General features: G+C 43.1%; 3 protein-coding genes across 6 annotated transcripts in view; 2 read left to right on the top strand and 1 right to left on the bottom strand.

Moving 5' to 3' along the window:
- Nucleotides 1–14,139, top strand: part of LOC104257744 (neurotrypsin-like) — a 15,246-nt gene extending 1,107 nt beyond the window's left edge. The window contains exons 2-15 of the mRNA XM_009812617.2: nucleotides 1,075–1,120; nucleotides 2,557–2,793; nucleotides 4,104–4,227; nucleotides 4,955–5,130; nucleotides 5,643–5,790; nucleotides 6,624–6,802; nucleotides 7,240–7,381; nucleotides 8,453–8,655; nucleotides 9,678–9,819; nucleotides 10,096–10,301; nucleotides 10,859–10,937; nucleotides 11,186–11,308; nucleotides 11,839–12,119; nucleotides 13,829–14,139. Of these exons, the coding sequence (XP_009810919.2) occupies nucleotides 1,075–1,120; nucleotides 2,557–2,793; nucleotides 4,104–4,227; nucleotides 4,955–5,130; nucleotides 5,643–5,790; nucleotides 6,624–6,802; nucleotides 7,240–7,381; nucleotides 8,453–8,655; nucleotides 9,678–9,819; nucleotides 10,096–10,301; nucleotides 10,859–10,937; nucleotides 11,186–11,308; nucleotides 11,839–12,119; nucleotides 13,829–14,139 (2,397 nt within the window). The remainder of the gene's footprint in view (nucleotides 1–1,074; nucleotides 1,121–2,556; nucleotides 2,794–4,103; nucleotides 4,228–4,954; nucleotides 5,131–5,642; nucleotides 5,791–6,623; nucleotides 6,803–7,239; nucleotides 7,382–8,452; nucleotides 8,656–9,677; nucleotides 9,820–10,095; nucleotides 10,302–10,858; nucleotides 10,938–11,185; nucleotides 11,309–11,838; nucleotides 12,120–13,828) is intronic.
- Nucleotides 14,140–31,112: 16,973 nt separating this feature from the next.
- ZSWIM8 (zinc finger SWIM-type containing 8) lies at nucleotides 31,113–96,295 on the top strand. 3 transcript variants are annotated; one of them, XM_059820970.1, is made up of 26 exons: nucleotides 31,113–31,321; nucleotides 56,481–56,634; nucleotides 58,280–58,374; nucleotides 64,147–64,319; nucleotides 66,092–66,199; nucleotides 69,846–69,927; nucleotides 71,191–71,311; nucleotides 71,673–71,874; nucleotides 72,712–72,887; nucleotides 75,336–76,344; nucleotides 77,170–77,301; nucleotides 78,242–78,421; nucleotides 79,722–79,905; nucleotides 80,492–80,575; nucleotides 81,493–81,617; nucleotides 82,927–83,158; nucleotides 83,944–84,096; nucleotides 84,877–85,099; nucleotides 85,297–85,586; nucleotides 86,363–86,586; nucleotides 86,872–87,354; nucleotides 88,205–88,397; nucleotides 90,723–90,896; nucleotides 92,319–92,438; nucleotides 93,392–93,570; nucleotides 95,497–96,295. In XM_059820970.1, exons 1-26 carry the CDS (start codon nucleotides 31,144–31,146, stop codon nucleotides 95,698–95,700), a joined length of 5,478 nt encoding a protein of 1,825 aa, XP_059676953.1. In that variant the 5' UTR covers nucleotides 31,113–31,143; the 3' UTR covers nucleotides 95,701–96,295. The 3 variants fall into 3 exon arrangements, with proteins under 3 accessions (XP_059676953.1, XP_059676952.1, XP_059676951.1); XM_059820969.1 differs by having other exon boundaries at nucleotides 80,477–80,575; nucleotides 88,205–88,373; XM_059820968.1 differs by having other exon boundaries at nucleotides 80,477–80,575.
- Nucleotides 96,296–104,528: 8,233 nt separating this feature from the next.
- Nucleotides 104,529–130,693, bottom strand: NDST2 (N-deacetylase and N-sulfotransferase 2). Of its 2 annotated transcripts, XM_009815748.2 has the most exons (13): nucleotides 129,655–130,693; nucleotides 122,164–122,251; nucleotides 121,814–121,968; nucleotides 120,117–120,302; nucleotides 119,577–119,705; nucleotides 114,195–114,377; nucleotides 113,300–113,396; nucleotides 111,812–111,935; nucleotides 110,136–110,310; nucleotides 109,710–109,880; nucleotides 108,231–108,340; nucleotides 106,605–106,707; nucleotides 104,529–106,445 (listed from the first exon to the last, which is right to left on the bottom strand). In XM_009815748.2, the coding sequence occupies exons 1-13, from the start codon at nucleotides 130,645–130,647 to the stop codon at nucleotides 106,320–106,322; spliced, it is 2,640 nt and encodes an 879-aa protein (XP_009814050.2). In that variant the 5' UTR covers nucleotides 130,648–130,693; the 3' UTR covers nucleotides 104,529–106,319. The 2 variants fall into 2 exon arrangements, with proteins under 2 accessions (XP_009814050.2, XP_009814051.2); XM_009815749.2 differs by lacking the exon at nucleotides 109,710–109,880.
- Between the last annotated feature and the right edge of the window lie 12,221 nt (nucleotides 130,694–142,914).

Here is a 142,914-nt window from a genome sequence, read left to right as displayed (position 1 = left end):
ATGAGTAGGTGTCATTCTTGTCAGGTATCTATGGGAACTGTCCCTGCTCATCCCAGAGGTGGATTTGGTTTAATTCCAAATTTTACTCTTTCCCTTTTCCAGGGAGAGGTGAAGCTGAAAGAAGCAAAATTACTGCATTTTGAAGAAAACCAGAACCATTTCCAATAGCTAGTTTTCTTTATATGCACACCTCTGCTCTATGAATTAGAACTCCTTGATCATATAAAAGTATTAGAAATGTTCATATAAAAGTATTTAAACTACATGGAGCTAGCAGAAGCATGTACAGTTTCTTCTTTTCACTCTGGGTCTGCGAAGATTTTGCACCTGCCTGCACACCATGTAATGGTGTTGAAGTGGAGATCCCTATCTCCCAGCCAACAGTCAAGTTATAACCACCAAAAACACTGCCTACAAGAGGAAATGCAGTTTTGGGGCTGGAGAGGATGCTGGAATTCTGGTGGCTTTGTTTAATTTTTTTTGTTCTTATCTATTTAACCCCGTTTGGATAATAATGCCATAGGCCATATCACACTCTTATGTATTAAAAACAAAATCCTCAAAAAGCCTTGTTGGATTGTCTTCTTTAGGTGTTTCTCACTTTGTATATGGATGTTTATTACTATTTTAACAGGGATCCCTGGGGGCATCATCCCATCATGTAGATATTTCTCTGTTTGCTGCTGTGGCCATAGATGGCTTGCCCTATAAACAGAGAGAGAATGAGTGTTTATTCATTATTTTTCTTACTGGTAACAATGACCTTCTTCTAGCTTTTCTTTCCATAGGGATCTCACTCAGGCTTCCAATTCTATTGGAAAAGAACAAGCAGAGCCCTGTAATGCAGTGCTTAGATCAAGGGTAAATCTCTGCAGGCCAGTAATTATTCATTTTGCTGTTAGTGGGCAGAGCTGTGATTGGATTTGAAGAGGAGCAATGGGGAGAGCGGGGAAGAGGCTGGTTACTAGGGTGTGTTTGCCTAAAGCAGCAAAAGGCCGAGCTGCTTTTAGGACATGCCCATGTTTATTTCATCGGATAATCATCTCTCTGCTTTTGCTCTGTTTCTTTTCCCAGGCTTTCCTGGGATCCCAGCCCAACCAAAACCATTTGCAGAGTGCAGGTAAGAACAAGAAGTTATTAATTCAGTCATCGGGCAGATTCTTTCCTGCAGTGCTGATCTGAGGCCATAGGTAGGATGAACCTCTGCTACCTGGCATTCTTCCTTTCTTTCTATCACTTCTTAAAACTTTTCTCCTGCCTCAATGTCTGTTTATCTCCTTCCCCAAAATGGCCAGACCACTTTCTTTTCTTCATGTCTAATACTCTTGCAGTTCCCTATTCCTCCCACATGTTCTTTTCCTTTCATCTCTCTCTTTACCACAGTCTTTTTTGCACACTCACCTTTCCTCCGATCTAACAGTTACTGAATCCTCATACAGCCCCCTCCGAGGGTCCCAGTTGATGCAAAGCGCACGGTGTGTTTTCCAGGCACCCACGTGTAGCTGCTTCTCATTTTTGTACCTTGCAGTTAGCCTTCAGCTGTCACTTACCCCCTCTGGGCATGGCAGTGGCTAGAAGGCAAATGGCATGAGGCAAAGTTTCTTTATACCCCTTGCTGTTTGTCCTACGTGCCTTTATGGCAGAAAGGTTTTCTGAAAGTGTTGGCTTGTTTTTGTTTATTTGAAGAATAGAGCTATAACTGTTATCCATATCTGAGTCTGTTTTTCCCATGCTATGGAGCCTAAAAAGCCCACCCTCACACAGAATCTGGTTCTGGTTTCCCTCTTTCTTATTTCAGGGTCATGAATGGAGAATTTTCTTCTTTTGTTAAAGACTGTATTAAATTAATTGTTGGGGTTTCTTTGCATGAGAGATTTCACACGGACAGGGGCCTGGAACACTGGCACCTGCACTTCCCCCCAAAATAGGTTCCCTTTCCCTTCCTACACATTGGCCAAGTTGAGATAAGCCAGGTGATATGCTAATGTGTATAGGGAACATACATACAATGAAATACAATGTCATTTCCCACCTTCCTGCTTTATAGAATGAAAGTATAGCTAATTCTAAACTCTTCTCAGTTTCAGTAAATTTAGACAGGCAATTAATCTTCTAAAGAGCCTAGGATCAAATTTAAGAGTATCTTATTCAGGTACCAAAGCAGGTGGGGAAGGAAGTGGAGGAGTGTGTGCCAGGCTCAAGTGCTGCTCAAGAGTAAGTGAATACATCTATTGAAATAAACGGTAAAGGGCACCGGTTCAAATTGTCCGTGTTTGGGCCCAGAGTTAACACATTTCAAAGGTCTGTCTGGGCAGTTCATGACTTTCAGATCAATTTGGTTTTTACATAGTGCGTATTATAAACATTCTTTAGTGCATATTATAAACATTCTTTGAGCAGCTGCCTTGAAGAGTGATAGAATTAAAATCAAGCAAGTAGCGATCAAGACTGCAGACACGGGAGGTGTTTCAGGAGATCAGCTGGTATCTCCCACACTGCCTGATCCTCGGTGTGTGATGCCCTAAGTGATGCTAACAGCTCCCTTCCTCTGTCCAGCGTCCAGCGTGTGTGGTGTCGGACCTCTTGGGTATTACAATGGCTCGCTGGCGGTGACTGAGGCCGGGGCAGAGTGCCTCAATTGGGCAGAGTTCCCCGATTATGTTCAGCAGTACCCAGACCGTGGCTTGGGGGACCACAACCACTGCAGGAACCCGGACGGAGGAACTACACCCTGGTGCTTCTACCGGCTTGCGTCAGGAGTCATCGGCTGGGCTAACTGTGACTGTAACCAAGGTAAGGGCTGCTGTGTGTTCCTGCCAGCTGCACTGTCTTGGCGGGCTCAGGCCAGAAACGTGGGCTGCACAGACTTGCAAGCAGCAGGTGGGACACCCTGTGAAAGAAGCACAGTGCAGTAACTGTCCCGAGTTGTCGAAATAATTAGGACTAGAGTCTAGCCTGTGTGGGAGAAGAACATCTGTATATAGCAGGGGGTGGATTTAAGCTGCTGTAGCCATAATGCCTTGTATAGATGTGTTTATTCTCATACAAGGAGACTTCTTTCTTTTACTGTTAACTTATGCCACTTTGAAAACAGTTTAAGTTATGTGGAAAACAACCCACTAGTACTCCTTAAGTCTCCATATCAGAGCTCTCCTCATGTAATTATAGCAGTTCAAATACAACAAGGAAAAATCTTCTGTGGCTAGGTTTGTAAATCTTCTGTGTCAAGGTATTTCATAGGCTTACTTTAAAATTCCTTGCAGTGCCGACACAAGGACTGCTGCTTATTTTGAGACATGCGAGGGAGCTGAGCTCTCTCAGTACCCTGACTCCAGTGCAGCACTCTTGAAAATGTTCTATTTGTCCTCCTGTTTTCTGACTTTCCTCCCTTTTCCTGCATTTTGCAAAGCAGGTAAAGCACTATTTTAATAAATGAAATTACAAAGTCTTTTCCCTTGTCAGTGGAAGTGCTTTCAAAAATGGCTTCATTAAAGGGAAGGATACAACAAGTGTAATTGTGCTGTGTGCCTGCATTGAGGTACTACAGAGGTGTACCCTTCTCCTGGTACATCACTGAGTGAGGAGATGTGCTTTCTAAACAATGGTAGATATTTGTAGTGCAGTGGGAATTGAAAGGGCATTTACATTGGCACTTCCTTTTCTTAGAGCAATTAAAGAGGATTCACCTGCTGTTACTGAACATCTAGCTGTAGCAACAGTGACTCACAGGTGAGGTGATCAATGGAAAATAAATCAGTGGAGTGTCATAGGAATTAGAGAGCCTGCAATTTCCATACACCTTTTCATGTTGCCATGTAAAATCACCCCCGTTTCACAACAGGAAAATCCTGGTGCTGTGGCAGAACCCAAGTTTTCTGCTAGTATTATCATGGCTTTGAAATGGATGTAGCACCAGCCATCCTCCAGCCATTGCTGGAACTGGGAAGGTGCCACGTCCCGCACTCCTTCATACCAGTCACTTCAGTGACAGCACCAGCAAAACAGGGATGAGAAAAGCCAGGTTCAGTTCAAGTCCAAGACTTGCTGATCTGAAACCTCCATCAGAAGATAGCAGCTTTCTTTTTTTCCTTCTCTTTTGGAAGGTGCTGTGCGGTTGGCTGAAGATAGTAGTGTGGAGCTGTACTTCAGTGGACTCTGGGGCACCATCTGTGCTGACCACTGGACTGACTGGGATGCCAGTGTTGTCTGCAGGCAACTAGGTCTCAGGTGGGAACCTCAGTCTGGTTGCAAGAGTTACATGCTCATGCGGCCTTGGAAAGAACAGCCTCTCTGGTGACAGTCCCTCTGGCATAATGTGTTGGCTGGGGAAGAAGACTTTGTTTTGTGGGCTCGTTTCCCACTCATGAGGGTCCTTTCCTACTGTTTTCTTTCCATGGCTATGTCAAACCCCAACCAGCATTTGCAAGAACTTTTTAAAGCAGTAGTTTGGGCTTGGTGCTCCAGGCTGCGATGAGTGAACTGTGAGATCTTATCCCCTTTTCAGTGTTACCAACTGGAGTTTGTGTAGTGATCTATTAGAAATTTTGAGAGTGTGAACCCTCTTTGGGAATCTGGGATTTGGACCTTCAAACCAAATAGCAAGGGGATAAGGTTCACAGAGAAGGAAGAAGGTGATTCAGGTATTTGGATGTTTGAATCTGTTCATGGGTTCATTTATCACTCTCAAAAGAGGGTGCCATTTCAGACCAGACCAACTCAACTACCAAGAAGATAGGAAGACAAAATGGGTTAGATGGTGGGAAGTGCTTTGTGCTTGCTTGTACTCTCCCATTAGACCATACATGGCCACCCCTTTATGCACTCCCAATCAACTGGGCTCACTGGGATGTGAAATGCCACAGCTGGGCTGGAGAGTCACAAGAACTGGGGGAAAACAAGTGTGAGTCAAGCAGTGCTACGGCGTTTCATTGGTCTGTTGCTTGCTCTCTGCCAGTGAGATCGGGACGGCTGGGAAGAAGAGTCATCCCGGACTGTGGCCTGTTCCCCTGCACCTGCAGTCAGCAAACTGCCATGGGGATGAGAAAGCCCTGCTGCAGTGTAGCTATCGGGAAGCTGTGTCAGGAGCTTGTAACCAGGGGAGTGCCATGGTAACATGTGTCCCTCCAGAAGGTATATCTCCAGGGGAGGTTCACTCCCTGTTTCTTGCGTCAGTGTTGCTGATAAGATGTAAAATCTAAGGTTGTGAAGCTGTGGAGAGCAAATCATTGGAGCATGTTCTTCTTTCACCTGCTATACAGGTGGTTATCTTCCTTCCAGTGGAAAATTATCCATCCTTTCCCAATCCCAAATACTCAGAGTGGGAATACTTCTACAGTCACTGAAAGATGGCTGTTGCTTATGACTACATCCTCTTTCTATCAAACCAAGGGTTTGTCTGCAGGCAGCGAAGTCCTAGCCACTGTAGCAGCCAGTTAAAAAGCCAGCCCTGGACCAGCGGCACTCCTGCTGTGGGCTGCAATCACGGATGCTTGGGGGGGGTTAGAGGGGAGGATGTGGTAGGGTGGGACAAGAGCATCCCAAGACCTCCTCTAGCTGGTGAATGTTTCTACACCCTGGGCTGTTGGATGTGCTTTGTCTCTGTTTTGCTCTGTTGTGCTCTCTTTCCCTTTCTTGAAGCACAGGTGTAGGTGCCCCGCTGCGTTTAGTTGGGGGAAAGGAGAGCTTTGAAGGGCGAGTGGAGGTTTACCATGATGGCAAGTGGGGTACCATCTGTGACGACCAGTGGGACGACCGGGATGCTGAAGTAGTTTGTAGGCAGCTGGGACTCAGGTAATTTTCCTGCTGTACATCATGGAGTGGTAATAGAGGTAGGCAGAATGAAGAATGTGAGCACGTCCTTTCGCTGTAGTACCAGCCCTTTCTATGGGAAGCGTACAGAAACCCTGGGAAAGATAATTCTGGACTGATCATCCTATAAAGGGATTTTGTACTTAATTCCTGTCAGTTTTATGGGTTTATGCTGTGGAAAAAAAAAAAGTTGGTGCATCCCTATCCAAGGTCTGTTTGTGTTTATCCCTGCCAATTATTTTTGCACACATGTCCTAACGCAAATCTTCTTGGCCTCAGTGATAACTTGTCATGGTGATTTCTATATGTGAACTGCAGTTGTTTACTTGGTTAAGTTCAAACACATCCAGTTTCACTGACTGCCCTTATCCTCTTCAGGCAGGAAAGCAAGAGAGAGCACCCCATTCTCCTCTATGCCATTCAGCACTTAACATGGGAGCTGTTGTATACTGAGCATTCTTGAAAATCAAATCAGTACAAAATTGTTTAAAATAGATGGTCCTGTTCTGAGATCCCTCAAACTTTGGGAGTTTTTCCTGTTGCTGAGATTGAAACATCATTGTCCTCAGAACTCCCCAGGTGTCTGAACTGTTCATGTTGCAGGCACATTTTTATTATGTGTTGGAAGGTCTCATTACAAAACTTTCCAATAAGGTATTTCGGTTAACAGTTGGCAACACCACTGTGTCAGAAATACAGATTATCTATGGGAGGACAGTGGCCTAGCATAGGAGAGTCCCTGTGCAAGGCAGACTCCGAGCATACAACACGGTGGCCTTCCTTACTGTGAGCATATGTGTCTATACCGTTTGCAGTGGGAACCCAAAAGCCTTGTCATGGGCTCACTATGGGCAGGGATCTGGCCCAATCCTGCTGGATGAAGTGGAGTGCTCAGGCAATGAACTCTCACTTGACCAGTGCAAGAAGAGTGACTGGGGACAGCAGAACTGTGACCACATTGAAGATGCTGGGGTCTCCTGCGACCCTTTCACAGGTACAAATCTACAGCTCTACGCCAGTCAGATGTGGTCTGTCTTACTCCCGTGTTACACAGCTTGCTCAGCAGATAGCTCCGCTTGCTCAGCAGACAGCTCCCCTGCTTCAGGATCCTGCAGGGCTCCTGCATGTGGCTCCCACAAGGGCTGCCAGATGTGGAGGCAGAGAGCAAGCAGCAGGCGGGAACGGATCAGAGCCAGGCTTGGTGGTGGTCCCATTGCTTTCCACAGGTGGCACGGAAAGGCTGAGACGAATCCTCCCCTGACAGACGGGCGCGTTTGGGAGCAATGAATGTTTGGTTTCTGAGTACCCATGTATATCTGTGTCTTTGGTTTCCTTCACCGATGGGCTGCACAGAGACGTCAGCAGTGGGGCACAGGCTGTTCCTTCTCAGCCCTGCTGAGTGCTGATCTTTCCTTTTCCCACCCCGTCCAGAGGGCACTGTCAGGCTGGCTGGTGGCCGCAGCCCCAGCGAAGGCAGGGTAGAAGTTTATTACAACGGAGACTGGGGCACAGTATGTGATGATGGCTGGACAGACCTCGGTGCCCAGGTGGTCTGCAGGCAGCTGGGCTTCAGGTAGGACTGAGAGCGTGTGTAGTATTTGTGCTTCCTAATTTTCAGGGATTGGATTCCGTCCCCCTTCACTGGGATAGGCTGGACCTTACTTCCTTCAACGCTGTCTTTGTTAGAAGGGTTATTACCATTACACAACTTTATTCAGAAAAGATTAATAGGTATCCACATCCTTTCCCAGGAAAAAAAATAAAATCTTTATTATCTCTTGCCTCGGCCTGTTTTGAAAGCAGATAACAGGCTTGATACTGTCTTTATGAACCCCTCACCAAAGTCAGAAAGTTCTCTCAATACACCTTAAATTTCCGGGTGTATCAGCTCAGCACTGCCACCCCCTCTGCTCTGTCAGCTAAACACATCACCTGCTTCAGGAGTTGAAGGAAGACCAGCAGGGCAAAAACAGAGTAGCGTTAGGGATTTTTTGTAATGCTTTTCTTTCAGCCCATTGCGGAACGGTCGTCCCTCCAGGTGTGAGTTTGGGGAAGATTTAAAATCAGGATACTGTAGTCTTGGAGCAGTAAAGGGGTTTTTTTTGTGGATTTTTAATATGATTAGGCTATCCTTGTAAAATTTCAGCTTTATAGCCTGAAAACAGACTAAACCAAATTCTTCCCTTTGAGTTCAGCTGCGTACTGTGTTTGTCATCTCTTGTAGTGCCTAAGAGTTTGCAGCTTTCTGCATTTCAATTCCAGGTAGCTACTTCCTATAAAAAGAAGTAGAATTACATAAATGTTGATATTTTTGATGCCTCCTCTGCTAGCCCCTCCCCAAATAGATGTACACAGAGGCAAAGCAGCCGCTGTGGTATAGCTGGCCCTCTGTGCTACTGTGACCGTGCCTTTGACCAGACACTGGGAAATGGACTGGTCTGAGCGGGCCTCCCTGAAAGCTGAAGCTGGTGAGATGTGCGAGCTGCCTGGCTGCCATCCTGTGTGTCACTGAGTGGTTTAGGTCAGGAGGCCACCGATACCACAGCTGAGCTCTGCAGGGGAGTTTCCCTTTGGGTCTGAGCTTGGGTCCCTCTGTGGGATTAATGAGTTCTAATGAATCTGATGTTCTGTTTCCTTCCTCTAGTGGTCCTGCTACCCTGGCCTCTGAAGGGGACTATGCTGCTGGCCAAGGCTTTATCTTACTGGATGATGTGGCTTGTCTGGGGACAGAGCTGTCCCTCCTGGACTGTCCCCACAGCAACTGGGGGCAGCATGACTGCTCACACGCTGAGGATGTGGGAGTCCGCTGTTCCCCCGAGAGCAACACAGTCATGGATGGCAGCCTGGGTAACTCGCCTTGCCTCTTGCCCTGGGTGGTGGGGAAGTGTCACCTGCTGGTCTGTTCCTCTGGAAGCTCTGGCAGATGTGGGAGTTTTCCCCGTGCTGTCTCAGTGAGGGGGCTGCTTTTTGAGGAGGACTCCTAGGAAGAAGCCCTGGCTGTCTTGGGGCACAGCCACAGAGCTGTGGCTGCACCAGTCTGACGGCCAGACCTGCAGAGAAACTGAAACTGGAGAGAATTGCGTTGGCAGTCTCTAAAACAAACCCGAGGGGCTGAGGAATGGTGGCTGCCTTAGCGTGCCATTGCTCACTGATGAGACGCCTTAGCCCCATGTCTGTGGGAACATGGGACCCGTTTAACCACACCCTTTAGGAAATGGGTGTAGTGACATTAGTGTCACACCTTGCCAAGATGAGGACTTCAGATGTGAGGGGCTGTTGTATGGAAATTGGCACTCTTGTGTGGATGGCACACTTTTAATTAAAATTGTGAATGTATTTCAAGTTAGCATAATTTCCTTATTTATATGAGGCCTGATACTTTCCCCTTTCCCTGCTACAGGAGACTTTGCAATTTGTCAGACATTTTTTGTTGAAATAGACAGCATCCAACTTTTTTGGGTTTCCTGGATGTAGAACTCTTCTCTTGCCAAGAATAATATAATAGTTTTATGATTTAATGGATTCATTTCCAAGGCATGTTTAAGCTTGTCCACTCTTGGCTCAGGAGTTAATAACTTTCCTTCTGTTCTTGTTCTCCTTTTACTCAGCTTTCAGAATATGATCCACTTATGATTTCCAGTATGTATTAAATAAATTAATATGTATGTAGTCTTCTGATTCAGCACAGAGGTGAAATGAGGGACATAGTCTTCATATAGAAATACTCTTTTTTTCTTTTTCTTTTTTTTTTCTTTTAAAGCTTACTGATGTGTGGGATTCATCTTTTCCTATAGAATCCAAGTAAGTTCTGGGCACATCACACTCTCTGGTATTTTTGCTTGCAGTGACCCATATGTTTTCTGCTGCAGGGCCTCCTGTGCGGCTGGTGGATGGAGAAACCACCAAGGAGGGACGGGTTGAGGTATTCCTGAATGGGCAGTGGGGCAGCGTCTGTGATGATGGCTGGACAGACAGAGATGCTGCAGTAGTTTGCAGGCAACTGGGATTCAGGTAACTGCTCTGGTACATGCATCTTATAGATAGAAACAGCTCTCAGGGGGATCGCTCCTTTCTGGACCTGTTTCTAGGGGCTTCATTTCTTAGTTTTGGCATACCTGCATGTGCTTGAGGGAGTAGGGTCCTATTCTCACAGTGCCTTCAGCAAATACTGTACTACTGTCTGTGTGCGGAGTGACACATAAATATTATTTCTCTTAAAATGTGCTGGTGCATCAGGTTCACCTGCCTCCTGCTTATTGCAGATTAGCCACCCTCTCTCTATTGCAGTGGTACAGCAAAAGCCAGGGCAATGGCTTATTTTGGTGAAGGCCATGGGCCCATCCATATGGACAACGTAGAATGCAGCGGCACGGAGCACACCCTGGGGCAGTGTGTCAGGCCTGACACCGGCATTCACAGCTGCTGGCACAGTGAGGATGCTGGTGTGATCTGTGACTATGTGGAAGAGAAGGTCCAAGACATCAGAAGAACAGGTGATGTGCCCATTTCTTCTATGCAAAAATCTGGGGCTCCTGTTGTAGTATCTCTGCATGCTTTTATGCTTTCCCCCTGTAGTTTGTCTCTTCTTTGGCTGAAACTTCACCTACAAAATAAGCATGTCCTGTCCTGCACCTCTTACTTTTTCCTTGTTTTCGCTGCCTCTTCTTACGAGCACAGGGTGCTCCGGAATGAGGAGCTCCACCCATGTCAGGCCTTTGAGCCTGCAGAACTTCCCCACAACGAAGTCACTGTACCCTTCCTTAGAGCCGTAACCATGAGCAAACTTCGGGGTTTAGAGCACTGAGGAAATAGCTGTAGAGGTCCCATTCCTGGCATAAGACTACAGGTACTGGAGGTAAGCACCTCCACCAAAATTGAGGAAACCTATGAGACCAAATCTTCTATGAATTCCATATGCACAACACAATGCAGTCAACTACCATGAGGATCAATGCCCTCAGGGAAGGTGAATGGTATTTGGCTCTGTGACAGCAATTCTTGATACTTAAGCTGAAGGTATCTACCCAACTGCTCTAACTTTGCTGTGCAGGTCCAGAATCTGGTGTGTGTGGGATGCGCCTGCTTCACCGTCGCAAGAAAAGAATCATAGGTGGAAACAAGTCTCTCAGGTACTACCCCGTAATTGCCGGGAAAGCCAGAACTGGTTCCAGCTTTCCTACAGGCTCTGGAAATAGCCTGGCAAAGGCTGAATACATTCACACATTTTCACTGGTGATTTTTGAACTTGATTTGAACCAGTGGGCCCATCTAGGGGAGAATACACACCAGCTGAGCCCAGATGGGGCAGAGTGGATGGGAAAAGAGGAAAACAGCTCCTGTGTTTGTGATGCCTATTATTCCTCTGTTTCTTCTTCAGAGGTGGTTGGCCATGGCAGGCCTCACTACGGTTGAAGGGCTTTCATCGAGATACTCGTCTGCTGTGCGGAGCAACGCTGATCAGCAGCTGCTGGGTAGTGACTGCAGCCCACTGCTTCAAAAGGTGCGTTTGTGAGCGGGGAGCCCCAAGGGATACTCAAAGATGAGCAAGATAACCTCATACAAGGCTATCCTCCCAGCCCAGTGGAATCACATGAGCAAAGTTTCTAAAACAAGACCTTCGGGTTACAATGTGTGTGATCTTGGCGCACTTATGGGGATGACTCAATATAGGCTTGCTTTATCCTTCACTGCTTACACCTGCCCTCTTAACTTTGAGGCTTTACAACTTAACAACTTTACAACTTAAAGTAAAATGGCATTTTGCCATTCTTCAGTGCTGTCTGAAGGGACATGCCTTGCAACTGTTGCAGCCCTTTTTATAGGAGAAAAAAAAAAAGTCTTGTGCATGGGATACCCATTGACCCCAACAGCTGGCATTATCACATCTGCTGAAGAGGCCCCACAGTCCTGTAGCTGGAACTGTTTTACCAGTTTGGGAGGTGGTGGTTCAGTCTCATGGCAACTGGAACTTGTGCGAGTCTGTTTCTCTCTTAGTAGGAGTATCAAGACCTTGAGTGTCTTTTTCTTCAGGTTTGGTGTTGATGTGCGGCGCTACCTGCTGCGGGTGGGCGATTACCACACAGGTGTGAAGGATGAGTTTGAGAGGGAGCTGCCCGTGGAGCGGATCGTCCTCCACAGGAACTACTGGGCCGGCAGCAACGATAATGACATTGCCCTAGTCCGGATGCGGGGCAGAGAGGGGCACTGTCTCTCCTTCAATCGCCACGTTCTGCCTGTCTGCCTGCCTGACAGGAAAGAGAAGTCTGACGTCAACAGGCAAGCTTGCATCATCTCTGGCTGGGGAGACACAGGTGAGTGATGGGGCTTTGAAGAGCAAGAAAGGTGGGGGAGTCTGGGTTCAGGAGCCTACGTGGGCCATTAATTTACGTCTGCATAACTCAAGGCCATGTTCTTATTGCTCCTATTGTCTGTGCCAGCACATGGTGTCAAGGAGCGGAGAGGTGAGGTGATTTTTGTGCCATTGTGTTTTCTTCTGATTTTGAGGCTTCTTGAGCCTGCTCATGGTGGAAGTTTTGGTTGCCAAAACATCCTTCTGAAGGTGTGGGAGAGAGCAACGCTGCCATCTGGCCACAGTCCTCTCTTTCTTCCCCCTCTACAGGCATGTTTGCCCATAGCAGACCCCTTAGGCAGCTGGCAGAGCTGGTGTACAAAGCCTATGGGAGGCCCCCACGTTTCCATGACCTCCTGCCTTCTTCACGATACTGTAGTAGTGAAGTGGGGGCTTAGAGGTGGAAGGAATCTCTCTCAGACTACCTTGCTCCATCTCCCTGGATATTGCTGCAGGGACAGTTGGGCTCTGAGGCTGGTTTCTGCACTAGGTTCGAGACAGCCTGTACCTGTCCTCTTGCAGCACATTGCTATGGAGCTTCCTAGGTAAAAGGGAGTGGGGAATATTCTAGAAAGTATTAATTGTTAAATACTTAACACTCTCGAGGTGGTGTTTTGAAATGCGGGGCTCGGTGAAGTCCTGACATGCATGCATTAGCAAGGTCTGGAGACAGCTTTGAACTCTAAACAGTTTTAGAACCAGCTGTCCAGTCCTCCCCTGTTTGGGGCTCAGAGATGCAATGCAGAGTTTGGGGCAAGGAGGCCTTTCTGGGGCTGCTGTGACTGGAGCAAAGCTGTATGTTCACAAAGACTTGCTGCCAAAAAGCAAATAGCCCCAGGAGCTTCACTGTTGATTTTGGACTTACCCGTCCTTCCCAGCTGTTACCCTAATTGTTTAACTGCACATATACATTTGTCTTTGGAGTGAGTTGCACCAGGTGCACATGTCAATTCGGAGTGTCTGGGGAGGATCAAGGAGCAACTTGGCCATGTAACTCCCTTAAGCTGTACTGGGACTTAATGGCTAGAATCCTCCCCACGCGCCAAATCCGGCTTTCCCAATGAGAGGTGCAGTTACCTACTACCTTGTGAACTTACCGTAAACCTTGGACACAGAAAGGTCATACTCTAATATAGCACTGGAACCTTATGTTCTGAGCAAGTCTGGGGTAATAAAGAGATTTGAGCAAATAAAGACAAATCTGGCCAAAGATGAAATGAGCTCCCTTTGAATAATATTTGGATGCCTCTGAAACATCTTCCAAAACTTCTCTGAGGATTGAGCACTTCACAAATATTACTGCGTTTATTCTCCTGAGAAAACACTGTCCTTGTTTTACGGAGGAGGAAATGGAGGCTCAGAGAGGTGAAATAAATTGAACAAGGTTCAAGTTACTTGTTGGCAGAACCAGGAGTAAGACTCATCCTTTGATCTAACCTCTTTTTCCAACCTCTTCCCCATCTCTTTGATCTTACAGCTCTTTTTTTGTGGTCTGGCTTGGCAGTGCTGTTTTCTGAAGTTCTGGTGGTTCAGAGATGCTGAGCTTGCCTATTTCTGTGCTGCAGTCTTGACATTAAATGTACAACATCTGGTTTTGTGTGGAGCACCATTGCTCTAAGTCGCTGCTGCTGTCTGTACATGAATTGGTCTGCTTGGTCTGTTCTGTTCCAGGGAAGTCCTATTCGAGAACCCTGCTGCAGGGGGTGGTGCCTCTTCTCCCACGGGAAGACTGTGAGGTCCGTTACGGGCAGAAGTTCACTAACCGCATGATTTGTGCTGGGAACCTCTCCGAAGATAAACGGGTGGACAGCTGCCAAGGTGACAGCGGAGGGCCACTCATGTGTCAGCGGTCAAATGGACGCTGGACCATTTTGGGGATCACTTCCTGGGGTTACGGCTGTGGTCGGAAGGATTCCCCCGGTGTGTACACAAAGGTCAGCAAATACGTACCCTGGATCAAGAAAGTGACCAAGCTAAAATGAAAATGTCTGAGCTCTAGGAACTTCAGCATTTGGTCCTTTTGCCCTGCAGCAGCAGAAGGCTGTGACTTCTGGCCTGTGACTGATGGAGATTTATTTTGTTGTTTGACACTGGGAAAAGACTTTAACATAGAACGGGGAGAAAAACAGTTATGGCTGATTCTTTAGAAGTCTTTGGTTTCACTTTAGTCCGTAATCTCTGAGCAGAGAAAGCAGATGCACACTGGTAAGAATGATAAGTCTATGTTGCTCTGACCATTTGAGTCCTGTAATGCAATCACACTTGTTCCTTTGCACTGGCACACAGAAATGGTAGAAGTGGAGAGAGACCTGCCTCTGTAAATCTATTCCCATTTTTGCATGTTTGCATACTTGAAAAATGCTGCAAAGAGAGGTGAGATGCTTGGAAGATGGCAGCAGGCTCTGGCATAGCGGAAATCTTTAGATTTTTTTTCATAACAGCTCTCTTCAGTTCCAGGAATCAGAAGGTTTGACCTGAGCTGAGGAACAGGCCAACAGTTGGGGGTTTTTTTCCTTCCCTGTTATGTCTCTAGGGGGAACCTTCTGTCTTCTGAGTAATAGGTCTGCTCCCATATGATCCCTTTAAAGTGTCTGTCCCTGCTAAGAGATGCTTGTCCCTCCTGCTGTAATCCTGTATCACACATTTCCAGCTGCCAGATGCTATGGTTTTACTGCTGCTTTCTCAATATAGCGGTTCTTTTGTGTTTCTTTTTTTTTTAATTCCTTAAAGCAGCATCTCCTAGAATCAGGTGTTGCTGTAAGAGTAAATCTTCATTTTTAAGAGTCAATATAGCTTTCTTGCTCTCATGATTACTATGAAGAACTTAAAATGTGACCTCAAAAGACTGAATAGACACGTTATTTGTCTTTAAATCCAAACATAATAGTAATCTCAAACATTCAGGTGTTGAGTCACGATTTAACAGCACTGTGGAGACTTTTTCTTGGTACCTTATTCACCATAGTTATTAGCTGCCCATTATTTGTGATGTTAGTCTTTAATATCTCTGTGTTCACAGTTCTCCCATGAAACATGGAAATACTCCCAGGGGTATAGATACAGAATAAACACAGGGAGTGAGTAACTTGCTTGAAGTGTAAAACAGTAAGTGTGCTGCAAAGCAGCTTCCCGCCTTCCCAAAGTGTGTCCTATTCTTGCAACCTCTCGGCTATGCTTCCTCTCTTCTCTTCTTTGCACTATTTCTCTTTTCATTCCTCTCAGTGGGAGTAAACTGGCTTAACTGTGTGTAGACAAGCCAGAGAGAAGGCACGTCAGCGCAGGAGCAGGGGCAGTAAGCTTTGATGTATAACCAAGGACCCGTACATGGAGTAGTAATACAGAATGGGACACATGGAACTTGTGCCTGATGTGCATGTTTTGGGTTCGCTCACACACTGTAGGGTAGGCAATGACTGGCCTGCTGTCTGGAAGGTCTGCACTCAAGGCACTGGGGTGTTGAGTACCTAGGTATTACCAAGGCAAGAACAGAAGACAGAGCACAGCCTGTGGATTAGCAATGTCATATTACAGGGCATGTAATGACAGAGTCCTAGAAATTGCCTTGGATTCAATAAGTAGTGATTGCCTAAAGGTTTAATTTGTTTTCTATAAAACAGCTTAATGTAAAGGTGCTGAACTGGCTAAGTGGCTGATTTTTGTGTGTGAATGCTAAACTAAACAGTTCCATTTACCTTCTCCGGGGATTATAGGACAGCTGGGTTACCAATACTGCAATGGACTGCAATGGAAACTTTATTTTAAAAAAGAATTGTAGGAATCCTGAAAACATGCAATGTAGAGAACCCCTGCAAACTGGCCTTCCAGACAGATCTGGTCTGTTCATGCCACTTCTCGAGGGGCTGAATGTCTGCAGTGCACCTTGTGCTGATAACCCGGTTTGAAGTGCTAGGCTTGATCTTGGGTAGCGCTGTGCTTGGCTCCACGCTGGCTGTGTTGTCCTACAGCTGCTGGCAGACAGTCCCTAAGACACAAGCTGCAGACTGCTCCTTATCTCCCAGGAATGAAAATGACAGGAGGACCGAGGGCAATTATGTTACCGACCTCTGGGCTTGTAGGGGATTAAATGCCAAATTCCACACTGGCAGCAACAGTACCTGTCTGGGAAACGTGAAGGGATATAGCTTTTACCTTCAGCCTCCCCTAAGCCACCATGCTACAGCAGCTCAAATGGAGTTTCTGTGCCTTGGGTGCTGCCACATCTCTAGTTTAACCTGGTTTGATCTTTCAAGCTTATACCCATAACCCCAACAGGCATAGAAACACCCAAAGGATTGAAACTATGAGGTTATTTCCGTAAGCCTACTTAACTGGTTGCCATTCAAGAGTTAGAATAAATTACCATGTAACATAAGTGAGACACAGGCCTGGCATTGTCTTGTGAACTTCCCATGTTCTAGGTCAAAATATTTCTTTCTCCTAGATCATGTCACCATGAAAGCTGTGAGAATCCTTGTAAGTAACATCCCGTAAGTCCTGCATGAGCCAGGAGGAGGGAAGGAAGTATCCAACCTCCTTTGCCTAAGTTTACACCTTACTGGTACTGTAGGCAAGCCTCCCAATACTCTCCCCAATTAGCCTAACCTATTTCAGAGCACCACTATTGCTCTTTACTGTTTAAACTGGGACTGTGGCGCAAGCCAAACCCACGTGCTTTGCCATCGAGGCTTACTGGAACTGCCTGGTTGGGTGAGCAGCACTCAGGTGCCCTAGGACTGTGTTTTGTACCTAATGTTGGCCAGCAGTAGATGTTTCAAAGGACAGTACATGTGAGTTTGTACTGAACAAGTTTTAACAGCCTTTCCTTTGGGGGAGTTTTGTTCTTGGCCCATTTAAAATAATTACTTGCATTACTACTATTATTATTAAAAATAGAAGTACAAGTACTCGGTCCTCTAGGTGTTGTACAAACACTAGGCACTATCCTTTTGTGATTCTTCTTTTTCTAAAGCGTGAGAGTTTATATCCCTAACTTTTAAAAAACTATTTAATGTAACCAGCCTTCATCTTCCACATAAATGTTTAATCCCTTATTTAATCCAATAAAGCTCTCGGCCTCAATATTTTCTGGCAATGAGAACCGATGTAATTTTATTCTCCATAGCACATCATTTCTTTTTATCGTTCCTGAATTAATTGCCTTTTGTTTTCATCGAATCCCGTCTGTCCTTGTGTTCTCAGCTGTGAGAGGAAATAAGGGGCCTGGCTTTATATTCTCTGTTGTCCATTACTCTAGAGATAGTCCCTTTTCAAAAACCTTGGCTTCTCTGTGTCTCTTCAACCCAAACTGTCTAGGCATCTGGTGATATGCTGACTGTCTCTCCATGTCTTCTCTTTCTGCCGGATCTTTGAGCTTTGGTAACCAGATCTGAATGCAGTTTGCCAGGGGAGGCTGTGCCATCTGCTGATTATTTTCAGTATTATTTTCTATAGTAGGCAACGCTGTAAGTTATTTCAGCACTGTATGTGTATTATGTATGTATGCTGGAGCTAGCTTTACACTTGCTAGTGTGGTCGTGGTGGCAGCCTAGCTACAACGGGATGGAAACCCGCCAAGGTTAATTCCTGCCTTGTCTCAGGCAGGCGCAGCAGCTCCTCTGAGCTCAGAGCGATTGCTGTAGGTATGTCTGGGGAGTGTAACGCAGCTCTGGGCAGGGAGCACCTGAATAGCTGTGTAGAGCTTTGCGTTGGCTGACATACCTATAGGGCTGATACAGTCCTTTGCAGCATTAGTCCGTTGGATAAGGCTAATGTACATACACTCTTTCCAGGAGCTGAGAGCCCAGTCACTGCTGCTGGTGGCTGCACTGTGCCATATGGATGCTGTGAGGCAAGTTCCCACAGCAGCGTGGCACATGCTGGTTAGGTGAGAAAGGGAATGTCACTATGACTAGGTGGGAGCATTGGCAGGAGTAGACACATGGCTATGGTAAGGGTCTAAGGAGCAGCTATTAGTGCTCCAGGTATCCCTCTTTGAGGGAATACCCCAGTGCTCTACAAAGGCTGACCCAGTGCCGGTGTCTTCCTGACCTGCAGTGCCTGCACTGGTATCCTTATCAGCCCTATCTTGACACCAGTCCAGGCTTTGGCCAGCTGAAGCTGGATTAAAGATTTATCCCTTTCCCGCAGCTGAACACTGTTCTGATGATTTCTATGAATTATGTTCTATGCTATAATTAATCAAGCAGCTGTTTATTAAGCTGGACAGGATGTCGATTACCCTTGTAATCCTTGTACCCTTGTAGCAGGTCAGTTCCTCAAAGGTATTAGTGGAGGCATTGGTGAGGAACCAGGAACATGAATATTTGCAGTCTCAGGGGTAAGAGAGGTGGGCCTGTCTTTTGTCTGTCTTCCTTCCTTTCTGAAGCCAATATCCTGAAGTCTCTTCATCCAAAAAAAAACTGCGGTGATCCATCAACTGCTTGAAGTCAGATTTTCATGTGTATATTCAGCAATCAGATGAAAGCTTTTGAGAGATGAACTGCACTCTGGTATTTAACACCATCTTGATAGACTTGCTGGCAGTTCCTTGCAGCTAGAGGGAACAGAATGGTGCGTGGTGGTAACCAACTTGGGACTGCTCCTTGTGGAACAAGGCACTGTTACCCAGACCAATGGACATCTCTTGGGCTGTATTTTTACTTGTTCAGAAAAATATTTCATTTCCCACATCAAGAAGAAACACTTGCTTGTGTAGTAGCCCACTCAGTCCTATTAAAATTCGTTTCTATTAACCAGGGGCTGAATACCTCTGAAATCAGTCAAGTGCCAAAACTGTCATGTCCCTTGGATCAACACCAATGTCTCACAAGGTATGCTAATAAATGGATTATACCGTGACTGTGTGGGGTTCTGTCTTATTTTTAATGAAGGAACCTGTTCCAAGGGCAGGTTTTAGGATTTTTTTTCAGCACTGAATTAAGCTAATTAAATTTTTATATTAATGTTATTTTTAGAGCAGCTTTAACATGCTAAAGCATGTTACAAAGTCAGCATCATGTTTACTATCATTACAATTAAATGCAACAGTTCTTCAAATGCGACATTTTGTGGCCGTTTGGAACATATGAAGGTTATCTGCAGATCAACTCATTGCACTTAACAGGATTTGATACATCAGCTTCATAATTTGTTGTTACAGTTGAAATTTCTATGCCACCTTTGAACAAACTTTTTCAGCATGAGTTAGTCTCCTTTCAGCCTAGGATTCATGTGTTACCACTCTCAAAGCCAGCCTCTGGAAAAGTGGAAGCAGGAGGAGGGAAATGCAGTGTGAATGAGCCACCAATGCAAGAACACTGTTCTCCTCCCTCCACCACTGAAATCTGCACTGCTGTATAAAAAGTCTGTTTTGAAAAATAGTTCAGCTCCTTGCAAGGTCACTGCTACTGCACTAACTTTCCCAAGTCATTAGGGTTAGATTGGGGTTTGGTGTAGCTGATGCCTGCAGACTCCAAGTATTACAGTGTGTAAGTTTTTGCCTGTACTGACTCCAGCCTGCTGTTGGGAACTGACACGCACTCACTGAAGAAAGAGCTGCTTGTACTTAACACCTCCCTCACTTCACGTCTGCCTTTGGGGTTTTCTACACCTACCTACATTTCCTCTCTTGCTTGTGCAAAACTGAGAGCTCATGGCTGAGGTTTTGTGAGAATGGATGGCATGTGTATCAATGGGGGGAAGCAGAGTGCAGGCATTTTATATGGCCTTCCACATGTCAACGGGCAGTGTTTCACCAAGTAATTTCTGCAATGCCTGGGAAAGAAACAAAGTCGAAACTGTGGTTAAGGTTCCAAGTCTGTCAAGTCTCGTGTTTTGTATTAAAGCACTTGACTGCTGCCTTCATGTGTTGAAAAGGCTTGGGAGGAGTGTATGGCATGAGCTTACTCGTTTTAGATTGCCAGCTGTAGGATAGCTGGCTTTTGGATTTTGAAACTGAAATATGAATCAGGAGGAAATTGGGCTTTACTTCATGCAGTTTTCTAACTGGGATAGGTACCATATTCATTAGGAGAGAGGAAGGCAGGCATTCAGTTATCACCACTGACATTAAAAAATTCATACTTGGGCACAATGTCCTCTTTCTAATGGAGGAAGACAGTATACTGTTCAGACAACCCTGGGTTGCTGGGCTGGGAGCTGTGCCACTCTCCAACTGGCATGTCTAGAGGGGGTACCTAGCATTGGTAGGAGGTTTCCATGGGATTGTGTTTATGTGCAAAAGTGAAAAGAGGAAGTAGAGCCAGCAAAATGGACATTTAAGTACGTGGATGATCCAGCTAGAGTAATTTATGTTTAGAAAAAACCTTGGATGTAAGAGGTGCTGATGGAGGACAGGAGTAGGACAGACAAATTCAAACAAATTGGTGAAACCCCAGTGCACCACTTGATCTTCCCCTCCCTGCTTTTCAAATCCCACACATACTGCCAGAAATAAAAGGCACCTTTCTCTTCACAGATTTTCAAAACTAGCCTTGAAAGGAAGAAACAACTGCTTTGGATCAGCTTTACCAAAAAGACGCAGTGAAGCTGTGTTGCTCTGATGTCAGCCAAGCAAAAGGCCTTTTTTCTCCTATCTGTTTGTACCTGTGCTGGCCTTCATACAGACATCAGGGCAGCTGTGGCTCAAAGGGCTGAACTAGAAGCAGGTGTACCTCAATGCAGGACCCATGTTCAGCTGCTGCCCAACAGCAGAAACACAGGGGCAGGAATTAAAATTGCAGCTAATTAATCCTGCTGGGAGGCGTTTGCTGAACATGTTGAGATTCCAGGCCATGCCAGCCCTGCAGCTCAGGTGCCAGCAGCAGGTACCTGTCAAAGGTTTCCACGAGAAGAGGTCATGCAGTGACTTGCTGTCATGTTTGCCTGACATGCTAGCCTGGACAGTGGGCCATCCTCACTGAGAAGATAGGGAGTGTGGGAGAGATTTACTGTGGCAATGTAACTGGACAATTCAGCTGAAACCACTTTAAAAGTTTATGCTTCTCTGCTACTTTCTTCTCAAAAGCAGAACAAACCCCCTTCAAACAACTACTACAACAACAAAACCCTCTTCTTTGCAGTTTAACTAATCTGCTCTGCTTAAAACTGACCTATACGCAGAGGAGAATGTGCTTAGAGAGGTTAGTTCCTTCCTTACCATTTTCCCCCTCCCCGCTTGCATGTACAGGCTTGCTGGGGGTAAAGTAGGATTACAACCTCTGATTGTGGGATGGAGACCTGTTTAAGAGGGGACAAGTGTACTATTCAGACTACTGAACACTCTGTGGTTTTGTAGAAGCAGTAACCAAACACACTGGAGGAAAGCTCTTTTGCTTCAGGTTTACCATTTCATTATCTCTAGCAAGACTAAGAAGGAGATTCTGTGGTCCAGCACAACTATACTGAGGTATCCACAGAAACCCTTTTAACTCTCCAAATATTAAACCACAGCTAGGTTGATTAAAACTTGAGATATCTTTATTGTCCTACAAGGCTTGTCTTCGCAGTTACATGGGTTTAACAACTTGCTTGAACTGATGCAACTTTGTTGTTGACACTTGGGGATGACGCACTGTTTGAATTGGATGCCTCTGTTCAGCTGAGGAAGGAGTGTCCACGCACAAGATGCCTGAAGAAATAAGCAAAGTGCCTGCCACTACTCACTAAATTCCAACTACTATATTTAACCATCCTGAATAAATATAGATTGCTAGATTCAGCACCAAATGTGATGATAGAATTACACAAATCTACTTTTCTTCCCTCAAGAAGACATGGGAAATTGCCTTGGGAAATGCATTAAAGTTTTGGATGGTAAGTTTTACAGGAATTTGTCACAGCATTTTGCAGGCACATGGCTGAAAATGAACATCTGCCTAAAAAAGCTAGTAGCCTCTGAGACAGCTCACAAAACAAACAGCTCTCAGTACCTGCTAAGGGCTGGACACCTACCTAGAGAAGACAGCTGAAAATAGAAGCAGTTAATTTAATCTGGGATCCCTAAGCCTCCTAAAGAAGGAGGATCCTGTTCAAAGAGCTTGCTTCCTGAATGCATCAAGGCCATGAGATCTGCAGGTAAAATAGAATGAGACCAACACTCTTTACCTACAAGCATCCAGATAATTTTAAGGATCCAACTCATTTGTTTTACAGAGCACTTTACAATAGGTCCTACTTGCTCAAATAAGTAGGTCTAGAAAAAAAAGAGAAAATCTTTTCTCTCTTGCTTCTTACAGAAACAGAAAAGTGATTGAGAGATGTTATCTCTGTATCTAGCAGCTCAGGTAATTTTCAGTCATCGTGACTTGCATAATATTCTTGTTAGTGTCCCCTCTTTTCTTACACAAAAAAGGCCACTTAAACATCATATAACTCGGAAAGCGCTGACCCTTACCCACACTCGTGAGCACAGAACTTATCAAGGTACATTTTCTTAAATAGAGCGCTGGTGTGGTTGTAGTGAAACTTTTTGTAAGAGAGAACCTTATGTCAAATTGACAATTCAATTGACAGTTGAACCTCCCATTAAATTCTGATGGGAGATAGCATTAATTAAATTTTTAAAATAAAAAACCTCACATCCTTAACTCTGAGGTTAGATTATTTTTCTGAGGAAAGGCTGTGCAGAATGCATAGACTATTTTACTGTCCATATAACGTTGTACAATGTTGTTCTTGCACTTCAGAGTCATCTTTCCTTAGCAATCTGTTATTCCCATATTTAAGTGCTAAAGTGCCTAATCTTCATATTTTGAAACACTAAAGTGCTGAGAGGCAGCTGTAGTGCAAATTTTGCTATGGCCAGTTTCATCTGAAGGAGCCGGTTTCATAGCATGTAGAAAGCTTCGTCTCCTGAAGATGTGAGAAACTTGTAAATACAGCAGACCAAGGTACCTCTGAGTTTGCTGGATTATTTCAGTTAGCCAAGATCTGCTTACATATATTGCAGAATAGTGTATGTTGGTCTTGATGTGAATGAATGGACCTCCTAGGTCTCCCTAACAGTGATCCTTTACTTACCAACTGACTGTACCCTCCACAGCAAGTACAGAAACCTGATGTCTACAGCAAAGGCGTGCTGAGGGTCAGCTACTGCAGCACTTGCATCTTTTTTTCTTTGATTACCATTTTTGATTTCTAAAACTGTAGATTGATAGAGAAGGAATGTCACATTTAGAGACTTTGCTTGATTATTTCTTGGCAGACTGAAAGTAATATAAGCCAGGGAACCTATGTTTTGCTTAATGTCTGCATCAAAAGAGGCTTTTCAGAGTATTTAGGAAGCTTTCAAGTATATAACATTGCTAGTTAGCTTAATAATACACTCTCTAGATAAAATGAGTTATCAATTGCTGAGTTTCCATAAATGTGGTATCAAAAGAATTACCCACCTGCTCTCTACACAAAAGAGAGAGAGATTAGTAATTTCACAATCTTTTCATCTTAGCTGAGGAAATGTCCAAATGTGACATCAACTGAAAAGATGAGGACTTGCAGTGTAACAGTTGATTTCTTTCCCCTCTGCAAAATGGAGAACATCTCTTTTCAGTTCCTTTCAGCTTGATGCTACTCCTTTAATTTATCTGTGGCCTTATAGTGCATATTAGAGCCTGCCAGACTGTCAACTTCGGTAATAGCAGAAGAAAGAACAAAGTGTGAAAAAGAAACAAATGCTCCTGCAGGTTACTGTGAAAGGAAGAGGAAAATGTACTTGTAACCTGTGAAATACAAGAGGCCAGACAAAATACGCTCAGTAATCCTTGCAGGCATTATTAACTACAAACAGCATCTTACGCTTTCTGAAGAGTAGTAGTTATGTTCATAAACAAGCTCTTAGCTGTAGTTGTTGTCTCCTGCTTTATAACAATAATTTTAACAGCTGTTGCAAAGTGTTCCCCTATTGACTCCATTTTCCGTGTATGTATGTACATACCAGTGACTCATCTCACAAGCAGTGAATTCGCTTTTGAATAAGGCTTTAATATCAGGCATATGTTCATATTCTGTAAGATCCCAAAGAGAGAACCTCGGACATCAGCAGTTCAAAGCCTGCTGTGGAAAGGATTAGCCAAAGATTGGAAACTGCTCAATCCAAATGGAGGAAACTTGTTTTCCAGAGCTTGTGATTCCTCAGGGCAGCTTTGCTTTCAGCTTCCCAGTATTCAGTGTCTGGGAAAGCTCTGTGCATCTTGCACAGCCACTTGTATAGTTAGAAGCAGAGTGACGAGAAACGAGCTGTATCCTGTCCCTTCTTTCGTGCTAAAGCAGTATTTGCTCCATCTGTTCTACAGGCCCAGTGTTTTGAAATAAATAACAATGGTTGTTGGTTGTGATTTCTTTGGAGAGGTATAATATCTATTATTAACAGTAATCAGTATATCGTGAAACAGTGATCTTCTAGGAGGAACAGGAACTTAAGATACAAGAATTATCTGCAGTTTGCCATAGTGTCATAGTGCCAGAGCACGAGAAACTACTCTTTTGCACATTCAATGTATTACTTAGACAGAAAACCATATGTGTGCTTTAAAAATTTGCCTTTGCTTGTAATTTCTGAGTCCATTATTGCATGTGAAAAGACAATGAAATCTTTGCCGAGTCAGAATGTAGCTGAACAGCTGGGTCCCACTGCATCAGCAGTGATAAAATCTCTAGAGTGCTTTATTTTGTTATTGAGTCCATGTTAGATTCAAGCCATAGCAAGGACGTATTTTACTTTCCATGTGATCAGAAATAAAACCATGCTGGATATGACTTGTAGAGTACCACGTGATTCACCAGTGAAAAGCAGACATTTCTGGGGTGGAACGCAGACTCTCTTTGATTTTCAGTCCCCAGTGAGAGCTTAAGACAGAAAACAAATGTAAATGTTGCAATTCTGCTTCAGGGTATGTGTGAGTGCTCATCTCTCTCATATGAAATGCTGCATTCTGAAAATTGTGTATAACAGAGGCAAAGGAATTTTGAACAGCAATTTCTTTCCTCTGAACTAAAAGAGGAAGGGGAAAAAAAAAGGTACATCCCTGTAAGGGAGAAACCATCTTAGTGGCAACCTTGCCATCTCTGCAGGATTTCTTATTGAATTTCTTTTTTCCTAGCAGAGGACTGCTGAAATTGTCAGATACTATTTTTCATGTTCTCCTCAGCAGTGACTACAGCTTTTGTCTGTTGGGAGATCCACAGGGGAAAATACATGCCTGTCTCATGCAATAAGTTGGCTGGAAAAAAAAATGGATCAGTGTTTATGAACTTCTGTGCCTTTCCAAGCCATAGCCCTGAGGACAAGGAGAAGCAAGTAATCACACCTGCACTCCCTTCTGTTGGCCAGGGGAACAACACAAGCAAGTCTGGTCTGCACAAGCCAGAAGACACATTTTTTCATTCTCCTGAAATGCATTTTAAGATAGAAGTGCAAATGTTCACCCTGTTTTGTTTGCCTCATTACTTTCATCATGTCTTCCATTCTTTCAGCCTGTGGTGCTTGAGAAAGAGAAAGCAAGATTTCTTTGGAAATTTCCACAACTTGTGGTATCCAATAGTTGGAAGGAGAAGGAATGGGAATGAGGATTGCTCCAATTTAATACAGTTAAACTTAATATGCTGAAGCCCCCTTGTGATTTGAAGCATGTCACATTAGTAAATCTCTCTACCATTCCTCCTCTCTGCCTTTTCTTGATGTAGTATGTATTCTTTACTGGGTTCTGGTAAAAGCTACCCAGGCTGTGTTGCATATAATGTTGGCCAGAGATATCAGTGAGCAGTACCAGGCTTATGCCATCATAATATCTCCCTGCCCATTTATACCATTTCAAGTACCGCAACATCTAGGTCAGGGTGCTGAATCTCACCTGTAGTTGCCTCTTCATTCCTTGGATGGAATGTGTTTAGTTTCTGATTTTGCTCTTCTTTCATCAGATTTTCCCCCATCATAATACACTTCAAAATTTTGGCTGTATTTTTTTTATTGTTTTAGACTCCCACAATCTTCTAAATAGTTTTTCCTCACCAGGGAAACACTTTTCCCACAGGTGAAACTCTTCTTTCATGAAACAGTCCACAAAGTATTGTGATACCTTCACATATCTCTGCTTTCTCGTGTGGCAGAGATTCTCTGCAACGTATTAAAGCCCTTGACTCAGACTGCTATTGATGTAACCTGCCAGAATTCCCATTATCAGGCAGGTGTGTCCCTTTCTTGAATTTCTGCTGGTGCTGTGCACTAACAGATCACCCGGCAGTACAAATTTGATCCAGTCAGGCATCAGCGCAGGACAACTTTTCTGTGGGATTAGCCAGAACACGAGAGAGAACTTGCCATGATGTGCTATGGCATATTGCCTCATACCTGGCTCGTGCAGTGTCCTGCCTCCTCTCGCCTGCCTAGTGCACCTATGGGATGTTGACCTTGGTGTATTGTGGGGATGCATGTGGTAGATTGCTTGGAAGAACAACCTGTTACCAACCATAGCCACCACCTGGAAAAAAGTCTTGGGAGAAGCACCAAGCCAGTGTCAGAAGGTCATTTGCAGCCTGACAGTAACCAACCATTAGCATGGTGAAAAACATAAAAAGCCATTTTCACCTCTTTGTTTTCTTTCAATATTCAGCACTGAGGAACAAGCAGCAACCCTGTGGCAAATGGGCCTCACTTTGTTATACGAAATTTTGTCCACACTATAGAAATTCGTCTTCATTGTCTTTTTTATGCATGTTTCTATTCATTTGCTTCAAAGTTGTTGCCAGCTGCATCAGACACAGGAAGTTCAGGAGAAGATGTAGGAAGGGACAAAATACCTGGAGTAGGGTAGTTCTGTGCCTCCCCAGACTAAGTCTGAGGAGACAGTGTGGTGGGCATACCCTGCCAAGATGGACAGGCTGGGAGCTGTGGCTGTGATACCAGCCTGGGAGCATGGCATGCAACAGAAGTACACACTCAGGCAGAAATGGTGGGAGCAGAGAGCCTGATACCTGCTTCTTGGCAAAGAGCCCGCCACTTAGCAGAGCACCCAGAAACAAATCAAGACAAAACAGAACCATCCCAAATTAATGAAGGGATGCACTAAGCAAGGCTTTCTTACCTGGAGTAGTCATGTGTGTGTCCATCCACCCCGCTCCCCCCCCGCCAGCTTCTAGAGACTGGGCATCTTCTTGGAACATTTTATTCAGATGCTTGACATTGGGAGCATCATCCTGCTCCCCATATTTTCTTCTCTCCTCTCATGGTGTTCTTGTTCTTGTCTTCTTTCTTTCCTTGGAGGATGCAAATTTTTCTTGAACATGGGGAGTCCAAACACTGCCCTGGAGGATCCTTACTGAATTTGGGAAGTATATCCGCATCTTAGTTTAAGAAGTGATAATCCTCCTCATACCATGGAACAGAAACTCTGCTGACAAGAACCATTCATTACTGATAGTCGTCTTGTGAGCCCAGGTCAGAACCTGTACTCTGCATTGACCCAGGTCACTGAGGTGTCTACATGAGCAGCTGAGCTGAGATTTTGTAGTAAACTGCATCATTCCTCAAATTCTCATATTGGCCTATGCATGGAAATTTTCTCCTCCTGAAACCAAACAGTTGCTGTACCTCTGCCTGGTAAAACAGACATTATTCTTCATCAGCAGGATGAAGATAATCATCAAATTTGCATGCTGCACTGTGACTGACTGTTGTTTTGACCTTGGCTATGACTTTGGGCCGGATTTGGGTTGATAAGGAGGTCAAAACTGTTTGTAATGGTTAGGTGTTACACTGAATTTTGAGACAGTCTTAATTCAAGTCATTTGGTAGAAGGTTAACAAAACCCCAAGTCTGGTAAATTCATAAATGAGAGGGTACCAGGACTGAATCTCCCTTAAAAAACCCAGAAATTATATCCAGGTTCCCAAACCTCGGATAAACAACAGAAACAACAGAAAATGAACAACAGAAAAAAGAAAATAAGAACCCATGGACTAGACAGTGAAGTACCAAGTGTGGAGGATGGTGAGGTACCAGGTAGAGTCACACTGATGAAGATCCTCCTTCAGACATCTGTGGAGAACTTTGTATCAGTAGAGTCACTTTGCACCAGCTCAGCATTGACATACTGCTGCAGTGGTTTTGAGGGTATCGAGTATCCTATCACTGTTATCTCTGTGGAACCAAGGTCTAAACATTTTGACTTTGTAGAACTAAGGGCAAAGCATTTTACTCTACTTGATGCTCTAAATCCCCAGGCTCGCTGAGTATCACTCTCTGCCTGCCCCTGCACACTGTAGAAAGGGACTGAGCACAGTAATTACCTGATTGCCCGACTGTGTGTCATTAGCTCACACGGTAATTACAACAACTATTGTTAATTAATAGTATTCCTTGCTAGCTGAAAAACAGGTTCTACGCAATTCTTTTATTTTCACCAAGGAAGAGTCTGAATTTCAGAGATCCTGAATTGATTTAATAGGCTTTAATACATATATTCTTGTGTAACAGACTATTAAGGATAGTATCACCCCTCAGATGTCAAGCCTTGCCATATGTATGTGTGGAAGAATATAAATGAGCTCTTCCTATGAAATGAAAATGTAGACAGATAGCCTGATGGCAAAAATTTCTGAGAAAAAAGCACAGCAAGCCTATTAATGTTCTGAGAGTTTATTCAGCTAAAAATTATTTATTTATGTAAAAAGACACAAAGTGAATACTTTTCTCATTTATCTGACTATTACCTCAGGTATCTCCTCAAGAAGATCCCTGAAAGGAATTGTGTAAGTATTTTTAGAACAGTAGCTTTGCACAAGCAACACATTGTCAGGTGAAGTCTGGGAGAAACAGTTGAGGACTGTTCCTCAGATGAGTGTTCGTAGGTGCAGTTCAGTGTCTCTCAGTTCCAGCATTATCATTTCTTAGTATGTCCTTCTTTTTCCCTAGCTCTTCTTTTTGTCATTTGCTTTTTTTTCCACTGTACAAACACGGGAAGGGAGCTGCAGGTCCAGCCTGTAGCTGTTTTGCTGACACTTACTCAACTCATAGAGAGAACTTTATCATTTGGTATTTTACTGGTCTGTTCTCACAATGACGCAGTGAACTTGATCTCCAAAACAAAACAGAATTATAAAAAAAGCTCGAAGAGAGCCCCCCTCTCACCCCCCTGCTTTCAGTGTGGGTAGGATATGAAAACCTTACCTAATGTATGCAACTCTTTACGTAACTGGCATGTGAGTTATTTTCTGTTTTTATTCCAGAGTTGTTCAGACTCCTGCAACTCCCTAGACACCTGCCTCCTTCCCTCCAGCCTCTGTTGGAGAAACAGGGGCTTTTTTGGCTTGAGGAAAGAGGTAATTGTGGTTTGACTGGCATTTTTGAACAGGGCTTATTCTTCTAAGAGCCATATTCTTCTCACATTTTACTCCCTTTGTGTTCTTTCCTCAGTCTTCTTCCCTAACTAAAATGTTTTGTGGAGGTTTTTTTTTTTTAATAGAAAATGTTACTGGGAAGTTTAGTATTTCTTTCATCTCCAATCAGATGACCACAGCTAAGTTATTTCTGCCTCATGCAACTTACTTGCGGTATGTTCTGGGGGTTAAATCCCACAGTTTAGCGTAACTCGTGCTCTCCCATTGCCTTTGGCGGCACAGCAAGCAAACTTTTGTTTTATTACAGCCCCTTCAAAGCAAAACTGCCCCACAGCCCGCTGCTCCGGCCTGTCCCCGAGCGCAGCTGCTTGGCAGCCAGCCCCCGGCCGAGCACCACGGCCCTTCCTTTGGGACGCCCGTCTTCACAGCGAGCCCAACCCGGCTACCGGTCACTCCTTTTTCCACAGGCAGTTCTCTCAGCTCTTCCCTTCCTCGCTGACCCGGAGGGGCCGGGCTGGGGCTGGGGCTGGGGCTCGGCTCGACCCTTCCGGGAGGTGCCGCCCTGCCCGGGCCCATAGGCGAGCCCCAGGGCCCCTCAATCCGTCCGGCCCCGCGGCCCTCGGCTGTCCCGGCATGCGCTGCGCGCCCGGCGGCGGAAGCCGGAAGCGCCGCAGCGGAAGTAGGGCTCAGCTGGCGGGGGGGGTGTCGCAGGTGAAGCTGGGAAGCGCGGAGCCATCTTGGTGCCCGCGCCGGGCAGGGACCCGCCGCCGCCGCCACTGCCGCCGCCGTCGCGCCAGGACAGCGAACCGCCATCGGGCCGGGCACGGGGGGGCGTCCGCGCGCGGGGCCCCGCTGGCCATGGGCACCTAGAGCCGCGGGGTCCAGCCGCGACGGGAGCGGCGGCGGCGACCGGCTGCCCGCCGCCCCTGCCCGCCGGCGACCAGAGCCGGGCTCTCCCCGCCTGTCGCCGCCCGCGCCCCCATGAGGCCGGAGCCGCTGCCCGCCGCCCGCTGGCGCCGGTGACGAGCCGCCGGGAGGTCGCGCCGCCCCCACCGCGGGTGCCCCGGCCCCGCCAGGGCCGTTTTTAAGCCTCCGCGAGCGGGAGGGAAGTTGTCCCCCCCCTCCCCCTCCGCTGCCCCTTCCCGCCCTCGCCCTCCGGTTCCTGCACCGAGAGTGAGAAAAGCACAACCTCAGGGAGACCTGGCCCTGCGCACAGATACCTGCTTTCCCCCGGCGGGAGCCCCGGAGAAGGAAACCGGCCCCTTCCCTCGTCCTCCAGCGCCGGGGCCGTTGGAGTCAGAAGCCTTCAGACCCTCCGTGTGGCCGGCAGGCACCTGCCCCGCCGGAGGCAGCTCTCATAGACTAACCAAACCCCCTCCGCCTCGAGCACATTTTGTGGGCATAAGCATTTTTTTAACTTTTTGAAGAACTTGGGGGTTTTTTCTGGGATTTTTACGAGCTTCCCCTTAGTTGATTTCCTGCTTCTCCCACCTCAGATAGTGCTGGCTCTGTGCTTCCTGGCACTGTAGTACGGGGATCAAATCGGAATTGAGATTTTAAGTATTGCAGGAGCCCTCAAGTCCATCCATCTGTTAAAAGTGAGCAGTGCTGTTTCTGTCTTTCTTCTTTTCCCCCCACGTCGCCTGTCGGATGTGATGGAACTCATGTTTGCAGAGTGGGAGGACGGGGAGAGGTTTTCATTTGAAGACTCCGATCGCTTTGAAGAAGACTCTCTTTGTTCCTTCATCTCGGAGGCAGAGAGCCTTTGCCAGAACTGGAGAGGATGGAGGAAGCAATCGGCCGGACCCAATTCTCCCACTGTCAAAATGAAAGGTGAGGTCACCTGGTTTCATTGGGATGCTCTTTGGACTCACGGAAGGTGTGGGGCAAGGGGGGCTGGTGGGTGAGGAGACCTGTAGAAGGAATGTCATAGGTGCAAAGAGAAGTCATGTGTAGGATCATTGTCAGGATAGTGTTTGACCGAAGACTGAAACTGAAAATTTACTGGGGATCTTAAGACAAAACTGTCTTTTGGGTGAGTTTTCACCTGCATGCACTCTGTAGTGTTGTAGTGCTGCTTTTCTGAGTAGATTTTCTGGGCTTACTCTTGGAAATCTGAAAACAGTTTTCTATAAACAAACTACGGACTTGGTTGAGAATAACTATATGTAGGTTCCCACTTGCTTTGATTGGAATACACTAAGGTTTCATGGAGGTTTTTGTAACTGCTATAAAACTACTCATGTAGCAGCATGTAAGCTGTCATTGTATAAAGCGGTCTATTTTGCTTGTCTGTTTCTTTATGTTTCTCTTTTTTCCTAGTAAATTAGCAAACTAACTTCCCTAGTAGTAGAGCAAGGGGGCCCTAAGACTGTCATAAACAAGTCAGCAAGCTACAGTGTGTCTGTTTCGAGAGTTGTTATGTTTCCTTTCTTTTGGTAGCAATTTATTTTTAATAGCAGACTGGAAAATAGATAACATTAGCAATTAAAAAATATTTAAAACTATCCTATATCTGCTAACTCTTTGCTTGATTTTTTTTTTTTAAATGAAACATAATTTCTCTTTTATCCTGGTGCATCTTGACCCTAGAATTCAGGTGGCTTTTACACCAAGCAGAGCCAGACATACAGTTAACAGAAATTACACAAGCCCTTTCTACTCTTTCTTTTATCTCCATTCTTTTCTTTCAATCTAATGTCAGTACTTTTCCTGTTATTCCTGACCTTCATGACCATCAGTTGCCTCATTAATATCTCCCTATCTGGAACTGCAAAACTTCATTCTCTTCTGAGTGATGGCCTTACATGAACAGAGAATGCAATTTATATTGAACTGTGCTGAAATCTGACTGTGTTTTTGCTATGGACAAATGCTCACTTGTCACTGGATTAGGACCAGAAAGTACACTTTGCATTAACCCTAGGCTTTCCAGAGCAACTTAAGTTTTAAATTTTTGATACATTTGGGAACTGTCTCTAGTCCCAGATATGTAACTGCCTGTGTCTCTTGAATAGTCAGGATTAGAGCTGAGGGTAGGATGGAAACTTTTAAAAAAAAAAACAACCCAAAACAAGAGAGAGAGAGAAATGCTGAATACATATCCAGGTTGGATAGCTCTCTTGGATCCTGCAGCCAGGACACATTGGTTTTAGTATGGAACATTCTACTGGTGTAAAGAAGGGGAACAGTGTTGGCATTGTGGTTTTTAAAGCTATGAATCCTAAGATGTAGAAATAAGTGTTGGGCACAGGGCAAAGCACATAAACTTTGCATTTTGCTTTAAGTCTTGTTGCATATGTTAACTTGCTGGAAAGGAGCTGAAGTTTTGAAAACATACTGCTGTGGGAAGTAAAACATCTCTAGTTTGGCAGAGGTGTATGAAGCTGCTTTGTACAGATCTACAGGTCAGACTACTGTTTGAAAAGGTGATAATTTTTGTTCAACTTTGAGATGCTTTTAGTCGAGTGGTCTCCACTGGTTCAGTGTATGATTGTGTATTTTTCTGGGTCTTTGCCTCGTTCCTTTAGCTCTCTTGACTGAATTAAAAGCAAGCAGCAATTGGTCTCTCTGTTATCATCCACTTGTTGCATTAAAATGAAAAATGACTTCAGTAGATTGTGCATATTTGTAATCCTCAGTCTCTTTCCTGACATGAGAAACACAATAGCTAATGTTATTGTTGTGATAATTGTAATTATTTACACCATATTGAGATGTTGCTGTTCCAGGTTCTGCAGGCCTGCATTGGCAAGGGTTGTATTGTTTATACTTGCTTTGTATTTTTTAAGTTTTCTCTGTAGAGAGACTTAATGCCTCTGTACAAAGGTTTTACTTTTAACATGAGACATTCTGAAAGGATACTGTTGACTGCTTTAAAGGCATTTGCTGGCAATTCCCAGGCTCCAGTAAGAGTTATTTCGAGAAGTATGTGAACATGGATTTGCTGCCTAAATAATTATTTATCTACTCTGTGAAGTCACATATGATATTACCAACATGGAACACTTGGCAGGTACTTTACTGTACAAAGTGTGTTGCCAGTGAGCCTGGTCTGATGAGGACCTGTCATCATCGGGGATCTCCTTGGATTTCAGAACTCCTGTACCAATTATTTATTTTTAACACCTCTTTTTGACAGTGTCTTTGTAGTCAGAAAAAACAGTTTGTATTGAGAACTTGCCGGATCCTGAAGTTGTCAGTTGTAGTGAGTCTTGTCAAATGTGCTCATTCTGAATTGAGCTGTGTGGTTTTATTTCCACAGTTTACCATGTTGCAGTGGCCTGTGATGTAGTTGCCTATGCAAACAAGAAATGAGGTTAGACACTGAGTTCTTCGGTGTTAAATGCTAAGGGAAAGCAAGAGGAATTATATTCTGTTAGCCTTTTCCTCCAGTTTGGATCTCAGCTGATTGGTTTGGAATCAGCCAGACAAGTTATGTAATAGAAAGGATTTCTAGTTTTTGCAACTGTTTTGAGTTTGTCCTTGTGAGCATACAATTCTTCATTAATTAGTTCGAAGAGAATCCCCCTGAGACTGATGGAACTGCTGTTGGCTGGGGAATCCTCTTCTTAAACAAACAAACAAACAAACCAAAGTACCCGCACACACCCCAGCTATGGCTTTCTTACTTTTTGCAACTTTTTTTTTGTTCTTGGGTATTTTTAACATTATGATTATGCTTACTGCAAATTGAACAATAAGGCTCGGGGTAGCTCGTTGCAAATATACACAGTATTCACTCCAGAGGGTCACCAAACAGTTGTTATACACTTGTTTGTCAGTCACCCCATCAGCTTGCTAGAAAGGTGATGAAAGGTGGAGAAAAATGTCAGAGTTTCTCTAATATGATCCTTAGAATGGAATTCTTTATAAAATCGTGTATCTTGAGTAGTTACATCAGAAAAATAGGACTGTAACTGGTTGGTTTTCCCTCATTTAATTTTCACTGTGGTAAAGTCCTCTTATCGTCCTCTTATATTATTTTCTAGAAAGGAGTTTTCTCTTCAAACGTATGATTGCTAATGTGAAGGAGGAATGCATTGCATCCACTTTATGGATGCCCTTAGATTTTGAAACTGCTCTCAATCACCACTGATTTACCTGTACTGAAATTCTGGAGGAAACTTCAGCAAAGCACGTCAATTTTGGGAAGAGTCCTTTCATAATTTTGAACGTTTATTTCAGAATTACTTGTTCTCATGTTAGACTGCCTTGATTGCTTGTTTTTATGCCTTGTTTTTTCATTTTGAATGGGGTAATGCTTGTAACTGATATTTGGCCAATGCCTGTATACATCATGGATTAGAAGCTTTCCGCTGTACTGGGCAGACAGGGGGTTCGGTTCTGAAGTTAAGGTGAATGGATATTTTGAAGAATTATGTCCTTGCAGTGTATTCAGAACCAACTGGTTCCCCAAGTTGGTTTGTGGCTCCAGCTTGCTTTCTTCCATAGCAAATTACATTCTACCAATTTGTTACCTTTCTACCAACAAATGCACCCACTTGCCTTTTCTCCACTTTTCTAGACAGTCTTTTCTTTCCCAGAAACTATTATGAGAGCCATGGCGATCCTCTCATTTCCCTTCTCACTTTTTAAAACAGTTGTATTTTTCATTGATAATTGAAATAAGTCTGGTGTTTCTGCGAATGTTTTGTTATCTTCACATAAGGATTTTTGTGACAGAGGCCTTAAGAGTAAATGTTCAAGTACACTCATTATCTCTCCAAACCCACTGTGGCTTTGTTTCTTCTTGAAAGCTTCCAAGCTCTTTCCCGCCCTTAGTCCTTTCAGTTTCACAGTTTCTAAAGCATAAATGTTTACCAAACACTTAAGAAGTTGCCATAAATACTGTAGGATTGCTAAATAGTGCGTTCACAATATTTTTGCTCAGTTTGTATTTATTCATTCACACTGGCTTCTGCTGGAAGCATGCTGATGAGTGGTGTTGAAACTATTTTCAACAGGCAGCTAGTGAGAAAGCTTGATTTTTATTTTTTTTCCTTTCCTTTACTGTAAGCTTGAACCATTGTATACTATATTGCAAAACCGCCTCAGACTTAACTAAGAATTGATGCAGGTGGCAATCTCCTAGAACATGTTCTCATTATCCAGCCCCCAAACTGTTAGGAGTGCCCACAACGTTAAATTCTGGGCACAGTGCCTCAAAAATATAAGCCGTAGATAGGGAATCATTGGCAGAGAATAGACAGAGCCTGAGGTGAGGATATGATCAGTTTAGAGAGACAACCTGATCAAAGACTGTGCAGTGTCTATGCTGGTAAAATGACAGTGACTGATTTTCATTAATTTATACGGACAAAGAATAAATGGCTTAGAGAGCAACACTTCTTCCTCAGGATTGCCAGTAACTGTCTAACAAATTAAAGTTAACCCTTACTCAAGCAGTAATTGCAAAAAACAGCAGGAGAAACACATAGTCTCTTTCGATTCATTCTGTGCTCTTCAGACTCTTGTTCTTTTTGGAGAAGAATGTTGGTGTCATCCAAAGTGTGTCACTCTTTTTGAGCCTGGTGAAGGTGGACATGAAGACTCTGTGGTTTGCTGCTGTTTGTTACTGACTATTACTGTGTATTATAAAGTAACAGTTGATTTTTTTTTTTTTTCCTACTTTATTTGTGCCTCTGGTATTAAGAGGGAGATTATGTAATCAACTTTCACTTCTGGGAGGTACAGGTGTAATACGACTTGTTTGTTGCATTTTTTTAATTTAGTACACACTTGACGAATCTGTTTTAGCTCAGATATATCTGTTATAATATATCCAAGTTCACTAATAACATTAAAAACCCAAACCAGTAACTGTTGAGCAAAAGTATTGTATAGCTCCCTAATGAGTTTCTTTATAGAAGCAACAGAATTTTAAAAATATAAATGTTGGTGAGAAGATATCACAAATGCTTATGAAATAAGCAGAGATCAGCTGTCCGAAGAGTAAAGGTAACATGAAAGTGAAGGCTTAGTTGCTAGTAGAAAATAGGTTTCTCTATATTTTCTCACCCTAGTAAATGAATTTCACCTACTTTTGTACTCTATTCCATAGTGGCTGGTGGTGTTGATTTGCTACATAGCAGAAGCAAAAGTTCAAGTTGAGGAAGGGACTTACTGGGTTGTAGTACAAGGTGCAGAGGGGACATTGATTCATTAGAGCTGAAGACACCACAGAGAAGCTTTAGAGACAGTCATTTATCAAGACCGATTGGCATAATTAAATGCACTGCTTCAGAGGTGGGGTGTAGGTTTCAGAAGCTGTCTAGAAGTTTCTACTAGACAAAAAGGAGGTTTCACAATGCAGTGATAGCTCTGTCTCTTGGAAGGATGACAAGTTGAATGACTCTCACACATTTGTCTCTTCATTTGCATTTTCCTGTGCCTTTCTGAGATAATTGAATGTGTGTACCCCTCTCTTCAGAAGTGGGTTCCGGAGAAACCACATAAGGAAGCTATCAGAAAAAGATGCTATTTTACTACTGAGACTTTAAACGACTAATCCAGTTTTAACTCTATTGAGGTCTTTTGGCCTCTTCCTTTAGATAAGCTTCTCTTCCCCTCACAAGAAGTCTTGCACATTCTTTCCCTATTTTAATGTCTCATCTTTCTACTGGGAAATGTCTTGTCTACTGGGAAATATCTCATTTTCTCCTGTCTCATCTTTCTATTAATCTTTCTTCCTGGGCTTCCATGGATTTTTCTTTTTGTGTTTGTTTTCTCCTTCCTTTCACCTTGAGGAGATCCCTGTGTTGCTGAATGACCAGAGATCACAGATGCTCTATGTGCATTTCAGGGTGACTGAAGCTACAGGGGTTACTCCTCTCAGTGGCATGTTTACCTCTGGGGAAGCAAGGATAAGGATTCAGGTTTGATCTGAGACTCTGGATTGTGCTCTCTGTTTGTCTCCTATCCCTTTCTTTATCTCCCTCTTTTTTTTTTTTCTTCCTCTTCTTTGACCTGTTCTTCATTGCTAAAAAGTGGGGTTTATTTTTATCTATTTGTTTTTACCTGTAGGTAACTAGTTCTGTCCTGAGGTAAAAACAAAGTGAAGACAAAACATCTCGGCATGTCTCTCAAGCTACACTTCAGGTTTGAAGTGTGTGGTTATCTGGGCAAATGTAATTCTACAATGACAGGCAAATGTCTTTTGTTTGTTGAGTATTTTACTCAGGATAACACTTGTTAAAACAGCCTTTTCTTTTCATGCTTAGAAGTTTTTTCTCCTGCCTGAAAGTATTGCTTATATCACTTTTTTGAATGCTAGCACCAAAAGTTGTTCTCTTTGTTAAATTAATGTGTTTGAATATCTATGTGATCTGGTGCTGTAAGCAGGAGACTAATTTTGTTTGTCTTACAGCCACCGCAGAGAACTTCATGCTTTGAGCTGTGTCCCCTCTGCCTACCTGGGGTCACCCATCTGCAAAGCAGTGGGGAATGAAACTGAAAAAAAAAAATCCTGCAGCTTCTGGAGTGTTGCTGATAGAGGACAGGCACAAAAGAGACCAGATTTTTTTTTTTTCTGATTATAAAGCATGTAAGAGAAGATGTAATTCCTGCCCTGATGAAAACCCTGGAATATGTAAAATTAGAGCTTAGTTACTCTCAAGATACATATTCATTTCTAGGCAGATTACTCAATTTCAGAAGCTGCATTTTCTGCATCTGCTTTTTGCTAATGTCCTACAACATGGGTGAGTCATTGTGACTCTTCACTTGACCATTAGAGATTTTTTTGTGAGTTGCTGAGTTCAGAAAGTGATGGGACATTTCAGAAACCCAGGCAGGCTTGTTTAATAGGCAGAGGTCTCCTCGTAGCTTCATGAATTGCATTGGGCTGTTGTCAGTTCCATGCTCGTCTGGCTCTGGTTTGGTGTTGCTTCTAGTCCTAATGTAGTGGCATGATCTGTATGTTTGAAGAGCCATCAGTTAAATGTGATTTAATATGCAAGTTTACAACTTTGGAGTTCTGGTTCAGTTTGAGGAACAACAGCAAAGCCATAGCATAACCTGTATACAGAAAAATAGCACCTTTTGTACAGTCTATATTTCTCGTGGCTTTAGTGAGAAAAGAAAGAGTGAGAAAAGAAGTCAACTGATCAGACCTAGGAATGGCTGTTTTCAAATATAATATACCCAAAGTAAAAATTATTCTGTGAATGAGTTGTGAAAGTAAAACTCACATGTTGGCTTGTGGCCAGGCCCTTTTTCCTCTCTCTCTGAAGTAGTACATACTCCAATAAATGTCTGTTTTACAGAGTTTGTGTAATAACTATGGTGAAGTTCATTTTTAAGCAAATGTAAATTCAGTGCTTTCAGTTACTATGAAAGTTGGTAGAGGATTAGAGATGGCTTAAGTACTCAAATGGATTATTTTGTAAAGTAAGTTGCTTTTTGTATAGCCTAGTTTACGAACCTTTGCTTGGTTATGATGTCTAGGTTTTTAAAATAGTTAAGTTACCCTACTAGCTACTGCGCATAAAAAATGTGACCTTACATGTTTTTAAACTCACATAGAATTGAAGGGAAATGTGTATGTATTAAAGTTAGTCTAGTGATTAGGAGAGCTTTCTTGTCCATATTAAGTTCTTGATAGTCCGTGGTTGCTGAGTAATATAATTTTTACTAGTATGCTGAGGAAAGGATAACAGTGAGTTAAAGGTTAAGAATAAGGAATATGAAACCAGAAATAAGGAATTAAAAAAAAAAAAAAGTGAATGGCAAGGATCATAGGGTAGTCTTTTAAATAAACAAGCAAAACACCCCTCTTCCTCCCCCAGTATACCTTTGAGGGAACAGAAATGGACATCAGTGATTTGAACAACATCTCTTACGCCAGTTATAAAACTGGGAGCAGAGACCATCTCCTCTTAATTGTCCAGTGTCCTAGTTATTATACAGTACTTTGTTCCAGAGGAAGAAAGGAATGTACAGCTTCAAAAGATGTTTTGCATACTTTAATGAACTTTTGGAGTAAACACTTGGCTATTTAGAATATCTGTAATTAATTTTTTTGGTTTGTTTTTATGTCTTTGAGTAACACTTCCAAAGAGTCAAAAACAATTTATTCTTTAGTTCTTAAAGTGCAAGAATGTCTTTAAAATTTCATTGCTTTTTTTAGACTAACAGATTTTTCTGTCACCTATCTAATTTTAAGACTGTAAAGCAGTTACAAGAGTAATTTAAAATAGTGTCACGGCTAGAAGTTAATTTTTCAACTTTATTTCAGTGCACTTTATCTGTGTTAATCCTTTCCGCCCTTCTGTTTTGTAACACCCTTCCAAACCCTCCAAAAGTAAAATTCAAAGCACATATGTATCAACTAGCTAAAATATTAGGCCTTGAAATTTTTTTAAAGGTTAGAGAGCAGTGGTGCATAATATGCAAAATATTTAAAATACTGGTTCTAATTTCAAAATACCATATCACACATTTCTTAAGTTATCTCCTCTGAAGCAGTATAGTGTCGAGCAGATTTTCATAATTTTTCCCATAATTTGTGTGGGTTTTGATGCATCCTTTCTTCTTTGTTTCTTCACCTGTAGAATGGCAGCAACATTGTGGCAAGGCTGTGGATATTGTGACATTTACTAGTTATGTAGCATTTTTAACAGAAAATACTGAAAGCGATGTCTTTGGGCACGCTTGTTGATGGTGCTTTAAATGTTATGGGCAAGGCTTGTGAAAACTCTGCTGTTTTGGTTATGCTTAATTCATCTATATTTGCTTCCATACAGCTGGAAACATATTACCTTTGAAAAGAATGAAACAAAGGAACTCTGTCAGGCTGTGATATACCTATTGCTTAAAATCTTCTGGGATTGCATATTTTGAGAAAATTGATGCTGTGAAAAGTGTCTCGTTTTAATAAAATATTGTTATGAATCAGTGTTTCTAGATCGCTGCAACAAAAACCTAAGAAAGGAGAAAATGTCAGTGTTTAACAGTATCAATTAGGAGAAGGTTGAACTTGTTGAAGATGTATACAACTGGAAAATCTGTGTGCTGATTTTTCTGTGTTTACCTAAATCTGTATTCGTGTGTAACCAATCTGTATTGGTGTGTAGCACTGAGAAAGTTTGGAAGTTAAGACATTCTCTTTCCAGAGAAGAGGGAAACCTGAAAAGATTGCAGGAGTAGAGTCTTTAAACAAATTCTTAACATCCTCATTTGGCTGCTGCAAGTAGGAGGACCTGAGTGTCATTTCTTGATGTCTCAGTGACTTTTATGCCTTTCTTTTGTCTGCTAGGCTTAGGTTGTGGCTGTGAGACTTATAGTAGAGCTTTCAAGGGGCTTTTTCATATGGGATAAGGATTGGCATATATAGGAAAGGGAAAGGATAAATGGATAAGATGGAGGAAGGAAGAAAAAAAATCTGTCCTGAGAAGAAATCCCATCCCTTTGTGGGAGAGAAGCTGGATGCTGCAATGCGGGAGAAGGGGGAATAGTCTCGAGAGAATGAAAAAGAGGGAGGTCAGAGATCAAAAACAATATAGAAAAACAAGCCCACATTTTAGAAAAATATAAATAGATAGGATGATAGAAGAAACGTTAGGCAGGATTTGTCTGCAAACAATGAGAATCTTTACAGTAAGGCATCCAGCTGTACTTTTTCCTCCCAAGTTAAGGCAGTTACAAGGCAACTCATTGAAACAGTGGGCAAGTGAACACCTGGGCCACCAATTCTGGCTTCCTCTTCTGTTTAGAGAGGTGAAGGATTTAAGCAGATGATCATCATTCTTTGGCATCCAGAAATACTGGTAAACTTGAGTAATTCATTGGTGGAGATCTGAAAATGAAAACACCAATGTTTTAAAATCTAATACGGTTCTTTGTTATCTTTCTTTCTAGATAAACTAGTGGAAAAAGTTAATTGCAGCTTTTCTGTTCATTAAGCTTGAGATCTCTAAAGATGCTGCTTTGAGCATGTCTCCCCAGCCAGAACTAAAGAATTGAAAAATGAGGCGGCCTTAAAATGAATGTAGTCAAGTTACAATCTGGACTCTTTTTTAGATATATTCATTAAAACAATGCCTGTGTGCAGCCAAGCCATTCTTATTGGTATCTTGTCAATGTATGTGACAGAACAAGATTCTTCTTGAAGTACAGAAAAATTTGCTGAACCTGTGAATATTGAGTATTGTGCGACCTTACGGACTCTGTCCATGTCTTGTTTCTGGTCTTTGTAGGAATTCAGGTTTACTGATCTCAATATATGCTCACATTTGCCTGACTTAGTTTATCACAAATTGTGATTCTCAAGACTTACCCTTTCATCTTTTTCTTTTCTTTTTAATATCCTTGTACTGGAGTTCTTACCTGGTAAATTTGCATCTGTCTCATCCTGTGGAGAAGGTACCAACAAGAGTCCTTGTTAATCCGTGTTAAGAGGCTAATTGGATAGCTTGATGATGGCTTGCATGCCTAAGTTCCATGCTTTTAGGAAACACTGATAGCTGACGTAAAAATTACTGGTAAGTATTTGACATTTAAGCTTCATCGTTGTCCTGCTGGTGGGTTAGTAAACAGAAAAAGGTGTAAGGTGTACAAATGAAACGACAACTTTTTCTGACAATCTAATACCATCGTAAAGTCTATAGGGCATCATTTAGTAATTCTCTTGAGCTGTTACCAGTTCCTGCTGCATATTGCATGTAATTCCATTTGCTACCTCATATTTAGGTCAGTAAATGCTGAGATGGGAGAAAAAGGGAAAAGCAGCTGTAGATTTGTTTACCAGAGCTGGCTAGATGGGCCAGGTGAAAATGTTTGTAACTTACACCTGCATGTAATTTTCATGTGTGGCTTGAAGAGAAGGTGATCTGACACAGAGAAGTTAGTTGTATTTGACCCAGAATGCCTTTGAAAGTTTTCATTGACCAATAGATTGCATTTAAAGCAGTAGTGCATGGGGTCAGCTAAGCTGCTTATCCTTCTCAAGGACAGGGAGTTACTTTTCCCTGGCTAGTTAGGAGCAGCGAGTGTTTCAAGACTTCTGAGGACATTTGCAGAAGATGGTTGACTTTGCTTCAGTCTTGTGATGTTGGAGAGATTTTGGGAGATATTATGCATTTGCCTAAGCAAATTCATGCAGTGGACTGTATTTAATCTGTGCTTCACAGTTTTCCAGTGCTGCTTTTGTTACTATTTTTGTGCACTGAAAATGATAGACGTGCTTGTTCTACCTCTGTAAATCACAGAATCACGGAATCATTAAGGTTGGAAAAGACCTGTAAGATCATCAAGTCCAACCATCAACCAACACCACCATGCCCACTAAACCACGTCCTGCAATGCCATGTCCACATATTCCTTGAACAACTCCAGTGATGGTGACTCCACCACCTCCCTGGGCAGCCTGTTCCAATGCTTCACCACTCTCTCAGTAAAGAAATTTTTCCTAATATCCAGCCTGAACCTCCCCTGGCACAACTTGAGGCCATTTTCTCTTGTCCTGTCGCTTGTCACTTGGGAGAAGAGACCAACACCCACCTCTCTGCAACCCCCTTTCAGGTAATTGTAGAGAGCGGTGAGGTCTCCCCTGAGCCTCCTCTTCTCCAGGCTAAACAACCCCAGTTCCCTCAGCCGCTCCTCATCAGACTTGTGCTCCAGACCCCTCACCAGCTTCATTGCCCCTCTCTGGACACGCTCCAGCACCTCAATGTCCTTCTTGTAGTGAGGGGTCCAAAACTGAACACAGTATTTGAGGTGCGGCCTCACCATCGCCGAGTACAGGGGCACGATCCCGTCCCTAGTCCTGCTGGCCACACTGTTTCTGATACAGGCCAGGATGCCATTGGCCTTCTTGGCCATCTGCTGGCTCATATTCAGCCGTCTGTCATCCAGAACCCACAGGTCCTTTTCTGCGGGGGAGCTTTCCAGCCACTCTTCCCCAAGCCTGTAGCGTTGCATAGGACTGTTGTGACCCAAGTGCAGGACCCGGCACTTGGCCTTGTTGAACCTCATACAGTTGGCCTCAGCCCATCGATCCATCCTGTCCAGATCCCTCTGCAGAGCCTTCCTACCCTCAAGCAGATCAACACTCCCTCCCAACTTGGTGTCATCTGCAAACTTGCTGAGGGAGCACTCGATCTCCTCATCCAGATCATCAATAAATATATTAAACAAGACTGGCCCCAAGACTGAGCCCTGGGGGACTCCACTTGTGACCGGCCGCCAACCGGATTTAACTCCATTCACTGCAACTCTCTGGGCTTGGCCGTCCAGCCAGTTTTTTACCCAGTGAAGGGTACACCTATCTAAGCCATGAGCTGCCAGTTTCTCTAGGAGAGTGCTGTGGGAGACAGTGTCGAAGGCTTTACTAAAGTCCAGGTAGACAACATCCACAGCCTTTCCCTCATCCGCCAGGCGGGTCACCTGGTCATAGAAAGTGATCAGGTTGGTCAAGCAGGACCTGCCTTTCAAGAACCTGTGCTGGCTGGGCCTGATCCCTTGGTTGTCCTGCACATGCCCTGTGAGTGCCCTCAAGATGAGCCTCTCCATAATCTTCCCCAGCACCGAGGTCAGGCTGACAGGCCTGTAGTTCCCTGGATCCTCCTTCTGGCCCTTCTTGTAAATGGGCGTCATGTTGGCAAGCCTCCAGTCATCTGGGACCTCCCTGTTAACCAGGATTGTTGATAAATAATGCAGAGCGGCTTGGCAAGCTCCTCTGCCAGCTCCCTCAGCACCCTTGGGTGGATGCCATCAGGCCCCATAGACTTGTGAGTGTCCAGGTGGCATAGCAGGTCGTTAACTGCTTCCTCCTGGATCATGGGGAGTTTATTTTGCTCCCTGTATTCTAGCTCAGGGAGCTGAATATCCTGAGGATGCCTGGTCTGGCTATTAAAGACTGAGGCAAAGAAGGCATTAAGTACCTCAGCCTTTTCCTCATCCTTGGTGACGGTGTTCCCTCCCGCATCCAGTAGAGGATGGAGATTCTCCTTGGCTCTCTTTTTGTTGTTAATGTATTTGTAAAAACAGTTTTTGTTATCCCGTACGACTGTGGCCAGATTGAGCTCTAGCTGGGCTTTTGCCTTCTAATTCCCTCTCTGCAGGACCTAACGAGATCCTTGTACTCTTCTTCAGTTGCCTGCCCCTTCTTCCAAAGGTGATAAACTCTGCCTGCTTGTTTCATATATTCCTTGGTACCCAGTTTTGTTTCCCCCCTTTTGTTCTCTCTATAGGTGATGAGGGTGAAATGGAAGAGAATTTATTCTTTTTAGGGAGGAACTTCCTCCAACCGTAGGATACTAAGAAATGATCAGACAGATGCCTGCCTTTGAGCGAGAAGAAATGTAATTGCTGCGGAGTGGAGAGCTTGAGGAAGGCTGAGGACTGTCGGCCTTGGAAGCTTGTGTCCTGCGGCAGCGGTTCAGGCAGGTTGGGGGCTGCTGTGTTGCATCTTTGAACTGTGGTGGGAGAACCTAGAATTGAGGGACATTGCTGAGTGGGCTCTGTAACCTCCCATAAAGCCATAGACCTGGGGTTAGATTTGGGGAGATTTTTACAAAATCAAAGGAGATAAAAATATGAGTCAGGTAAGATTTTTTTCAAAAGCACTTCGGTATCTAACTTCTTTTGACTCATGTCTATGAAACAGATTTAAACCTCTAATGGTTTCTTGTTGGTGATATTAAGAGAAGGTATCTTCTTTTAGTTCCTGACAGATATTTAATTAATATTTTTTTTCATCCTAGAAGTGAGAATGCCTCATCCTTGATCTATTCTTTTCAGACAATAACTTTCCCATCAGCCCCAACAAAATTGACCTGATCTCATTCTGATATGTTCAGTAATGCAGCTCTTCAGTGTTTGCCAGTGCATTTGTTTGGAGGCCAAGTGATACTGCTCTGGGATTTAGATACAGGAAAAAAGCTGGTTAGAGATTAATTTTGCATGTAATACTTACGGATGGATACTAATGGTAGAGAGCAGCACATTAAATAGCAGAGGTTGCATGGTGTTTTGTCTAACTTCCTTTCAGCGTCTGAAAACATATCAATACTTCTTGATAGAGATTGATGCTCAGCTGTGATGCAGTCTGACTTTTTGATTTGTGTTTATGTTCCATTGTCTACATTCAGAAAAATATCTGGTCCCTGTTGGTCTTTGTAGCTTGTTTTTTTTGTTGTAGGCCACTGGAGATAATTTTGAATTCTGAGCTTTTAAAATACCTTGCGTGGGGCAGAAGTAGGAATAACTGGTATCACTGAGCCTTGCTTTCAGGAAATGGGAGCTGTCTGATGTCTGTGCTCTGAATGCACAATCCTGGTTATGCAGTATGCTTTCTGCATGGGGTGAGGGAGCGAGGAGTAACAGTGCAGGGGAAATGACTTGCCTGAAGCTGATCTGCTTCATCAGCTGTAGAGTTATTCTGAATGCAAGCTGCTCAATTTGCCATGAAACCTTGGCCAGCACTGGCATGAATACAGTGTTTTGTAGCACTGTCTGTCTTGCTTTACAAAAATCTGCTGTTCATTTTAGGATTTCTAACAGCTGTCGGTTGGTTGCCCAAGCTGCTCTTTTTTTTGAAATGAATTCTTTTTTTAGGGAGGGAAATGGAAGGGCGTTTGTATTAAGAATTTTCTTGTCTGACTTTCCAGAGGAGGTTGTCAAGTTGTGAATGCTGCATTGCCTGCCTAATGCTGGTATTACAGTTGTGGGTTCTCAATCATGTTAAAGTGGGTGAGAGTTGAGAAAAGAGCTTACTGACATTTTGTTCTTGAGATTCAGAGCTTATGAAGAGACAAATAGATCTCATCTGGTATAAGGCATCAACGTAACACTGAATACTCCAGTTTCATCAGCACAGCCACGTGCAGAAGATTTTCACAGTTATTGCACAGGAGAAGCAATAGAGTTAAATGGAAAAGACACCTTTCCTTTCTGATCTGGATTTAACTTGTGTTTGGAGAGGTTCTGACATTTGCTCAGAGCAGACGTTTTCTGTAGGTACATTGTACATGTTTGCAACAAAATCTTATGTGAACCGTGAGACAAAACTTAGGTGACTAGCATCTTAGGAGTTCGAGTTTAGTGATGGAGGAATGTGCCGGTGTTTCTGTCCTAGAGTTATGAAACCAAATAATGGATGTTGGTTTCATCTTTATTTCCCTCCCCCATTAAACATCTCTTTGGTTACCAAATATAACTTGTAGCTTTCCACCTTTGCCTTGTCTTGACGTTCCGAAGACTTGATTGAAGTTGTTTTTTTTCTAGAGATCTGGTTTCTAATATAGTAAGAGTGTTGTAGCTTTAAAAGTGTAAGGAAGACAAGTTTGTAAGGAAAGAAGGGAAAGCTGTTCTTCAGCCAGCTGACCTTTGGAGTACAGAAAAGGTTTTCAGATGTGCAGCTCTTCTGTCTACTAATCGCAAGAGGACTTTTGAGGCATGATTACACAGTGGGTTATCTGCTTGGCAATTAAAATTTACTTGGGTATATTGAAACTCCTTAGTCATGTTTACCAGTGGTGTAAGGAGGAATAACATGACGAGGTGGTTATTTTTCTTATTAACATCTCATGCTGCTCTGAAGAGAGGACTCCTTTAGATGTTTTGCCTCTGAAAGTGTTCTTGCTGACACAGGAAACCACAGATGAAGTTGGGAGAAGTAGAAGTCAGCAACTGCTCTCAGAAGGTGTATTGAGAAGTTTGCCTCCATTTTCACGTACGTTGTAGCCTCTTGCGATGAGGACCTGTTTCTTGTGTCATTTTCTAAAAAGTCCTGTAGCAGAAAGCATTGGCTTTTTTTATTCTGGCATAGGTCTGCTCAGCAGTAATAAGCACCCCAGGTCTCCCCCGGTAATAACAGTATTAGATTACTTGGTTAAATTGTAATTTCTCACTATTGATTAAGTTGTGGCAAGAGTAACAGTAACCCCACTGGCTGTTGTTGCAGTAGGATTATGGCAGACAGTGATATTTTGTGGGATGAAAGAATGTTTCTGAATAATTTTGTGGAAGTTTCTAAACCAAGTTGTATTTGGATTGTCTGACAAGGTGATCTGAGTAGCTAGTCTGGCAATCAGAGGACATTAAACTTTAAACTTGCTCCCCATGTGTCTCGGGTTCTCATCTGGTGTGGCACAGGGCTGAGAGGTCTGATTCTCAAGGGAGAAGTCTCATTTGGAGAGAGTGTGGGAAGAAAAAGGAACCATTTCCCCACAGATCTCTAGAAATTCAGGGAAAGTAAGTGCTGCATGTATTAGTGTGTGCTTTGCAGGCTAACATAAGAACCCTTACTATTCATCGGTGTCTGCTCGCTTATTTTAATATTGTTTTAGCTTTAAAAGGAGGGGCATTGGGAACTAGAGCATCTCAAAGAAAGCCTTTCTGAAGTCAGAACATGACCACTTTATACAGCAGTCGAAGGTTTTGCTACTGGTAGAAGGTTTTTGCTAACAGGAAGAAATGATGAATTACTGTAGGGAAAGTTGGGACATGGCTGTGGGATTTTTGGCATGCTCTTACTGATTTAAACTCTTAGTGGGTTAGGACTCTTGGACCTTACACACACATCATGCATCTTCTAAGTTTTAGTTCTCTTATCAGTTATTGCTTAGCATTACAAAGACTCACCAGCTTTATTTTTGTAGGTCTAATTTTTATGCCTCATGAAATCTTGTGGAAGTGTCACCAGGAGTTGGCATAATACTCAAACACTTTATGATTTAAAAGATGTAACTTTAAAAAGAATAACTTAAAATACTTCTTAACTCAGTCTAATACTGAAACAGCAGGAGTTGAGCTGAGTAAGTGGGATCCCTGCTCTGTTAGGTGCTCAGATTCTTTAACAAAAATTGTTTTGGGATGCAGTATCTATGCTTGATGTTAGCATGATGGTGATGCCATTTCTCCACAGGTGAGCAAAGTTAAGCCAGCTGTTTTTTGGTTGGGTTTTTTTAGCTCTGTAAGCATGCAGAGAGTGAGTGTAGAAAACCATCATGAAATGGGTTTATCAGAAATGGTTTTTTTTTAATAATTCAGATGACCAGAAGGGGAACTGCAAGCCTTAACAGATTTAAAATTACTGACACTTGAAAAAAACCAAACCACTCATCCGGTCCAAATCCACAATGTGATTTAGTATTATATTCTGCAAATCTACAGGGCTTGTGTGCAAAATAAAAAAATGAGAGCTTTTTTCTGATATTTTGATGTATTTTAAGGTCTGCCTTATAAAATCAACTAATTCTTGCTTCCTAAAATGTCTTAGTATTGGAGACAGAAGTCATGGTGTCAGGATATGTTTATGTAGTCAGCCGAATAATATACTTCTCTAGTTTTGAATGGAAATGTAAATACAGCAACAAAAAAATAGTTTGAGCCATTGAATATTTTGACTGACATGTATGAGCTGTTTGTGATGTAGTGTTAAGCAATTTTTCAGAAATCAAATCGAGCTGAAATTTGACTCTGTGCTATGGCTTTTGCTGTAGATGACGGAGCCTTTGAGGCTGAATTGGACACATTGTGATAAAATGAACCTCTTTGCATTGGATTAAAAAAAAAGCCTTTCTTAAAATGTTATTGTGATGGTTGTAACGGAATTTGTGTAGTAATAGTTGCTGCAGTTTGTCAGTTAAGCGTGAGCTTTCCAATTCTGGACCGTAATCTGCCCATCTGGGATTTGTATTTTTAATGGGTTTTGGCTATGAATCTCATCAGTCTTATCCAGTAAATGCTAATAAAAAAGTTCTGTTGCTTATTTGTCTTCTCAACTGTTTTGTACATAAAAATGTCATTCTGTGGCTTAGGGCTGACGTAGGCCTCCCCCCAGTTCTTCTTGCTTTCAACATGGTATTAATAACTCTGCATTTGCTACCCTGTGACATTATTCTCAGTGAAATTTCACTGCTGCAAAATGTTTGTGGGATCCAGGTAGAGTTGTATAACTCTACGTGGGGAAATAAGAGGTATAAGAAAGTCTTGTAAACACAGATCCCATTAGGGTTTTAATACTGTTAGTAAGCTTGTGGGTGTAGTAGCAGTGGAGGAGGAGGAAGAAGAAAATAGCAAACAAGAGAAGCAGACCTGTTCCTAAATTAAAAAACCCCTATATTTAGTTGATAACTGTCCTTCCTGAAAGTTCTGCGTTATTTACAGGCAGTAAGAAGGGTAACATGCAGATTTAACAGGTGAATTACATGGACAGAAAAATATAACTAAGTAACCCTCATAGTTCTTTTTTGTTTGCTTTATCCTGTGGGTAAATCAATGTACTAGTGATTCAAACTAAAGCTTGATTTGTTCTCTGGAGCATTTTGCTCCTTTGTTGATCACTTAGATCTCTCTAGGGCTATGTTTTCAGTTATTAAAAAAAAAAAAGTGTGTGTATATATATGTGTCTATATATATAATTTTATTTTCATTCTTGTGTAGTGAGAATATCATCCTGACATACAACCCTAGTGGAGAAACCCGTATTTGTAGAGTTTTTCCTGTGGCTAGCTTTGCCTGAAATACCTGATGATTGCATTGCAGTGCCCCGCCCTTGCTGTTTTTCTGTATCAGTTTAGCTGCACTTGCTAGCCTGTTAAGGGTATGTGGAAATTTAAAAAATACAAAAACATTGAGAGAAAACAAAACCAAAGGAGCCCTCAAGTCAGAATGCTCCCTTCAGTCATCTTTTCTGAGCAAGCTTGAGTAACAATCAATCAGCAGCAGCATTTGTAGCATCCTTTCTCCATCACTTGATCCCTATTCTTATCTAACCTTCTTGGTCTGTCACAGCATGTGAAAAACTCGCGCAGATGAATTCTACCAAAGGCTTTTTTCTGGAGTCTACAGTTTTCCATTTGTTGACTTTGTGAATGCTGAGGTGTTTTGCAGGGAATTGGTTTGGAGTGGGTAGTATCTGAGAAACAAATAGCTGAAACTTTATTCTGACTTGGTACAGCAGGTGTTCCATTGTAAAGAGTTGCTTATTTTCTTAAGACTGACACTGCTTGAATAGTTGAGGAACCAGAAACATGCATCTTCACATCTGTTTCCTTAATCTGTAAAAGGAAAATAAACTACTTTTTAGCAATACTGTGGTTTGCTTGTTTTTTGCAAGGAATGCTGTGTGTTTTTTTTTTTCCCTCGGTATAAGATGGCATGGAATTATTGGTTTGAAACAGAGGAATGCTAATTGAAGACAACTGGGAGTCAGTATTTGAATATTACACTGTGTCTTCAGCTTTTCGGATGCTTCATTCTGCACACAGTCAAGCAAGACCAGGACTGGGTGTGGGGGGCAGCTCCTTGTGTCCGTTCAAGTGTCAGGGTCTGATATTGCAGGGTCTTGGTTCAGTCTTGGGGTCCTCACCCCTCAGCTTGCCAGTTTGGTTTCTTCTCTTGTATTCTATTTGGGGCAAGAAAGTTAATTCTTGGTGCCTGTTCAGTACTTGGCATGTTCGCTGGGCTGGCGTAAGAGCACCCATTAGCTCCAATTGGGCTGGAGCAATCTGTGATGTGTGTGCGTATGTATGTGTCCACTATGAACACCACTGAGACCAGCTGCATGATTTGAAAAGGTCATTTACAAGTCAGAGTACAACCATTTTGTCATGCGTGTTTAAAGGTGAATACCTCTTCTATTGTTTTAAGTGCTTGTATGTTATCTCGCTCTCTTCTCTACATTTAAAATCATGTTAGCTATTTCGGTTGCTTTTTTATGTTAAGCATTTTGTTTCCTTTTGGAGCTTGGTGGTTATGGTTCAGTACTTCATATGTTCCAAATCTTACAGGCACAGACTAGAGTGACTGCAGTATCTCTTCTACCTAGATGGAGAACTTTTCCTTTACGTCTTTGAAAACATAGCTATCCTGTTTGTGACTACATCATGAAGCTTACATTTAATTGTACTTAGTCTGATTGTAATCCCAGGACTATTCAAGGATGCTCTTAATATTCCACCATTTCTATGTATTCTGTACTAGTGCATTATAGATGTGATGTATTTTTTATAATGTTGCCTGAACTTTGGGAAATTGTATGGGACAGGTATTAGCTACCCATCTCACAAGTCTGTGCTTGAAAGCCAGAAACCAGCAAGTGGACAGAAATGCACCCTTACTGCTTACACACGCTGCAAGTATATTAGTTCAGCACTTCTGAAGATATTCCCTTTCTGATGACTTTGTAGGGCTGGGACCAACCTAGGCAAAATGTTAATGTGACAGAAAACTGACTGGTGGTGATATGTCTGTGACCCATTGAATCAGTTTTGCTCTTATTTGAATGCCTCTTTGAAAAGAGAACTGAAGTTAATGAGACTTGTGGATGGAGCTTTGGATGAGAAATGCTTTTGAAAGAGGACAAAATACCTTATTTTCAGACTTTTGCAACATGTTTCTATTAAACACCATGTGTCTTATCCTCAGTTCAGAGGTGAATTTTGTTTATTTTTAAAAACACATTATGTGCCTTTTTATAGGATGTTGATTACGCAGTAAAATGGAAGAGGAACAAGTAAAGAAGTATAGGTAATGGCCTAAATACCCTGGATCTAATTTATTTGAAAAAAAGAGTAAATTTTTAATTAAAAACCCTATGTTTCATTTTGCAATGTTCACCTTGGGAAACTGTTTTTTAACTACATTCAGAGCATTCATCTTTGAGTATTACAGAGTTCAAGGGAAAGGTGAAGTTTTCTGATGTTTGTTGCAGAGTTTGGGACCTGAAGGAATATATTGCTGTGGCACAAAAATAAATTTCCATAAAGGAAAAAAGAGCAAGAGACTAAAGTAAAACCAACCGCAGAATTTTAGAAGGAAATGTACAAAAATATAAAACAGTAAGAAACGAAATATTTCTGAAGAGTTTTGATTTAGGCATGTTATGGTTAAATGTAATGCTTGCTCTGCTTGCCCGTATTTGAGAGTTCTCAGCACTTTTTGCTTTTAAGGGGTATCAGAGAGAGAATATATCACTGACTTAAGTCAAGGGGCATTTTACTGATAGGCACTAAACTAAAATAAAACAAGCAGAAATGCTTAAAGTGCATTCTACAGTAACAGATTTATCTTTCTTCATGGCAAATCCTGTAAAAAGCAATGTAGTATTTACCATTTTTTAAATGAGGTTTGTAAAAGAGGTTTTATAACATCCCCCACATACCTCCTTCACTGGTCAAGATTGCACTCTGCTTATTTCCTGTTACTTTTACTGTTCTTCTTACTTTAGCTTTTGATATCAAAGTGCTTCACTCAATTTTCTTCATCTCCCTGTTCTGTGTGTAGTTGTATTACTTTGTTCCGCGCTGTTACATTTTGGACTGAAGCCAGCGGGAAAGGTGAGGTGGGGACCAGGGATAGCTGTAAAATCAAAGCTATAGACTCATCTCTAAAAACATAATGCAGCCTAACATGCCATTTTTCTTAAGGTATATACAGTAAAAGCAGTGTGTCCTGTCTTTGCACTGTGTCTTATCTCTTGCTGTGAGATTTGTTCACTTGCATTTGTGTTTATTCACTTGTACATACAGTTTATTTTTAGAGGCGTGTGACAAATGAAAGTTAACCCAATGGAAATAATGTAATTAAGTAACAGATACATTCAGTGCTTGGCCCAGTTAGTTTTTCTTTCAGTTCCATTTAATAACTCTTTGGTATTCTCATGGACCCTATTTTGCTGATTATTCAAGCAGTTTCTTCTCTATTTGTCTATCATGGAAACTCAATTATTGTACTGAAGGAATAATAGCTCAGTTTGAACATGATCTGTTTTTAAGAATAATTTTTGGCTGCAACTTGTTACAGCCTACCCTTTATTAGAAAAGGTTAAGCAATGTAGCTACCCATGCATTCCTATGTCAGTAAGCCCTGCTGGCACAGAAGTTGTTTCCACTGGTGAAAATGCACGTTTTTGCGCATAGCTTGTGTTGGCTGTTTTGGGGTGGGTTTGCTTTCTGAGCAGAAGCTGTGCTGCTTTCTCCTTTTCTTTGTTAGCAGACTTTTCCTTTTTTTTTTCTTGTTCAAAATATGTTTATTATCGTACCTGGAGTACTTTTTGTCTGTTTCATTGATAATACCTTTTGATACAAATAGGTATGAATATACCAACCCTGGATTTGTGTATCTAGACATAAACTTTTTGAATGGATCTCTCTTTGTTTAGGACTCAAATGAGAGTATTCAGAGTCAAATTTAAGCACCTAACTCTGACTGTCCAGCTGACTTTACAGGAGGCCTAACGGGAAAACACCCTCTGATGCTCTGAGTCACATTCTAGATAAGTGTCTCACCTTGGCTACATAGGGCACAACCCATTGAAACTTAGGGCAGTTTAACTTCTTAATTTTAGTATTTACATTGTGTGTCCAGTTAGCTACTGTGAATTTACCCACCCTTGAAGTATCATTGAAAAATTATTTTCTACTTTTCATTCATTTTCTACTATTTCTTTTTCACGTCTCTTTTTACTTGTAGAAAATTCAGCATTTTAGAAAGATGCTTGGTCTTATAGATAAGATTATTGCTTTTTAGATTATTTTTTTCCCCACCAGGTTTTATTGCTTTCACCTTATTCTGAAAATGTCTAAGCTATGTGCTGTGAATGGCTGACTGTGGGTTATGATAGATATGCCAGATAATTGGCCACCTGTCTTCTGCTGATTACTACTAACACAGTACAGCTGATGAATCAGTTAATGAGTTCAATCCAAAGTCAGCCTGTTACTTTAGTTCGCTGTTAAAATCAAGCTGGCTGACTTGCACTGGACTTACACTGGAGCAGATGAGGAGGACTCCTGTTGTCTTGCCCCCTGGAAGAAATGTTTTCTCAGGAGAGGTAATTTCAGTAACACTTTTCAAAGTATTTTTCTTGCGCTAGTTTAGTTTACCTTGAGAAAGAACAGCCATACTATGTAATGGAGAGATTGCAATGATCGTACTACTGCTCCTACTACCAGTACTACTCTACTAGTACCACTGAGACCTAGTAACTGATTGCATGTGTGTCCTAGTGCATTGCAACAGTAAAGTAAAATATTTTAAAGAGTAAGGTGTGCTGATAGAATAATAAACAGAATGCATTTGCTGCTTTTTTTGTCAACTCAGTCTGTCTTTAGCATTTCTAATCTAACCCTTATACCAAGCACCAAATCCTTGTAAAAATCCAGGCTGCAGGCTTGCAGCTCTTTGAAGAATGTGCAGGTGTTTCACCCGGTACTGAAGACTTTCTTGAGTCTTGTACCTTGTAGAGGTTGTTTAGGTGTTATCTCTTTTCTAGTACTGTGTAATGAAAGACTTGGATAAAGTGCCTCTATGCAAAAAGTGCAGTTAGAACCACAAGAAATAGTTCTCCTTTCATTGCTCAGAGTAATTTCAAGAATTTAAGTGCCTCAATTTCAACCTTCTGTGGTATCTACTACTACTGTAGTAGCAGCAATGATATTTAAGTTGACTACATTGCACTAATAAAAAAATAGTAAATTTTTTTTGTGACTTGATGAGAGCTTTACACCTGTTCTGGTTGTCAGAGTGGAAATGAGATGACTTTTCGGCCAAAATCTTGATTATTTGCTAGCTGTAGAGAAAGGGACACTCCACTTTTCCATCATTGTTCATTTTACAATCTGCTGCTCTCACATTTGTGGATGGGATTATAACGCTGTAAAACAGAGGCTCTGTCTATAACAGAGTAAAAGTCACTAGTGATGGAGAAATAATCCTGACAGTAAAAGACTGACTGTATCTGGGAGAAGTGAATGCTGCCTAATGAATCTAATTTCACGGCAATCAAAAAATCATGAATGTGGATGTTTGAAAACTGTATTTTCTTTCCATATTTATGCAATCCTTCCATTTGACAGGTCTGCTCAGTACTGGGGGAGATGTTGGCTGCTTTGCTGTGTGCATGCACTTTCAAAGCCCTCTCTCCCTTCCTATCTGTTTCCCAGCTGTTTGGGCTGGAGGCAGAGAGTGAGAAAGTGCTTACTGACATCAGGGCTTAAGTTTTCCTTTGATATGTTGCCTGGAGGCCAGTGGGGAGGGAAAGCTGAGGGCCAGATTGGTTTACATTCTGGCTTCTAGTGGTGTTTTAGAAGCTTGTTAGGGAAGTGAAGAGTCATAAAATCAAATATCTGAAACTGAATTAATTAGGCTCTTGGCAACAGGGTTTGGTAGACAAGGGAACCAAGGCTGCTGTAGTGATGGCTCAGGAAGTGATCTCAGTAAAGCAGTGAGGTGCTTGCAGATAAGACAAGTCTTGCATTTTGTATAGAGTGTAATCTAGCTCAGGCTCCCATATCCTCATGATAAGAAATCTCCACCTGCACTTAAAAACATAAAAAGTGGAGTTAGTTTGGTAGAAAGGTGGCGGTTAAATGTATTTGTATAAAGCTCTTGGTGCCTTCAGTTAAGATCCTCATGGGCTCAGTGTAGTCAGCACTGTACAAACATGTGAATTCCCAGTTGCTTCTGTAAACTTGAAATATAAAGACAGATATCATACAAAAGGTGGTGGTGACAGGAACAACAAATACTAACTGAAATTAAAATCTTATAAATTGCCAAATACTTAATGTTACCAAAAAAGTCAATACTAAGGTTCCTGGATAACCTTTCCATCACTGTCTTGTGTGTATACAATGTAATAGTTCTTCTGTGTGTAATCATCTGGTATTCACAGGATGTTGCTGCCATATTCTAACAGAAATGTGTGAAAAATATTTGGTTACCTTAAGTCTTGCTAAATGGTTTCAGTTTTGTCAGGAGACAAAGTTCGAGTCACTGGTGTCTGCCAAGCTAATGTAGCTCTCCTGACAAAGGACTTTTTTAGGAATGTGTACCCATGCCCTAGGGGCCTGAAAACAAACATAAAGTTGGCAGGCAATTCTTCAGAAAATATCTGTGCTGCCTTTTACTGTCTATCAAAATTGATCCTTGAACTTGGTGAGATAAGAGAAGAACTGGAAGAGCTCCCTGCTCTGATCTCTTTAGCCTCTCATGAGTTTTGTTCTCTGAATGGCTAATTGCATTTTGTTTCTTGTCTTGCTAGATGGGCTGGTGATCCCATTGGTGGAACTGTCTGCGAAACAGGTTGCATTTCACATTCCATTCGAGGTGGTGGAGAAAGTTTATCCTCCAGTGCCTGAGCAACTGCAGCTTCGGATCGCCTTCTGGAGTTTCCCAGAAAATGAGGAAGATATCAGGTAACAAATACTATTTCTGTTTCATTGATGCTTAAGGAAAAGTTCCGTTCACTACAGGAGAATCATTGTCCATTTGATGTCCAATATATTTGCTGCTTCTGCTCTCTGTTCTCATGTGCATTTTGTAATATGCAGATGGATTACTGTGGGATATGCTATGATACAGGCTTTTATTTTGGGGTGAGCTGCCCTGCATATGTCCCAGGAAAAGCATGTGCACATGCAGGTTCTTTTTGTAAATGATAGCAGAATAAATGCACCCTTCAATTTGCCTGACAGTAACTTGTTTGTAGAGTTTTGTCCTTATAGAATCATTTAGGTTGGAAAAGACCCTTAAGATCATTGAGTCCAACTGTAAACCTGACACTGCCAAGCCCACCACTAAACCATGTCCCTAAGCACCATGTCTACATGTTTTACTCAACCACTTCCCTGGGCAACCTGTTCCAATGCTTGATAACCCTTTCAGTGAAGAACTTTTTCCTCATATCCAATCTAAACCCTCCCCTAGTGCCACTTAAGGTCATTTCCTCTCATTTCATCACTTGTTACTTGGGAAAAGAGACCAACACCCACCTTGCTACAGCCTCCTTTCAGGTAGTTGTAGAGACCAATAAGGTCTCCCCTGAGCTTCCTTTTCTCCAGGCTAAACAACCCTAGTTCCCTCAGCTGCTTCTCCTAAGACTTGTGCTCTAGGCCCTTCATCAGCTTCATTGCTCTTCTTTGGGTGCGTCCAGCACCTCAACGATTTCTTATGCAGTATTCTTTCCAGTTTGAATCTGTTGCTTGAGTCAGAGCTTTAACTGGGCTCAGAAATTGCCGGGGAGGGCTAGCTCAGTATGCTGTGCAAGCCTTTTGTTGGTGTAAGTAGGAGAATCAGAATTTGCTGAGTACGTCAGTGGTCAGAGTGGATACAGTCAGACAGATGACTATATTTCTTATATTTCCACATAAATTGTGTGTGAGTACATAGTCAAAAACTGTGCTTTTAGATCTTTTACCAAAGTATTTTTGCTGAAGCTTTTATACTATAGCAGGCCTACCCATGTAACACTGTATTCAGAATTTTGTTGCAAAGTAGTGATATTATACTCCTTTAGAAAGAATTGTCCTGAAAGTTCTTAGATGCATTCATCTAACATTCTGGTATCAGATGGGGGAGGTAATGTCAGAAATGCTGATGTAATTAGTAAGATCATCTGTGGGGGAATAGAGCAAGCCAGCTGGTTATACCTGTTCATTATTCTGATGAGCACAGATGTAAAAAAACCTCACATGAGTATGCAGGTAACTCATCTAGAAGTACAAGGGCTTTTTTTACTGTGGCATGCTAACATTGGACCTTGAATTGATATTATACTGTATATAAAAGCTTAATTTTAGGCTATGAATGAATTTGTATTTCAGAGCCTTATGTTGAAATTTCTAGAAATTCCAGTGGCTATAGAGAAACCCAGTTAGGAAGAGACTAATGATGTTTATGGTTGAATTGTAATGGAGAAATGGCAGAGAGCTGGACTTCATCTTAAAGATGAAGATAGTAAGGATTTTTCAAAAGCCATATAAACAAAGAATGCAAGAGGATAATAACGTGAAGCTTCTCAAAAACAATCTGATCTTGACATGTTATGTGTATCTCTTGCAGATTGTACTCGTGTTTGGCGAATGGCAGTGCAGATGAGTTCCAGCGAGGTGAGCAGCTGTTCCGAGTGAGGGCTGTCAAGGACCCTCTCCAGATAGGTAAGAACATTGCGGTTCCATGTCTCTAGATATTTCAGATTCCCAAAACCATATCTGCAATGGGACAGCAGTTGTATGACCATGTCTCAAAAAGAGTTTTTCTGGCATCATAGACTAAACTCCCTGCCATGTGCATTCTTTGCAATGTCTTGAGCTAAATACTATGTTTATTTCAGCCTCTATCAGCTCAGCTGTGAAACTGAGTGAAAAGAGAAATGTTCTGAAGATTAGATCCTTAATTTGTCTTAGCGTTTTGAAAAAAACTGTGTAGAATGCCTTTGTCTTCATAATGCTTAAATTCCCCATTGATAAAGAGAACTTGGTTTTCTAGTGGTCTGATCAAATGAATGCCTCGCTTACAGTGCATGTATGGCAGAGAGGAGGTTTGCAAGGTTTAATTATTCTTGTAGCAAAAGAGTTGTGTTAATAATACAGTTACTCATGTAGTATTTTGGCAGAAGGAAATCCCTGTTGCTGGACAGTTGGTTTTATTGCTTCTCCTCACTTAACCTTGTTTTTTTTATGTATTATGGTTATAGAAACTGATCTTAACAAAAAATTGGACTCTGGATTTTTCATTAAATCCTTTGAAGTAAAGAAGAATATTGAGTTGACTTTTCCAGTGACAGCTGTTAGACAGGAAGGCATTATGTGAATTGAAGACACTAGTATGTCAAAGTGGGCCATATCAATCCAACGCGATGGTGTTGTTTTTTCTGCAAGTGTAAGCTTCAGAATTAGAATTAGTAAGTTAATTGGCATGTGGGAACTGAGCGTGGCTGTAATAAGAAAAATGATAATATAAAAAGCTGTGTAAAGTTAAGGAGGAAAGTTCCTGTGTTTTCTTGTGATGAGGGATAGTCTATGGGCCTGTTTAGTTGCTAGTACTAGTAATACTTAACTGTCAGTGATCAGTGGAATGAGTAAATTTAGGTAAAGGACCCTCAAAAAGGAAATCAAAGGGACTCATACTGTAAAAGTTCGGGTAGAACAAAAGGAGGAGATAGTAATTGAGATACACGAATGGTGAGAGACTGATGAACTGTTATCCGAATATAGAGTAATGCATCTGACAGGATTTTACCTAGTCTGTTGTCTACTGTAATAACAATAGCAGGAATTCTTGGGAATGGAAGTACTTCCTCATACATAAGGTGTATTGAGTTGTCAGTGAGTCCAGATAGCTCAATTTCATTGATGTTTCAAAATTACTAAATAGGATTAAACTGACTTTTGAGTGCATTCGTAAGCTCCTGATGTCAGGACTGAAATGCTGAGAGAGGCCTCTGGGGCATCTGCTGAACCTCAGGAAGGCAAATGTTTGAGAGACAAATGAGTTAAAATGCAGCTGGCTGAAATTCAGTAATTCCTGGGACTTTCACAATGGAAGAGAGCAGACTATTTAATACACAGTGCTAAGACTGTGGTTAAAGTTTTTTCAGTAATAAATTAAAAAGGTGAGGAGGTGTAAAGCAATGTAAATGAACAAAGGCTAGGAATATTAGTGGAAAAGAGGAGGTGGTGAATGATACAGGGGAGGAACTTCTCAAGTACACATACTGGGCTTCTTGACAAAGGATTATGTGTGTGGAAGGAAAGGAAGTAACTTTGTTTAAACACAGTAACGTTTCCTCCTTAGTAGAGGAACTTTATCTAATGGAGGGATTTTTTATTTTTGTTTCCATGAGTAGCAGCCCAGAAGCTGGGCAGTACAGGTGGGGTGGATATAATTCCAACTGTCTACTCCAAATGATTTTAAGGTGTGTGGTTGCGGTTTTGAGTTTCCTATATTGACTGGGAAAAGAAACACAGGAAATGAAGCAGCCCTTGAGAGGGGATTTGATCTGGAGGGGGATTGGGCAGTGCATTGTAATACTGTGATCAGTAGGACAAAGCTTGAAATGTGCTTTGTCCTCCTTTTGTCCCATTTCCCTTTGCAGTATAAGATTATTATTTTTTTAAACATAAATGAGTAATTTTAGTCATCTTGTCCACATGCAAATCCATATCCATAATTTCTGAACAATAGCACCTCTTCACCACATTCCAAGAACCCACTTTTTTAGTGTTCTACTGTATATACACAAAGAATTGGCTTTTGTAGACCTTCTTCTGCACGTTCCCTTTGTAGCAGTCATATACGCACCTCCTTGCACTGAAGACATTATTGCTGTTCTCAAATAGGTGTGTTGTAGTTACTGATTTCAGGGACTTTTTTTCTATCATAGTCTTAATTTCTTTTTAACAAATGAGGAAGGTAGCAGCAGGTTCAGACTGGATTCTAACTTTGCATCTCCTTGAATAGTGTCTCTAAGTCTCCACTTTTTAGAGATTCTCCTGTCTTGGTTTAAAACAGAGAGATGTCCAAAATTGCCTTGCTTTACTTCCTGTCTAAAAGCTTTTGTTCAGCTCTCATTTTCCCATTTCCGTTAGTTCTGGGAAAGCCAGAGAAAAAGTTCTTAAATTCCACGCAGAGGTGTGTTTGCTGTCGTTGTTATAGGGGCATCAGAACTACCAAATGTCAATGAAGAAAGCTTGGAAGCTGTATTGCAAGAAGTATTCTTAGCAGGGTGTTGTTAACTCAAAGGTCACTTAAATCTGTTCATTCCAGTTGCTTACTGAGTAGCTTGGGGTATTTAAAATTAGTGCATTTCTGCCTGAAATCATGAGGATTAATAGGACCTCATAAAAGTGAATAAACAGACCTGAAATTTCACAACAGATGAGTTTCATGATAAAATAAATACTAAATGCAAAAGACGTTGACGTGGCTATCCTAAAATTCTGAAACTGGATTTTAATGAGTGGGAAGCATACATTTCTTTTGGATACTTTTCCTGAAAGATTAGGTTTCAGGGGTAGAGCAGTGAGAAGGATAGGTTATGAACCAAAAAAGAAGCCACATCTATTTTGTAGGACCTAAACTAGGCAGCAGTTGATTATTTCCAGCTTTTCCATTTGATCAAACCATGTGTCTTAATTGAGTATCAGAGAGGACAGTGTGCTGCTACCCCTTCTTCACTACATGACAAAATCTGCTTCATGGGTGCAGTAGATCACTCCTGGTGCTCTCTGTGCATAGTGAGTATGTTGTACAGTGCTTGTACCTGACACATCCTCTGACTCATTGGTGCTGGCCGCTTGACATGTTTGTTCTGTGCATGAGTAGTAAATCTGGTGCTCATAAGAAGTGTAAGATGCACTTTCTGTGTAGAAAGCCTAAATGCTTTCACAGAAGCACTAAGCTTGCTCTGCGCCCACAGTGCATTAAAGAAAAATGGTAGCCAGGAGGGTGAGACTCCTGGCAGAGCAATTCCTCTGGCCTGCAGCTCATTCCTGAGGTCTTCTGGGAGTGGAGCTTGCCAAGAATAGGGTATAGGTCTTAGTTTTTTCTGGTGGGCTACATGCAGTAGCAGAATGAGTGCTGCTGGTACATGCAGACATGTTTTTGTAATGTATTGTTATGCATGGAGTAGATAAGCCCTTATCAGGTAGTGGGAGCAGGGGGTGAGTGGGAGGGAAGAATATTTTTGCAGTCTCCATGAGATGGCCAGGTCACTTAGGTGTGCAGTAGATGTGATTCTTGTCTTCACATGTAAGCAGGAGGGTAAGAGCTGTGGTCTGCAGGAGGAGACAACAGTTGCACGTTGACTGTGAACAAGTACAACTTGATGACCATTTCTTTAAACAGTAGTGTTGGGCTAAGGGCTCCAGAATGGTCCCCCTCGTAGTCACCTTTTCAGTCCCTGCAGGCTCAGACTTCTGTAAGCTGCGCAGTGAACTGAACTGTGGTGTTTTTCCTGGTAAAAGTAACCATTAATTTAATCCAGAATTTTTTCCTGGTATGGTTTCCTCTGCCATCCCAAAAACAGTTGTTCAGCACAGCAAGGCTGGTGGTGCAAAAGAATTGGGTAGAGCTGCTTGAATTAGCAGTCTCAGTGTCAGAAATGTTCATGAAGCTACAGTCTGATTTGAAGCTTGTGATATGTCATGCTGAAGCCCTTAAATTTTCTTTGTCTCTTTTTATAACTGTTCTTCCCTCTTTGCATTTAATCAGTTAACTGTCTTCATATAAAAATAAAAATTTCATTGTAGGAGCTTGATGAGAGTGTATAGCTGTGACCCATTCTTCTCTAACACCTTTTGAATACTACTTTTTCTCAGTGAAACAGAATTGCTGCAATTCCAAATTGTGAAATGCCTAATTTGATTTTGTGAAAATTAGGGCATTTTGGCATTAGTCTGAGATGCTTCTAGTATAACAGAAGGACTAGCTGAACTGTTTGGGTTGTATTATCCAAGTGTGGAACATAACTTAGAACTGTAGCTAGTAGTAAGCAGTGCAGTAATTTTGTGGTGAATGCCTTCTTTTGTTTTGATTCTGTTCCAATTGCTAAAATGGCTGAAGAATTTGGGTGGCATTATCTGTACTAATCAAAATAATCACCCACATCAGGAAGAGGATTTGAAGTCTGGTGAACGGGAGAAATAGAAAGGTTAAGCAAGGTAAAAGCAAGTTTGTATTGGCACGGGGATTATGTTTTGAGGAAGAAATAGTGCACATTGTTTTAAATGGGATTTAGTAGGTCGCGTGCTGCCCTCCTGAACACTGTCATTATAATGATCTCACAATATAATAATAAAAACTTTAGTATTGTGGATTTATAATGTACTTCCCTGTGCTGATGATGGAGAAACTACTTCAATCATCTGTCCCAAGCCATATTTTTTTCACTTATGGTAGATTGTTGGACTGAATTTTGCTTATGGCTTTGATACCCTTGGTGCTTTCTATGCTTCATTAAAACTGAATTTGAGACTAGCAAAAAGGCTCTGAGACTGATACTGATTGCTGTAGAGGATGATTAACTGGTGATAGGGACCTTCAAGACAAGTAGAAGATTCATGCTCCTGGTGGCCTTTTCCTGCTCGTAGTATGTGTGCCTCTGGATAACCATTATCTGTAGAGGAAGCTGCATTATGACTACAACTGTTATGCATTGTACATGAGTTTACGTGAAGCCAAGCCACATTAAAGTTCTTTGTCATCCTGCCTGAGATGAGATTCATAATTTATTTGTTCACAGATTAATGGGACTGGATTCATTCAAGTGTTATTGCTGAAATTTCCCTTTTTCATTGATTTTAGTCTAAGCAAGAGGGGTTTTCGGTTTTCTGAGTACATGGTTTATAAAAATGGGATATTTGCAAAATTGCAAGGAGGTACATAATTTATGACAAATAGGTAGCTTCTGAAGCCACAAAGTAAAAGTGAGTGTTCAGGTGTAAGTGCTGCCTTCTTTAGTTCACTGTAAAATTGTGAAAGCTGACTGACTTGGAAATAATTCTGAAGTCACCTAGCCTGTTCTGCACTATTGCCAGAGTTAATTAACACAGAAATGATGCCTAAAATATGTATAGTCTAGCTTTGACCCTGTGATCAAAACCCCACACTTTTCAGTGATGGCTTTATCCAGTTCTGCTTTTCTTTCTTAAATATTAATAGAAACAAATATATAAATAAATTAATATATTAAAAGCTGGTGGTTTTGAACCTCTTATAACATCTTATGCCTCTCTGCTAATATTCTGTGGTAGCTGTTTGGGAAGAAACAAGTGCTGGAGACTCTAGATCGATATCCATCCCTATATGGATGTTGTTGCTAGACACGTTGTTTCACTGTTTAAACGGCACATACCTAAATTTCTGTGCTAGCTGAATCTGTTTCCCAAGCACCAGAAGAGTAACTTTGACCTTTTGCATTTTAACAGGTTTCCATCTGAGTGCCACTGTGGTACCCCCACAGATGGTGCCACCCAAAGGTGCATACAACGTGGCGGTGATGTTTGATCGATGCAGGATCACGTCATGCAGCTGTACCTGCGGAGCTGGGGCCAAGTGGTGTGCTCACGTTGTGGCACTGTGCCTCTTCCGGATACACAATGTAGGCCTTTAAATACAGTTCTGCTCTCCCCTAGGCATCTTCTCTGAGTCTCTCCTCATTACAGTTTTATGCAACATGCACTCTCTTCAGGGAAATTGTTCTTGGCACTCCTTTTGGTTACAGATTGTGCAAATGTGCGCTCACAGTTGCAGTCTGCAGAGTGAATTGTCTGAAGCTCTAAACTGCAGAATGTCTTTTGATAATGTGCAAATTGCTAAGGGTAGATACAGAGTCCTTTTTGGCCCCTTCCTGTTTCTCATTTAAATGCTAGAATTGCTCATTCTTTGTTCAGTTCTGCAAGGAGTGAAAGGTCACCAATAGTTAGTCTTTTATTAAAAGTCTTTGGAAATATGGGATTTGAAAGCTCTTTTGGTTGTTTGATCATTCAGAGTGCAGAAGGAAAGTAATTTTGATCGCTGTTGGCCTTCACGTTCACCAGTTCATTTTAACACATACTGAGGCAGATAAGTGTTATTTTGACTTGTAGATTTCAAATGGTCAGGTAAGTTTATGTTTTTATTTGACTGCTTGTATTCTGTGTGGCCTTGTACAGAGTGAAAAGTAGGTGTTTCTTATCCCAAGGAACTCCAGGTGAAAATGCATAGAATCAACATGAAATATACAAGTTGAGGGTTCAGTCTTGCATACAGATTCATTTCCTCTGTCTTTGGGAAGCTGAGAAATAACATCTTAAGGAAGGATTAAGCTTGGATGATTGAAAGGAACAGAAGATCTTCTGCTGTCACAGAACATTTTATAGCTAACATGCTTATGATCAACTTCAGATTCTTAAATAAGTGCTAATAACCCGCTGAAGCTTTTTAATATTTCACAGTGGACAGTTGTAATAGGCTTAAATTGATACTGTTGTGAAATCATTGGAATATTGGTACACTTCCTGTACTTAGGACTGGAGAGTTGGCAAAAAAATGGGTTCTGCTTTGAATTACCAATTCCAGTTTTAAAAGGTGGGTATGGAGAGTGAGGACAGGAAACAAATTTTCATTTGTATTATTTACACTCAGAAAGTTTGGACCCTGTGTAATATAAAAATCTTTTCCCTCCAATCCTTTCTTCTACCTGAGAAATGATAGTGAAAGGATTTTCATGTTTGTATGCATTGACTGCTGAAGCTAGCAAGTTACAAGCCAAGGTATATTGCTCTATGTAGACAAATCAATATCGGAAGCATCTTTATTATCAAACTGCCCTTGCCTGTTTCCAGGTTAAACTTTAGGTGAGTGCCATTTGAGCATTTTTTATTCTGTAGAGTGAAAAAGGTTAAGAAATTAGGGGTGATGTGTTTTTATCATCTAAGTTGTTCTAAGATAGGGAAAGAGACTGATTTTAAGATTGAAGAAAAAACTTCTAATGAGATAAATGAAGTGATTGTGATCCTGTGAAACAGCCCCCCCACAGAGCTGGTTGGTTTGCCAGAAGCTTAAAGAATAATGTCCTATTTTAGAGGTTTGTTTGTGAAATCCTTGCCAGTATTTGTGCAATTGCTAGCAACAACAGATCTTAAGCACAGCTGTTAAAGCAGTTTCCTTGAAAATAAAGTCTTAAAAGCAGTTTTATAAAGCCTAGACATCTTATTTGCATCTTATCTGCAACACACCACATAATTACAGGCAAAAAAAATTGTCCATCAAAACCAAGCATGATGTGCATCAGCATAGCTACTGTTCATGACACTTCATCCATTCAGTGGACGCAGCTTCATTTAAGTCTGACCTATTAATGGCAGTGTATATCTCCTTTTCTTTCTTCAGGCATCTGCGGTATGCTTACGAGCACCTGTTTCTGAGTCCTTGTCTCGGCTACAAAGAGACCAATTGCAAAAATTTGCTCAGTACCTAATCAGTGAACTTCCACAACAGGTAAATGGGGACAATCGATAGGACTGACTTTTTGTTAAATTCAGTTATCTTTATTCTGGGTCAATTTATATGATGTCTTTTGTTGCAAGATAACCAGTTAATGCTATTCAGTTGTGAGCTGCTGGGAAGGCTTTCAGTTCTTGCCATTTTCAGTTTTGCCATTGTATTATCTGACAATTGTCTATTGCCAAGTAAAAGATTAGAAGTGTCTTAAAATGAGATAGAAGAGTGGTGGCTATTCATATTAGCATGAATATGCACTTAGCTTGTGGAAGATCAAACACAATAAAATAAATGCATGGTGGTGAACAACTTAGGTCAGAACAAATCAGGTTGCTGCTTTTTTTGTGTGTTTGGTTAAGTGGAGAAGACTACCCAGGGGATGTGTTGTATACGCCTTAGGTGGGCACTTTCTAATGCACCCAACTGGTGACCTTTTGCCTTCCCCCAGTGTAGCTTCTTGGTGATTCATAAGAATCATTTGTGTTATGGAAAGTAATAGACATGAAATTTTGTTAGTCAAAGGCAAAATCTGCGCTCTTATTCCTTAAATATCTATGTTGTTCAAGGTCAGGTCATTTATATCATCTGCCTAAAATGCTTGCACAAAATACGCAAGAATACCCAAGTGATTGTGAAATGTTTGCTTTAAAAATATAAGGGCTTGGCAACTTTTCTACGCTGGTTCAACCAAAGGAGGTTGAGCAAAACTGACCTGCATGGGTATCTGTCACATTGCAGTAGTGCGTGCATAATGTCTTAAGTAGGAGTTAGATTACTGTCAGCATGTGTCTAAAATTCATATTATGGTGCTGTGCTTGGGACACTAAGACATTCTATTGCTAAAACGTCCTCTAAATTTCTTACAGAAATACTAATCTTCTTACGAGAGCAAACAGAGGAATCGTGTAATATGAAAGCGATATAAAAATACTGCTTTTTTCATTGCTCGGAGTTCAGCACTAATAGTGTGTGCTTCTTGCTGCATTACGTAACAGACAAAGCTTTTCTCCTCTCCTTAAGGACTCAGAGCTTTATGTCCTATAGTCTGGTGCTTAATAAAGGAGGGTTTTGAAAGGCTAGCAATGGTGGTAGGTGTTTCCTGAATGGCATGTGAGTTGTTTGCTGTCAAATATTCTGTGTCTGCTCCTTTTTGCAGGGTTTATTTGTCCTTTGGTCTTGTGTACCAGTTGTGCACCCAGGAACATCTGGATTATTTAATTTAATTTTTACTATTTTGCCAGATAATCTGATGAATGCTGTCCAACAGAAAAGTTTGGGGTTTATTGGCAGATGCATCTTAACCCGTGTTGTGTAATTGCCTTGAAAAAGGCAAGGCACGCCCCAAACTCTTCCAACAGTCTCATTCCTGGTCTTCATGATTTCTGAGTGGAGATAGATACTCTGATACCTTGAGACCCCATGTTTTGACTGCATGATGTAGGATTAGAGTAGGCTGTGCACATGATTCTATTTTACCCTTATTTCCAGCTTGTGAATTACATTATGGTACAGTAATATAATGCTGAATTACTTTCAAGTGTAAAGGGAAGGTGGTCTGTAGGAATGCAGCTAGATAAGGAGATGTTTTTCAAAATCTCTGTAGAAAGTGTTTTCTGTATCTATGAAAATGTCAGTGATTCTGAGCAGCTGGAATTTATTACCCAGTTCTTCTCCCAAAAGCTATTTGCCTTCATGAAGCCAGTACTCCTGTTCCAATTAAATATGAATAACTTGGCAAAAATGCCTGATGGAGGGTCACTGCAGGTCCCTGATACTTCAACCTTAAGGTGTGACATTGCCTAGACCTGTGACTTTTCTGCTTCATGGTGACTTAAAATACGTAGTAGTGGAAAAAGGTACAAGAATAGCTTAATGCTGAGTTTGTTTCTTCAGGTGACTCAAATGCAAAATATCCTTCTGAAGCATTGTTTTTCTTCCAATTGTTTGAGAGGGGTCCATATTATTTGCAAGTATAGGTGTACTGAATGTTCCATGCTTTACAGTAAGTGTGATCTTTAACCTCAGCTGTTGTACAGGGAGAGGTGGGGAGATATCAGATCACAAAACCGCTAAGGTTGGAAAAGACCTGTAAGATCATCAAGTCCAACCATCAACCCAACACCACCATGCCCACTAAACCATGTCCCAAAGTGCCATGTCCACATGTTCCTTAAATGCCTCCAGTGATGGTGACTCCACCACCTCCCCGGGCAGGCTCTTCCAATGCTTCATCACTCTGTCAGTAAAGAAATTTTTCCTAATATCCAGCCTAAACCTCCCCTGGCGCAACTTGAGGCCATTTCCTCTTGTCCTGTCGCTAGTTACGTGGGAGAAGAGACCAACACCCACCTCACCACAACCCCCTTTCAGGTAATTCTTCATTGAAGAACAGCTGAAAAATGCCAGGCTTTTTTGTAGGAGGGCATAAATGGTATTTATCCTTTACTGGTAAACAATTAGCAGTTGAAATGTCTGTGTTTGAAAGCAGGCAAAATGACCTGCAAAGCCAGCTCTGGACACAAAAATGCTGGCATCGCCAAAGCCAGTGTTGGTTCTCTTGCCTCTGACCTGCTGGCAAAGCAAGGTGAACAGGTAAATGGGCAGGGCTGGGAAAAAGTAGGCTCCTACATGGAAGTTGTAAAAAGGTGTCCAGATTTTTTTTTTCTTTTCCCTGAAGCATTTCTAAGTAGCAAGAAAAAGGACAGATGCTGAAGCTGCGGCCTGTCATCTTGATGGCTGTAGGCTGATGCTGTCACCAAGTCATTTGACCAGCCTCCTCTACCCCTCATCTGCAGTCACAGAATCAACAGATGTTCTGTTGCAAGTCATTGAAATCCTAACTATATGCCTAACCTGTTGTAAGTATGCATGCTGAAGACTAAATGGATTACGGTTTCAGCCCAGACTTAGTTTGGGAAAAAACACTTCCTACTATGCATTTTTCTTTCAAAAAGAGCACGTTAAGGGTATATCTACTTAGGACTTTCCAGTGAAGTGTGAACCTTCTCTGCTTATACTCTGAGCTGTCCAGAAGCTATGATTGCATTAGTTTAGTGCTGAAATTGCATTAGTGTACTATTGAGTCTGACTTCATATATATATATGGTCTCTTTGCTAACAGGATGGTAAATAAGCTAAAGTTTGCCCAAAAAGTTATGTATAGATGTAATTTATAGTTTGCTCCTCCTGTTCCCATTAGCTTGGGTTTTAGAGACATAATTTAGGAACAAGAAATAAAGAACACTCAAAGTGCAGGAAAATGGTGACCTTGACTGCAGTCACTTCCATACTCTCAAAATTAGCTGCAGTATCACTCTGTGGGCTCCTACTCCTCAAGAAATGAGAAGGAAACTAATAATCTATGATGCTTTTGTTTACTTTTTAGGGTGCGAATGTAGGAAGTAAGCCTTGGATATGGCTTTGCTTTGAGAAAGGAGAGGAAAAAGTATAACAGCTATTTGTTTATTTGCTATTGTATAGTCTTTAGCACCCTCTATAGTCCTTTCTGAAAATATGACTGTGTGTATTTGATACTTACAAAATTATGAGAGTGCTTCAATCATGAAAATCCAGGCAGATCGTTGGTTGGGTTTATCAGGATAAGTAATGCTGTGTATAATGAAAGTTTGCTTCATGTTTTCAGATTCTTCCAACTGCTCAGCGCTTGCTGGATGAGCTGTTATCTTCTCAGTCTACTGCAATCAACACAGTGTGTGGAGCCCCAGGTAACATTGATGTGTCTTATTTCAGTAATCTGTGTCACAGATAGGTAGTGGATATATTTCCATTGCTTTGAATTTCTCAACTGGTCTGTTACCATGTAGCTGGGATTGCAGGTGAGGGTCAAGAAAAAGGGATAAGTGCAGGCACTTGCATGTATATATGGCACAACAACAGGTACTTGCTGGTGTAATGGACACCTCAGAGTGTATGCAGAGGAAGGGAGCATCAGGTAGTGCACCTTTCTAACAAAAGATTTTTCTTTTTAAGTTGGCATTCATTCCTGGAAATGTTGATTGGAGGGGACCTCTCCAACCTCCTACTTGAAACAGGACTGTTTGCAACACTAAGTTGGGTTAGCTGTGGCTTGGGCTAGCTTAGTCAAGTCTTGGTTACCGGAGACGTTACAAAGTATTCCTCTTTTAGTGCTGCATTACCCTTTTGGTCAAGAATTTTTTCCTGTTGTCCAATATGAATACCCTTTTTTTATCATCTTCTACTACTGAGAAGAGTTTGTCTGCATTGTGTTTGTGATTCCAAGTAGTTGTAGGTTGTTAATGATCACCCCTCACTCTCTCCTTTTTAGGAGAAACTAGCCCATCTTCCTCACCTCATAGCTGGGGGCACAGAGCACATGACCTATCTTGATACCCCTCCACTATATCCTCTCTGGTTTCTCAGTATCGTTCCTGGTCTGGGGGACCCAAAACTGGATACAGTATTCCAGGTGTAACTTTACCAGTGCCAGGTAGAGGGGGATAAAATAAGTTTCTTAAATCTGCTAGCTGTGCTTTTCTTAATGTAGCTCAGTTTGCAGGTTGTTTTTTTTGTTTTGTGTTTTCAGTGAAAGTTTGCCACTGGTTTGTGTTCAGCTTGGCATCCACCATAATCACCAAACCTAATAATCCACCATAATCACCAAAACAGCTACTCAGCCATTTGGTTTTCAGTCTGTACTGATGCATGGGGTTTCCTGTCCCAGGTACAGAAGTTTACATTTTTTCCTCACTGAACTTCATGAGGTTTCTGTTGGCACAGTCCTTGAATTTCTCCTGGTCCCACTGGTTGTAGCGCTACCATTCAGCGTGCCAGCCATGTCTCCCAATTTAGTGTTGTCAGTGGTTAAGGTAATGTTATGATAGTTCTGCAACATGTGAAATAAACTGAGGAACACTGCCTGTGTGCTCCCTATAATCTCTGTGGTTGAGCACACAGAGGAAAATATCTTCATAGCCTTCAGACTGTATATGTGTTATTCTTTTGTCAAGATCCCACTGCTGGACCCTCTGCCTCAGATCAAAGCACCTGGTACTTAGATGAATCTACTCTGAGTGACAACATAAAGAAAACCCTTCATAAATTCTGTGGACCCTCTCCTGTTGTTTTCAGGTAAACTGTATCCCATTGAAGGGAAAATGTGATACTCATGTAATCTGTAAGCTCATTCACTGTATAGCCTGTACCTTTATGTGATGCCATGAACTGAAGAATGCTTAGTTTCGTGGTCACTCTTCTGGACTATATTTTTGCATAGCTTGTCCAATGTTATTTCAGTAAAGCACACTGTATTTGCACAATACCTTGCTTGTATGGTGTTCTCGGTCTCATTATGCATCCTGTCTTTTAGGTTATGCATGTCTGTTGCATTTAAGGTGCAAATATACTTCTGGATGTAGAATACACTCAGGATTTTGTACAGCTGTGCTTGGATTAATTTTTTCTCATCCCTGCTCTTCTGTTTTATCTACAGTGATGTGAATTCAATGTATCTCTCTTCCACGGAGCCACCAGCTGCTGCTGAGTGGGCCTGTCTCCTGCGTCCCCTGCGAGGAAGAGAGCCTGAAGGAATCTGGAACCTGCTTTCCATTGTGCGGGAGATGTTTAAGAGACGGGATAGCAATGCGGCTCCTTTGCTGGAGATTCTGACTGACCAGTGTCTCAACTATGAGCAGGTATTCAAATCTCTTTGCTGGGCTGGGGGGAGGAAATTCTGGGGAACCAGGCCGAGCAGTGACTGGTGTGTGCGCTTGTACAATCCATGGCTGAATAAATTTTTTTAACAGTCTGTATGCATTATGGGCGTGTGCTTCTCAGTGCTAAAATCATGTTACAGTTTGCTCTTGTGCTGATTTGGTGATGTCCCGGTAACACTATAGGCCAAAAATACCTCAATCCTTTTAACGTGAATATATGGAGTCTGAATTCTTGTTCAGCACATTTGATTTGATTTCGTCCCAGTCAAGGTGATTTATTTTAATGTTGAGCTGTCATTTTGATAAAAGCGAAAGATATACGCTGGGTGGTAGAATCTCAGATTCTTTTGCTATTTTTGTAGAAGATATCTTTTGATGGGTTTAAGTAATAGATTTTTTAAATATTTTTAAAAATAATATTAGGAAAAAAGTTTCCTTTGACAGTTCAAGACACTGATCTCACTCTGTCTTATAAACTGCAGTGTAAGTTTCCTTATTGCTCTGTAACATACTTCAACTTTGAGCAGGGAGAAGGAAATGCATCATTTATCACATTTGTTCACTTTTTTTTCCCTCCAAGTGTGAAGGCCTCTAGTAAGAGAACCCTGTGGGCATGTGCCTTCTAACCAGAGAAATTTTGAAAGTCCCTTAGTTATCACAAACCAATACTGCTTTAATGCTTGTAGTTATTTTGAAGTCAAATGAAAACATGGTACCTAGCTACAGATCCCGTTTCCTTGTGGTTATGAGGTTAAGTGAGAGCAGGGGTTGAGATGTTGGCCACAAAGCAGCTCCACTGGACATTTTCTTCTGCAGATAACCGGGTGGTGGTACAGTGTGCGAACGTCTGCATCACACAGCAGTGCTAGCGGACACACAGGACGCAGCAATGGTCAGTCAGAAGTAGCTGCTCATGCCTGTGCAAGCATGTGTGATGAGATGGTGGTTCTTTGGAGGCTGGCTGTCCTTGACCCAACTATCAGTCCACAGAGGTGAGCACCAGAATCAGATCCAGTGTCTCATGTATTTCTGTGATATTCAAGCATACTCAGGAGTTTCTTCCTGTAGATGTCTTCTGTTTGTCTCATTACCTGTTCAACCATCAGTCCCTCTGGACTATGTGCTATCTAAGTTTCAAGAGCACTATAATGACTTTAATTGCAATTGCTGCTTACTTTTAGCAATGCCATGTAGCGTGAATAATTTGTTTTCTGGAAGTTCTCTTTCACATGTGAGTGTGATTCTGCATTTCAGTGTACCAGTGGAGACCATGTCATTGAATGATAACACTGGATACCAATAAATTTTAACGTTTTCTAAATTTAACTATTAAGCAGTTTAATGGCTTTCTGTTTAGCCCAGTCATTCACTGTTGTCTATTTCAAGATGAACCATTTCTTGCTTTCTGTGCTCTTAGGGAGTTTATTCTCCACAGTGTATTGGGAAACAGTGTCACTGGTGTATTATTTTCAGTCAGTATTTTCAACTGTCTGAGGAAAAATTGTGAGACTTCTGCAGGTTTCTAAACCATACTGTGCTTTGGTAAAATCACTGCCTTCTTTATTTAGCACTAGTTGAATAGCAGTGGAGGTACTGAGGGCACGTGTTGAGGTACCGTGGTTGACACTGTAGACTAGATGTACAAAACAAATTATTACAAAGTGTGTTGTGTAAAATGTACTGAATTAGTTTAATGTGCTGTAAGTGCTCAGAAAAAGTTTTTCAGAAGAAATGAAAAACAGGATGGTATCTTCAATATAGCTACACATTAAGAGGATTTGTTTTCTGTGAATTGTTGTGTAACATGAATAAAATGCCCTATCTATGTAAGGTACATCAGGGACAATAAAATGGATGCAGTTTCTGTCTTGTACAGTTTACAATATAAAGTAGCTAAATATAGGAGATTAAGACAAATCAAAAACTGTAGGCAACTGGGAATGAGGCTTAAAATAAAGACAAACATCAATCAGATCACATAGAAAAACCATAAAAGGTTTTGGCTTTTAATAAAGTATGAAGTTGTGCTATGTGTATTCACATTTGAGTTATTTGGTGCAGTTCAAATTTGCTCAGATCTCCTAGTTGAGCTTGTGCGTAACTGAGATGCTCCTGCTTGATTACCTGTTCTCTTGGCATTTGAATAGTCACCAAGAGCAGCCCTCTTCTACCCTCCTTGCTATTCTTTCCAGTGAATCGTAAGGAGACTTGCTACCTCATTCCTTATTCATTGCAGGCTCTCATTCTTATTTTACTTTTCCTGAGTAGTTCCCCCTTCTTCTTTTTCCTTCTGAAAATCCTCTCAATGATTAAGCCCTACCAGTCTGCTCCCTTGTTAATTAATGTCTTTGATGGACGAACAGAAGCAGTCCATTTTGTTTAGACCCTTTTGTCCTAATAACCTTTGCACCTGAATTGGGTCACCCTGTTTTGATTTGATTTTTTTTTTTTGTTCTTCTGCTTTTGAAATCTTTTGCTTTCAACAATGCTTTTGAAATCTGAGAGGATTGAACTGTTGGGCTTGTACCTCGGATCTCTGAAATCTGTGGCAGAAACAAGATGGCAGTTGATTGAGATGCTTGGTGCAATTTCTAGAAATGTCTTTTCCTCTTCTTGAATTAGATCACGCAAACATGTAATCCATTTAGACTATGTCGCTCGTATGCTTAGGCCCTACATGATATTTGGAGCTGGGAAATGCAGAAATACTTTGTTCTTCCCATGGTAATATGGGGCATGGGACTAACTGCTGTGTAATTTAAGTCTATATAACCCTACCAGCTTGCTTCTTCCTCAGAGTTATTTGAACATCAATTATTTTTGTCTGTCTTGTTCTGTGCCTATGGCTTGCAACAGTTTATTCTCCCGAGGACAGCCTGCTAAGTCCTAAATTAAATTGTTGGGTTCTAGATAAGCATATCAGGGTAAAGAGGTAAGTGCCTGGCAGGCAGATTAGGTGGTCTTGTCTGGCATTGTGCTTCCCTGGGTAGGCTGTTTAGATTGTACTTGCGAACATCTTGACTGGAGTTGTTCACAGGGCCGTTTCACAGCTGCTGAAAACTGTTTTATGAATGATTCCAAGTGCGGTTCCCCGTGGCACTCTCTGGTCTCAGGCTGCTGAGGCTCACATTGCTAATACCTTACCTGGGGCAGACAAGCAAACAGAGCAGACAGTATTTCATTTTAAACCTCCCAGTTTGTATTGTGCTTTCACGTTGATACTATTCACATTTTGTTTCTATATCCTGGGCCTGTCTAGGACTTGGTTGTTAATATACCTGTTTCCTTTTTTCAACCTGTTGTCTTACAAATGCTGTCTACACTTAATTCAGCAGAAGATTTTTCTGACCAAAAGGAGGAGGTGGTCTGTGGGTTAAGAGGTAGTTTGTCACAGGTGCGTTTTGTGTCTGCTTTCTAACCTGTCCTCTTACTTCTTTTAGGCGCAGGGATCTTTGCTTACAGCTCAGACAGTGGCAGCTGAAAGTCATAGATAATGTTAAGAGGGGTCAGCACAAGAAATCACTGGAGAAGCTCTTCCAGGGTTTTAAGCCAGCTGTGGAAGCCTGTTACTTCAACTGGGAGGAAGCTTATCCCATTCCTGGGATCACATATAGCAGCACTGACAAGAAGAACTCATTCTGTTGGGTAAAGGCCATCCAGCAGAGGAGCTGCAGGTTGCAGTGTGCAGAAACTGCCTGTGAGGCTGGTAGAACCCATGGACTGGAGTCTGGGGGACCATGTCTGCAGCCTGGGGACAGGCTGCGTCCCTCTCCCCAGGAGCCAGCGGTTCGTCCGAAGGAACTTACTGGAAAGCGGAAAGTTGTCTCTGAAACACCGCAGAGGGTTCTGAGACGACTTTCAGCAGAAGGTGATAAAGCTGTGTATAAGACTGCAGTGGGCAAAGCAAAATTGCCAGTGAGCAAAGGCTTGACCAGTAAACATAGTGGGAAACGCCGCATGAGCAGTGAAGACAGCTCTCTGGAGCCAGACTTGGCAGAGATGAGCCTGGATGACAGCAGCTTGGCTCTGGGGGCAGAAGCCAGCAACACATTTAGTTTTACAGAAAGCCCACTTAGCAGGAGCTACAGGGATGCCTTTGAGGAGGATGGTGGGGTCTACTTCTCTGAGGGACCTGAGCCTAGTGTCAGGAGCAGTTCCATGGCCAAGAAATCGCCCAAGGATCCTGTGGGGGAAATGGGTAGTGGTGATGATGACCTGCCTTCTGCAGATGAGAACAGCGGTGGTGTGAGCCTGAAGCCAGAAGAAGTGGGAGAGAATGGTGCAGCAGGGGGAGGGGATGATGGAGAAGAGGAAGACGATTACCAGGTATACTATCTGAATCCACAAGAAGTAGCCAAGGAAGATGATGACAAAGCTGAAGGGGGAAATGAAGAGGAGCAGGATATATTTGCCGGTATAAAGCCTCTGGAGCAGGAGAACCGGATGGAGGTGAGCTGAATCTAGTTCAAAACACTGTTTTTCAGTTTTACATATTGTATACATCATGGTCTCACCACCCTCCCAGCTATCGTACTGAACCTAGTATGTTGTTAAATCAAGTGCTGAACTATAATGTCATCATAACCCATTGGTATGTAGATACCCATAAGGTATCCACAGTCTTAATGCTGTGGTATCAGACATGACTGTTTCCCACAAATTTGACTCCCTATTTCTGTGCTATCTTCAAGTGTGTCCCAGTTTTAGCTGGTCCCATCTCACACTCCAGGATTTACAAATGTAAGCAAAAGTGTGTGTGCTTTTCTCCTAGTCTCACTTGTGGAAATGGCAAAATTGAGTTGAAATTAAAAATAAGTAAGACGGAGACATGCCCAGCAGAAAAATTTTTAAATCCAACCACGTAAGCAGAAGTTCTCTGGAAAGCCAGAGGCAATCTAAATAGACCATGTCACATTCATGTAATAACTTCAAAACATGTTTAGAGCTTGAACCTATATGAGCAAACAGCTGAAATAGAGATGCATGGAAGTAGTTATAATCAGTCAGTTTGGGTTTTTGTTTTTTTTGAGTTATTCTCTGATCTCTTAGAGCACTTGGAGGGAGGATGGGACTTAATCATGGAAGAAAAGGTTTTTTAGCAGAGTGCTTAAAGGGATGGTGGTGAAGGTGCAGGCAAGGAGGACTCTGAGAACACCTGCTGCAGAAGTTAATTGTGAATTGTGTTTGCAGAGTCTTTGAGACAAGTGGTTTGAGCAGGGTAGCTCCAGCCTGGGGGAGTGTGGTTTGAATATGACCATCTGGTCTTTCTTGCAGATCCTGTTTGCCTGTGCAGAGGCCCTGTATGCACATGGATACAGTAATGAAGCATGCCGCTTAACCGTAGAACTCGCCAGGGACCTACTGGCCAACCCTCCAGATCTCAAAGTGGAGCAGCCACCAACTAAGGTAGAGAGAGAGCTTGTCTAGTTTTGGTGGTAGAGGGTAAATTAGAAGGAATATATGAGATGGATACAACAGCATTCCCAGGCATTTCTCATTTGCTGTGATTCAGGGCCCTTCACTGATGCTTCCCCTGGGTTGAACCTCTCTGGATGTCTTTATAGTTCCTGATCACTTTACATGTGTGGGTGAATAAAAGGGAGAAAGAAAATAAGAGGCCATGCAGCAGGACTTGGAGTCTTCAGAAACTCAAGTTTAGTTAAAAGCTTCTTCACTTTTCCTTATGCTTCAGAGAGAAGCTTGGTTTGTCTGTTAAAAGCTGCAGCTCCTTTAGCAATCTATTTTAAATCTCATTGAACAAAACACCCTATTTAACATCAGCTTCAAAGGACATTTTGTTTAAGAGATACCTGCTACTGTGTGCTATGAGATTATACAGCAGCCATGGTTTTTGTGTGGCTCTGTGGGAGTGACCTGCCTGTTTCTTGTGGTTCTCTCCAAAACCTTAGTTTCCTATTTCATAATGTGCACCACTGGAAATGTTAGAAGTTTTGCTGTTTCAGGATAGAGGATTGGACAGGAACGAAAAAAGCATAAACTTCTGGAAAATCACTTGTATTAGCACTAAGCAGTGTTTGTTGTATGAAAGGGTTCCCTTGGAAGGGCTAGGCATGCAACATCTGTCTGCACAGCATCAGTCCAATAGTGGACGTATGTCTTATCAACAGGCCAGCTCTTCCACTGTGTTGTGCTGGGGCGAGATAGGGGAAGGAATGATGTTCATCAGTAACCACTGGGAATTGTGATTCCTCAGCAAAGGGAATAAAAATTAAATGTGTGTTATTCTTTCTCCTGTCTACTGATTATTGCAAAGGGTAGGAGGACAAGCATATAATCATTTAGGATGTTTAGGAAAGTGTCCTGTGACAAATTCCTTTTCAAACAGGGCAAAAAGAACAAGGTTTCAACCAGCAAGCAGACTTGGATGGCAACCAACACATTGTCTAAAGCTGCTTTCCTGCTGACTGTGTTGAGTGAGCGGCTGGAGTATCACAACCTGGCCTTCAGGATAGGAATGTTTGCTCTGGAGCTGCAGAGACCACCTGCCTCTACAAAGGCTCTGGAGGTATGAAACATCTCGAAGAAGGCAATATCCATAAGCAACATTGTGCTGCTTGAACGCTTTTGCTCATGTGGTTCCCATTTCAACTCCTGAAGTTTGGTTATGCTTTTATATGTTTCCTTAAAATTGATTGCAGTGGGACTAAATGGATTGTGTGCACATCCCATTAGCGGACGTTGATCTGCCAGAAAAATGATTAGAAGTATCACTTCATCTGGTGTACTTACATGGATAGGAAGCTCAGATGTGGTGTGCCAACAGGCCTTTGATTTCACATGAAGCTACAGGCTTGAAAATGCTTAAACAAATACAAAATCTCTTATGAATATATTATTTCAATTAGAACAGCTTCTTATCTAAAATATGTTTCCAGTTTGCTTGGCTAATCTGGGAAAAATAAATCCATTTGTAAATGGAATTGTCCATATTTGCATTGGTGAAATGGTTTGAAACTTACTCCTTAAGGTGAATTGGTGCAATTGTTACGTGTTTGGAAATTGTTGCTTTTGCTGATACCTCATTCGTTGGCAAGTGAACATGTGCATTGTGTAGGCGTATTATTTTGGACACTGCTTGATTACTATTAGGCTTCCTGTTCAGAAAAAAGAAGTGTCCAATTAAGACATTGTCTGTGTGATTTGCAGCCACCTTGCTTTTCACTGCAGGGTTGTGCAGTCCCTGGAGGTGTGTGTTGTTGCTAGGTATCCACCATCTACACTTGTTACACTGATTATCTGTACTTCTTACGGTCTGATTAGAAGATTGTGAGATTAGCAGTCTCTTGCTACCTAAAAGAAAACAATCACTTTCACATGTTAAGAATGGAGAGAATGCAGGAATGCCACAGAATAGCGAAACGTAATGGTCTTCATCCTGGTGGCATATGCGCTGCCACCCCGCACCCATTCTGCTAGTCGGTCCCTGTTGTCTCGAATGGGTATTTTACTTAACGTAGCATCCTTTTTTCCTACATTTAAGAGTAATCACCTTTTCTACTGACTTATCTAGTCAAACACTTCTCCTGATGTTCTTATGAAAGCTGATGCATTTTTTTCTGTATGCAGCTCAAGAGTGGTAATTTGAGTAAAAAAGTTTGTGTATAAATATGAGGCAAGACTTGTATTAGATTGGAAAATCTGTGTTCAGTAAGGGTAAATGTGGATAGGCTGGAATAAGAGTTGCTATAATTTAATGATCCAATAAAAACTATTGCTGTACCTTAACATATGTATAGGGAAAAATGGTCCGCTGCCCACAGGGTCTGTGCTGATGACAGCTTCTGTTTCCTTGTGGATACTATCAGGTGAAGCTGGCGTATCAGGAGTCTGAGATTGTAGCCCTCTTGAAGAAGATTCCCTTGGGCACTAATGAGATGAACACTATTCGAGGAAGAGCTGAAGAACTGCGAGAAGGGACTTTATGTGATTACCGTCCTGTCCTGCCTCTGATGTTGGCTAGCTTTATATTTGATGTCCTGTGCACTCCAGGTACTGTATGCATTGGCTTGAGTGCGCGAAGGGCGTGTTCTGAGATGCCAGATCTTGAGGGGTTTTCAAAGAGAAACTGTCTTCTGTGTAAGAACAACCTAATCTTGATTCTTCACACACTGTTGCTTGTTCTTCACCTCCATGTTGCTTTAGAGGTACTTTGTGCCCCAATGGAGTTATCTCTCCTTCTGCTTACGTTTTGAAACCAGCTGGAAACTTACCATGTTTCAGCACTCTGTGTGTGTTTGTAAAATAGTTATAAATGACTGACTTTTCTAATCTTCTACTGGTTGTATTCAGAGGAAGCTAATATAAATCTAGTATTTAGAAGAGAACACAACAACCTGGGGTTAGAAGACTGACTTAGCAATATACTTGCCTGGTTTGGAGCCTTCTGAGTTTAGAGAGAGAAAGGGAAAAAAAACCCAAGACAGTGCTGTGGTCTTGAAACTGGTACAAGGCTAGGAATAGGACCACAGGAAGCTCTGCAAATTCAGAAATCTCAGAAATGCCTTTTGCCTTGAGGTCCTAGTTTTGAAAGCTGAGCTTTAATTTTCTTGTCTTCTTTCAGTGGTTTCTCCTACAGGCTCTAGACCCCCAAGCCGTAATTGGAATAATGAAATGCCTGGAGATGAAGAGCTTGGCTTTGAGGCAGCTGTTGCTGCTCTTGGTAAGAATCTTTTACAAGAAAAGTCTTTCTTCATCCATATTCTGCATCCTGCCTTATTGTGCATGGTGAGAGTTAGTAGTTCATTCCAGTTTGGTGCAGAAATGAAAGTGTTTGCACAGTTTGTCAGAACCAGAAACAGAAGGATTCTGCATGCCAAGGTTGAGGAGCCTTTGCAAAGCTGTGAAAAATGGAAGGGGGATACGGGACAGGAACTGGATGTTACAGTAGTAACATGAATTTTAGCTTTCTTCTTGCTCTTTCATAGTGGAAAATGTATTGCCTGGGCTTTAATGGAGATGGACAGTTTCAGAGAACAAAAGGCAATAATTTCAGAAGTGGTTAGACAACGATAGTGAAAGACTAGCAGAAGTGCTCTCAAGCATTACTATATAATTCAGGAGCTTAGCATAATACTGGATTCTTGCCTCATTTATCAGCTTCAGCAACAAAGCAGTGATTATATATATTATGTTGACAATACTGTATGCCTGTTTTAAAGCAGCATGCAAAAAGGAATAGAATGGATTAAACAAGGCCTGTCCTCTGTTGCCTCATCTCTGAAAGGAGGAAGATGAGTTCTTTATGGTGTGGGAATGCTGGCTTGTAGTATCTGCAGAAGCTGGAAAAGTTTGTTTCAAGATGTAGTTGTGGGCTTGCCTGGACTCTTTTCCTGTGGCATATTAGGATCTGGTTTTCTGACAGTTGTAGCAAGCTTATTATTCTGGGGACAGACAGCAGCTCCTGTTTATTCATGACCTATTTCTGAAGTTAACAGAAAAATAGGGGGAAAAAAAAAAATCATCTTTTGTCTGTGACACTGAGGTGAATAAAATAGTCTGACATATAGATAGTGCTCAGAATGTGGCGCAGTCCCATGGGCTCACTTGTCTCTTCATCCCCTCTTTTCTGGCCTGCAGGCATGAAAACAACTGTCAGTGAAGCAGAACATCCTCTGTTGTGTGAAGGCACTCGAAGGGAGAAAGGGGATCTGGCACTAGCACTGATGATTACTTACAAGGATGATCAGTCTAAGCTGAAGAAGGTGAGTTTCCCTTTAAAAGGGGAGAGGGAGATGCAGAGCAAACCATGTTTAGGTTTTGATAGTTTTGCCAGTGAGCAGAAGTTGCTGTGTCATGTACTGATGATTTACAAGCTATGTTGTGGTATTTATATTCTTCCACTGATGCAAAATCTGATTACACAGTGTGCATTGCCCTGGAAGAGGCACTCTTTCCATAGGTTTCTTAAGGTCCAGTTGGGAGATGCATTCTCACTGCTTTTAATGCTTTTGCTTACCTGCTGAAACAAGTCCTTTGTCCCCGGGGTTTTCAGTGTGCACTGTGTGTGATGTCTGGGGATTGATTCTGTTTTGCTGCAGAACAAGCAGCAAAACTGTTCTGTTGGCTTGCAGAACAGTATATCTAGCAAAGCCTTTGTTTCTTAACCTCTCACCTCATTGATATACTAGTTCAGTCCACCTGTGCCTTAATTTCCCATGCAAGAGAAAGAGTAAAACTCTGCCTCTCCACCCCAAAGGAGAAAAACAAAAAAGTCAAAAACTGCTGAAGCTTCAGGAAGGGTTTTATTAATCTTTTATATTCAGAAACCCTTCTCCCTAGCAAGGATATTATTAGTGTCTTTCTGTCTCCTAAAGAAGAAGCACTGTTGCTATAGTCTTCTCCAGGGAATAAGAGGGACACTGTGATATCAGTCATCTGCAAATAAATGCTCTGTCACACTCATACAGTTCATTTCATGTGGAGAATAAACAGTAGAAATGTGGTGATGCATTGTTCCCCAATTACATAATAAATAAGGACAAGAAAGTGTTATTGTACGCTGGTAAAAGGCAGTTTCTCTAGTGGCTTTACCAGTTTCTCAGTAATGATATGATAAGATTTTTTGAATGGTTAGCACAGAATTTTGGCCACTTAAACAAGAACATCTAATGACTGGCCGAACTAAATATAGAGTCCTCCATTCTGTCCTTGATGTACCAGAATTACTACTTTATTGTGAGTTTTGTGTGCTTTTCAACTAAAGCCAGTGGCTGTTTGAAGTGAAAATGGGGATGTTGCTGAGTACTAATGAATCTTTGCTTCCTCAGTAACGCAGACCACAAGGCTCTCAACCGTGCATTGCTGATTTTCAGTGCAGGAAGGCGATGCCTACTTTCTAGAGTATAAGCATTTTCTTTTTTTCTCCAACAATGGAATTTATTGTCCACCAGGAAGCTGACTAGGTACTTTGTGTCTTAGTGTAATGTCTGTTCTCTTACCTTCCTGCTAAGCTCTTCTTTTTTTCCTTTTTTTCTTTTTTTTTTTCCTTTTTTTTTTCCTTTGCTGTTAAAGATTTTAGACAAACTTCTGGACAGGGAGAGTCAAACTCACAAACCACAGACTCTGAGTTCTTTCTACTCATCCAGCAAGCCTACAGTAGCAAATCAAAAATCTCCTTCCAAACACGCTGCCCAGTCCACTGCAGCAATCCAGCAGCTTCCAGGAACTTCTGTCACTCAGCAAGCTGCTTTAAGTACTGCAGTCCAGAGCAGTCCTGAGAACTTTGTGGAGAAGAGTGCACAGGGTAAGAGGTACTTTGTAAGGGCTATGCTGAAACACTTCTGTTACCAGTGCAAAATTGGAACTCTACATTTGTCTGTTTTTGGGAAGTAGTCAGAATGATTATATTACCATCTGGCTGCTCAGTGGTTAATAGAATGTCATTCCCCCATTATCTGTTTGTCTGGATCCATTTCTGTACACATTCTTGTTGCATAGAAATTCAAGCTGATTTTCAGGATTTCTTATCTTGAGCCAGTTGTATAACCAGTTAACATAAAAATACTGTGAATCCATCTTTTAGGTTTGTATCACAGAGGTGCAGGATTTCAAAGTTACACCCTGAGTTAGGTGCCTTCATGCAAGATAAATAACTAAGATTGCTGCAGGGCATTAGAGATAAACGTGGTTTTCTTCAAGCTGTGCCTCCACTTTGGTGGCAAACATCACATACAGCAGCATTTGGTGGAAAGCAAGTGCTCTCTTAACTCTTCCCAAAAAGATCAATGCTAGCTGAGGATGACTGCAATAAGGTTAGGGTTGCTGGTTGCAATTTTATTCTAAATTTTTTTTCTGTAGTTGCAGCAAATTTTCCAAATCTTGAGTTGTTAAGATAAAATGTTCATGTCCTGGTATTGGATGATATGCTTAATACTGAAAGAAAACTGACATAATCCTGCTTGTAAACACCATTCATTTTATAAAAATCCTGCAACTTTTGATGTTTATACCTTTTAAATGGCCACATCTGGTTTTAGAGATACAGAAACAAAGCATAATGTTTACCTTGTCACTGTCCTGTTTATGCAGAGAGCTCTCAGAGGTCCCCCTGTGAGCCAGCTGCAGAGGCCACTATCTTGAAACAAGAGGGAAAGGTTCCCAGTCGTCTGGCCCTTGGAAACCGAGGTGGATACAATGGGAGATGCTGGGGTTCGCCTGTCAGGCAGAAGAAGAAACACACAGGTAGGAACTGACTAGTTCATACAGCATCTAGTGCTGTGCTCGGCAGCCTGCTGGGGTTTTGGCAATTCCCTTACTCGCTCTTTCCACTTGTCAGCCTTTTCTGTACTGCAGAAGCAGTTGATTTGTCTCTGAGGTGTTTGGCATGGAGAAACAGGTTTTGCTCCATAGATTTCCTGCCCCCTTCTGTAGGGCAAGTTACCATACCTTTCTCACACCAGGTATGTTCTGGGTGATTGATTAGATATCTGGAGCTGAATGATTGCTGAACTCTGGGAGTGGAGCGCTGTGCTCCTGGGTCCAGAAACAAATTCAGAGGAGCTGTTGCCTCTCTACACTTCTCTTGGGAAGGGTATAAGTTAGAGGCTGAGGATGTGAAAGAATCTTTGTGTAAATTGTGCAGCATATACCAGAAGGGTTTTCTTCATGCTCATACAATCTGTGGAACTTGACTTTGTATGTATTTGTTTCTTGTTGTTATACTCTGCCACAAAAGCTTGGCAGATGGAGTGAGGGGCTGGGATGGTGTGAAGGGGGAAATGAAGATGCATTGTTCTTTGACTCTTCTGCTTTTTAGTCTGAGAACTGCAAAATGACACTGATATCTGTGGCCAAACTGACTAATTTAATCTCTCTTAATTTGCAAAGTTCAATGCCTGGCAGCTGTAAGGTTGACTGTCACTGACACGACTGATCTTAGTTGGGACTGTAGGTGGTGTGGGTAGTTTACACATTGCATTTACCAACCCTGGTGACATTACTGTGTTGGTTCTGGTATTGTAGGCATGGCTAGTATTGACAGCAGCGCTCCTGAAACCACCTCTGACAGTTCTCCAACGCTAAGTCGACGTCCGCTACGTGGGGGATGGGCAACAACATCCTGGGGCAGAGGACAGGACAGTGACAGCATCAGCAGTTCTTCAAGTGATTCGCTGGGATCTTCCTCTTCCAGTGGCAGTAGGAGAGCCAGTGGGGGAGCCCGTGCAAAGACTGTGGAAGTTGGCAGGTAATGAATGATGCCAATGCACAGAGGCAACCTCTAGGCCTAATGTCAGGGAACTAGCACATGTGCATCAGGAAGTACTTCCTTGGGAGAGTTTGCTTTGTTTCTTCTGGACCCTAAAGACAGGAACTCTGCACTCCAGCTAGAGAACTCGGGGTACTTGTTGCTGTCTGAAAGTTTCCTCTGTCTTTTTCTTTTAGGTATAAAGGGAGGCGGCTGGAGAGCCACGCTCCTCATGTCCCAAACCAGCCCTCAGAGGCAGCTGCTCACTTCTACTTTGAATTGGCCAAGACAGTCCTTATTAAAGCAGGTGGAAACAGCAGTACCTCCATTTTCACCCACCCTTCCTCCAGTGGTGGGCACCAGGGACCACACCGCAACCTTCACCTCTGCGCCTTCGAGATTGGGCTGTATGCACTAGGGCTGCACAACTTTGTGTCTCCCAACTGGCTCTCTCGAACTTACTCCTCCCATGTCTCTTGGATCACAGGTTACAGCAAAACTTTATCAGGAAGCTTGCTTTCGGGAAGGAAGGAGGGGAGGGAGGCGAGCATATGCCCAAAAATGGTGATGCGGATGTGCTGTGGTAGCCATGTAAGCTGCTGGCACAGCTGGCAGTACAAGCTGAGCACCACTGATTTTACACAGTGGTGCTTGTGTTGGCCTGGAAAGTTCTTGTGACCTGTTTTTTCTTGTTTGTACTGCAACATGCTTCAGTCTTCAGAGCCACAGATCACTTCTCACAGAGACTGGTCTTAACTTCTCCTTCAGGGGTCTGCTGAAGAGACAGACATTTGTCAAGTTTGACCATGCTCTTTGGCTGTGTTCAGCAGTTCACTTTCCTCCTCCTCCTTCTGTTTGCAGCCAGACCTACTAACTGCTTTCTATTCATGTGGCTTCTAGAGCCTGAAAAACCCACCCTTGAAAATTCATGTCTTCGTGATGTGATGGAAATAGAGCAACAGTCCAGGCTGTGGTTTGTGGGTGCTAAAATCAGTTATAGCAAGTTCCTCTCACTGCCTCAAATGCATCTTTATTTTAACTTTAATAATGGTACCCTCACTCACTGCTTGCTTACTGAGGCATCTTGCCTCCTGTCCTGTGTTTTGGGAGGAAGAGCCTAAATTTGACTTAGAGCCTAAGGGGAGCAACTGGGCTCTGTTGCTGCTCCTGAAGGAAGTGAGGAGTGCATCTCCTGTTGAGGGAAAGCTGACTGAAACTGCACTGGGCATACAGTGGTGTGATAGTCTTCTTTTTTACTCTTAGGGCAGGCCATGGAGATTGGTAGCGCAGCCTTGAACATCTTGGTGGAGTGTTGGGACGGACATCTGACTCCCCCAGAGGTGGCATCATTGGCAGACAGAGCTTCACGGGCCAGAGACTCCAACATGGTGCGGGCAGCTGCTGAACTGGCACTGAGCTGCCTGCCACATGCCCATGCCCTGAACCCAAATGAGATCCAGAGGGCTCTGGTGCAGTGTAAGGAACAGGTGAGCATCACATGGGGGCTGGCTAGCGCGAGCTGATTTCCAGCATCAAGGACGTGCTGTTACTTGTATTGGCTCCTCTACCACGGGACAGCCTTAATCTCAGTTCTGTGGATTTCTTACGTTTCATGAATAACTCTGGTTATTCTGCTGCATAGTTGTGATCTCTCCGCTCCCCATAGTGTCAGTCATTTTAGAGTGCCTTATACTTTTCTCCTGTTGTAGTTTTGCCATCTTGTGTTTCTGGTTTTGCATTCTTCACTTCTGCTTTTCTTTCACTGCCCACAGGACAATCTCATGCTGGAAAAGGCCTGCATGGCAGTAGAAGAGGCAGCCAAAGGAGGTGGCGTGTACCCAGAAGTCCTCTTTGAAGTAGCTCACCAGTGGTACTGGCTTTATGAACAGACTGTAGGTGGGACCCCAGCCCAGAGAGAAGGTGCCACTGGCTGCAGTGCCAGTGGTGCCCGGGCTGCCTCAGAAGCAGCACGTGGGTTGACAGACAGCCGGGTGACCTCTGAGCCGACCACTGTAACAGTGGCAGCTGCAGTAACTGCAGCAGCAACAGTCATGCCGGTGATCTCTGTGGGGTCGACCATGTACCAGCAGCATACAATGGCAGGGCCAGCAATGGCACATACGCACACGCAGGGCCTCCACCCTTACACCACCCTTCAGACTCACATCCCCTGTAATCCCCAGTATATTGGACACACTATTCAGCACATGCCGCGCCCAGCTGTCTTCCCGGTGCCTGGCTCAGCGTACCCGCAGGTGAGTTTTGCCTGTGCCTTGTTCATTTATGGTGACTTTGTGTGGCTGCTTCCAGAGGGAGTAGTACATCTGACGGGGGAGTGTGGGGCTCAGACTCCCGTGGCTTGAGATCTAGCTTCTGCTTTTACTTAGTTGCCGATTTGTGATACTTACTTTGACTCCCCAGCTTGGCTTTTGCATTACAAGGAGCCTTCTGTGGGTGCATGTAAAGTCTCAATAGAATATAAAAATATAATGCATCAGTCATTTTTAATTTTTATTGCTCTATGGTTTCTCAGAAGGCACTGGACAGAAAGCTTGTCGTCTTGAGAGCTTGCAGACTAGATAGAGACTACAGAGGGAAAAACAAATAAAGGTTATTTTAACCGCTGCCTATTTTTAAAAGTTCTTGGAGTGGTTTTCTGCAAACTGATTAGATTTTAAAGGAGGACGAGCAAGCAGATGTAATGGTCATGTGGTGCAAGGTAGTTTCTGTGGTGCAAGGTAGTTTCATTTTTAATTTTTATTGCTCTATGGTTTCTCAGAAGGCACTGGACAGAAAGCTTGTCGTCTTGAGAGCTTGCAGACTAGATAGAGACTACAGAGGGAAAAACAAATAAAGGTTATTTTAACCGCTGCCTATTTTTAAAAGTTCTTGGAGTGGTTTTCTGCAAACTGATTAGATTTTAAAGGAGGACGAGCAAGCAGATGTAATGGTCATGTGGTGCAAGGTAGTTTCTGTCCTGTGCTTCCTTCTCCCTGTCAGGTTGAACTTCCTATGCTCTGGGGTTTGTGTGGTGATATCGTGTTTTGGCCTACTTCTAAATGGTCAGACAAAGTAGACATGACAGTTATTTATCTTCTGTTTTAGGGTGTCCACCCAGCATTCATAGGAGCGCAGTACCCTTATTCGGTAACAACACCATCATTGGCAGCTACAGCAGTGTCATTCCCTGGTGTGCCGGTCCCATCCATGACGCAGATTGCGGTGCATCCCTATCACAGTGAGACAGGACTGTCACTGTCTTCCAATGTAGCGAGTAAGTGTTACAGCTCTGGGCTGTGCATAGCATAGGTTTATTTACTGTGCCTCCTAACCGTGCCCTGGTCAAGTCCTGCTCCTCATTGACCACAGGCAGAACCAGGGTTCTTGCACTGAAAAGTTCTGGCCAAATCCACTCCATCCTAAAGATATGCATGCTCGGGGGTACTGGCATTTGTAATGGGGCCTGGTTCAGCTAGTGGAGCTTTAATTTTATTTTTTTTTTAGCTAAATTTCCAGTTTGAGATAATTTTGGCCTCTCAGACTAAAAGGGTGTTTGGAGCCCTCCTGGCCTTTCTGACCTCTAACTTATTAGAGCTTTATTCCCCCTCTCCTTTGGGTAAGGTGAGCATAGACAATCTTAAGCAGGCTCTTGTGGTTCCTTTAGGTCAGATGAATAGAGAGTGCAGGAAGGAGGCAGCAGGCAGACTTCTGCTACTGTAGCACTAATAGATGTCTTTCCTGCACGAAAGGATTGGAAGCAGCCAGTACCCGAAATGTGGAACTTCTGCAGAGAGGACATGTTTTGGTAGGATCATGTCAATGGCAGTCTGAATGATTGCTCACATGTTGTGTTGGGGCTAGAGTGGTGGTGAAGACCCATCAAGTAGTGTGCAGCACTGGAACAGCAGATGTTGATTGAATTGTGGATGTGCTCTCATTGGCGTGGGGTTTTGCACCAGTTGGTCATGGTTGATCCAGGCTCTGTTATCCCCTCACTGGAGAGGCTGTAATGTTTGCCTATTTGTACATTTGCTTATCAGTGCTTCGCAACTCACCAGGTGCTGGAAGACTGGTACGTGGGAAAACACTTAAGAGCTGTGTTGGCCTCCTTCATATCCAGATTATCAGGAGAATCTTTTCAGTTATTTTTATCTTGCATTTTGATGCCAAAAAGCCACCACAAAAGCAAATAGAATAGTCCTGAAGGCCTCAGGATCTGAAGAGCATCCTTTGCTGACAGCCTTAGTCTTCGGCTGATGCTGTGACTCTCAATTGTGAGAAACCATTTCTGTATTCCTCCAAAGAGTTATGAGTCTTCCACAACTGCTAACTCATCCTAGAGCGCCTAAAATAACAAACAGAAAAAACAACCCCACCCTTTCCAATTGCCATTGTTTATGACTTGCATAAACTTCTGGTTTCAGTTCTTAAAATACTGTTTCACTGTACATATTCATGTGGTGATGCTTGAGCTCTGGCAACAATTCAGCTCATTCTTATGGGTTATTCTCCTTGGGTGGGCTTTAATTGCAGCATGGATTTTTCCCCACTTTGTGGGTTGTTTGGCACTGTATGTCTGCTTGGTTGAGGAGGTCAGACAGTTCTTTCCTGGGAAGCACATTGTTCTAAGGTATTCAACTCTTCACTAGTAAACACATTAAAAAAAAAAAAAAAAAAAGCTGAGGGTGGCAGGAGAAGAGGACAAATTGGAACTTGGAGCATTGCCCAAGCTGGTGTAGTAGCACCACAGAGAAGCCGTGAAAGAAGGGTAACAATGTGTACACACCTAATGGCATCTCTGCTCTGGAATTCTCAAGCAAGCCTTGCTTTTTCCTCTCCATACCTTTCTTGAGAGGGAAAGTTAGATAAACTTGAGTCCCTTGTCAGAGTACAGCTTACTGGCTCAGTGTGTACTGCTGTCTGTACAAGTTCAGGTGGTACAATGTAATGGGTTTTCCTGTGATTTCCCTTGATTTTGCCCATACTACTTAAGTGTCCGAAGATGACAGCTTCTCAAGTTTCCCTGCTGTTTTTACTGTTGATACGTGCTGCAGGTGTATGTAATGGCTGTTCTTTCTGAGGATGGATTGGAGGCTAGCCTCCAGTAACACTCTTCCCATATGGTAGCTGGATGGAGTCATAGCTGTCTTAAAACAGAAGTGGAAGAACCTCGCAATGTTGGACTTGATCTTTGAGTGACTTAATACTGTTCCTGCTCAATGACTTTCCTCAGGAGTTTCTCATCAGGTGTAGACATGCACGTGCTTGTTTCCTTGGACAAGAAATCAGAACCAGACATGTCATTTAATAATAGCAAAGACCTTTGAGTTGACACGTGTATTTACACGTAAAACATGGATGATGTGTGTGTTCATTGTATACTGCAAAAGAGATGGACAAGGGTGTAACTGACCCCCTTCAGGCCCAGCTTGCAAAAATAGAGGTATTCGTAGCCAATTGTATTTCAGTTGTAAGTCTGTGGATTTTGGTTGCTGTATTGTTCTGTTTAGGGGAACAGAACACTACATTGGCAGGGGGTGGTCAGGTGAGGGAGATGATGGCCCAAGTAAACCTTCTTTTAGGCTGGTGGTGGGTCCTAATGCTGCTGTTTTGCTCTCTTCAGTAGGAAGTGTCCATGCAGGATCAACGTTCCCAGCGATTCAGGGGGCTTCCTTGACAACTCTGTCCTCACAGCCCAACTCCCTTGTTACAGGGGGTTTTCCTGCCGAGGATGAGCAGCACAGTCAGCCTGTGAGCCCCCAGGGTCTGCACTACCTCCACTCCGCATACCGAGTTGGTAAGGACGGCCAAGTGGGTTTCTATGGCCCCCTCAAGAGGGATTCAGGGCAGGGCTGTAGGTTTTCACTGTCATTTGACAATTTGCTACTGCACCTGTTGGGGGTGATGGCATCTTAGCTACATGGGGAAAGCCAGTTTATGATGATATGTGGAAGCTAAAAATGGAGGCAAAGCAATAGAAAATTGAACAGTTGCTGTTGGGAGCCATCAGAGTAGAAGAGAAAGCTAAGTGGGTTAGAGCTGGGAAGAGTCTTGCCTTTCAGCAGGTGTACATAAAGGAGTCTGGATAGGGCTCTGAGGATGTGGTTGTGCAAGTTGTGACTATGTGAAAAAATGGAGTTCAGCTCCTGCTGCTCATGGATGGTGAAGGCACACTTCTAGTTTAATAATAACAGTTGAGTCTTCAGAGGCACAGAGGGATGTGCCCCGTGCCTCTCCAGCTAGGTTGTTGAAGACAGACATGGAGGGAACTTTATATTTTGTGGAGAGTGGGTATGTAATTAGCATTCCTTTCCCAGTCACACTGGTTATGAGGAAATAGAGTGTCTGCCTGAACTGCCCTTGGTACAAGGATATCAGTCTTGGGGTTTCTGACTGAGCTTAGATTGCAGTAAGCTACTCATACATAGTCATGGTCCAACCCAGTGGATACCTGGGGAGGGAGAAGAGAGCCTCTAAGATAAGCAAAGCCAGCACAGGGCAGCAGAGAAACAGCAAGAAAATGGAAGGAAGGCTATCTGGAGGTTGCTTGAGATGTTTTGTTGAAAGCTAGAGAAGAAAGTACTTGTTAGCCAGAAAGGGATGCAGATGTCCTTGGAAACATCGCAGTGGTAAGCCATGAAAGGCATTTATAGCCTGAATAACAGAGAAACGGGGGCAGGGAAGAGGGTCTGGAAGATCAAGACATAGTGCCTGTTGGTATTTTAAAACTTTTTAGATGGGAGGATTTGCATGAAGAACTATTATGGAATAAGTGAAATGTTTGCAGACTGACAATACTGCAGCTCAGTGTTGGCCTGTTGCCTTTGCAGCTGAGTAAGTTGATTTTGGGTAGCTTCTCTGTTGCAAAATTTGGAGCAAATGCATTGCTTTCAGGACACCTCTTGTAGTGCGGCCTTTGGGGCTATCTGCTTGACCCTGCTGTAGATGCTAGTGGAGTGTCTCTTTGCACCTCCAGTGAGGTGTGATGGTTGTGCAGATTTCCCAGCATGGAGCAAGAGATATAGATGTTCTTGCAGGTACTTCCTGTGGTGACAGGCTCCAAGATGGGCCTTTTGTTTTTCTTTGGACTCTTTGTAGCTAGGGAATTTTCTGCTGATGATGGGCAGGTCAATCAGGTTGTGTTGCGGTGAGTGAAGTGCTAACCTAAGTCTTACTGGGCAGAAGTGCTGCTTGACTCTGGCGTGCCCCTTTCTCACAGGGATGCTGGCTCTGGAGATGCTTGGCCGAAGAGCTCACAACGACCATCCCAACAACTTCTCCCGCAGCCCACCCTACACGGAGGATGTAAAATGGCTCCTTGGGTTAGCTGCGAAGTTAGGTAAGGCTCAGAGCAGTACTTCAGCAGAAATCCACTTGCTGGGATTTGGACCATGGTGGGAAAAAGCTCTCCAAAGAGTGAAACTTCAAAGATTGGGGGAGCCTGATATCTGATCCCATTTCTGAGAATGTTTCAGAAGATCCCTGCTGCTCTTTCATCCAGGCAGTTGTCCCAGTTCTGGGTTCTGTAGGCAAGCTGTTGAATTTTGAGGCACTGGATAAAGTGCATGGGGTTAGACAGGGCTCAGAGCTTGTATCTCTTCCATTCTAAAAGAACAACTTTTTCTTTCCCTTTCCACTATCTTGTAGCTATTCCTCTTTCTTATGTATATTTACACCTTCTTGTGAAGACCTTTTAGAGCAATAGGTGCTCAAACCACCAATTGTTTGGGTTTTGTTTTTTGTTTTTGCTTCCATTTTGCTCTTGGACCTTTTTTATCAGCTTTTTTTTTATTATTATTATTTCATCAACAGTAAGAACTTAAAAAATGCCCTCTACAAACAGCCTGTCTAGTGGCATGGCGGCTGCTGCTGCTGGGGGAGCTCCACTGTAGGCAGCAGTGGGGAAGTTTGACTATCTCTCCAGCCTCCTTGAGACCTGAGTGCTGGGGCTGCAGGTGCTTCCTAGATGGGCAGGCAAGAAGCAATGGGAGGAGGTGCAGTGTATCCTTGCCTCTGTAGTTACCTTGCCACATCAGTTTTCTTTCATATCCCCTTTAAAGACAGGTGAACTGGGAATATCAGTGACTGAGGTGGTACCTGGTCTCTACTCAGACCTGATGAATATATCAGAATGATTTCCTGTCTCCATGAGTTTGCTAGACTGTTTCCCCTAAGCCTGCTGGAGGATACATTACACTGAGAAGAAAGTGCTCCAAATCTAGATTCTTGCTGGGAAGTACTTGATTACGTATGTGTCTCTTAACACTGTTGTTCTGACTTCTTCCTGTGCAGGTGTAAACTATGTGCATCAATTTTGCGTTGGTGCAGCCAAGGGTGTGCTGAGCCCTTTTGTGCTCCAGGAGATCATCATGGAAGCTCTACAGAGGCTCAACCCTGCCCACGTGCACAACCACCTGCGTACCCCAGCCTTCCACCAGCTGGTGCAGAGGTGCCAGCAGGCCTACATGCAGGTAATGTGTGGCCTGTCGTGATGCCTGTAAAAGCTGCCAGACCATTGCCTGCCTTGCAGGTACTGCCTTTGTGTGTGTGTATGCACAGGGGAAGGAGCCTTGGGTACTGGTAGCTGAACTGGTCCATTGCCCGATGCATCCCTCTCCCTCAGGAGGGACCAGAGTAGGCATTGCTTGCCTGAATGGAGGTTGCATACCAAGGACTTCATTGTGCTGCTTCTGCCAAGGCCTCTCGCCTCTTGTGCTCACCACGAAGGATGGGGTGGTTCTGTGTTCCCCGTCCACTTTCTTCCTCCCTCTAAATGCTACCTGTACCTTTTAACTTCTGTACTTCTTCTTTGCTATGTTTTTCAGGCCCCCTGTTCACCTCTCTTCCTAGCCTGCCTTTTTTCCTTTCCTTGTTTGTAGCCTGTCTTCCCCTTGTCAGGAAGCCCTGGTGTGGCTGTCTGGTGTGCCAGTGCTGGCACTAATAGTGAAAGTGGCTTCGTCAGCTACCCGTATGGATGAGATAACTCAGGATTTATTGAAGTCAGGACAAGTGTGTTTCAGTGAGCCAGCTGCAATACCAGTCTGTTCCTTAAAACAGTGTAAACAGGACACCCCACATGTACCTACCTGCTTCTCTTGAATCACCCAGAAGGGTGATTCTGTAGACATACTGTCCAGGTTGGATTAGCTGTCCTATCACCTAGATGATATTTTGGAGAAATGACATCATCTTCACTTGAGCTCTTTTTCTGAACTACATTAGGGAAATAGATTTCTCAAAAGCTGGACCTGCAGTTTTGGGGCCTTAGTTGAGAAGCTGATAGAAGTGATAGTAAGCCTAGAGATATTTTGTAGCAACTTAGTGTAAGCCTTATTCCTTCCATACCCCTTAGCAAAGGAGATGTCCGCTGAACATGCTGGGTCCCCATGTATAACCTGCAGAATGAATGGTGTGAGGGTTAGATGCTGGTGGGTGGTGGGGTAGAGCGTTAGCTGGCCCTTTTGTCCAGAGAAGGGCGACGAAGCTGGTGAGGGGTCTGGAGCACAAATCTTATCAGGAGCAGAAATCTTATGAGGAGCAGCTGAGGGAACTGGGGTTGATCAGTCTGGAGAAGAGAAGGCTGAGGGGAGACCTCATCGCTCTCTACAATTACCTGAAAGGGGGTTGCAGAGAGGTGGGTGTTGGTCTCTTCTCCCAAGTGACAAGCGACAGAACAAGAGGAAATGGCCTCCAGTTGCACCAGGGGAGGTTCAGGCCGGATATTAGGAAATATTTCTTTGCTGAGAGAGTGGTGAGACACTGGAATAAGCTGCCCAGGGAAGTGGTGGAGTCACCCTCACTGGAGGTGTTCAAGGAATGTGTGGACGAGGCATTGTGGGACATGGTTTAATGGGCATGGTGGTGTTAGTTGATGGTTGGACTTGATGATCTTCACAGAATCACTAAGGTTGGAAAAGACCTGTAAGATCATCAAGTCCAACCATTACAAAACAAACAAAAAACCAAAAAAAACCCCCCACAAACAACCAAACCACCAGAACAACCCAGCCACACCACACAGCACCATGCCCATCAAGCCACGTCCCACAATACCACATCTTACAGGTCTTTTCCAAGCTTAGTGATTCTGTGTTTCTGTGTGATTCTGTACTGTGGCCCAGTTTGGTGCTCATGAAGGAGAGAACACCTGCTGATGCTGTGTGATGCATTTTTGTGCTCTGAGGGGATACTCGCCTTTGGCCATGTTAGCATGTAAGATACAGCACTGCTGTCTTTTGAGCTAGCACTCCTCTGTCAGAGCCTCTGAGTCTTGGGACCTCTTGTGGGGTAACAGGATCATGTGATGTATCGCCCTGGGAGCTCTTGAGTCCTCTGAGTGTCACCACCATGAGGGTGGTGAGCAAATACCTTAAGGCTCTTTCCCTGTTCCCATCCAGTACATCCATCATCGGCTGATCCATCTCACTCCAGCTGACTACGATGACTTTGTGAATGCCATCCGCAGCGCCAGAAGCGCCTTCTGCCTGACTCCCATGGGCATGATGCAGTTTAATGATATTCTCCAGAACCTAAAGCGCAGCAAGCAGACAAAGGAGCTGTGGCAAAGGGTCTCTCTGGAAATGACGACCTTCTCGCCGTGACAACAGGCAGAGCTCCATGGACACACAATCCTTTGCCCTGCATAGTTGTAGTTCCATTTACACCATCCTTCCTTCTGGTGTCTTTTTTATTTTAGTTTTAACTTGTTGGAAACCACTGATCTGATGTATTTATACCATGACATTCCTCTCCAGCACTGTTGCGTGTTGACGCTCTGCTTTGCTCGCTCTTCCTCCTCCTTCCCAGTGGGCTGCAGGCTTCAGAAGCATCAGGAAACGAGAAGGAAGTTGAGCTGGCTGCCCTGTGGTGTAGTCACCGCTTTTTTCCCTGAGTCCCTGGAGGCTGTCCTGCGAGCAGTTTGCAGTGTGATTACGCACGTGTTAGAGGGGTAGGGGATTCTGTCTTAAATATTTATTTTGGCATTTATAAATATGTAAACTTTTTTTTTTGTATGGGCTTCTCTTACTCCACACACCATCTCCTGTTGGGAGAGGCTGGGACCGCTGTGCACAGCCCGTGCTCCCTCCATTCCTTTCAGCACCTCCTGCTGAGAGAAGCTGAGACTGGAGTAGCAGGGCCAGGGCCACCTCTGCGGCTTTCTGCACAGCTGCTGAGGGCAGAGGCTGGAGCTTGGGCAGTCAGAGTCCATGACTGCGCTGAGCTGCCTGGAGACTGCCAGAAGTGCTTGGGCTCTTCCTCAGGAGTGTCCCTCACTGGGCGCTGCTGGCTCATAGGATGTTTTGATCCTGGTCATTACGAGTTGTACAATCGTGTTTCTTTTGGCTGGGGTATTACTCTCCTGTAATCAGTTTCTTATCCCTTGTCTCTTCTCGTTTCCTGATTAAACACTCGTTTTCTTAGACTGACTCTCTCTTCTCTCTGCTATGATGTTGACAGTCTGATGGAGCTGGCCAGCTGTGTGTCAGTGGGAGCTCCTGTGAGCCCTGGTGGATAGCTGTCTTGCCTCCGGTAACAGCAGTCCAGCACAAGGCAGGTGGCCAGAGCTTTTACACAAGCTGTGAGCCAGTAGTTCCTTGCCTGGTACTGCTCTGAGAATGACATGCCTTTGCAGAGGCTGAGGTACGTGCAGACTGGGTCGTTGATGGGTGACGGGGGAGTTGGTGGTAAGCGTGGGGTGTTCTTCCTACACTTCTGCCAGCCACCTTTTCTGGTCTTGACACCAGTGATACCATGTGGCAATGCGGAGCTTTGTATTTTCAAAGTATCATATAAAACAGTAGCTGCTTACCCTTGATGTAATTGTTAAAGAAGGCTAGTGGTCTGCTCCCATGTGTTTAGAGAGATGTTTGTGGACTATGCAAGATATATCCAATAGGGATAGCATTGCAGAAAATTAATTTTACAAAGCTTTTATTTTTATGCCAAGGAAATTTAAAAGGCTACTGCCATTTGTAAGTGTACAAGCATGTACATTTCAGGGCTTTTAAAACTGGAAGTCAGATGATTGATGTTAAGAATCCAATTTCTCAGTAGTAGTGTATTTTGCTTCTTTCTTGGGTTTAGCCAATGACAATGGGGAGCTTTTAGTTTCTGCAAACTAGAAATATGTGCCTGTTTGTATTTGATATTTTCAATGATACTCTCAAAAAATAAAAAAACCTAACTCATAGGCATAGGGTAAACCAGATGAACAGGCTCCCTTGGTTTGACTTTGTGTACTGCACAGGCCAGAGAGCGTGACTGGGGTTCCTCTACTTCTGGTTGTGCAACAGTAACTATTTAAAGATCTCCTTACAGCCCCTTGTATTTCTCCATAAGGTGTCTAGTTACATGATAATTATAAATGCTGATGTTTGTAAGAATGTGTTAAGTTTTGTGGTTTTTAAACTAAACTCCATGTTGATTATGAGCTGCCTGTTATTGAGCAAAACTCCTGGATTTGACTGGAGAGCACAGCCTGATGTCTGGAAGGTTTGGGTTCCTGGAGCACTTTCTGTGCTCTCTGGTTCTTGCATGTTCAGAACTGGGAAAGGAATTTGGAGAACAATGAGTTTTCTAATAAAATCTAATCTTTTCCTTTCTATTGCTTATAGGAGAAAATTAGGGGAAGAAAAGGGAGCACCTTCTAGAAGGAAAGAAGCAGAAGGGAAATGGGCAAAAGAGCTGAATGTGTTAAATATCGGGAGCAGAAGTGACTGTTACTGCATTGAGGATTTGGACTGAATAGGGAAATGAAATGGCAGAGCCTTATCTGTGGTATCTATTGGAAGGCTACACTTAGACCCTGAGCAGGCAAGTTTTCAGACTACCGTAATTAAAAAACATGAGGAGCACAAGAGCACTGTCACCAGTATCCTTGTTTTGGGGAAAAGACATTGGAGCTGCTTACTATGAGGTTAGAATGGACTTTATCTGGAAGTGTATTTGCTTTCGTTCTGTGTAGTCCCCATAAAGACTATAAGAGAAAAGAAATTGCAATGCCCATTATCTTTCACTGTGCTCAAAACTTTTTCTCTTCGGTTATTTTTATCCATTGTAGTCCTCATACAGATTGCACTGCTTCCATATGACAGACCCTGTCAGAATTGTCTTCCAGCAGCTGCAGAGCCCAAACAGAGGAAGAACCAGGGAATCTCACCTCAGGCTGACGTTGCCTGAACAAGCAGCTCAGTGGTATGAAGCACAGGTCAGTAGTTTCAGAAGTTTCCAGTCTTTTCTCTGAAAAAATTCCTCAGAGTGAGCAGACAGAGATGGAGCTGTGTGGAGATGCTGCACACTCATTTATTCAGGATTTCTAGAACACACCTTCAGTCCTGGATCTCTGCACCTGTTAATCTGTTGTTCCTGAGCTGTATCCCATGGAAATATGTCTGAGCAAGGGCAGGAGAAAGGAGAAGGTGACAAAGGAGATGATGATGTTTTTTCTTGCCATGTGGCTGGGAGGTTCTTGAGGTATTTTTCCTTTATAAGAGATGAGATCAGCCCTGGTGGCCCCAGAAGCATTAATCTACTATTAAAGCAGAAAAATTATTATCCAGTGCAGTCTTGTTCATTTGGTCACTATTCCAGGAGTGGGGAAAATACTTAGGCTCAGAAATTCTGAAAAGACATTTCGGCAGAAGACCTGTGAAAGAGCAGCGGTCTCAGCCAACTCAAATTTCCTTTGACTTTCAGGTAACCCATGTGTTTTTTCACTTAGAGTAAATGTTCTCTAGGTCCTTGTCCTTACCAGCAACACATGAAGTGGCTGCAGTGAAGGCCAGCTGCCACAGCAGCTGGATGCTTTAGAGCTCTTCCAGTGTAGAAATGGTTTTATATAGCTGAGAAGATGTTTTGTGTTGGCTACCGCTTCTTCCCAGGCTGGGCAGCAAATGCTGAATTTAGTCAGTACTAATAGCTACAGATATTTGTCTGGGTAGGGCCTGGCCCCCACTTGCATGAAGACATATGATATTCTGTGATGGGAGACCTTGCAATGGGTTATTGTCACATTTGGTGAAGTCTAATGCACTGTCCGTTCCTTGAAGGTAAGATGAATGAGGTCTTTCGACTATACTTCTTCCTGTGTCCTCTGTTCACAATGACTTGCTCTCACTTGCCAGATTTATTTCCTCTTGTGACCATAGGAAATATGCTTCCCCTTTTAGCTGTTAGTGTCGCTGGAAATAACAGCTCACTTCAGTGGAGAGTTGGAGAAGTCACATTTGTACAGGTGCAGATGAAACCAACTGAGAAGTGGCTGATGTCTTCACTGCAAGATACCTGTAGGCAGGTTTTCACTGTCCTGCTAGTGGTGAAGATCAAACTGCTTCATAGTCCTAATGAGGGCAGTGTGCTGAGAGCAGCCTTGCACTCTGAGTTAACCCACTGTCTGCACTTAAAGTTTCATGGGTACTTCAGCTAAACAATCTGGCATGGTGCATAGATGTGCATTTTGATGCTCTGTCCAAGGATTAGTACATGCATATAAAAGCAGATGGTCCTCCTGTGTTAGTATACTTAGAAGCAACTCCTTAAATATGGCCATTCCCTCTGTGTCTCTTTTCTTTTATATATATATATATACACACACACACACACACGGGGGGGGGGGGGGGATACATTAAAAACGTAAGGGAGAGGGTGTGAGAAGATAAAGGTGAGGTACTGTAAGTGAAAGGGCCTTTTTCCCCCCTCCCCTTCCCTGAGGATGTTAGTGGGTGGCCATGGCAGTGTCTGCATGTACTCTTATCCTATATCTGGGACAGCAGCATTTCTAGAACTTAAACTGTTGATCCCTGCATAGTTTCTGAGTCTTTAGGGGTAAAATCTTGGCATTAGTGTAGTTGGTAGAAAACATGCCAAGATTGCATCTGGACTTTTGGATATTTGGCTCATTGGAAGGAATAGCGTGATTTTTGCTCTTATGGAATGGATAAAATAAAGGGTTTAGTAATTGCAAGCCTTGTTCCTTGGAACACATCTTGTGCTTCAGGTACTCTTTTTCTGTGTAGATCAGGTATGCCAACCTCCGAGAGGGCTGGCTGCCCTCCTCCCTCTCTGGACATGTTCACCTACAACCATCTTTCTTGCCTGTGAAAGTTTTCCTTTAGAAGCGCTTTCCAGGAATACGAGTTAGCAGAACAGTATGTGCCTTTGGACTTCAGTGTCTTTACAGCCCATGAACAAGCAGAGTTGGAGTTGTCATCTGATGGAGCAATGTGCGTAGCAACAGGTATGGCTGGAGTTAGCTGAAAAGTGTGTTTCTGTCTAGTTTTGTTTACTGTCATTGATATTTATCTGGGATATGTAGTTTGCTCCTCTGAGAACCCATTCAGAAATAGCCTCCTGGGGAGTTGTTGAACCTAAACTGGTTTTTAATTCTTTATGTGGGCTTGGTTTTTATCAAGCCTAGCACTGTTGTACTTTGGAGCAGAATACAGGCTTTTACTTTGCCAGCTGATTTAGTGCTAGGTTGGCTATTGCTACACAGTGCTGGAGTGCACTGAACAGCCTTGCAAAACCCAGAGTCAATGGAAATGGAGTAAGCAAAGTCCATATCCGTGAAGTTTATCACCACCTCCTGGTGTAAGAAGTTGGTCAGCTGTAACATGACATAAATTTGAACTTGTTTTCTATAAGAGTTGGGAACCTTGTATTTTTCTTACCTACAAATTAAGAGAAGGGCAGGGTATTAAAATGAATGTTCCAGGATGCACCTGGGGAGAGAGTGTGCCAAAGTAGAAAAGTGTGTTCACAGTCTGCTACTGATGCTTTTTTTTTAAAAAAAAAAAACCAAACACCTAAGCTGAAAAAAGTGACAGGGCAGGTTGGGCCATGAGGACTTCTCAGCATTTGTTGATGACCATGACTGTTGTATGACTTTGCTTTTGAGCGCTATTGATAGAGTGAATGGCTTTCAACTACAGTGTATTCAGAGTAGTTTGTGTTTTCTCTTTCTGTGCCTGAATTTAAGTGCCATATGACATGATTATGGTAAAGAGGGTCTTTCTTAAATAGTACTGCTTTTTTTTGTTTTGTTTGTGTGTTTGGTTTTTTTTTTCCTAACTACCTCCCTCTCACTACCCCTCTGCCCCCAGCATAATTCAAATGTGGCTTTTGAACTTCCTTCTGCTTCCTGTTTCCATTTTAAGGGTACTTGCACTTGGGGCAGAGCAGTGGAGGCACCTGTCCAAGAATGGCATTAACCTGTGAAAGCTGGAAGTGCAGCTTGGGGCTATTCTGTGCTAGGGTTTCCCTTTGAGCCTTTGACTAGTTAATGCTTTTTCTTAGGGTAACAACACCCAGGTGTAAGCTTTGTGTGCTGTCAGAAGGTAACTTCGCTGCTGTATAGTGTTTCTTGTTGGTATAAAGACAGTGACTGGGCTCTGTAAGCAAGTGACTTTTTTTCTTGTTGGTGTTGCCTGTGTACAGTTACACCATTCATAACTACTTAATACTGCACAGGCTGCACTGCACAATTATTTTATTGCTATGAAAGGGATGTGAGCTATAAGAAGGGGAAAATGCTCTAAATGCATTAAAAGTCTATTGTATATAGTATATGTACATAGCTAGCATGCGTTATGAACGGGGACTGAGTCCCCACCATTTCCCTCTATGTCATGCTTTACTTGGCCTCATTTAAGAAGTCAGCCAGGAGATTCTTGTCAGGAAGTTTGGGGCTTAAAGGGCAGATGTGCAGGGCCTTAGTATCAACACATTGTTATTGTAAGTAAGGCAGTCAGTCCTGAAATGCACCTTTTCCAATGACTTCGGGGGGGGGGGTGGGGGTGGGGGGGGTGTTCTGAGACCAGCCTGACTTAATGGTCTTCTGTTACCAAAGTGAAATAATTGTGAGCTGGGCTTTAGACTGCTGGGGTGGTGACACCATTATGTACATACTTGTTTACAAGCAGTTTTGAGAGACTGGAAAAGTCAGTAAGACTAGATAGATGAGAATGGGGAGAAACTGAGTCTTAGAAGAAAACCACTCTTTAAAGCCAAAAATAAGAGTAATAAATTATTTCTGCATAGGTCTCAAGAGTAGTAGAGATGATGTGTCAGGAATACTTTTTCATAGCAAAACCAGCTTCCAAAGCATTTCTGAGGCAACCATTAGTTTGTACTCTTAACAATGCTCAGTGTTTACTCTCCCTGCCCCCCCCCCAAAAAAAAAAAAAAAAAAGAGGGGGGGAGGAGGGGAGAAGAAACAAACCATAGGTAAAGCCTTGGTAACTGGAGAAGAAGGTACCAGTGCTCAATCAATGTCCTACTGCGTGATAGGTTTTTATTCCTGGCTTGAGGCAGCCTGCTGGAAACACTTGAGTGTGTTAGATGCCACTGTCCAGGTGTCTTGCTCACAGCTGCACTGTCAGCCAGCAGACACTCAGGATTCAGGAAGGGGGATGAAGAGATTTGTTTCAGATTCATTTGGCATGTTTAGCCCAGTTTGTCATTGCTTTTCTTGCCATGTTACTATTGATACAGCAAAATGACCAGCAAGGAATCAAAGGATTCTCTTACTGAGTGTGAGGGCTGAAAAACAACAGGATGAGTTTAATCAAGTTGCTTGTTAGACTCATATAGCTAGACTCTTCTGTGTCATTCTGACTTCCATGAGCTGCAGGCTTCTGCCAGCAATATGCACCTTTGCAGTGCTGTCATCAATTGAAAATTGCAGTTTTCAGCAATCAGCTTTTCATGTAGAGTTGATACATGCTGCCACCTACAGAGAAATTCTCCCAGTTCCCTTAAAAGGTCTTTACCCTGTAGTTGAGACTCATACCAGTATTTCCTGTACCTAGTAGACAGGGGTAGCAGCCTACTTTTAAGTAAGCACCTTCCTGATTTGAATTACAGGGGTTGTGTGTGTGAGTAGAAGTTCCAGCTTCATATGCAGAGCTTTCTTTTCTGAGGTTAGTATATACACACATTCTGATAGCTTTCTTCAAAAAAAAAAAAAAAAAAAAGTTGTTTCCTATTGTTTGTTTTGTCAATTCTAACCTTTCATGCACCTTTCCAGTTCTGAACTGTGACATGACCTGGCTACAGTTTCTGTTACAATCATGATGTGCCTTTCTGATACCTGGGTAAAATTACTCCTTTTTAAAATGGGTCAGTTTCCTATGCATCAGACTACAGAAATATTTCTAATACGTTACAAAAACTTTTTCAGGTAATGATGATGTTTTGTGCTTACTGTTTTCCTTGTCTTAGAAGTGCTGCTTACCATGAAGTTCTGTTACTAAACAGTGAGGTAAGAAGATGAGGCTTATTTCCACTATCAAAATGAAGTGTGGGGTCTGTAATGCGAAAGTAAGTAAGTGCTTAAGTGGGTCAGTATCTAGTAATTAGTGGAAAAGATGTTCTTGTTGGCTTTTGGTATCACAGAGCTTCTCATGTTATATGAGCTTCTCTTAGGAGGGGGTGTTTGTTTCCACAGCTTTGAAGGGATGTCTGGAAAGAGGGTAGCTTCTGCAGCAATGTGCTGTCAGAGGGAGTTACCAGATTTGAAAAATGACTCTTCATCAGCTAGATCAGATAAGGACACCCCACATTTGCATCTGACCACAGCAGGTGATTTGTTTGCCGTTAGCATAAGTAGTAAGAACTTGCAGAGCATAGAAATGAAGCAATGGGTGGAAGGAAAGAATAAATAATGAGAATAAACAGGTGCCCTTTGCTGCCTTGAGTGAAGGACTATCACTAGTAAATCAACCCGGACATTTAGTGAGCCCCTCCCACCATTTATTCCTGGTACCCTGATTATTTTTTAATGTTTAAATGCACCTCCTCAAAGAAGTACCATAGTCCAAGGTAAAGCATGAAATAATTGTGTAAGTAAGTGACAACCTGTAATGGCTTAAGAGCAGGAAACTGTGTTTAATGGAGCATCAATAGCATCGGCCCTGGAATCCTCCTCCTTCTGTGGCAGCATGTAAAAATAGTTGCGCTGCTGCTGCTGTGTTTATTTGTGAAGCGCTTGGTGAAGTAAGGCTGTCTTATAATGCTGTCACAACTGTGACTATTTAAACAGTATTTTGCTTCCAGTCAAATGTAAGGTTGCTTATTACTGTAGGTCTGCTCCCTGGACAGGAGGTGCACAGCAAAGCTCTGTTGTCACAGCATAGCAGCTGGAAACTACTGCAGTAGCCAGGGATGGCCTAAAAGTCATCACTAGTGCAAACCGGTAAGAAAGCATCTCTAACCACAAGTTCTGTGCTGTGTCAGCTTCTGCAAGCCTACAGCTGCACTTGCAGAGAAATAAGCCTTAGGACATTGTTTCTGTGTTGTTATACATGTAACTTAAACACCTTTTTTGCCCTCCCAAATAATCAGCTATAACGCGTGGATTGGGTTTGTCAGTTTTTCTTACCCTTCTACCAGCTGAAGGTCCATGACATCACTCCAAATCATCACAAAGAAGAAAAATAAGTAGTACATTTATTGAATCTCCACTTACTACTACTTCTAGCCTTTATTCAGACACTTGTGCTCAGCTTCGAGAGCCAAGAATTTCATTATCATTCAATGTGAATGATGCTATACATGAATCCAGTGCAGGAAGTCAGGTTCTTCTCTCTAACAGGAGTGAGAGAGGGGTTTCTAGTCTTTCTGTCCTCTTTTTTTTTGGCTGCACAAAATAACCCTTTCCAAGGGCATGTGAAATAAAATACTATATTGCATACTATATACATTTACATACAATGGTAAATGCACCATTCATTCAGAAATACACAATACCTAAGGCTCAATGGAAAAACTTGGTTAAAGCAACCTCTCTCTGGATAGGAGAAAAGGAGCTCATGACAGTTGGGGAAGTTTCCATAATCTGTGTTCATATGGATCCTGCCTCTCTGTTCTCTGGAACTGCAGCAATCTCCAAGGACCATCTGTGCCCGGGAGGGAGGGATGATAGCCCACACAACTCCAGAAGCCCATGGCGCAGCAAAGGAGAACATGTACAACCACGATGGAGGATTTCCTCTGAGAATAATTACCCAGCAACTGCAGGAGGAGGCAAAGCACCTTAGTGCAGTTACTTGACTATGTGCAGGAGTAGTAAACTAAACAGCCCCTTTTGGATACAGGAAACCACTTCTAACTCCAAGCCTTCCCTTTATATCTGAATGATATTTACTTTTAACTGTTCTTGCTTTTTTCCTTGGATTGTTGGACTGCAGGGGGATTAAATCAGGTGCTAGCTATCACCATATATGGTAGGGGCCCTGGAGCTGTTGGAGAGAAAAAATGTTTTTTTTTTTTTTAAGCTGATCAAACATGGGGAACTGAATTGTCTGCTTTCAGCTGTATCAGTCTTGTTTTACGATACCTGAGCTTTGCCTCCCCAAGCTGCTGTGCTGCACTAACACATGCCTCCAGAGTGCTCTTAAGGGGCCATACTGCTCCTTGGTTATCTTTTGAAATGTCTAAAGTCCCTGCAGAGAAATACTTGCCATGTTGCCACATATGGCAACCTTTTCCCTAGGATAACAAATCAATTCTGCATGTCAATAGCTGCAGCTTTGCCTTATCTCCCACTGCCCATTGACCAGTCACTGGACACCTTATCACACCAGCAATGCTGCAGATAAGGAGAGGCAATCTTATGTCTGTTACATCTGTCTCTAAGAAGGTGCAGTCCCCAACAGCCACACACAGTGGCACTGTAAGTAATGATCATGGCCACTGTAGTCTGCATGGGGAGGAACAAGGCATTCTTATACCTTGCTGCTGCCAAATAGACTACTGGATCAAAGCTGGGGTTCACTGGACTAGATTCCCCTTTTATTAAGCTGCTGCTCTTCTCAGCAGTGGGCTCAATAGCTTACCTCTTAAGTCTTTACTTCTGGACTCAGAGGAGTAACACATTAACCCTCCAGCTAGTGCCTGTTTCATATACCGAGAAGAGTAATTTAAACATAAAGTGTTAACCGTGCTCTCTCCTCTGCTCAAAGTAGGGCAGGCATTCCAAATCCTTCCTGTAAGTAAAAGTCAAAATGTAACACACCATTAATACTCAAAAATGTGACTTGCACTCCATGCCCCAGGGCACTGTCAGAGGCAGCAGCCCTTCCCAAGGGTGGGGAAAGGCTCCACATGCACATTTTCTGCCCCTGCTCATTTGTCCACTTGTTTTGGCTTGACAAGAGATGGCATCATAGCATGCGTTGGAGCACCACACATCCCAGTGGCGCTGGGGGCAAGGGAGTCCCTCTCAGCTCCAGCTGGAGTTCTGCAGTTCCTCTCGGAGCCAGGTTGGAAGGGGCTGTCCAAGTCTGTTCATCAGCTTGGATAATTCAATGTTGTGCTCCCGGTAGAAGTCTCTTAGGAACAGTCGTGACTGTGTGGAAAATACAGACCACATTAGCGTGAAAGAAAATGTTACCCTCAACACATGTTCCATAGGTCATCTAGGACATAGGTGGTAGGAAAATAGAGGTTGGTTTGCTAGGATGTTTCTACATCTCTTGCTACCAACAGATTTGAGACAGTGACTCACCGAGGAATCCATATCAGGGTATTTTCTTCCTTTACTCTTTCCTAGGCATTTAATCTTTCCTCCATCTAGCAGCTGGCACCAAAATCCTTTTGCTTCATCAAATCTGAAAAGGACACTTGTCTTTAAAAGATTGGTCACATGTCCAATTAGTAGCAGCAGAAATTAAGTAGCTCTATAGGTATTTCCCATTTCAATGCTTTAAAAATTTGGGTTAGGTTTTATTTATTTATGGTATTGGTTCAGTTTTGTGGGTTTTTTTAGCACTTGACTACTTTGACAAGAAATCCGTTACAACCACGACTGTTTCAGCTTTATGCAAAGTTCAGAGGTAATACGGTGTTACAATATCTGTCTGTTAAGCTTGCGGGGCGGGGGGGGGCAGGTGGGAATAATAATCAATCTTTTAGTGTATGTAAATTCTTTTAAATCTCCTCTTTGTAGTTGAAAAGTGTTAGAGAATCCCCTGACTGTTTAAAGTATTGGTGTTTCTTCTCTTGCTGAAACAGAGGTATAAGGCAATGCTGGGAACCATACCTGGTCTTGTTGGTCCTGTTCCCTCAATGGGCCAAAGGTGAGCTTGAGGTTTGAGCAAGTACCTCTACCAAACTCTGAGACAAGCTGACCAATACCATTTCTTTTCTGACCCTGGTTGAAGGATACCAGCCACTACCACTACTGTACATAGTCCATTTACCATCATGACATGTGCTTCAGCAAGTAAGGCTTTCAAGTAATCTGACATTTCTCTAAATCTGCCCTCCCCTGGGGAGCCATGTGCCACCCCCTTGGAAGACAACTGTAGGAAAAGAACTGAATTGCTTCCCCTCTCTTTACTGTTAAAGAACAGGGCAGCTGCTGTATGCAACCCACACCCCCCACTACCCTCAGCTAGCATAGGCTGTGATAGCAGAGGAGATGTGAAAACACTGGTTTCAGCTGCAAAGAGCAATATTCAGGATCTCCAGTGGGCTTGCAGAGTTTCAACTGAAGGCTGGTAACGGCCACAGTTCACCTTCAGCTAGCACTCAATCTATTCAGATTAATTGCACTTGCACTGTGGGCAAGATCACAGTAATGGCTGAGTAACATCCTTCAACTTAGTAGAAGTGAAGTAGTGCCTCTGCTAACACTTCCTAACATAGTGCTGGGCACCTGTCCAATCCATGTCTTCTGTAATAATAGGCTCTTTACCTCAAAACTGTGTGATGTGTCCCTAATCTCCATCTAGTTGAAGATATGAGCAGCCCTGTCACATAGTTTTTATCATACTTCCTCTACTTTCTGTCAGATATAACACAAAGCATAAGGAGTGCTAATAATTCCAGCCCCTTTTCTGAAACCACAAAGACCAAATGGAAAACATCATAGTTACTGCTGTGAGCAACTTCATGCTTCTCCAGGACAGTGTCAAAAAACACCCCTTCCCCTAACATTTCTGGAAAGACTAAGTTACAATTCCAATCTTAGCGTAGCACCTCATGCTATCTGAACCTAATGTTAGAGTTAGGCATACCTCTGAAACCTTGGCATGTTTTGTAGTCAGAGATAAGAAGCATTCTTCTAATCAAGTGCTTATTAGTATCACATTTGGCTAAGAAAGCATCTTCCTAAAACCCATTTCCCTACCTGAGGGCCTGGGTGTAGTTGAAGAGCGGCGTAACTCCCAAGAACTTCTGGATGTTGTCCATTACAGAGGCAGGGTTGTGTCTCAGCTCCTGACCATCCACAATGAGAAGCTGAAAAGACAGCAGCCACCTTAGCCTCTGACAGCTTGTGCTGAATGACACCCATGAGCTTCCTGGATCTCAAAACTGCCCCCGGCCTTTGTGCCTGTGAGTAAAGGCTGCCAAAGCCTGTTTATTCTAGAGCAACACAGTGGGGGGATGTGGCCTACTTGCCACCACAGACAGAAGTTATGATACAGGCCACAAATACTGTAAGACATTAGGTCATGACAAGCTTTGCTTAATACATTTGCCTTTGGCCACACCCCATGTAACTGAGCATTAAGGCGCAGCAGTAGCAGGATTTATAGAGTGTCTCTGGAAACCTCATGTATTCTTTTTAGATGTCAGCAGCCATTGTGCTAAGTATTCTTCTGTAAACTATGATTATTCTCCTGCTACGTGTATGATAGACAATAATGAATGACATTTGTGCTAATAAATTACATATTCCAAAGAACACAATAGAAAAATAGTCACATAAACTGAAGTTTAGGGAAGGTAGGAGACCCTGACCCATAGCAAGTACAAGGATGGTGTGTCTGGCTCTATCATTCCTCACAGCAGTAACCTCCAGGAATAGTAAGGCAATGAGACATGAACCCAAGAATATTTTCCCATCTCTCTCTTAGTCTTGGCAGATCTATCGTGTACAGTTTAGGCTGCTGCTTTGGCAGAGAATAAGAGACTAAATGGACATTATAAGACTCTGCTGGATTATAGACTGTCTGAGGATAACCCCAGCAGCAGAAAGGAACTTGAAAAAACATATCCTGACTCACAATATATTAGACAGTTTATAAATTTCTTGGGAATTTAGACACAGAAATGGCCTATGTTGTCTATTAATTGACTTTTTGCAAGTTTATACACAAAACACAGAATCCTAACATCTCTGCATTGAAATTTCCCTTCAGCAAACAGCTAAAGGCTTCACAACATGGGAACTAACAAGTGGCAGAGTCCAAGAGCCTCTCTTTAGAGCAATGAAACCATAGCAAGTAGCTGAACACCTACTCGGCCTGAAGAGGGTCCCTGGGCTGCAGGCTGCCAAGATGCAAGGAAGGGAGTGCTAACACTGCTGGTCTTGCTGAACTTCTCAGTATTGTGGAGCTCTCAGGGAGACCACAGTATCCTCTTGTACTCACTTACTTTTACATATACAATAAAGGGCAAAATTGCAGTAACCAAGCCTGATTTCTTATCAGCTCATAACAGGAGGAAGCAAGTAGTGGCTCTTGTTCCAAAAGACAAGACATAAGGCAAAATGAAAAAAACGTGGGGCAGGGAGAGCACGTACACGTGTTACAATTTGTTCTCCTCTCCTCTCCATTAAACCTACAAGGGGCTCCAAGAGAGCCTCTACTGCCAAACCTCCTACCTGCCCAGAGGAGTAGTACGTTAGCCAGCGTTCTAGGTGAGTTGAATACCAGCCAGGAAGCAGGCATCGGCTTTGCAGGTTGCGCAGTTCCTGAGGGGCCTGGGATTTTGCAGAGATCACTTGGTAGAAGGTGTAATTGAGCGCCACAGGGTCATTGTGAGCACGCTGGTGCTGAAAAACATAAGCTGAATTTAGGAGCAGGAACAGAAAACTCAACCTTACACATCTCTGTGCAGACCCCACTGACTCGTCACAACCACCCACCAATACCTTTGTATGTAACTGTCCACACTCTGCAGGCAGCCTGCACCTTCTCCCCTGGCCCCCTTATGGAAATGGATCCATGGCTTTCTGGCCCAGGCTTTCGGCCTCACCCCACTGGACCATTTCTCTGGCCTCACCCACAGAACAGTGCAGGGCAGTTACCTGGTACCACGAATAGGCTCGGTCAGCAGGGTTGATCAGAACAGTAATGATTTTGGCTCGAGGAAGCAGGGCTGCACCACGTTTTGGTACCACCTCTGTGTCAAAGTAATTGGCACTCTTCTCAAACATGAAGTCTGTGCTGGCATTGGAGGGGATGGGAAAGAATTCCATGTACCTGCCAAACAGACGGGATGCTGGTGAGCAGCATGGCCCCACAAAGAAATGGCACACGACACAGTTCACAAAACAACTGCCCCTGCCCCCCGCCCCCCGTAATGCAATGAATGGGCAACGGGTGCAGAGCTAGCAGAGGCATGATTTGGAAAGGGGTGGTGGAGCACAAGATAGAAAGTTGGAGATGATAAAAGGGTAAGAAAGTATTTTGCTGAGAGTGTGTTCCCCAAGTCCTCGGGCAGTGGAAGGAAAAGGCTGAGGGTAAGGGACTAGTTGCAAGCTCTAGCAGAAAAGAGGTTTTGTCCAACAGTAAGGCCAGAATCAGCTGCCTGCCCTGCCACTGACCGCTTGTTTAAACCCATCTAAATCATTTGCCTCTTTGTACCTCAGCCCATAGCCGAGACGCAGGGTCAAGAGCTCTGCTCTGCCTCACAGGAGCGTGTCAAATTAGTAACATGGAAACTGTAAGACATTTGAGTAATGGTAGGGTAGAGGGTAATGCGGGCACAGGGCTCTGTAAAGCACTGAAAGACTGGTCTCTGCTGAAATTTAGGCTGTACAATGAACTCAAATTCCATGCTAAACACAAAGATTCTCCTCTTGCATGTGATGCTACACTCAAATCAAGTTTGATGACTTTTCCAGGGGATATACATAAAAGCCTACGCTTTCTAGGCCTATCTGTCAGCTAGTACAACTGCTCTGTGGCGCTTGACTCATGTGAGCTTCACTCAAGTACCAACCTCCTTCCAGTATCTTTTCAACAGTCCTCTAAACAATCGGAGAAGTCAGACAAAATCTCCCACAGCTCACACACAAAGAAATCCCATGGCAGAATGCCTTACTGCCACACAGCTGTCCCTCAGAGCCACGCGTGAAGGAGTGCAGTACCAAAGTTAATGCTCCAAGCAAGAAACACCTTTAAAATTTCTCTGCCTAGAAACATAGTGGCATAACAGTGCCACAGTGACACTAGTATTTCCCTGCCAGGTGGAAACACTTTATCATAATTGCATACTTTCACAGGTAAAGATCAGGGTATGCATGTGGACACTGGAGCCAGTGCAAGGAATGCAGTGATGGCTCTAAGTCTAAAAGGCCCAGAACAACAGCAGGGAGGTTGTCCCCTCTGTACTATGTGTCTTAACTCGGAAACCAAGAAGAACTTTTTAATAAGTACATTGTTGTCTGTTTTGCATGTCAAAGGAGAAGAAACCTCATGACAGCGGTGCTTTCAACAAAGACTGAATTTTTAAAGCTAAATCATGCCTAGAAATCTCCTGGTGAACAGTCACTAAAATCAGAAACTACCTGTCCTGCACCTGGGACTAAGCTGTTGAGTTAGCAGGAAAACAGAGAACATGCACTGAGCAATAGCAATGAAAACAGCTGTTCAGGAATAGAGAAGCTACTAAGGTGGCTGAGGTGGACATACAGAGAGACTCAGGAGAAGACAACATGGGCACACTTTATCGCAGAAGAACACCCATCAGGATGCTTACCAATCGATTCCTTTATGATAGTTGGGTCCATTAAAAAACTGGATCTCCTCAAAGGTGGATGGACTTGGGAAGTTACTAGTGACAGCTGGATGCATGGTCAAGAAGAAGTGCACAGCTGTTGTGCCTGCAACAGGAACCAGTTAACGGGACCAGGGTCACACATAATGCTTGGCTGAATGAAAGGCTTTACACTGCAAAAAACAGTCCCCAAGTGGGCACACTCCTACCATGCCTGGCTAACCATGAACTGCTAACCCCTTAACTCACGCACATTACAAGAGCAGCGACACCAAGCACTTTGGGATTGCACTTGACTCAGCGGTTCAATCCCACGTTTCAGCTCATGCAGCTGATTTAAATCACCTCCTTAGCATGACAGCTGTCACCCATGTCAGCTATCTTGTGTTCTTACCATGGCTGGGCTACCCCCACACCTTTCTTCCCTGGTGGCACAGCCACACTGTCACGTGGCAGAACCCATACCTGCCAAATGGGAGGTGGCTTGGGCACAGCAGGACAGCATCACGTGTTTGGAAGGAGATGTGCTAGGGACAACATTAGTGTCCCTGGGTAAGAATTCAGCTAGAGATGCCTTGGCCTGCTTCTGCTGTAGATGTTTTCCCTTTACCCAGCCAAACCCAGTAATCCTGCCCAGCACACAGCTGTAGGCCTCCAGCAGGCCAATAAATCAGCCGAAAGAAGGGTTTTCTTACTGTGCCATTGCAAGCAGCTTGGGCCGTGATACAGAAAGGCCCATGCTACACGCACGCCAACAGAGCTTCACAGTGACACAGGCAGGAGACAGCAGCTTGGCTGGGAAAAGCTTCCTCCCAAGGCCAGGATCACCATTTGCCGTGCATGACTGGCAGCTGCTGTTTCATTGCACTACAGAGAAAGCCAAGGTTTGAAGACATGGCTTAGGCTGAGGTGATTTTGCTCTCTTCAGCCTAGAAGGGACTCCTCAGGACAGTACATACAGCCACGTCACTGCCAACCACAATGCCACAGCAGTTAAAGAAGTGGTGACAGAGGTCAGACAAAAGAGGATCTCTACCTCCCACCGACAGTGACATGGAGCGTGCAGTGGGTACACAGATCTGTCGCAATAAAAGCACCAGGGGACATTCATCGTAACCTTTGCTAAGCGTGTGCATTTAGTCCTGCTGACAGCTTATGTTTGTGACACACTGAGAAAGGTCACAGTTTCTCTGAGTTTATGTGGAAAAGCCAAAACACAACTCTGCAGGTAGGGCTTTTCCCTGCAAATCAGGACTGAGCCAAGCAAAGCGCCAGGGCGCGAAGTACTGATGGACTTGCCAGATTTAGGTTAGAACAAATCTGAGATTCTCTGAAATGTCCTCTGCAGCCATTTGGCAGCTTGCACAAAGGGCAGCCATACAGACCTACAACACAGACCTTTCCAGCTCTCCTCTCTGGAGGAATGAGATGAAAGCTGCAATCTATTGTTAGATAAAGTATTCACATTACCGGTTTTCTGAGGTCCCACGATGAGGAACTTGGGGAGTCGATCGCATGTTTTCTCCTTGGACCAGATATCCTTGTGCCTCTTATCATCACAGGGATTCTGCAGCACAAGAGATGGGATTAAGCATTACCACAGGAGCTAATGGAAAGGGGAGGGTAAGCTGGAAGGCCAGTCCTCTAGGGAAAATGCTATTAGCATATGAAGAACACTTCACAGTCATGCTGCCAGGCATCAAGAAGAGTTAAGTAAAAACACGGGGTAAGGTTTTCAAAAGCTCCAAATTGACACGGGAGCCAAAGTCCCTCTGAGAGTGTTAACCACAGGCTTTGCCCTATGTAGCCATGCTGGGCTGGGCCACCACGATAGCACAGCTCAGCATCTGTGAACTTCTGGCAGACAGACAACTCTATCACCTTCAGTTAATTTCATCTGCTCATTACCATGCAGAGAGCTGCTGCACTGGGGTAAAATGGAATAAGCATGTTTTTATTTAATGAACGTGAATTCTGCAGTGTGAAATTACTTCAAGATTAATCACATTAACGTGCCTGCAAGCTCTTCCAGCACAAACAGGGTTCTTCCTTGCACACTTAACATTTCACAGCAGCTTGCTCTAATATAAGCCCTTTAATGACCCAAATGCCTGCAAGCCTGCCCCCCAGTCACTTAGGACAGCCATCCCTGTCCCTAAGCTGACACCTTGACTGTGTCCTACTGCTCGTACTCCCCATCCCTTCCAGCTTATGATTTGCTACTTGCAGCCTCAAGCCACAAAGGTTAAACCTAAAACCTTTATGCATTACCGCTCTGTGCTCTGGATCAGCAGTCTTGCCACACTTTAAATGTGGGACATACCTCTTGGAAAACCTCTAGGAGCGGTTAAAGCTGCCTTCTCACCTGCCACAAGGGATTCTTCTCCTGGGGAAAGATTTCAAAGTACTTTTTTGCAAGTTGGACAGGAGGCAGTGTTTGCAGGCGAAGGTTGGTCCAGCACTGCACAAACTTGACCAGGCTCTCAAAAGTGTACAGTCCCAGACGGTCATTCCCATAGTTGGACAGGTGGGTCATGAAGATGCTGATCTGAAAATAGGAAAGACATGAGATACTGGTAAATCAGGTAACAGTACTGCTTCCTCCTAGCTTGATTCCACTGTCAGCAAGAGGCTGTTCACATCTCAGACTGCCCTGGCTGTCTGTGTTGACAAACATCCATCTGCCAGGATACAGCACTGCTTTGATGAAAAATGAAAGAAATGCAGTGCTTGCAAGACAAAAGGAACTCAGGAGAGGAGGAACACAGACTTCTCAGTAACCCCTGGGGAATGGTGTGGGGGTGTGATAACTGAGCCCTGGATGTGAATCCAGAACAGTTTCAAAATCCCATTCAAGTGGCTCTGGGACATTTAGGGGAACAAAGATTAGTCAGTGACTCCCTCCTAGTCAAAACCTTGCAAAACTTCTTTCATAGGAGAAGAGGAGCTTCCCTTCCTCTCCCCGAGGCACAACCAGGGCAACCTCGCTAGCTGCAGTGCCTGCTACAGCAGGGGAGCAGGCCAGGGAGAGGGGCAGCATGCTTGCAATCCAGGGCACAGCAGCATTAGGGACACTTTTCACAGGAGTTATTTCTAGGTCCACAGCCTGCCAGCTTTCATTCACTTCAGAGTTAACATCTCGAGTCTAAAGGAACAACTGGCAATTCACACTTTAAAATACAAACAAGCGTACCTGGGGATCTGAACATGGACTGCAAAGAGACATTGCACTAGGACATTGTCCTGATAAGGTTTTAGCTTGCAAGAGCCTTCAGCATAGGCAGCCCCTGAAAAACATACTGCCAAACCTGAGGATGTAAACCCTTGGCCAAAGTAGCACCAAGCACCCATGGGAGCCCCCCCCAGCACTGCAGTGCTCAGGAGCTGGTGTGCTATCTCTTCCTTGCCAAGCCACCTCTTCTCTCAAGCGGATACATTTGCCTACTGTCTTTCAGTATTTTAACTTTTGGAAGAGAGTGCAAAAGACTGCTGTCAGCTTGACTCTGGTGCGTGGCTTTGACAGGTCCCACGGAATTGGGCATCCCAGTGCCTGTAACACAACAGCACTTTGCCAGACACAAACCACACCACGGCTAGAAGTTAGCAGAACAAAAGCAGAACACTAAGGCCAATGGAAGAATGACTGTGTGGATGATTTAGCACTCTCCGTCCAGTGTCTGCTAGTGCAGGGAGGGGAAGAGACCTCAGTCACAGTAGGGGCACCCATTGCTGCACAGTTCAGGGCTGAATCCCGATGATGCCAGGTAAGGTCAGCAGGCAACAACAGGCTTCCCTGGCAGGGGGCAAGAATGGCTTTCCCACTCACAGCAGGGGAGGAGCAAAAAGGGGGAAGCAGGAGACAGATGGTGTTGGGATGAAGACATTTGCTGGCACTCAGGAGGTCTGAAATCAGTTTTCTGCCCAGTGTCACCACAGACTGGTCTCAGTGCGACAAGAGGTACTGACAGATAGTAGCTCTTTGTGCATGAGCCATCCCCAAGACACTGAGAAATGAATTTAATCCTGTCCATAAGGTGCTCACACCCCAGAGTCTTTGGGTAAGCAACAGAAAACAATGGTAGGACTCTGGGACATGCAGAGAGTAAGCGGAGTTAAAAGATTTATCACATTAGTCTGCCTGCGAGTTCTTCACTTCTGGTTTCCTACTGAGCTGACAGAGAGGCCCTGCCAGACAGGCTCTGGCACCTACACTTCAAAGAGCAGTGTGTGCTTGGTGCTGTTCTGTAGAAAGGATGTGCTAAATACAACACAGAGCAAAGGACAGAAAGATCTTCTGTGTAAGTGTAGGGCCATGCCATGGAGCACATAAGGCGGTAAAAGGATGTGTCTCATGTTCCATTTTGTCCATTTCTGGGAGACACCAGGAAGGTGGTGTGACAGCGAAGGGTGGCTCATCCCTTTGACTTGCTAGTGAAACATTTAGAAGAAAATATTTGCTGCTTGAAGCATCTGGCATAAACCAAGTACTGCAGCAGAGAGGACACCGGTCACCACCCGGGGCCCCTTCAAGATTTCCAGAATAAGAAAAGCCTGCATGTGATCCAGGTTAGCAACTGTGTCTCAAGACTGACTACATTTGGTAAAATGGCTCACACAGGTAATGCTGTCACCTGCAAACAGTCCTGATCAACTGGATTTAGAAGACAAGACAAGCCCAACCGAAGAGCCTTTTCCCTGTACTTCTGAGCGTGCAATCACGGCCTGTAACACACATGCACTGTTTAACAAGGTCTGGCAGCTTGCTCTGCCTCGTCACAGCTACTGCTGCCAAAACAGCTCTGAGCACTACTTCTGACACAGGCTACACTCAAGTCCCATCTCTCCCTTCCATCCACACCCAGTGAGTCCGGGGACTGGCTTGGTAGTAATACCTCCCTCCTCTTCCCCTCCCTTCCACTGTCAGCATGCCATGGTTTCCCTTCCTTCACACTGAGTTAAGATGAGAAGAAAGCTCACAGAGAGCCTAGAATACAGAAAACAGGAGGGTATGCATCCTTGCAATACGTAACAAGCAGCTGTGGGCACAGCAGTAACCTGCTGCATAGCGTGAGCAAAAGTGTTTGTAAGAAGTGATCATAAAGATGCCCTTTGCTTCTAGGAAATAGCGATAGGGCACACAGCAGCCTGTCTGCGGAACATCAACAGCTATTCTCCTTCCTGACATCAGACCTTGTTCACTAGTCAGAAGATCAAACATCTTCTGTTTGCACTGTGGAGTTAATCATATGCACACAGGCTTGGAGACTCCTGCATGCGTATATCCACTGAAAGGGAGCTGGAAGCACCAAAAAGGACTGGAAGAGCCTGATCCAAGCCTGCTCCGGATCACTGCTGGGGTTGCGGGGCTGGCCAGCTTTCTATCAGTTCCGTGAGATGGCTCTATCAGCGAGGGGAGGAATGCAAGGGTCTGAGTCACTGTGCAAACACGAGCAATGAAGAGGAGCTTAGAGCACAGTACTCCACTGCTGACAGAGAGAGGAATGCTCCACTGCCAAAAGGAAGCAAAAGTGTAAACATCGGAAGCATCAGAAGACGCCTGAAAGAGTTTTAAAAGTCACCAGGAAGAACCAACAGGCAAATAAGCTCATCCTGTACCAGAGCACAATCTTCCCAAACTTTTTGGATCACAGATCACTGCCAGCTGCTTTGACCGTCACATGCTTATCAGCAAATTTTAATGGGTTGCTCTAAAAACTACTTTTCTATAAATTCCTTGGCACAGCCTCCTAGACCAGCAATGATCTCTGGATTACAGTCTGGCAACTGGTTTTCCAAGAGAAACCTAAAGCTCTTAATTTTCACAGTGGCTATTTCTGCAGACATTCTTTAAGATCTGACAATTACGAAGTGGGACAAGGTGGAATTCACCCAACATATGGGAACAGAAGCCCAAAAAAGCAATGGTCACAGAAAAGAAAGCAGTTTCTTTCCATCTGACCAATCACTCCATACGAAATGCAAAGAATAGCCTTCTCCTTACTACAGATTTTTATTAAGCAGGTATATTTGGGTGTTGTGTGTAAAGATAACGATTCTGTCTCAGGCAATAGGGACAGAAGGCTGGCTTCCAGACCTCGGGGATGGAAGGCTGGCTTCCAGACCTGGAAGTATTAACCCCTACAGTTTTTTAGCTAGTGCTGTTACAGACCCATACCCTCTGCACATCATAGACCAAGCCAGAGCTGGTCACAGGCTAACCCTTCAGAAACACAGGGCCTGTTTGTAAACTACAGCCTGTTTGTGTGATGCACCCAGAGCACACTGTGAGGGTCTTTTCATTATCACAGTTCTACTGCTAGAAATAGAGAGGCACAAAACGCAAGGAAAAGCAAGAGACAAGAAAAAATTGAGCTCATTAAGGGAAAAAGCTTGATTTTCTGATTCACTGAGCCTCTACCGCCCCAACCAAAGGTGGCTAAAGCTGCATATTCAACCCTGCAATCAAGATGCAAAAGGCGTCGGGAATGAAACAAAACATCACGGTGAGCAGAGCCACTGATGTTACATGACAAATCCGACAAACAAGTACTCAATGACTGGGACCAGTACTCCAAGGTTCCTACCTAGGAAGCTAGTCAGAAACAACCCACTTTCTCTCAGATCTGCTTGCATGGCTTCTTTCCCATACTCAGGCACTGATGGAAAAGATGTATAAAGGAGAAGTAAGAAGGTAGAAATTTGGAAGTCATGAGAAAAGAAGAGATTAATCATTATATTCAAGAGTGGCCATAGACTTAGAAATTCTAAAATCACTATCTAAACCTGGCAGGGCAATGTCCATTCAGAGAAAGAGAGGACAACAGGTGCCAAATCAGCTTTAGTAAGAAACAAATTCAGGTGGGGAATTGAGAAAGTTACCATACAATCAGAAAGAGCAGCACGTCTTCCTGCTGCAGCCAACAAGCAGGAATGCGAGCGAGTGTGATCTGTGGTTGGGGAGGACTACAAAGCTTCATCTCCTAATTCTATCCATTCAGGGTTTTCTAAAAATGACTGCTTTTTTTGTGTCTCTTGCCACCTAGTACATCTTCCCAGCTTCAGTGGGAAGTGAGAAACTCAAGTCATTTGCCATCCATGGCTAAGAACTGGGAAGGGACTGCAGGGTGTTGAAGGTACTACATTAGCTTGGTGGCTTGACTGAACTGTCAAGTATTGAAAGGGAAAAAGAAACACCTGTGTCAGACCCAGATCTTCCAAAAATGCCTTCACAAAAATGCATCACAAAAAAAGCAGGCAGAAATTGTTTCAAGTGTATACCTATTGAAAGAAAGGGGAGAACACTCCATAACGAAGCCCAGAGAAAGCAATTATTCTGAACAAAACTCATCAGCGAGCTAGGGGAGGAGCCAACAGGCAGCAGATGTGTGGGGAACAGAAGGAGCCAAGACACACCTCACTTCTGATTTATGAAGATGCAGCAGTCGAGGTAACACTCACTCTACCTTGGGTCATGCTCAGCATGTCACCCTGGCTAGTTTCTATCTGCAGAGTGTTGCACTTGACAACGCTCAATACCGATGCTTCCTTGGCAGTGTGTAAAGCAAAGCAGCATTAACTAGGAGGTACTTCCTTGGCCCTCTTTTTCACATCTCCTTAGCATCCCACTGGAGATACCCACACCGTGATGGGTGGTTATACTGAATCTCCCACAGGATCTAGTTCTGTCCCACATCAGGCACATAAGCTGAGACACCCGTGCACTGATTCCCCTTTCAGATGAGCTTACTGGGTTCAGAAGCACTGTCAGGAAGAGTTCACCACCGCGAATGCTCTTGTCCAACTCCTTTGAGCCACCGGGATATTCATTATAGAAGATAGTGTGAGTAAAAAGACCACAGGTCTGTCGAGGCAGAACCTGGCAATATCAGAGAAAAGCAAAGTTAGATAAGAGGCAGATGCAGCAGAATCTACACGTGAATGTGTCAAAGCAGCACTCTGTGGATCAATATAAAGAGTAAGGGACATAAGCGACATAGGTTCAGAGGACTCTCTTGATATTCCTCCCAACCATTTACTCATCGCAGTGCGAACAAGTCAGTGGGATCTCAGTTTAGTCTTGTTGTGCTTGGTTTTGCTCTCTGTTCAGTACTGACCTCTGAATTGTACTGAGAAACATAGAAACTTGCTTTAGCCAAGTGTTTTCTCTTTGCTTGACTTAATGATTTTGGAAACACTGGTGATATTAAGATTAATGTCTCTGATGGAGGTCACTGGGAAACTATCCCTTGGGCAGGGAAGTGGGCTCTGCTTGCACAGCTGTGCTCACCATGATTCCATTATGGATGAATCCACGCCGGTACCGGGCAGGCCGTAGGTGTGGGTATTCCTCTGTGCTCGTTACTTGGATGCTCCAAACGGATTTCCATGCCTCATAGAGTTGTGTGTGGACAGGATAAACCCCAGAATGATGGGGGGCTACGGCATAGCCCAAGTCTGTGGGAATCCCATGTTCCTGGAAGCAGAATGTGCAGCTTGATCATTCAATATTTAACTAATATCCTTAATAAGGGTCATATTTAGCAATAGACTCCAAGTTGGAGCAAGGTGACAGAGCAACATGAAAACCCTCTGGATTGGGAAGCCTGAAATGCTGCTTGTACTTCTTGTTTTATGCATCTATAGAAACATAAGTGTGATTCTGTATCAACAAGGACATTCAGCACTGCTAACAGCTGCTGTAAGAACGGTCTTGTAGCTTGCAAGTGTGACAAATCAGATTAATTCACAAGCCTCAGGTGAGGCTCCTTGGTTACTACAAACTAATCAATGCTGTTAAGTGATGTATCTCACTCCCACAATGCCTAGATCTGAGTCACTAGAGGAAGAAAACAAAATTTCCTTAACTGATACAGAAGGAAAGGAAGACGACAACTGGGATCTGTCTTGTCTCTAGCAATTCAAAGAAAAGCAGACATGAAGCAAGACACTGTTGAGGGTGAAGATATGGGGCCTGGAGCTATACTAAAATGATAGGAAATACCTGAATTTCATGGTTTTTAATTCCACTATGTGGTTCTGGTACCAATATGAATGATGACAGCTCTGCCCTGGTGGTGTACAATAAAACCAGAGCCCCTAAATGAAGCAACAACCTTCTCCTTCCCACTGCTAGCCTGTTTTACATTAAATATGTGTAATTGTGTTCTGTGCTTTGTCTCTCTTTGCAAAAGACTGCACTGTTACTTAACCAGGGAAAGGAGAAGCATAAATTGTTTCTATAATGCTGCAGCTGTGCTCTGAATTCAAGATCGTTCCTAATCTGTGTGTGTCATGGGAACACAAGACAGCAGCCTGCTATTCCCAAGGGGATTACCATCACAAGAACCAAACTAGAGGTGAAGAGGACATTTATTTTCAGAGAAACGTGTACGCTATATTCAACTCTGGTCTGTAAGCATCAAACAGACATTGTTCCAGCAATGCAGGATGTTCAAGGCTTCCCCCTCCTCTGCAAAAAGCCAGGGCATTTCCCCTGGACCTCCTAGATAAGTAACTTCCTTCAGCGCTGTCTGGGGAGGCCAGAAGTAGGGCTGTTAGCACACAGAACATTTTTTACTACCAACCAGGTGACTTCCTTACAAAACCACAGCAAATAAGGATGGAAAAGGGAATGCTTTCTCACTGCCAGAGTTTGTAAGTTAATTGGATTTGGATGGTAATGCTACAGGTTCACACCTCAGCAAACAAGAGCCTTGGGATTTGCACCCTGGAATGTAGCGGAGCTGCCTGGGGCCATGCAGGTGAAGGAAGCACTTCCCATTGCACAGGCAGGCACGCAAATGGTGTTTCTTGCCTGAAGACAGCAGGAGCCACGCACCAATTTAAATTTTCAGAACTGCCTTTCTTAAATGCAGCTTAATTACTAGACTAGTATTTGGGTTCAGTGGGGTTTGAACAGCTATACCAGGGGAAAAATGTTTAAGGATTAGTACTGTAAAGTAAATAAACTGTGATGCCCCTTACCACAGCAAACTGTTTGTTAAGCTTCATCTGCTCAGCCAGCACAGTGACATTGTGGAAAAGATGAGGCTGCATGTGACTCCACATGTGAGGGAACCACCAGAACTCCTTCCTGTGTTTCAGCAGCATGTCATCCCCTTCATCCTCCTCATCTGTACCTACAGAGAGCAGAAAAGGAAGTGCAAAACCAAAAGGCAGAAGAGGGGCTCAATGTTTCAAAGCAGTGGCTAATCCCCTGCAATGCTGAGTGGTTCCAACAGAGAAGCATGCTCTGATGCATTACACACACACACAAAAACACAAACATGGGGGCTGTATGCAGGTGCTGGGATGGAGGGGTGCCAGGGGCTTACCTGTGTGGTAGAATTTCCCTGAGAAGCCCAGGTTGAAGGTGAAATTTGGGACCAAAGTTCTCAGCTTTTTCTGGGTGCTCAGTAAAGCCTGTTTGAATGAAAGGAAAAAAAAAAATGTTCATATTCAGTTGCTCTGTAACGTTTCTCTGTACTAAACTGGTGCCCGGTTCAGCCTGAAGAGGTATCACAGGGGATAGGGCTAACGCATTGTTGCCTGTGGAGTGAAGCAGAGTAGCCAAGTGCTCCACATAGAGTCTTTACTTGAAGTAGTTCTGCTGTACTAAATGATGCCACTTTAAAACCACAGTCAGATGATCCTCTCCACATCAATGTGAAGGACCCAGAGTGTCTGTGCTAAGGCAAAAGCACAATAAATCTCACTTCACGCAACAGATCCTTTAGTCTTTCCAGGTTCAACCTCAATGCTCCCTTCCTCTCCCACGTTGACTGGGACTTTGCTATTGAATCTCCGCCCTTTCTCTGAGCCTATGTGTTAATGAAAAGGAGGATGGGGCAGCACATAGTGCACAGTCAAAAGAAAATTAGTCAATAATATCATGAACGGTAACTAAGTGATCCAAAGGGAGAGGTCTTTTATTTAGAGAGGAAAGGTGGATTTGCAGAACTACCCATGCAAGGAGTCCTGCCGTGGTAGGGAGGTATCCCTTGCTTTGTGTCCCTTAAAAGTGCCAAAATCCTTCTGTAGCAGGAAAGTTTCCTGGATTCCGGAAAGAAAACTTTGGGGAGCTGACATTCACAGCCATGACATCTCCTACAGGTTCTCTCTTGGCTCACTTGTGTCTGCTTTAAATGTTCAAAGTAATTGCTATAGCCAATGGGAAGGAGCCTTGTGCCACAAACCCCAAGGTCCAGCAGCATACAGAGTAAGACAGCAGATAGCCTTGATAGAAAAAAAACCCCAGAGGCTCAGTATGTCACAGACAAGACACAAACTAATTCCAGTAAAATTTCTGCTGCTGGAAAACAATAAAAAGAGAGAAGCCCTGAGATGCATGCTCTGCTGCTACCTGTGTGCTTCACGGAAAGTGTCCCTAGCGCAGCTCCCCATGGGAGAAGTTCTCAATCAAATAGGCACCTGGCAGGAGGGCTGTTGGCAGGTGACAGAGATTGCCTAGGCAGTTATATAGATTTTAATAGCTTTTCTAAGAAAGCAATGGATCAGTGGCAGCACCAAGGTGAAGGTGATGACCTCTCAACAGCAGACTCGGGCTAGATGCAAATACACAAGAAACTTGGAACGTAATACTGGGGAAAGCATACAGACTTCAAACTGTGCAGGGGAGATGAGCAGATCCTTCTGTATCAGCTGCCCTTCCCCAGCCTCAAGAAGCACAAAAGAGCACTACAACGCTGCCTTCACATGGCTCACGCTCTATAAGCGTGGTTTAGGCACACTGCTCCCTAGGTGGTGAAAATGCATTCACAAATGCAGACTCTCATTCAGTGGAGGGACCAGCCTTGACACCTACCACTTAGGGACATCCTGACAAGTCACTGCTGTCACTAATATTTCAAAACAGTGTTGACCAAACACTGATCATCACATTCATTTAAAAATGATGACTTCTGTAATTTACTTCAGTCACCAATGTATCTTGGAGCAATGAAGTTTAGCGGCTTTATTCCCAAGGCAGGCATGACCTCTCACACACGGCAAGGTGGGAAGACCAGACAGATTATTTCTGCAGTGCTACAGAGACTCTCCATGCTCTCTCTGAAAGAACCAAGCTTTCAGACTTTTCCCTAGAGACGCACTTAATTGCCTGTTCCCCCTCCCCACATCCACCCAATGGTGACACCAAATACAGCCTGGGACAAATTTCAAAGATCCCAGCTCACACCTACCACATCCTTATCCCAGTCCCCAGCCAAGAGTAGTATTTTGAGAAATGTATGGCACATGCCATCTCCAGATCCCATCACAAATATAGGCAGTGCTTTTAAAAGGTGACATGCCAGCAGCACTGATGGGTAAAGCCTCCTTTGCTGCACAAGATCCAGAACAGGCAATGGGAAGTCATGTTTCCCCGCCATGTAACCCCATAAGACACAGGGACTCATCCCACGCATCAGGGAGCACAGACTGAGACCTATGCATCTCTGAAGAGAAGCACCTGTTTGCCCAGCTGCATGACAATACCACATCAAATTTGGGACCAGTAGCTTGAACACATTGCCCAGTATCTTAGACAGGAAAGTGCCACTTTCTTTTCTTGCCTCCAAAGCTGTCCGAAGCCTCACCCCTTCTCTCTGCTGCCCTGAAAGGCACATCCAGTTCATCACGCTCGGGTAGGAAGGCTGAGGGAGGAAAGACAGCGGCTAAGAGGCTTAGCATTCCTCTGCACTGAGGGAGATTTAAAGCCTGGCTGGGGTTACCATGACAACACATCTGTCTGATGATAAATCCCCAAAAGCTCTACTCCAGCAGCAGCAATCCTTTGTGACCAGAAAGGGACCAGGGAGGAACCCTGGGGGCCCCAGAAATTCTGAGACTATGGAACCCTATCGAGTCCTGCTTTCCTGGTGGATTTATTGCTAGTCGTGTGCCATCCCCCTGCTGATGCCGGGGGTCCTTTTCACAGCCACATCCAGAAGGTGGCATGGCATGGTTTTGAAGAAATGTCTTTCCCCTGCACAAGGTAAGAGAGACTAAAGTGCCAAATAAAATATTTGGAAATTTGTTTCAACAAATTATGCATTCACTGTTCCCTAGCACACTGGTTCAAAGAGGTCTGTAAGCTGTAGTAAGGTGAAACAATACAGATGTGGGAACGGGCTGGGAAGATGGCACGTCTCTCTGTTCTGACACCTCAGCACTCTTTCTCTTTTATAAAGTAGGATGAATATGATAGTACTACTAACATCTTACAGGTGACTCAAGTGGCATTTCATTTATATCCATAACATGCTCCAAGATTCTTAAATGAAAGGCAATCAAGAAATGTGGAGCAGGCTGCCTATTAAGATATAAAATAGCTAGCCAGATGCAAACAGATCGTCATGTCCATATTTAAGAAATTTAGTTGCTCACATGGTATGGGACAGAAGGCTAGCATTTTAGCTATTGCCCATCTCTAAAAAGCAAAGTTTCTTCCCCTAGAAAACTGCCCCTCCAAACCCTCCATGTGTTTCTGGTTTATATTTTCTAACTATCTTCCATTCCAAAAATCCTTCCAAGATGCAGCCAAGCCCACTAGCTAGCCAGAAAGACCCCTTCCCCAGCTAAGCTCCCTGCTAGAAGCTCAGCAAGGCTCACCCCACGAAGGAACAGATGGGGTCTCCAAGAGACTCCCAGCACTGGCCACCAGAACTCATAAGCCACATCAGGGCCAGACCTGCTTCATGCCTGTCACAGTCTATCAGAGAACATCCTCTGCAATCCACAACCTGAATTTTTTGAGGCCTTTAGTAGTTAATTGGGGCAGCCACGTTGCAGGCCCAAGTGACAGACATCTACATTCCAATGCATATTTCTGGACATAATGCAAAAAAGGTCTAAACTTTACTCTGATGTTCAATGCCCATCACTTTAAAAAAGGCATTTTAATAATCTCAAATGATCAAAAATACTTACTTCTAAGCAAATGTTAGGGAAAAGTTTAAAATTGTGCCCTTTGTTGCAACACATTAAAAAAAAAATCTATTTAATCTCACTGATGGATCTGCAAAGATTTATTCAACAGTCACTACAAGCTCTTGATGCCATCCAGTGGAAGACAAAAACTCTCTCAATGGGGTTAAAATTCTAGGAGTGAGGAAGATATCAGAGGAACCCACAGTATACTGACTGTACCCTCTTTAGGTTGCTTCTTTAGGACCTAATCCTCTTCTAAAATGGCATGGTGTCCTTGGCATCGCAATAATACAGGGCTCAACCTTCATGCAACTCTACTTTTTTAGCTATGAAACTTTTAACTTCCATAAGTGTTTGCAGAGATTTTCACTGTTTCATACAAACCCTAAATATTACCTCCCCTATCTCAGGTCCCTCTGAAAAGAGGCAAAAGAAAAGGGGAAAATAAGGTTGAGAGTCAGATGCTGGGAAGAGAGGATACCACAAGCCTAGGAAAACAGTATATGGACAAATGAAGAGAAACAGATAAGAAATGGAGGAAGAAAGCAGAGTGCTTTGACAGCCTCTTCTCAAATGCTCATGCAAAGCATACTAGGAACGTGTTGCAGAAACACCTTCTTCACAGGAACTGCCCCTGTGGACATTGGGCAGCACATTCTCAAGAGGATTTTCTGCATTTTTCTCACTGCTGAGCAGTAGCACTGGCATAGCTCAAAACAGTGCTGTCAAAAGAGAAAGCATTCATGGTACTGGTATTTCTACTTTCCCTACAACGTTAGAATTAGGGAGTTAGAAACTGCTGAATATTTTTATTTCAGATAAGATCATCCTCTACAACTTAGAAAGGCAAGAGCTGGCTGACAGCTAGATTCTCTCTCTTCCACCCTCACCATTCATAACCCAAAATGAAATTACTGTCCTTGATTTTCACTTAGCTTGCTCTCTGACTTACTAGCAATGATTGCTCACTATTTATGCCCTTGTAGACATTACCAGCAAAAGAGGCAAAAACTCATCTACTTAATCTTCTTTCCTCATACCTAAAGACAACCAGGAAGGATCATAAAAGCCAGATCCTTTTGCATTAGAAATGTCTCGTCTTTGTTGGCTAGTTCCATCAAGGTTTGGTAAATTCCAGGGATTATGATTTTAGAAGAGACTGAATGTGGAATAATTGAGAAGAGAAGGGATTCTCTGAGATTTTGTTCTGTTAATTATGTGCAGCTCAAATCTCTGGTACACTTTACAAGGGAAAAATGTTTTCCTTGTGCAACTTCCAACTGGTTCATTTCAACTGAGGACTGCAAGCTCCTGCTGCAGCCCTTCAGCAGAAACAGGAACTCAAGGGTTATAATCTTTAAAGTAAAAGTAAGCATGATTCCTTTTTCCTTTTTAAAGAAGAAAGCTATTCAGCCCTTCTTTAAGCATCACAACCCCCCCCCATTTCTCCTCTCACATGGGACATCTACCATGGGCATGATGCATTTGATCAGATTATATTCAGCATTTTCTTTTAATAGTCATTTTGTCTGGGAAGCTCTCTGAATGTGGACCTGCATATGGCAAACAGGCTCACTGGGACAGCAGAGTCAATTTTATACCTTCACACAACACCCAATCTTCAAACTGCTACCTTGACCACTGTAATCTAAGCTTTAAGATAAGGAACTGTGTGTTGAGATAACAGCCCTGAAAAAGAGTTTTCATATAAAAGGCCAAAGAAAATGCCAGCTGTTCCATCACTATTATATCCCCTTCTCTCCCCACGGTGAGAGGCTATCAACAAATCCATGTAGTTATTTCTCGCTTTTAAAAAATAAAAATTCATTAACCTCTCGTGGCTCTGCAATCAGAGAGCTTCTTTTAAATGGATAAATCTGGGTTTTATCTGCTTTGCCTGAGATTCTCTGCTTACTGATCACAGATTATTCCTCCATTTCACCCTGTTAAAACCCAAACAAAGCATCTTTTGGAATTATCTTGTCTGGTTTGTTTTCAACATCACTAGAGCAGCCTTTGTTTCCAAGAGCTTTGGCCACCTATTTCCTGTTCTCTCATACGGGTCTGTAACCTGCACAAACACTACAGAGGTGAGAATCTCTGCCAGTTTGAACTAGAGGGTGCAGGGCCTGGTTAGGACCAAGATAAGATTGTGATCCTTCAAAAAAAAAGCTTTCAAAGCATTTCAGCACCTCAAAACACAGGGACGTTGAAGTGAAATGAAGAAAATTTTAGCATTTTCCTTAAATAAGTACTATATACAACTGTTCCACTTTTCTATACCTGTTTGCTTAGAGAGTTATGGTCAAAGGTGGCTATAAAGAATTATTAAAGAATGAAGCAAGTAAAATAAATAATGGCACACAATTAGAGCTGCTTCAGGCATGCAGCTTCAAATGAACTGAAAAGATAAAGCCAGCTTCAAATGGAGTGCAAGAGTTTCCTTTTCCCCAAACTGAACTTGGGATCAGATGCAGAACTTAAAGTCTCAAAGACCTGAAAAAATGGAGATGAACTGAGGTATGTCTTGCATAAAACATGTAGAAAAGCTGGTAAGACTTCTAGTGATGTGGAAGAGTGCTCTTGGGAACACCTAATGGATGAGGTTCAGTTCACATAAGGAGACACACATGTACAACAGTATTTTGTTCTATTCCTTTGCCTCAAATGGTCTGTGCCCTTGGATGAAGGGATAATAGGTGCTTCACTTAGCATGTTTCCAAAAGACCTTCAAAGACAGCTGCTGTCACAAGGTCATCATGGCTGGTACCCAGGGAACTCCACCTAGGACCTATCCAAGGGCAAGTGCTAAATGGGAATCCAGAGTGAAAGGCCTGGGGCCTCAGGAGCAACAGGGAGCAACCTTGGGAGCAACCTTCCTTGCCTTGGGAGCAACCTCAGCATACCCGGAGAAACAGGCAATGCACCTGCCTCAATGGCTACAAACCAGAACTGATGGGGAAGATACAAAGGCAAGTCCTTGGCTCCATGAGGCAGTGTATGTACACATATCACAGGCAGGAGAACACTTTATCGCATACTTTCAAGGACACAGAGAATTAGAAGGGGATCTTAGTTTCTTACCTTCTTCCTACTTGTTCCCTCCTTTGCCTGTCTTGCTTCCCTCTCCTCCACAAAATCTCTCTCTGTGCCTTTCCCATATCCTTTCCTAACAGGTCACTGTATTACTCAAGGAACTGCCAAGGAAAGCAAACCACAAAGATGGCATCTCTCTTTCCCAATCATGAGGCTACAGAGACGGTTCTCATGAAGGCTTGGTGTGAGCATGTTTCCCTGGTGAATTTTTGGATATTCCCTGCCCAGGGACGGGGGTTGCTGGTGGAGGATATGAGGGGGTTATAACGAAGGGTGAGAGAAAACCTTTCTTTTCCCACTTTGGTTATGTCCTGAAAAGCTAGATGGCTAAAACATAGACTATAGCAGTTTATACCCCATGGACTGGCCCACAGTTTTGCAATATAATATAAAGAGTATCATAACAAAAAATAATATAATAAATACAGTTTTTCTATTCTATTCTAACACAACTTGCCTTTTCCTTTTGGAAGGTAGAGTTTACAGCTACAAATAGACTGACAGAGGAAATCTGCATATGCTTGTTCCCTATGTAAAAGAGGAGACAGGATAGACCACCACAGGCAACCTCCTCTTAAATTCAGGTCTCAGAACGAAAAATGCTCCATTTAAACCTGGAAAAACTGTTGAGAGCATCACATATGGTGCCTCAGCATCTTTACAGGCTACTTCTCTGTTTAAGATGAGAACAACTACAGCAATCAACTCTTTCACTCAAATTAAATGCAACCTTGACTTTCCTGGCATACCACACAGACTAGGAATTTGTCCAGGGCCTGTAGTCACTCTGGGGATTTTACCTCTACATCAGACACTTTCATGCGAGTGCCCTCTTTTCCCACAAATATATCATCAATGTCGACGAGGATATAGCGATCAAGTGTGAGACAGAGGCGCTTGCCAGTCAAGTAGGCAATGGCATCCACGAAAATGAGTTTGTGCAGCCAAAAATTGAGGTTATTGCCGAAGAGAACCCGCTGGATCCCATCATGCAGACCCAGGTCCTGCACCACTGTGGCATGTAACGCTTTGTGGGTGGCCAGGTGAGGAATGGACTCCGAGGACTTCGTGCTGGCCAACAGCACCGGCTCATAGGTGCTGTGGTTTGACTGGAACACAGTCCAGTCATCACCAGGCAGGGGACCCTGCTCCACCTCATTAGCCCGGGTGACGTAGAGCAGGGGAGCGCTAGGGTTGATGTGATAGTCCCGCAACCCCAAGTTGGAATGTAGGAAAAGGGGGAAACCCTTGAGCTGTGCACTGAGTAGGCTGTTCTCGTTGGCTTTGAAAAAGCCTATAATCCCCACTCCATACTCTACACAGTATTTGTCCAGCAGCTCGCGGTTCCAAGCATCTAGGTTTACATATTTAAGGATGTTCTCATAGATAATAAGAGCGTAGCGTCCTCTATCTTTGTCTGTCAAGGTGGGCATATCCCCTTTGCCAGGGGCGATCTCTGTCCTGTATTTAAACCGGCTAGATTCCAGGATGGCCACTATTTCCTGCCCCAGCTGGGAGTAAATGCTTTCCACAAAGACTAGCACCACAGGATCTGTGCGTGAGGTGTCCACAGATTTCGTGAGCCTCCAGCTGGCTTGAGGTGGGATCAAGATGCGGTGCTGGTTGCTGCAGTCACTGAAGGGCAGGGGTGGTGGCTCCTTGATTTTAGGACTGTTAGTGACGTAGTAAGCCAGGATGCACATGGAGATCAGACTGAAGGCAATGAGCAGCAGGATCAATCTGTGGAGCTCCAGCTGTCGCACGTGCCGCACTACTTTCCACAACTGAATCATGGTGAGGCGGGCTGCCCACCCCCTCCTCACACTTTGCACCCACGTTGCTCTTGAAATCTCCAGTGCTGCCGTGGTAGTACCCAGCAGCAGCTCACAAAAAAGAAAGAGCAGCTGCGGAGAGAGACGAAGCTAAAGCAAACCGCTACAAGGCTAGATTCCCAGATATCTGCCATTTATCTCAAGTAACCATGGCCCTCAATTCCCATCGCTCTTTTGTGTGCTTCCTCCTGTTCCTCTCCTCTCACTCAGGAAAGTCTTTTGGAGGAGCGGGGTTTCCTGAATCTCGTCTCCAAGAGCAAATCAGTCTGTCGTCCTGTGCACAAGCAGTTCCAGCTCAGCCTTCCCAGGTGTCCTGTTTCTCATTTAGCTGTTTCGCATTCACATGATGACACCTTCTCTTTGCATCCTGCAATTTAAAAAGAAAAAGTAAATTCTCAGTATGGATTAATGGTATTTAACGGGTTTGAGATGAAAAGGCAGGATCAGCAGGTGCTAGGTGGGCAGCATCACTTGCCTGTCAGCAGGCATACCTGTTCCCTGGGAAGTGACGCACACCATTTGCGGGGGAGCTTGGCAGAACAACAGTAATGGCCTTTGGAAAAAAGGTCCTGACAGTGCACAGGGACTCAGCATTTGCCTTGGGCGAGATTCTCGCATGCTACAGCAAACAGAGCCGGTGTACCCGGCCTTCCCCCACTCCTCTTTATGCCACTGAACAGAAAACATGAACCCCTTTTATTCTAGCCTTTATTTCAAAATTAAAAAGAGGAGGAGAGAGACTTTACATTCTCTGTCTTGTCCTGTTCTCATACTAACGATGATGTGTCACTTGCCAGTGACTTCCTAGGCCCGCGCAATAGGGCTTTCCAGAACCCAGCAGGATGCCTCGAATTCCCACCATCTCTCTTGCCCCACAGCTCCCGATTTCCATGGTTCCCACCCCTCTCTGCAAGGCTGCCCCACTTGCCCTGGGAACTCATGTTCTTCCAGGGCTCTCAAAACATGGCTCTGGAGAGGCATCATCCCTCAGGCATCACGGAGCCGGGGGGCGCAGGCTGCCCATGCACTGCACACCTAATTGCTGCCAATTGACTCAGCGGCAGCTGGAGAGGAACCATCTCCTGAAACCTTACTCACTTTCCCTTATATGCCACTGAAGAGCATGAAGCCAGTTTTAAATCACCAACAGCACGACGTAAATTTGGGTTGGTCTCAAATACGTGAAAGCTTCTTGTTACGAAGCTCTCTCACCTCCTGCTTTGTGTTTATGACAGCAGACTATTTCACCATATGTTGTTATTTTTCCAGGACAAAACGCTCAACAAAGCCAACAAACAGCAAGCCATCTAAAGCGTAAACACCAGGGAAAGTAACTAAATTGCTCCATTGTTTAAAAAATAAAATCTCCGTGTAGTTTTCTGTCCCTTACCAGAAGTATGCCTCACCTACAGCAACAACACCCGGGTGCACATTACTTGGGATACAGGCACATTTTTGGGGAGCATCTGCTGCCCCTCCCAGCACAGTGCAAGGACACCCCTAATGCCAGATGTTGCTCACCAAAGTCAGTTGTGCCCAAAATGAGCTCTCTGTAAAAGTTAAAAAACCTTTTTTCTCTCAAAACCTTGCTTACTCACACACCCATACTTCTGTAGATATGTGCTCCACCGCGTACAATCTCTCTAACCACCTGCTCAACTGGCACAGCTCACAACACCAGGAGACACAAGAGCAATAATAACAAAAAGTACTACCAAAACAGTTCTTCATCCTTTCTCCATTCCTCCCATTTTTGAGCCTTTTTGTTACTATCATTCTGATAAAATAAAGAGTATTAGTTCGTCCATGAGTTTGAGACAGACATAAGTTTTTTATATAGTAAAGTCAGGGTTTTAACAACCACCTCCAGCAGAAAAGAAACTACTTATGAGACAGATGCTTATTTTACTCCACCAGAAATTACTTGCGAGACAGATGCTTATTTTGTAATGTGTATTACTAAATAGAAAAAAATCTTTCTGAGTCAGGGAAAATATCAGTTCCCAGATGAGGCCAAAAGTCCCACTCTAAAGAATCCCACCAGGCTGTTTTCCAAACTGCTGGTGCAGCTTGAAGTAAAGACAAAACCCCCCAAGTAGATTTTATATGCAGAGATATAATATTGCTAACTTTGTGACAGTGGATAGAAAAGAGTCAGAGTGCTCTTTACACAAGTCTTATAATGATCATTAAGTATTATCTCAAATAACTTCTATGCTATAAGCTCAGCAGTGCAGAGACTGGCTTCTGTAGTGCACAATGAAACCTTAGCCCTGATGAGGTCTTCAGAATAGCTGTAGACTGTAAATGTAAAGTATATTACAGAAATAATCTTCCGCTGGAGAAACTGAGACACAGCAAATCTTACTGAAGGTCACACTGCAAGGCAGAAGACGAATCAAGATTTTAGAGAAAAATAAAATAAATAAAAAAAATATCTCTGTTCCCCAGACTCCAAATGGATCGAGTCTCCATTCCCAAATGGCCCTCTATAATGACAGAGCTGGCTTTGGAAATCCAGCGAAAATAAGCTGTGTTTTCTTCAACACAGACAACTGATCATCTTTCAGGTTTTTTCTCCAAATGCTGTTAACTTTTTATTGGAAAAAGAACAAGGGAGAGAAGGGGAGAAATTACTATGGGAAGATGTAAAAAAAAAACAGAATTCAGATAGTTTTTAGCTTTTTTTGTTACTGAAGTGACAACTGATTTTGAATGACTCTCTGGACTGAGTGGAGGATACAGCTTGTAATTCCAGTTCAAGTCAAGTTCAGTCCCAGTGGTACACTGGGACTGCCAGTGTATCAACATAGTACCCAAAAACATGTGCCACCTTTCAAAAGCAAGCAGGAAAATAATCTTTCCACCTCCACAATGAGCCCCTCCGATCCCACTGACTCTGCAAGGAAGGCCCTGATGTTACCACCCTTGTACTTGGCGTTAGTGCTCCAAAGTCGCATGGAACTGCAGAGAGGCAGGAGCCAATAAAGGCAGAATTCAGCAGAGCAGAGAGAGGTTAGATAGAAACATATAATAAATGCTGTATCTTTTTTATGAGGTGAATTCACTGTAAGACACAATATATACACAGCTCCATGCATATTAGCTGCTACGAGAAGCGGTCTTCATTCTACTCCTGTGCAACAAATTCATACAAAACACTCCACTAGATTCCTACATACTCGATTTTGACTGAAAAGATCGAGAATTGCAAGTCAGTGTCTTCCCAAATAGCTCACATCCTTTTGCCTTTTAATCCCATTGGATAATATAGAATAATTAGACTATTTTTGATTCAAAGATTCACTATCTTAACATGTATTAGATAAGAAGTTGTTTTTGCATGAGAAGATAATTTGAAGAGGGACTTACAAGCTCAGGAGCCCATATGTCACCTGCAGAAATTTCCAAGCAATTGTTTCTAGGGTAGAATTTGTAATCTAAAGACCACGGTAACAGTAAGAAAACGGAGAGTATGCTGATCTTGCAAAAGCCTAGCAAAGTACTGTACTACTTTACCCCCAAAACATCAAACCTGGAAAACACTTCCCTGGTTACACACACTCACCTCTCCAACTTAATTTTTAGTGTTGAACTGAGTATCTATTTCGCAAAAAGCTGTAGCTTCATTTTCCTAATTATCAGTTTAAAGACGAAAATCACAAGACAACCGGATTATTCTGTAGAATAAGGATGAAACCAGAGTTTAAGCTAGGCTGCCACACCTGCAGTGCCCAGCTGAGGGGCAAGAGGGAGAGGAACCCCCTTTGCTGGGTGATTCTGAATCACAGCAGTGTTTTGATAACAATGACTCCATTCAAGCCTCTAGCGAAGCTCCCAAACAAGCCCCCATTTGTTACATGGGTGAGCTCAAAAAAAAAGATTTTTTAAAAAAAAGGCCTGTATCAGATTGCTGCTCAAGAATCTGTCAGCTCCGATCTCTTTAACAAGGCTTCACAGCCAGAGGGCATGCCAGCTGGCACAGTATGCATTTAGCTCTTTGGGGACCACATCAGCTGGTTTAGGTTCAAATGAAAAGGAAAAAAAGCAACAAAACAAATATACCAACCAAAATTTATATTAAAAGGTGAGACAGCTGTCAGAAACCACCCATTCCTAAAAACACAAAGCCCAGAAAGATCTATACTAGAGAAAGGGGGGGGGGGGGGGGGAACCAACAAAAAAAGAGGAAAAAAAAATCACTCTGACAATTGCTCCCTCTTAAAGGAAAAGAAAATACCTGTGTCCTCTTTCAAGATCAAACTCCTTGGACTCTAACACCACAAAAAACCCCCAGTTTATAGATAAATTAAGGTCCACTCCAAACTCCTGCCAGCGCTGCCTGAGTGTAAATTGCAGGAGGCGGCAGTCAGAATGCACAGCAAGGATGAAGTGGTTTTTCACTGGTGCAAGGACGCAGGCTCAGCAGGCTCCCGTTCTGTCAGAAAAGCATTGCTAGATCAGACAGCATCAGCTGTAAGGTCAGCTATCTCACAAATCACCAGCATTAAGGGAAACACTTTATAAAACTTAGATGTTCTGTTTCCTAGTGATATACAGTGTTAATATGAAACATAAACCGTTTTGTGAATTATCAGCTGCTAAGCCACATGGCCACTGATGCGATATGAAAGCAAAACAGCAATCAGAATTGTGTGGTTTTAATGTCTGATCTCCAGATATTTGCAATGCTTGGAAATTACTGTGGGGGATCAGTTTAAATGCTCAAGACCAGCACTTGACCAAAACCAGTGACCAGAATATATGTATTTAGGGCTGCTGGTACATTCATGCCAAGGCACATGGAAAATACTGGGTGTCATTTGACACTTTTATCAAGAACTTCTGTCATACAAGCTTCTTCCTAGCTGAGCCACAGAAGGTCTCACCACCCTGAAAACCAGTGTCAGGAGCACATTTCCCCAGCCCTTTTTATTATTCATAATATAACCCCTCTTTCTGGAACGCACAGCAGCAGGATCTTGCCTTTGTCCGCAACAGCTCTAATTCAGGGGGTTTCTCTGGCACTTCCTGTGAGCCGGTTGTTGCCTTGGGCCCCAAAGGGACTGCAGTAATTGAGTTACACAGTAATCAGGGAAGGAATCTGATTGATCTTCCAACGCATTCCACTTTAATGGTGTCATCATGACACAAAATTCCTCATTTGTCTGCTTGACTGTGAGACACTGCAGTCCCTCCCTTGTCTATGGTGGTATCTATATGCCAGGCCTCCAGGTACAGCCCCCCTCTCTTGTGAGGGTGGGGAACCTGGCAAGTAACCTCAGCAGAGCACAGTGAGCCACACAGCAAAAGAACTAGCAGACCCTCAGGAGAACGAAGGCTGGTTGTATTCCACATATTGGAAAAAAAAAAAATACTGTGGAAATTACAGCTACATTGTAATATAATTGCCAACCGAGCTCATTTTTGGGCTCTGGGCGTGTGTTTCAGCCAGCACCCACTGCCAGTCAAATCCTGCGGTGAGAGACTGCCCAAGGAATACAAAACTCGGATCAAAGAGGCAAAAAACACTAATGGTGCCCACGCTGCTCTGACAGACAGGCTTGCAGCCTCCAGCCAGCGCCGTGCTCTGCTTCGGCAAGTCCCCATGCAGGGATAGGCCTCTTTCAGTACAGGCCTGTGGTAAGCCGGAAAGCTGCCAGCTGGGCAGCAGGCTTGAAATGTGTCAATCTGATATAAAAGAAGACCTGTGCGATGAAGTAATAATTATCTTTATTTTTTTAACATTAACCCCAGACAGGTACGCAACTTCACACTTCCTGCAAGAGCAACAAGCTGCAGTCCATGCTAAACAGAGCCGCATGAATTCCTCTCAGCCGGCCTGGTGGAAACCCAGCCGCAGGCCTGAATTTACCCTTGTGCCAGTGCAGCGAAGTTTGAAGGCACCATGAAGGCACAGATCTTGGGAAGGCCAGCTCATGCTGCCAGGGCAGCCCCACAGAGGGCTGCACAGGGATCCCATGACTCCTGCAAGGTTCTTATCCCTTATCTTCTTATCCCATAACATGGGATACATGTTATATTCCTTCCACTGACAACCTAGTTTGTAGCATATCTTTGTTCTCTTACTCCTTTACAGTACAAAAAAAGAAACAAGGTTTAGTCCTTCCCATGCCAACGACAGAGGCATGGCCCAGCGTTACTTGCTAACAACGTAAACCAACCCTTTCCTCTGAAAACAAAAAGGTCCTCCTTATAGGAGCTTCCAGGAAATCTGGTTTTCAGCTCCCTGCCTTCTCCCCATCATACTACACTGACTGCTTAGGGTCCTTACAGCTGACCTCACTCAGTTTCAAAAGCAAGGCAATTTCAAACTTTTACACTGAGGTATTCCCTCAAGTTGCATGTCAGCACCACAAGCCCACACATGTTTCACTGTCTCGGCACAGGACAAATTTGGGAAGGGAAAACAGTGGCTGTCTTGTTTTTCAGCCTGCCTAAAGATCACGTGTGCAAATCAGGAACCTGAAGAATTGTTTAAAAAACAAGCAAACAAAATTTCAGCCTTCAACAGTTGCTGATGCTACCTACTTAATAAAAATGATATGTAGCTTGGCAGCTGCACACCTTTGCCGGAATGAAAAGGGAAGACTACATGTATTGTGGCAGTGGAAGTGCTCACAGAAGTCAGAACTTTCCGTCAGCTGAGGGGATGTAACTGTTCTAGGGCTGCACAGGTCTCTGCAATGCAACTGCTCATATGAGAGAAAGGAGACACTTTCCTCAGAGATAACCAAAGGGGCATCCCCACTTCATTATTTTATGTGCTACTGAAGCTGTAACACCCAGGTATCAGGCCACCAAAGGAACTGCAGTTTCTTTTTGGACTTACCCTTCCTTCTGTTTTGTGCCTCTCCTGACACATAGGTCTATGCACGCTCTGACCCTGACCCTTTTCCCAAACCAGGGAAAAGGTTCAGCCTCCTCCTTACATTGGTAATCAAGAAGTATACTCTTATCATGGCAGAACTTCTTCCACTCAACTGTGAGAACAGGAAACAAATGCGGTTCCTTCCACACTAGATATGGACAAGGATCTAATTTCCATTCCCTCACGCACCCTGCTTATCACAGTTCAGATAAACTATCCCGCTGCAGAAAGCGAAACATCTTCTCTGCTGTCTTAAGTAACTGAATCAAGTGGGGAAATACAGTCAAACTGTGGCAAAACCGAGACAACTCAGTGTCAGTCAGAGTTGAAGTGTTTCAATACAGAAATGTACATTATCAGAGTTTATCTGCAATTGCTATGAAAGCAGCCTAACCGTTCCTCCTTTGAGCTACACTTTAAAAATTCCACCCCAATTAGCAAGAGGCTGATCTATATTCAATCACTTCCTCCTGTCAGGTAACACATAGGAACTAATCTTCTTTTCCAATCTATTTTATCTAGGAACATAGAACAGTAGGGAACAGGCTGATACTGTAACACTGAAAGTTTGTCCAAATTGACATCAGAAGAAAGCTGTAAGTATGCTCTACTAAAGCATACAACCTCAGGAAAGGCTCTTGTGCTTACCTGTTCTTGTGTATTTGCACCAATATTCACGTGAACAGTCAGAACTTGCTGGGCAAATTCAAAGAATGTGTTCCCTGGCTGTGTACAGCCTCCTGCCTGCCTTCAGCTGAGGTCGTCTATTCAAAAGACGTCCATCCAGTGTAAAGCTAATGGCATATCTCCCAGTCTTCGTAGTTTCTAACACTCAGTTCTCTATTACCTTGGTGATTGAAACAAGTCAATCTCCTGGACTCAGAAAACAAATTATTCACATTTTTGCTGGCTTGGCTATTTCAAAACAGCTTTTAACACAGTGCAAACTCACTTCAGAAAAAGGAGGGGAAAATTATATAATCAAGCTACAAATCTGGCCTAGCAAAGGCAAAATGAGTAAAAACAAGCAAAGGGAAGAAGAGTGGAATGAGTAGAAAAGGGATGACTTGAGGTCTATGGAGATTACACAAGCTGGCTGAGACAGCGGTTTGGAGGCCTGGGTTTTGCAAGACAGGAACAAATGCAAAGTGCTCTACTGCCCTCGCTAAGCCTTCATGGCCACCTGTGCAATGAAAATCATCATCTGGTTTTTCACTAGTGTTATGGCAGAAATAGATCTTGAGGCGGGGACTCTGTAAGGAAGACTGTCAGGGCCCTGCATACACCCACAGGCTCTGAATGCCCTGCCCAGCCTCCACCTACTGACCTGCGAGCTGTACCTGAGCTCAGGCCATGACCCGAACTACATTACAAGCATGCTCTGCCTTACTGACCTGACTTTGGACCTGCCTGGTGACCCATCTGGTGATCACTGGATTCTAGGTTGAACCTGGTGGCTGTCACTGACCACCTCTGTTTGTCTCGTCTGGGTACTGTTGCTGAGGATGCTGCCTGTGTCAGAGGAGGAGGGTGGATGGAGACCCCATGCATGGTGGGTCAAGGGCAACTCCAGCCTACTGGGGTCCTTATGGCCTTGATGGACTCTGCAGCAGCTTCAAATGCTAGTTAGTTTTCAATGCATGAAGGATGTGTAAGTGACAGCAGGAGGGAGTCTGCCAGAGAAACAGGGTGATAAAGAGTTGGGGCTATTGTTAGACTTCCCTGTCTTGATGTGGGTGGAATTAGTTAATTTTCTCTCAAACCATCTGCTGTGTTTGTAATTGTTACAAAATCAGAGCAACACAGGCAATGCATCCTTATTTCCACACCACAGTTTACACTATGCCATGTTCACTACATTTTTAAAAAAGAATTTCAACACTGTACCTTCTGTACCTTGTTTTTAGACAATCAACACAGAAAAATAAAACTTATTTCAAAAGACGTGTCTCAAATATATTAATTCGTTTTAAACTGTACTGTAATTACACATCACTAGTTCTTCACCCTCCTCCCATTTTATAGACTAAATTGCTGAAGTGGGTGCTACATTCTTCCATTTTTAATTAGTCAACTGATTCAGAGTAGAATTTTTTTCTACTATGAAGCTGCATCTTTAAAATACTCCTTCATGCGGAATAAGTCCAGGACCTCATTAACAGCCTAATTAACAGTACAGACAAACTCAGGAACAAAAGCTACCATATTTGCAATCAAATCTACCCTCTGTTGTCAGGAAAGTTCAAGAATTTTGAGAAAAATGTACGCCTCCATTAGGGACTGCAGCTGAACACAAAAGGATCTGGGTACTGAAAACTGCAAGATGCCCAATTATGGGTTTTGGAGACAAAATCAGCTATCCTGGAGACTGTTTTCCAAAATTTACAGGTAGCAAAATTCCCAATAAAATGCATTCAACTACTGAAAATCTGATTAATTTTTCATTATTAACATGGAAACCATTTATGTTTTGAAGTAAGAAATTGTTTTTTCCATGAAGAAATTTAGTTTTGAAGTCCACTTTTTAGTTTCTGATAATGGATAAACATATGCCAAAATTAATGGGGTTAGTCATGTGTGCCATTTTGCAAGCTTGTATAAGCATCTATAGGATTAAACAATTATGAAACTTTCTGTTTCACACGTAGCAGTAAGGTATGAGGTCAGATATTATCAGAAGTAAGACTTAAGAAAATAGAAGTATTCAGAACACTATTTATTATGAAACTTAGTCTAAAGCAGCATTAATGTTATCAGGGTTTCTTTTTCCTTCTTCATAAATCTTCAACTTGGTTCAAATAACTAAATTGAAAACAGAAAATCCCAGTAACTTTTTTTTAGAAATCAATGATCAGATTGCCTTGCCTCAGTTGGAAAGAAAAGAACAGAATTGCCAGAGAAGTGAAATTCTCTCCAGGTGGAAACATGCATCAGCCTGTATGGCAAGATGTTCAGTAGGAAAGAGAACCCACTTCTCTTGGTCTAGCCTGGTAGAAGGTCTTCAGCCTATAAAATGCACTGCAAAAAGTCCGATGACTTGATCCACCACTTGCATACAACAACATAACCACTTACCAACACGCAGTTCTACTAATATGGTGGGTCTTCCACTTTTCTGCAATGTTTTTGTGGTAAGACTTGTTCCACAAACAAGGACACAAAAATGCTTTATAAACAGTAAGCAGATAGATCTCCATGCATGCCTCTGTGAGCTTGTCCATGCTAGGAAAATAACAGCCCCAGCACCACAATTACCACCGTAGTGAAGCTGTGCAATGACAGTAACATTACTGAGCATCACCAGATTTGCCCAGAGCCCTGTGTTTTCTACCGCCATTTCATACAAGTTGATAAACACAGCTGAACTTTACCTACACAGACCAGCTAGCTGATGGCACTTGCTGTAATACAGACACTAATTTTCCACAGCCTAGCAATTACCTTAAGATAAAACATGGCTGCTCTGTAATAGCGTACAGAAAATAGTGAACTAAGTGAAAAATTCAACACTCAGAATGTGAAGGGGAATTTATTACTAATAATTGTATAAAGAGCTAATGCAAACAGTGCTCAACAAAATAGTGGCAAATACACTCCTTTATCCTGCCATACGTACTATCTCACATTAAGAAACGTGATCCAGAACAACAGATACAGGAAAGAAAGCATACAGGGAGACAATTAGTCAAGTAAACAACTTGGGAATGACTGCTGGAAGAAATAGGTTTGCAAGAGCAAAAAGGGAGGGAGAATTTGGCAGCAGAGACTGGGAGACTGTTCCAGGAATAGGAGGCACCACAAAACAAAATGCAAAGCTGAGAGTAGGAGGAAGAGATAAAGGGAGGAGTGCACAGGGAGTCAGAGGGGAGTAGGAGAAAATGACAGCTCACATTGCTTAAGGAAGCAGAAACATAGCACCTACAGACAGAATTTGCCTGAGACATCAGGTCTAGCTTGCCTACTTTTAAAAAACATAGGTTCTTTAATAATCAAAAGAAGCAGGGTCTAAAAAGCTTAGCAGCTCATCTTCAAAGATGAGTTTCCAGCAGAAATACACCAGCATGCTTACAGCTTATGTATTTAATGCTGACAGAAGAGGGCTTATACAGTCTGCAAGTCTAAATTCACCATGTCTTGCAATATTCCGGACACACCACAAAATTCTGTCATCCATATCCTGACTAAAGCAACTGCTGGTTTAGTTGTGAAAATCTAATAACGCTTGCAGTACTGTCTACCTCCATTCATTCCTTCCCTTTGCCCAGAGAGAAACACTTGGGTGTAAAAGAAGGCAAGGACTGCATAAGGCAGGGAAGTTGCCTCAACTATATTCTTACAGTGCTTTCTGCCCTTTTGATTGTAAACCGTTTCCCATACAGAGACAAAAGATGTATTAGCTAGCTGACAGTGTAGATTACCTACATTAAAGAATACCCACAATAAAACATTATAAATGCTGAAATTTCATAATTAATGTTGAAATCTCAAGTACAAATGTGCTAACTGATATCAGTGAGGTAACATACTTCATAGTTTTCAGATCACTTAACACTAAAATCTTGTGCACAGATGTGATGGGAGAAAAACAACCGCATTTAGAGCATTCAAGTAATTCAAACTCAACTTTGCAGCAACACTGTAACTAAATAATTAATGCATTTTAGTAGCCCCAGATTAGATTAACGCTATACTTCCAGACAAGTTTTTTTTTTTCCTTCTTCTACTCAACATTGCTGCAAAGGGGAAACCAAAAGGCAGTCTGGATATCCAAACTCTGTAGTTTCTTATCTTCTTCGTTGTAGCCAAAACACAAGAATTAAATAATTTTTAGCTAGACAGCAACTTTGAAGAACTATAATTATGTTACTAAAAAATACACCATGATAAACATCTTTTAAAATTTTAGACATTAATTTTAAAGGTAAATACACAAGTTAATTTTAACTCTAATTATTTGGTCTACTTAACTCTAACATAATTAATTTTGTAGCTGGGATGTAAAGATTAGAGCTTTTTGGAAGACATACTCTGATTTCTTACACAACAAAGAAATTAAGGCTCTACTTGAATTATAAAATTCAGTATTCATTATGAATCTGGGTTAGTGTTTCTGCAATAATTTGAAATGCTTTGAGTTTGTCCTCACCCTCCCGTGAAGCGCTAAGTGGCTTGCAGAACATCTGTGATTGCAAGTGTTAACGGAAAGCGCATTCAAAGGACCTGCTGACATCTTGGTACCTGTAGCAAGAATCCTGCCCCAGTGCTTTTATGCTTATTTTTGCCCATATTCCCCTTTGCCTGCCTGTATTTTCCCAACCAATTTATCTGACACAACC

The sequence above is a fragment of the Gavia stellata genome, chromosome 9, assembly GCF_030936135.1.
Source record: "Gavia stellata isolate bGavSte3 chromosome 9, bGavSte3.hap2, whole genome shotgun sequence".
Taxonomy (NCBI): Eukaryota; Metazoa; Chordata; class Aves; order Gaviiformes; family Gaviidae; genus Gavia; species Gavia stellata.
The sequence above is the reverse complement of the archived record's forward strand: the minus strand, read 5'-3'. Positions and strand labels throughout refer to the sequence as shown.

What these genes read in the sequence shown, in the direction of transcription:
- ZSWIM8 (XM_059820968.1), top strand. Translation starts at nt 31,144, where the DNA reads ATGGAACTCATGTTTGCAGAGTGGGAGGACGGGGAGAGGTTTTCATTT. An exon ending in CAAGGACCCTCTCCAGATAG is followed by an intron (nt 58,375 to 64,146) that starts GTAAGAACATTG and finishes GCATTTTAACAG; the next exon opens with GTTTCCATCTGAGTGCCACT. An exon ending in AAGACTGTGGAAGTTGGCAG is followed by an intron (nt 85,100 to 85,296) that starts GTAATGAATGAT and finishes TTTTTCTTTTAG; the next exon opens with GTATAAAGGGAGGCGGCTGG.
- NDST2 (XM_009815748.2), bottom strand. Translation starts at nt 130,647, where the DNA reads ATGATTCAGTTGTGGAAAGTAGTGCGGCACGTGCGACAGCTGGAGCTC. An exon ending in TGACAGTGCTTCTGAACCCA is followed by an intron (nt 114,378 to 119,576) that starts GTAAGCTCATCT and finishes TCCTATTTTCAG; the next exon opens with ATCAGCATCTTCATGACCCA. An exon ending in GAGCCTATTCGTGGTACCAG is followed by an intron (nt 109,881 to 110,135) that starts GTAACTGCCCTG and finishes TATGTTTTTCAG; the next exon opens with CACCAGCGTGCTCACAATGA.